Consider the following 143,393-nt stretch of genomic DNA (forward strand, 5'->3'; position numbering starts at 1 on the left):
AGTATGGCAATATAGACAAATGGAAGAAGATAGAGTCCAGAAGCAGACTCACACATTTGTCATGTTCTGTTTCATGACGAAAGTGTTTCTGTAGGCAATGGTTTAAGGATGATCTTTCTAATCAGTAGTGGTTGTCAGGTGAATATTCACATTTTTAAAAAAGGAAATGATCTCCACTCACATTATCCATAAAAGTCTGTGGCAATGTATCATAGACCTAAATGTGAAAGGAAAATCAATAGAGGTTTTTGACAAAAACATTGAAGAATAACTTCTGAATATTGAAAGAGAAAAATTTCTTAATCAGGACACAAAATATGCAGAACATCAAGAAAAATTAATACCTTAGACTACATTAGAATTAAGAACTCCTTTTAATTAAAAACACCATTAAGAGAGTGAAAAAGCAAACCATAGGCTGGGAGAACATATTTGATAAATATTTGATGAAGGACTTGAATCCAAGATACATAAAGAATTATAAATTTATCAGGAAAAGACAGATAACCCAATAGAAAAATGGGTAAAAGACTTGAACAGATACTTCATAAAAGAGGATATTCAAATAAAGATAAGGATCCAGTCGTATAATTCCATTTACATGATGTTTAAAAGCAATTAAAATTAATTATGATGTTAAAAGTCAGGATTTGATTACCTCTTTTGATTTTCCTTTCTGGGAGGAGGATTGGGATACCAGCTGGGAGGAAGGAGAGGGCTTCTGCAATGCTAATGTTTTATTTCTTGTTCTGGATGATGACTATACAGTTGTGCTCACTTTGTGAAGATTCATTGAGCAGCCCACTTCAAATCTGTGCACTTTTCAGCATGCATGTTATACTGCAGTAAAAGGTTGATAAAATATTCTGCGATCTGTCCCTTAGGGGATTTTTCTCTGGCCAAAACTATGTCCTTATTAACCATCATTCACCATTCACTGTTTCCATCCCAGATTCTCTCCTTTCCTCCCTCCATCTTTTAATGTGCAGAATAATTTAGTTTTCTTTGTAGCCTTCACCCATATTATGCTTTCAGGACCTTACTTTTCTCTACAAAAAATAAAAGCCTACTCAGTTACCTTCCTAAATTAAGGAACCATTTATTTCAATTTATTTCTTGGAAATGAATTCTTTTCATTCCTGCTCCTCCTAGAGGTTGGAATTAATTACACCAAATTCTAAACTGTGGTTACCTCTGAGAAGCGGCATTTATTTTGTAAGATTCCATGATATGATTATTTAGATTAAGTAGGTTTCTGTCTAGGTTTATTCAAAAATATCCATGAGGAGAATATAAGGGAAAATGATATATTTATAATAGTGTGCTATTTGTGATACTCTGATTCAAGGGACTCTCTAAAAAGTGTATTCTAGATGACTATTGAAGTACACATTGATTACCATTAAAATCTTGCTAACAAGAAAATAATGATTCTAGGCCATCAAAATTGGACATTTTTAAGCTTAAACTTATCTGGCATATAATGATTTTAAGTTCCAGGGTCTAGCATGAAAATTCAATCATGAGTGAATAATGTAGAGTTTCTACAAATGACTGAGAATTCGAGGCTCTGAGTCTAGCATGGGTATTGTTAATCTATGATACTTCCTTAACTATAAGAAAAAAAACAAACTCCTGGAAAGATTCTTTATTTCTTTGTACATTTTACCTTAATTGAACTGTCATCAGAGAATAACAAGTGATATATTTAACTTCAGAGAAAATATACAGCATATTAGTGAGCTACTCACAATGATCTGCTTGCAAAACAAATCATTATTTGATCCATAAAGATAAAAATAATAGAAAAACAAGATATGAGAAATGCAAGGAAAGAAGAAGTTGGTCTTGGACTACCAGATATGTTTGACTATTAGCGTTTGAAAATGAAAGCATGAGTGTGTGTCCTTACTAGAAAGGATATGAAGCTTGTTTTCAATTTATCAACAAATAGTTGAGGGCAAGCCACTTAACCTCCCTTCCCAGCTATTTCTTCATCTGTAATATGTCAATAATGCTGCCTCTTCTTGCTTTTGTAAGACTCAAATGTAACATGTGAGTATGGCTTACAAAATATGAAAGACTAAATAAATGACTAAATGTTATTAATGCAGAAATTTTCCCAGAAATTAGAAACATAAAGTTATGGATTCTAAGTATAGGAAGAAATCTTAGACTTATTCCATTTATCAACTGGTCGATGGATAGATTGATTCACTATCAAATCTCTCATGCTTTTGTTTTAGACACTGTCTTAGATGCTGGGAATAATGGATTAATGGATGAAACTCTCAAGCAACTCTTAATCCTGTGGGACAGATAGATAATTAAAATAAGGTATTCTAATACTCTTATCATTACCAGGGTAATGCACATATAGGGTAGTGCTGAAGACAGCCATCTATTATACATCAAGAGGGCCCAGGAAATCTTTTGGTAGAACGTGCGGCCATTACTGTATTTTGATGTTGGGGTAGGAGGTTCTCACCAGAAGTTACTTGGGGTTTACAGGTCTGTGCCAGTTTGAATGTATTATGGACCCCCAAATGCCATTATCTTTGATGTAATCTTGTGTGTACAGATGTATCAGTGTTGATTAGATTGTAATTCTTTGAGTGTTTCCATGGAGATGTGCCCCACCCAACTGTGGGTGATGACTCTGATTGGATAATTTCCATGGAGGTGTTGGCCCGCCCATTCAGGGTGGGTCTAAATTAAATCACTGGAGCCATATAAATGAGCTGGCAAACAGAAGGAACTCAGTGCACCTGAGAGTGACATCTTAAAGAGGAGCTACAGCCAAGAGGGACACTTTGAAGAATGCACAAGAACTGAGAGAGGAGCTTCAGCTTGCAGAGACATTTTGGAGAAGGCCTTTGAAAGCAGACTTTTGCTCCAGAGAAGTTAAGAGAGGACAAATGCTCTAAGAGCAACTAAGAGTGACATTTTTGAGAAACTGCAGCCTAGAGAGGAACGTCCTGGGAGAAAGCCATTTTGAAACCAGAACTTTGGAGCAGATGTCAGCCTCGTGCCTTCCCAGCTAACAAAGGTTTTCCAGACACAATTTGCCATCCTCCAGTGAAGGTACCCAATTGTGGATGCATTACCTTGGACACTTATGGCCTTAAGACTGTAACTGTGTAGCCAAAATAAACCCCCTTTTATAAAAGCCAATCCATTTCTAGTGTTTTGCATTCTGGCAGCATTAGCAAACTAGAACAAGGTCTGTGCTCTTTCAGGCAGATGGAGGTACATATAAAAATGTTGAGTTACCTTAGCATTACCTCCTAAGTTAAATTAAGTAAGACTAGAAATAATTGATAAGATTTATTGAGTACTCTTTGTGTCAGGCACAGTGATAATGTCACTTATTTGATCTTCACAGCAAGACAGGATAAATAATTATCCACAGGTGAAAAAACTGGTAAAGAGATTGGTTATGGAACTTGATAACCCAGCTAATATGGAGCTAGAGTTTGAATCCAGCTATATGAATCCAGAGCTCACCTTATTCATAACTATGCTATAATATGAAATGGAAGGAGAAGATGGATGCATTAAAATTTAAATTAGGCTGGTTTTATTTTATTTTTTATATTGGGAAGTGCAGCTTGAACATAGTTTCAAAAACTTTAAAATTGTAGATATGGGCACATAATTGGCCAATAAGGGTCATTATGACTATATTATGACATTAGACTTTGTTATTGGAGATTATTTTCTACTTCACAGGATTGGATGATTGGGAATGAGATGCCAATTTTACCTAAGGTCCATGATTTGCTTGAGACAATGCCTGGTAGCAGCATTAAAAGTATGGCTTTCTCCTGAATAATGAGCTCATTTAATGCATTCTGAGCGAAGAATAAGGACCAGTTAGGAAACAATGTGCATTTTCATTCCAGCTTGACTGCAAGGATCTGAGGATTATGGTTGATGTTTAGGCATCAGAAACATCCTCCTAAAACCCGTCTTCCAACACCATAAATTACTATTTGGATTTCCTAGGTATAGTCCTAGAATTCCTTCATATAGTCCTGGTTTTGGCTGTAGCTATGGCTGTGGGTACAGCTCCAGGTATGGATATAATTCCAATTTTAGCTGTGGCTATGGATCCAAATGGATGTGGATATAGGTAGCTCTGGTTTGGCTACTGACCATTTTGCTACAGAAGTTGTTATTCTTCTTGCTGCTAAAATGTCACTACCAGAGCACGTTTTGCCCCTGACATAATTGAATAATTCCTATCGACTCTACACACAAATTGATTTTTAAGTACACGCTTTTCATGGATGGGGTTCATTGTCCTATGGTTCCATGTAGTCACATTTCAATCTTAAATACTGAGCACAAAGGGGAAAAAGAAACAAGGAAGAGATGCTAAAAAGGAATAAACTTTACAGTATTTATAATGATAGGAAGCAGGGGGCAGAAAACATTTTCTTTGTCATTGTATTCTTGAAAACTATTAAATAACTATTTTATTTTCTTCATTCACTTTAAGAGGCCATGCTTAGAATGAATGAATGGAAAACACAAGGAGTCAGACTTCTCAACTTAAGGAATTCCTCTAATAATTAGTTCTGTCTGAAAGGTGATTGGCAATCTTCGGGGCTGTCCTGTCTCTGAAGGTGTTAAAGCAAGGACCAGGTCATCAGATCATGGATGTTTTATAATTGAAATTTCAGCATTCAGGAGAGGCGCTGAACTAACTGTCCTCTGAAGTCTTTTTTCACTCCAATAATCTGGGATTCTATGAGCAAAGTATGTCTTTGAAATAAAGAGTTGAGAAGAATGATGATGCTAGATACAGAAACAGAAAAATTACAACGATTTTGCCCATGTTTCTGTAATGGGAGGAGGTTCCAAATAGGGTAAGTTAGCTTTAGAAACTCAATCTCATTGTGGAAAGATATCCACTAGCATTGAATAAATTTGAGATTTAAAGTAGGGGGCAGATAGAAGGGTGAGAGTGTGCATGCAGGCCCATGTGCGATGATGTGTGCTGATGCTTTCAGGAGAGACAAAAGCTCACTGTTTATGAATCAATCTCTATTGCAGTTTGATAAACATTCATTTATTAAACATTTATAAAATATGATATGTAAGATTTTAGTAGATGCTGTGGATTTAGTGGTAAAGATAAACTTCTACATGCCAAGCAGTTCACACTATGGTGTATGGGAGAGATAACAAGATGATATGTATACATATACATATGATATGTATACATGTAAGCATATATATATGTATATCTTAAATAGCACTTACTATGTGCTAGGCACTGTTTGAAGCATGTTCCAGACATTAACTCACTTAACTTTAGGAGACAGAGACTATTATCCTTACTTTGTAGATGAGAAACTGAGGCAAAGTAAAGTTAAGTGAATTTCCCAAGACCTTAGAGCTAGTGGGCAGCAAAGCCAGGATTTGAATCCAGGGTCCATGTGTTTAAGTGCCACACCCAGATGTCTGTCTTGTGAGAGCTGATAGTGCACATCTCTTTCCAATTCCACATTCAGTGACATGTTGGTAGTTTGAAATTAGTTAAGATGGAGTATTTAAATTTCTCCGGACAGTCAGCTTGCCAGCACCCCCTGGCAACTTGTGATACCAATGGGATAAGTGCTCTAAGAGTTATACACAGTGCATTGTAGAAAAAATTAAGAGATATCAAAAAATCAGACATGATGGGGAAAGGTGCGTTCCAAGACACACATGTTGATTCTCCAAGATGAATGGGAGTTAGACTACATTTCAGGTAAATGGGGAAATTACCTCATAGAAATAAGGGGTGTTCCTTAGGGAGAAGGGATCAATCAGGTGTTATCTTATTGACAGAGGTCTGACCTCTATTGGAAGAGCCAGATCAGGAGAGGCAGTCCCAGGCTTCTCCTATAACTATCCCCAGAGTCTGGGTAACTTGGAAGGTCTGGGGAAGATCCTGACTAGAAGAAATCATATCAGCTCATCTGCAGGAGTCAGGGGGCCCACATGTCAGCTGGGAGCAGAGACCAGAGAAAGACCACATTAGGCAAGAGTGTTGTGTCAAAACTCACGAAAATGACTCTGAGAACCCACCACAGACAACGACATTTCATTCAGAGATGCTAATCCTTGGTGGCCATATATTGGTGAATGCTGAGAAACTCAGGGGCATATGGAGATTTCTCTAAACATTGAAACTATTTCTCCATGGAATGGATTGTCCCAAAGACTAGTTATTTCCTTGTAATGAGAAGTCCTCTGTCAGAGGTGACAAGTCCTCTGTCAGAATGTCCAAAGTTCATTCTCCTTATAAATTAGGAGAATGAACTTTGGATCTGAAGCTTGGTGTGTAGCCACTTATAAGCTGTGAGATTTTGGGAAAAATCCATTTTCCTTCAGTTTCTTTTTTATTCCTCCATAACACTGGAATTAAAATAACTGTGCTGCCTCTCCTACAACATTTTTATTGGGATCAAATAATTTTTTGAAGCCGCTGTTTAATGTAAATGCTTTTGTTTGAACATTTTTTTCTTCATGCTAGAGAATGACTTCACTTAGAATTGATGGCATTCATTGGAGAGTTGCCAGCATAGTACTTCTTGGTATGCTTATTCATGGAAAAACTGTTAAATATTATATGTTAGTAGTGAAGATTTCCTATGCAATGGAATATTGTTCTTCACTGAAATGTTTTTTTTCAAAATGATAATTACTCAATGCTATCAAGATAGTCACACTCACAAAAATAAATATTTTTTTCCATTTAAAATGTGTCTGATTTTGGTCCTGGAACTGGATACGTGAGTCTCATCTTTCACATCATGTACACATAATAATGTTCTTGTTCTAAGGTCAGATGTATTTAGTATGCAATGCCTATACATGCCAAAGTTAGCAAACTCCAAACTGTGCCAGGGTGCCAAGCCTACTGACATACTGTTTAGCATTCATTTTGGGAATAAATTAATGCACAAAATGTTCCAGGCAACGTATAGTAAAACTGATAAGGACTGGCTTATTATCTGAGTGTTTGGTTTCATTTGTCTTATTCTTTACCAAAATGTTAATCAAGACATATTTATAATAAAATAACCAAATTTGAATACTAAGCAATTTAAGAATATATTGTAGCAAGGTCAATAGAGTCTTTACTAGCAAATGTAGATATTTGATCAGTTTATTTTGGGGGAATCAAGGTATTTTGAGGGAAAATTGTGAGGTAATGGAATTAAAATTCAGGAAGGAGGTGGAGGTCTATTTTGTTAAATGCCTCAGAGAGCTTACACAATGCTAAGGACTTCTCGATGACTGGGCAGTGAGGGCATCCTCGGTGACTTCTGGAGAGTAGCTTTAGAGGCTGTTGGTGGGAGGGAATGCAAATTGCAATGAGCTGAGATGTCACTGGGTAAGAAGAAGGCAGTGTGCTGAGCACTACTCTTTGGAGAAGCTGGCTATGAAGGGAAGCAACGAGGTGAGTGAGTATGGATGAGGATGCGGGGTCGAGGACTAATTCCTAAAATATTGATGGGACCCTGATGGTCTGAGAACACATACTCTTCCCATTTACATCCTCTCAATCCTTAGCAGTGTGCCTGCAGGCTACATAGTTTGCAGAGTCCAGTGCAAAAGGAAAATGTGTTCACAAGGCAGGAAAAATTTTTTTCCTTTATTCTAAGGGACTAGTCATCGCAGTGTGAATCTGTTTAAATTCTTTTGAACTTTTTTTTTCTTAACCATAGATGTGGTTTGATGTCAATAAAAGAAAGAAGATCATATTCCAGTTGTTTTCTGAAACTTAACCCTTACATTTCATGGATTCTTTCTACGCTGTGAACTTGACCATGAAAATTAGTGCTTTACATTGGCACAAATATATTTCCCAATATAATGCTTCTTTGAATCTAGGAAGATCTAGCAAGTCTGTACCAAGCTCATGTTAAATCATAATAATCAGTGAATACAGGCTTTGTGATTTCTGTTTGTGTGTGTGTATGTGTGTGTGTGTGGTTCCCAGTGGCTTGCTTGACATTTTTCTCAAATACTTTTCTTCAGTTATTAACTGATTGGTGATTACTCACATGTAAAATATACACACATATACATACATGCTCAGAATTCAGAGCTGTGTTTATGGAAAGTGAAACCAGCAATGTTTTGTAGATGAATTGGAAGAGGAAGAGAAACAGATCTAGGAGAGTCCAGGAAAGGTGTGATGTGGGCCTGAATTGAGTATTGGCACCAGTAGAGGGAAAGAAGTGATGGACTCTGGGTAGAATGGGGAGGTCGAATCTCCAAATCTTGGACCTGATGAAGGAGAAAGAAAAGAGATGTTTAAGGAAGAGATATTCAGGGGAAATGGCATCCTTATAATAATTAGAAAGAAGTAACAGAGGTTATCAAAACGTATTTAAAGGTTTATTATGTGGCAGAAGGATTGGATTTGCTTCTTGGGCTCCAGGCATCACTATTGGAACCAACGGGTAATAGCTACAATGACAATAACTTCTAAATATAAGACATCTTTCTAATTATAAACCTGAGAGCTGATTTGGCTAGGTGATAGAAATCCATGTAACGGAAGCTCCCAATCACAGGCAAGGCGGGCAAGACCACAGGATAAGAGATGACCTAGTGTATATCCTGGCCCTGAAATTCTGTGAAATGTACATCAAGAATGACTCAGAAGTGTTGAGCCTGGTCAGCAGAGGAAATAATGTGGGTACCGACAGAGACAAAAAAGTTAAGATGGGGGTTGGGATGGGGGCGCACTCTCTTTCTCAATCAATCTCTCTCTCTCTCTCTCTCTCAATCTCTCCACCCCCCCCCCCCATTTGGTTATTAAATGGTGAGAGAACCAGGAAAGAATTCCAACAGGAGGGGACACTTGAGTTGAAGCCTGAAGCATGAATACGAGTTGGCCAGTCAGATAGGAGAGGGGTCAATAAGCTGTCTAAGTATGCTTATAAGGCCATTCCTGGGACAACTTAATCACTGGCCAGATCTGGAGAGGAATTCCCAGGGTTTCTCTATTCTAGTAAGAGTCTCCACAAATCAGTGCATACCCGATGGGTGAGTAGGATTGGGCTCTGGCCAGGAGGAGCACAGCTAGACGAGTCCCCAGAGGGTGAGGGCATCTGAGTAGGAAGACTTGGCTCTGACATTCATCATCTGTGTGACTTTGGGCTGGTGATTGTCACTCTGAGTCACAACTTCTTTCTCTGAAAACTAATTGGACAAGTATCTGCTCTATTCATTTTACAAGGTTGTAAGAATGAATGGAGATAATGTGCATGAAGACACTTCACAAACTACAATACAGATAGCTTTGTTAGAGAATTTCTTCATTATTTAATGAGAGTTGAGAGTAGAATATTTTAGACTTGGAAGCAAGAAAAACAACCTTTATGGGGGGAATTTATGTACAACCAAATTGCGGGAATCTCCAAAACCTATTTCACATCGAAATTGAGGATTTACTATTTAATAAATCTTTATTCTAACTAAAATCTCTTATTGCAAAGAAGTACTTAATTAAGCTATCAAAACAGTCATAGTCCTGAAAGTAAAATATTTTTCTACTATGCATTGTTTTTTTGATTCTTACGGAATTGCAAAGATCACATCAACTTTTTCCATGACACATACCTAAACATTTTCCCAAGTTATATGCTTTATAAATATGTCCTATAAAATTCATCCTGCAATTGTGGAACTTGATAATTCACATAAAGCCATGAATAATGACTTAATGTTTTACACTGTATTTTTGATAACAATTTACTATACAAAATGACTCAGTTAAGGTGTGCAAAGGCCACAAAGAGGGTAATTTATTTTTAAAGGATTTTTGCTCCTTAATCATAAAAAAGGTTTTAATTAGAACCTATTTATATATACCAAAGAATAACCTCTTTTAAACTACAAAGTTATTATACAAAATTGTGAAAAAAATCAGCATTCAGTTCTAATTATAGATATTTGGAGAATTGTCATTAGATGAGGATTAAAAACTATGTTGTGAGAACTATGTGATGAAGTGAATAACACTTATTGATATAATTCCTGCTCCAAGTCACTAAAATGGCATGTAACATATGAAAAACAATTATGCAAAAACGCTTCTAAGGATGTGTCTATCCATATTTACAATGAAGAAACTTATGTTCAGAGAATTTAAGCATCTATCCATATATTTTATAATTTATAAATGGCATACCAGTGTATGAACATGTGTTTGACTTAATCCATCCATTTCATATTGGAAAAATATTGATTGGGTGCAAATTATGCCCCAGACACTGTACTTAGAGCTGGGTATCCAGGGTGTGCAGAATAGAGATTGTTTTGCCTTGATGAGCCACTCTCCAGAGATCTGAAGGGAGAGGTGTTAGAAATAATGCAATCTAGAGAGAAGGTTAATTTCAATAATCTTGGGCCATTGTAGCCTGAAGGTGGGTGCAGGCAGTGATAATGAAAGGTAAAGTGTAATTCAGGGAATTTTTGAAGTAGAATGTATAATTTTGAGTTCAAGAATGACAGAAAAGGGAAGAAATGAAAGGGAAAAAAAGAGGAACGGTGAATTATTTTCTTTATCCTGATTATTAAGGAGAAAATACAGCACAGTGATTAGTTTAGGCCAGTGACCAATATCAGAAAAAAATCACTAGGAATATTTCTCAACTGAAGGAAAAATATCTACTAACACAAGTTCTCTGAAAAAGACTAGACAGCTTTGTGGAAATCCCTGTTGAAGCCAATCAATAAAGTACTGGACCACCACTCATTCTTTTCTTGTATATTTGAGGGTCCTCTAGAAAAAATAATCTTCTGAGCTTGTATTTCCTTCCAACTTGGATTTCATGAGTGTTTCGGTAGATGTCGAACTGCTTCTTGAACTTCGAGGAGAGTTGAGCAAGGGTGAAGTGGGGGCGAGAAGCGTGGTGAATATTTGCAATGGTTCAAGAAAGAGACAAGAGCATTCCCTTCCTTTTACCCTTTTAGGAAAGAGGAAGGAGGAAAAGTTGCAAAATTTCCACACAGTCCCCCAAAACCTTGACTTAAGTTTATATTATTAGAGATAGGAGGTTTCCAAAATGGATGTCAGTTATACTTTGGGACACATGATTTGATTGAGACAATTTTTTGGCAGAACAAATTAAAATGATGCTCTCTAAACAAAACTGGAGTCTCCAAACTATGAGCTCATTTTAAGTGAACTATTACTGTCATCAGTGACTGGTACATAATAATTTAAATATTTGCTGGCCAAGTCAGAGAAGGAATGGCACGTGCTGCCAATTTCTGACAGTATATAAAGGTCCCAGGGAGGTGGAAGACATCGACACTTCAGAACCTTCCTCGAGCAACCCTCTCGACATCCCTCATCTTGAGAACATGTGTCATAGCTACTACGGCAACTCCTGCGGCTACGGCTGTGGCCTGGGCTGTGGCTATGGCTGTGGCTATGGCCCTTATTATGGCTGTGGATACGGCTCTCTCTATGGCTGCGGCTACGGCTGCGGCTGTGGTTATGGCCCCTATTATGGCTACGGCTCTGGCTGTGGCTATGGCTCTGGATATGGCTGTGGCTATGGATGCTATGGCTTCCGGCCCTATATTTGCTACAGAAGCTGTTGTCCTTGCTACTAGGACATCGTGGTTTGAGCACCATTTGCTTTGCAATGACACTTCTAGGGATAATTCTGATGCCAGGCCCTGCATCCCAGGATTTCTATATCCAAAATTGCATGCTTGACTGAGACTGTACCTTCTAGTATCTGTTTCAAATGGTGTTTATATCACCAGCAAATGCACTGTATTCTATCATTATTTTCCAATGTTAACCTTTTCTCCTTTTCTCCATACTACAGCTGGTGATATCCCTTATTTTCAATAAAAATTGTTCCTTGTTGCTAACAAATCTTTGTGGATTTTTTTGTGAGTTACTCATGTCTGTGGTATATGTCTGCTCTTGAAAATTGGCAAGCAATATGTTGGCTGAACCTTAGGTTCTTCATTGATGTAATAAAATAATTTCTTCTTATACTTGTGTCATAAATAATATTTTCTTCACCTATTTCTCATATCCTACATGATCAGGCACACATATTCCCAAGCACAAATCACAGAGTATTTCAGAACTGTGCTTTGGAACTGGCATTAGTGTCTAGAATAGAGACAGAGGGGAAAAATGTCACCTATTCAGAAGCTTAATACAAAAGTCACTAGTATGGGAGATTAGGTCTGAGTGTTTTAAGGGGTAATTGAATGAAGAGATAGTCCAGAATTATTGACAAGGAAGAATCAGACTTGTGTGTTAAGTATGAGGAGTAAAAACCTAAGGAGAGCGTAAGATAGAAGAGAAATAAAGTATCATGACATTTACTTAAGAGTCTCCTGCTGAATGCCTCTTTGTTGCTCAGATGTGGCCCTCTCTCTCTCTCTAGCTAACCCAACTCAGCAAGTGAACTCACTGCCCTCCCTGCTACGTGGGACTTGACTCCTAGGGGTGTAAATCTCCCAGGCAATGCATAATATAACTCCCGAGGATGAACCTAGAGCCAACATCGTGAGATTGGGAATATCATCTTGACCAAAAGGGGGATGCGAAATGAAACGAAATAAAGTTTCAGTGGCTGAGAGATTCCAAATGGAGTTGAGAGGTCACTCTGGTGAGCATTCTTATGCACAATATAGACAACCCTTTTTAGGTTCTAATGAATTGGAATAGCTAGAAGTAAATACGTGAAGCTATCAAACTGTAACCCAGTAGCCTCGACTCTTGAAGATGATTGTATGTCACTGTAGCTTAAAAGGGGTGACAATGTGATTGTGAAAGCCTTGTGGATCACACTCCCTTTATCCAGTGTAAGGATGGATGAGTAGAAAAATGAGGACAAAAACTAAATGAAAAATAGGGTGGGGGGATGATTTTGGTGTTCTTTTTTACTTATATTTTTTATTCATATTTTTACTTTTTCTTGGTATAAGAAAAATGTTCAAAAAATATATTGGGGTAATGAATGCAGAACTATATGATGGTGCTGTGAACAGTTGATTGTGCACCATGGATGATAGTATGATATGTGAACATATCTCAATAAAACTGAACTAAAAAATATCCTGGCATCTAGATTTGATTTAATTGTGGGCATCTCTATTTGCATATTTTGAGGATGAGGAATTTGATTTATTCAGTTATTCAACAAATATTTACAAATATTTTCAGTGGGTAGCATTCCAGACAACGAATACAGCAGGACAATTATATGACTATGTCTCTGCTCTCCAGGTATTTACATTGAGTAGGTAGAGATAAAAATGTAAAATCTATTTGTGACAAACTCATTTGAGACAATTGCTATGGAGGGAATAAAACAGTGTAATGAGCAGGAGAATTAACAATTCAGGGAATTCTTAAGTTATATTTGACATATGAATTGAGATCTGATGGTAAAAAGATGCCAGTTACAAAGTGAGACTAAAAAGGACAGTTGCAAGTGCAAAGGGGATGAGCATGTTCATTAGAGCTAGGGATGGTCAGGTGGTTTCAACTTTTTTAGTTGTCTCACAGGGGCTGTCTTTGGATTGGGAGAGATATGACAATAGATGAAAACCTGGTCTAGCTGCTGCTTGGCTTTCAGAACATGGAGCATTTGATCATGCCTTAGACTTTGCATTTAGTGTCCTTTCCTCATCTGAACAACATAACTTTAACATTTAAATGTTAAAATAGAAAACAAGTCTTTTCAGATTCAGTGAAAATCATGTTTCAATCAGCAGTAATAAAGGAGTCTCTGTCTTCTATCCATGTCACGCCCACTGTGTGAAGTGTGTCCCTCTGAGGTCCCCGGAGCTAGGAAAAACCCCCAAATGGGGAATAACAAGGAAGATGGCCCCCCCTTCAGGGTCAGAGCTGGAGGAAGACTACACCCAGGAAATAATTTAGGCAAACTGGAAGACATGTGTTTGATGTAATTTATCCATTTTTATTAGAAAACTATGATTGAGTGCAAATTATTTCCCAATCACTGTATTCAGATCTGGGTATCCAGGGTGTGCAGAATAGAGATGGATTTTGCCTCAATGAGCCAGGATCTGGAGATCTGAGGGAAAGGTGTTAGAAATATTTCCATCTAGATAGAAGGTTAATTTAAAAAATCTAGGGGCATTGTAGCCTGAAAATGGGTGTTAGCAGTGATAATGAAAGGAAAAGTGTCTGTTTGAGGGAATTCAGGAAGTAGAATTTATAGTTTTGAATTTTGGGAATGATAGAAAGGAAAGAAATGAAAGGACAAAATGGATTGTTGATTTATTTTCTTTATCCTTATGGTTATGGGTAAAATACAACAGAGTGATTAGATTAGATCAGTGACCAATATTAGAAAATAAGTAGGAAAAGTCTCAACCAAAGGAAAATATCTAATAATGAAAGTTTAGCTTTATGAAAATCCCTGTTGAAGGCATTCAGTAAACTACTGAACCACCACTCATTCCTTTCTTGTCAAAATTCAATTGTCCCTCCCAAACATTCCCTTCCAACACAGATTTCATGGATGTTTTAGTAGATGTTGAACTGTTTCTTGAACTTTGAGGAGAGTTGAGCAAGGGTGAAGTGGGGGTGAGAAGCAAAGCAAGTAGTTGCAACGGTTCGAGAAAGAGGTGAGAGTATTCCCTTCCTTTTCCAATTATGGGAAAGACAAAAAGGTGCAAAATTTCCATACACTCACCCAAAGCCTTGATATAAGATTATATTATTAGAGACAGGAAGTTTGCAAAATGGATATCAGTTGTAATTTGGGGCATGTGATTTGATTAAGACAATTTTCTGGCAGAGCAAATTAAAATGATCTTTAAACAAAACTTGAGGCTCCAAAATTATGGGCTTATTTTAAGTGAACTATTATTGTCATCAGTGACTGGCACATAATAATTTAAATATTTGCTGGCCAAGTCAGAGAAGGAATGACATGCTCTGCCTATTTCTGAGAGTATATAAAGGTCTCAGGGAGGTAGAAGACATCAGCACTTCAAAACCTTCCTCGTGCAACCCTCTCAACATCCCTCCTCTTGAGAACATGTGTTGTAACTACTACGGCAACTCCTGTGGCTACGGCTGTGGCTACGGCTGTGGCCTGGGCTGTGGCTACGGCTGTGGATACGGCTCTCGCTATGGCTGTGGCTACGGCTGTGGCTCTGGCTGTGGCTATGGCTATGGCTGTGGCTATGGTTCTGGCTGTGGCTATGGCTGTGGGTACGGCTCTGGCTATGGCTACAGATGCTGTGGCTACCGCCCCTATTGCTACAGAAGATGTTATTCTTCTTGGTGCTAGAACATCACTATCTGAGCACCATTTACTCTTGAAATGACAATTCTAAGGATACATCTGATGGCAGGACCTGTACCCCAAATTTCTATATCCAAAAAACTGCATGCTTCACTGGGGCTTTGCCTCTAAGAACGAGTCTTGGAATGGCATGTATGTGGCCAGGGCCTACTCTGTATCCTCTAATTAATTTCCCTTGTTTGCCTTTTCTCCATTAATTTTTGATTCTCTCTTATGACTGTGACATACTACAGTTGGTGATATCCCTTACTCTCAATAAAATTTGCTTTGTTTCTAACAAATCTTTGTGTGCTTTCCTGTGTATTACTCATGTCTGAGATGATATGGCAGCTTTTGAAAATGGGCAAGCAATATGTCATCTGAACCTTAGGTTCATCATTGATATAATACATTTGTTCTTACACATGTATCATGAATAATGTCTTCTCTACACATTTCTCATATCTCACATGGTCAGGCACACAAATACCCAGACAACTAATCACAGAGTATTTCAGAACTCTGCTTTTGGAAATGACACTGGTGTCTAGAATGGAGTTAGAGGGAACAAACAAGAAGGATCATCACCTATTCAGGAGGTTATGACAAAAGACACCAGGATAGGAGCTGAGGCCTCAGTGTTTAAAGAAGTAATTGAATGAAGCAGTAGATCAGGGGTATTAATAAGGTAGAATCAAACTTGTGGTTCAACATGAGGAGTAAAAACCTAAAGAAAGTATAAGTTAGAAGAGAAATATAATTTCATGCTACCTGGATTTGATTTAATTGCAGACATCTTTGTTTGCATATTTTGAGGATGAGGAATTTGATTTATGCACTTTTCAACAAATATATATGAATATTTTTTAGGGGCAGGATTCTAGACACTGAGAACACAGCAGAACAAAAATATGAATAGGTCTCACTCTCTGGGTGTTCATTTGAGTATGTTGACATAACAAAGAGAAATACAATTGCTGACAAATTCATTTGAGACAAATGCTGTGGAGGGAGTAAACCAGTGTAATGAGAAGGAGAGCATGAACTAAAATATTAGAGAGATAGGTCAGGGAGCTATTTTGAAATTTTGACATTTGAACTGATATTTGATGCTAAAAAGATTCCAGTTACAAAGAAAGACTTGAAAGGAAAGTTCCAATTTCAAAGGGATGAGTATATTCACTAAGTTTTAGGTATGGTCAAGTGTTCTCATACTTCTTCATTTGGAAATAAGCAAGGCCCAGTGCCTCACTTGGGTTCTCTTTGGATAGGGGCAGATGTGACAATTGTAAAGCCTGATCAAGCTGCTGCTTGACTTTCTGAACTGAAGGGCCTGAAGCTTTGTTGGGCTTTGCCTTTAGTGTCCTTTCCTCATATGCCCAACCAAAACTTTAACATTTTCATCTTATGAGAGAAAAAGCCTTTTCGGATTCAGTAGCAGTCATGCTTCAACCAGCAGTAATAAAGAGTCACTAACTCATATCCATGTCATGCATCACTGCATAAATTTGACTCTCTGAGGTCCCTGGGGCTAGGAAAACCCACAAAATAGCAGATAACAACAAAGATGGCCCTCTATCAAAGTCAGTTCTGGAGAACGGCAATGCCCAGGAAATAATTTAGGCTAACAGAAGAACATGTGTTTGATTAATCTATTCAATCTTTATTGGAAAAATACGATTGAGTATAAATTATGTCCCAGACACTGGACTCAGATCAGGTTATCCACGGTGTGCAAAATAGATTTTATTTTTGACATAATGAGTCAGTATCCAGAGATCTGAAGGGAAATGTATTAGAAATAATACAATCTAGATAGAAGGTTAATTTCAATAATCTAGGGGCATTGTAGCCTGAAAGTGGGTGTTGGCAGTGGTAATGAAAGGAAAAGTGTCTATTCTACAGAACTCATGAAGTAGAATTTATAGTTTTGAATTTCAAGAATGACAGGAAAGAAATCAAAGGAAAAAAAAGCAATGGTGATTTATTTTCTTTACCCTTATTATTAAGAGTAAAATACAGCAAACTGATTAGATTAGACCAGTGACCAATATCAGGAAATTTCAGTAGGAAAATTCTCAACTGAAGGGAAAATATCTAATAATGAAAGTTAACTAAAGGTGAAATCAGCAGCTTTGTAACTATCCCTATTGAAGGCATTCAAGCTGGACAAACATTTATTCTTTTGTTATAAAAATTCAGGTATCCACTAGAAAGAATGATCTTCCTGAGTTTGTATTTCCTTCCATCTTGGATTTCATGGTTGTTTTAGTACAAAATAATTTTAAAGTTTAGAGCCTAACTGATTCTGAACATGGTGGTTTAAATAAAATATTTTATTTAATTGATGAGGAAAAGAAAATGTCACTCACTCTCTCTCTCTCTTTCTCTCCCTTTTTTTCTAACCGAGTGTATGGTGTTAGAAAAGTTGTATGTTGAGTATATAGAGTGAGAAGAAAGTTTATGTTTGAATATGGACATCTACAAATAGAAGTTTATTTGCAGATGCAAGGCATCTTAGTTTCCCATGGCTACTGTCACAAATACCACAGAATGGGTTAGTGTAAAAACAGAAATGGACTCACCATTTTGGAGAGTATAAGGCCAACAGTAAGTTGTCTGCAGGCTGTGGCTTCTTCCAGTCTTCAGCAGTCTAGTTTTGGCTAAAACTCTGCCTCTATCACATGGCAATCTCTCTCTCTGTCTCCTCCCCTGTCTCTTCCTGATCAATGTCCCCCTTACAAGGACTCCAGTCATAATGGATCAAGGCCCACCCTCATTCAGTTTGGCCTCACCTTAGGAATAACATATTTAAAGTTCTTGCTTACAGATGAGTTCACACTCATAGGACCAGGGCTAGGACACGAATGTGTCTTTTGTGGAGGACTTTTTTCAATACCCTGCAGAGGGTTTCCAGGCATTGGCTCTAGTAATATTTCCAACTGGACACTTCTTGATTGCAGGTACCCCAATGTCTCTAGGATAACAAAGTTGGCCTGGGCTCAGAAACACTGGCATAGACAGACAATAGTGCTAATGTTTCTACTTTTCTTGTACTGTGTATTTAAGATGACCCTTAAAGTGAGGCTGGAAAAAGGTATTGTGGCTCTTAGAGGAGGACTGGATTCCCTACTTTTGGGAGAGTTACATGATTTGTGCAGGTGTTTGATGCTGAGACAAGAACTCCCTGTGTTTTATCTTTACAAACTTCCAAGTTCCCAAGTCAGCACTTTGCCTATGGCTTGTGCTCAATGTCTGTGAAATTCAGCTGAGATATCCAAGGAATGCCCAAGGGTGAACAACAAAATTGGTTAGGTAGGTATTATTATTTTAAAATTAATTATGGAGATTTGAAAAACCCAATTTAGAAAAATCATGGGTTCTGTGGTGGTTGAGTGAAAATTGAATATCTTGATATTTAGGATATTTAGATAATTGGATTTGTGGTCTTGTGTTTGTGCTTAAATATGGTATTAGAAATCCAAGACTAGATTTTAGGGATACAGACTTTTTGAGATACTGGCAAGCTGAGGGTGGGAGAGTCTGACATTGCTTTTACATCCCTCCACATTCGGCCACACAAGTGAGAGATGGTTTCTTCTGGGAAGTGATGGCAGGTCTGAGTTTTGATGTATAAGTAGAAGATAGTTAGCTAAGGATTGAAGGTAGCAAGAAAAAAATATTAATGGCAGAAGGAAGGAAGCTCATGTGCCTCTTTTTTATGTTGAAAATATTAATTATTTGTACATTTCACTCTACTATTCAAAGTTTTCAAAACTCTCTTTTATGAAAAGTTCTCAGTCTTTTACATAAATTTTCATTGTAATTTTGGAAGTATAGTGTTTTTCCTTTCTTCTCACTTATCTACTCTACCACACTTAGAGGACAAAACTTATTCATCGACTACTTTATGTCATGAAAGTGTAACAAGTTGAAGGTGGGCTTCTGATATCAACATCCTCATACTCATCCCCTCTCCTTCACCTTCTGAGCTGCATATGCAAGAAACAGTAGTGATGGGAGAGGAAAATAATTCTTTATTAAATTCTAGGAGTGTATCCATGTATGATAAAGCAAAACGCACATAAAATTTGCATTGGAGAAAAGAGCTTAAGATTCTAGTCAAACCAAGGTTTTCTGCTCCCTCTTCCAAATTAAGTTAGTTAGGCTATTAAACCCTCCACATCCTAATTACTTTTGCAGCAGCAAAAAATGTGGGAGAAATGGAGGGCTTTTTGATTGTAGGGACCCTAATGTCTCTGGGAGAATAAAGGATATCTGTTTTCTTGGTATATGAAAAGAAAAAAAAGTAAGAAAAATAATCACTTACATATAGCACACTGTTTGCATATCCATATACAAAAAGAGAAACACTGGATGTCCTCGGCTTTGGTTATCAGATGTTCAACTATTTCTTGGACTTTGAAGAGAGTTGAGCAATGGTGAAATGGGAAGTGTAGGGTGGGTGTGAAACATATTGAATATAGTTGCATTGGTTCAGAAACAAAATGAGGATATTCCCTACCTTATTCAACTTTAGAAAAGAAGAAAGAGGAAATGCTGCAAAATTTCCCAACACCCACTCAAAGACTTGTAATATAAGCTTATATTATTAGAGAAGGAGGTTTGGGAAATGGAGATCAGGTATAACTTTGGGCACATGATTTGACAAAGACAATTTTTTTATAGAGCAAATTAAGATGATGCTCTCTAAACAAAACTGGAGCCTCAAAATGTTTGATCTATTTATAGGCAAACTATTTCTGTCAGTGACTGGCCCATAATAATTTAAATATTTGCTAGCCAAGTCAGAGCAGGAATGATATGCTCTGCCAATTTCTGACGGTATATAAAGGTCTCAGGGAGGTGGAAGGCATTGACACTTCAGAAAGTTCCTCGTGCAACCCTCTTCACATCCCTCATCTTGAGAACATGTATTGTAACTACTACGGCAACTCCTGCGGCTACGGCTGTGGCCTGGGCTGTGGCTATGGCTATGGCTGTGGCTACGGCTGTGGCTATGGCCCCTATTATGGCTATGGCTCTGGCTGTGGCTCTGGCTGTGGATATGGCTGTGGCTATGGATGCTATGGCTTCTGGCCCTATATTTGCTACAGAAGGTGTTGCTCTTGCTACTAGAGCATCACTATCTGAGCACTGTTTGCTTTTGAAATGACAATTCTAAGGATAAGTCTGATGGCCGGTCCTACACCCCAAAATTTCCATATCCAAAAAATTGCCTGCTTAACTGAAGCTGTACCTCCAAGTACTGGTCATAGAATGGCATGTATGTGACCAGTGGCTGCACTGTATCCTCTCATTATTTTACAATGCTAGCCTTTTCTCCTTTAAATTTATGATTCCCCCTTATGACTGTGACATACTATAGTTGATGATATGCCTTATTTTCAATAAAAATTTTTCTTTGTTGCTAACAAATCTTTGTGTACTTTCTTGTGAATTACTCATGTCTGTGATGTTATGGCTGCTTTTGAAACTTGGGCAAGCAATATGCTGGCTGAACCCTAGGTTTGTCATTGATGTATCACAATCATTTCTTCTTATACCCGTGTCATAAATAATGTCTTCTCTACCTATCCCAAATGGCCAGGCACACATACACCCAGGCATAACTCACCAACTATTTCAGAACTATGCTCTGGAAATAGTGCTAGTGTCTAGAATGCAGTTAGAGAGAACGAAAGTGGAGGAATGTCACCTATTCAGGAGCTTAATGCAGAAGTCACAAGGACAGGAGATTAGGCTTGAGGGTTTAATGGAGTATTGGAATAAAGAGATAGTCCAGGATTATTTATAAGGTTGAATCAGTCTTCAGCATTAAGCATTAGGAATAAAAACCTAAGGAAAGTATGTTAGAAGAGAAATATTATATCATGCCATCTGGATATAATTTAGTTTCAGGCATCTTTGTTTGCATACACTGAGGTTGAGAAAATTGGTTTATTCACTTATTCAACAGGTATTTATGAATATTTTCAGTGGGCAGCATTCTTGATAATGAGAACAAAGCTGAAGAAAAATATGAATAGGTCACTGCCCCATGGGAGTTTAAACGGAATATGCAGAGATAAAAAGGTAAAATCTAATTTTGATAAATTCATCTGTAACAACAGCTATGGGGGGAGTAAAACTGTAATGAGAAGGATATCATGTACTGAAGTATTGGAGAGATAGGTTGGAGGTTATTTTGAAATTTTGGCATTTGTACTGAGATCTGATGGTAAAAAGATGCCGCTTACAAAGAAAGACTTGAAAGGGCAGTTGAAAGTTCAAAAGGGACAAGTATGTTCATTAAGTTTTAGGTATGGTCAGTGCTTCCACAGTTTACTGTTGGAAACAAGCAAGGTCTAGTGCCTCACAGGGCTCTCTGTGGATGAGGGCAGATGTGACAATGGATTCAAAGCCTGGTCTCACTGCTTGCTAGGCTTTCTGAACACGAGTGCCTCATGTTCAGTGCTGGAAGGAGGCAAATCCCAGGATCTAGGTTAACTGCGGATCATGTGTTTGACTTAATCTTTTCATTTTTTATTGGAAAAATATTATTGAGTGCAAATTATTTCACAGATACTCTACAAAGGGCTGGTTATCCAGGGTGTGCAAAATAGAGATTGTTTTTCTCTTGATGAACCAGTATCTATAGATTTGAAGGGAAAGGTATTAGAAATATTGCAAGGCAGATAGAAGATTAATTAAAAAAATCTAGGAGTGTTGTTGTCTGAAGGTGGGTGTTAGCAGTAATAATGAAAGGCAAAGTGTCTATTCCAGGGAATTTGTGAAGAAGAATTTATAGTTTTGAATTTCAAGAATGACAGAAAGGGAAAGAACTCAAAGGGAAAAAAATGGAATAGAGATTTATTTTCTTTATCCTTATTGTTAAGGATAAAATACAGCAGAGTGATAAGATTCAACCAGTGACCAATATCACAAAATAATCAGTAGGAAATTTCTTAGCTCTAGGAAAAACATGTAACAATGAAAGTTAACCGAAAATGAAAAAGGCAGCTTTCTGGAAATCCCAGGTGAAGTCTTTATAGAAACTACTGGGCCTACACTCATTCCTTTGTTACCAAAATTAGAGTATCCAGGAGGAGGAAGGATCTTCCGGAGTTTGTATTTCCTTCCATATTTGAGTTCATGGCTGTTTCATAGCAACTAATTTTAAAGTTTAGAGCCTACCTGATTTTGCACATGGTGATTTAAATAAAATTTGAACAAGTAAGATAATGAAAAGAAAAACTCCCTCATTTTTGACTGTATTTAGTGGTACAAAGGGGGGATGCTGAGTATGGATTGTAAAGAATGTTTATGTTTGGATTTGGTCATCTATAAATAGAAAGTATTTCTAGATGCAGGATATCTTCCTTTGCCAGGGCTGCTATCACAAATACTGCAGAATGAGTCAGCGTAAATAACAGGAATTTAATAGGCTCACAATTTTGGAGGCTAGAGGTCCAACCTCAAGGGTTCATCTGGCAATGTTTCCTTCCTGTCTGTAGCACGCTGGCATTGGCTCACTCTCTGCCTAGATCACCTGGTGATCTCTCTGTCTCTGTCTTCTCCTCTTTCTTTTCTTGATCACCTTCTCCTTATAAGGACTTCATAAGGGATAAAGCTCACTCTTTTTTGCCTCAACTAATAACATATCAAAGGTTCTGTTTACAAATGGGTTCACCTCCACAGAACTAGGGCTTAGGACTTGAACATGTCTTTTTGGGGGACTTGTTTTCAATTCCCTACACAGGGTTTCCGGGATTTTGTGATGTTGATATTTCCGATTGGGTAATTCTTGGTTGTAGGTGCTCTAATGTCTCCAGAAAAGCAACATTGTCCCGGGTTCAGGACCACTGGTATAGATACAACAATAGCTCTAATGTTTCTGTTTTTGTTGAAGTGTGTAAGTAAGATGACTCCTAAAGTGAGGCTGTAAAGAGGAAATGTGGCTGTTGGGGGAGGACTAAACCCCCTTCTTTTAGGAGAGTCACATGATTTGTACAGTGGTTGATGCTGAGACAAGGACCCCATGTAATTTATCTTTGCAAACTTTCAGGGCTCAAAACAGCACTTTGCTTCTGGCTTGTGTTCAGTGTTTATGAAATTCATCTCAGATGTCCAAAGAATGTCTAAAGGCAAACAGCAAAATTGGTTAGGTAGGTATTATTATTTTAAAGTTAATTATGGAGATGGGAAAAATGCAATGTAGAAAAATCACATTCTGAGGTGGTTGAGGGAAAACTGAATATTTTTACTGGATGAGCATATTTAGGTAATTGGATTTGCTGTCCTGTTCTTCCGCTTAAATGTGGTATTAGAATTCCAGGAATAGATTTTAGGGATACAGGTTTTCTGGGATACTGGCAAGCTGTGGGTGAGGACACCTGACATGGTTTTACATTCCATCATATCCTGCCCTACAAGTGAGAGAAGGCATCCTTTTGGAAGTGATGGCAGGTCTGAGTTTTGGTGTATAAATAGAAGATATTTAACAAAGAATTAAATGTAGAAAGAAAAATATTAATGGCAGAAGGGAGGAAGATTACATTCTTCTTTTATATGCTGAAAAGTTTGTGTGGTAGAGTAGATTAGTGAGAAGAAAGGAAAAACTTTATACTTCCAAATCATGATGCAAGTTTCTGTAAAAGATTGAGAACTTTTGGTAAAAGAGTAGTTTTGAAAACTGTGAATAGTAGAGTGAAGTGTATTTTTATATATTTACATATATAATTACAGGACAAAGTTTATTTATGTTCTAGTTTATGCCATGAAAGTGTAAGAAGTGGAAGATGGGCTTTTGATATCAGCATCCTAATTGTCATCCACTTTCCTTTAGCATCTGATCTACATGTGCAAGGAACAGTAGTGATGGGAGAGGAAAATAATGCTTGATTAAATTTTAGGAATGTACCCATATATGATAATGCAAAATTCTGGTGAAATCTGCATTGGAGGAAAGAGCTTAAGTTTCTTTTCTAACTGATGTTTTCTGTTTCCTCATCCAAATTAAGTTAGGCTGTTAGAGGCTCCACATCCCAATTATTTTTATAACTACAAGAAATGTGGGAGGAAAATGAAGGCTTCTATTCATCTTCAAAATATCAGTTTGCTTCGTATATGGAGAGAGGAAATGTAAGAAAAGTAACCACTTACATATAGCACACCATTTCCATATCCATAAACAAAAAGAAACCTTGGCTTTGAATTATCAGATGTTGAAGTGTTTCTTCAACTTTGAGAAGAGGTGAGCAAGGATGAAGTGGGGAGGTGCCTGAGGGTAAGAGAAGTGTGGCGCACACTTGCAATGGTTCAAGAAAGAGACAAGAGTATTCCTTTCTTTTTTCCATTTTTAGGACAGAGGAAATGGTACAAAATTTCTCTATACCCCTTGAAAAGCTTGTAATAAAGATTATGTTATTAGACACAGCTCTACCTTTGGGCACATGTTTCGATTAAGACAAGCTTTTTTTTTTTTTGCATAGGAAATTAAGATGATGCTCTCTAAACAACTGGACTTTCCAAACTTTTGGGCTCATTATAAACAAACTATTACTGTCAACTGTGACTGGAACACAATTTAAATGTTTGCTGGCCGAGTCAGAGCAGGACTGGCATGCTCTGACAATTTCTGATGGTATATAAAGGTCTCAGGGAGGTGGAAGACATCGACACTTCAGAACCTTCCTCGTGCAACCCTCTTGACATCCCTTAACTTGAGAACATGTGTTGTAACTACTACGGCAACTCCTGTGGCTACGGCTGTGGCTACGGCTCTGGCTGTGGCTATGGCTGTGGATACGGCTCTCGCTATGGCTGTGGCCTGGGCTGTGGTTATGGCTGTGGCTACGGCTCTGGCTGTGGCTATGGCTGTGGATATGGCTCTGGCTGTGGATACGGCTCTCACTATGGCTGTGGCTATGGCTGTGGCTCTGGCTGTGGCTACGGCTCTGGCTGTGGCTATGGATGCTGTGGCTACCAGCCTTATGCCTTCAGAAGATGTTATTCTTCTTGGTGCTAGAACATCACAATCTGAGCACCATTTGCTTTTGAAATGACAAGTCTAAGGATAAATCTGATGCCAGGCCCAATACCTCAAAATTTCTATATCCCCAAAATTGCATGCTTGACTGAGGCTGTTCCTCTAAGTACCATCTTAGAATGGCATGTATGTGTCTAGAGGTTGCACTGTATCCTCTCGTCATTTCCAATGTTATCCTTTCTCCCTTAGTTTCTGATTCCCATTTATGGCTGTAACATACTACCATTGGTGATATCCCTTATTTTCAATAAAAATTGTTCTTCGTTGCTAACAAATCTTTGTGTACTTTCTTGTGAATTACTCATGTCTGTGGTGTTTGGCAGATTTTAAAAATTGGGCAAGCAATATGTCATCTGAAGCTTAGATTCTTCATTGATATAATACAATCCTTTCTTCTAATACCTATATCATAAATGTCTTCTCCACCTATTTCTCATTTCCTACATGGTCATGTACACAAATACCCAGGTACTTATCACTGAGTATTTCAGAACTCTGCTTTGGAAATGGTGCTAGTGTCTAGAATGGAGTTAGAGGGCAAAAAGTAGAGGAATGTCACCTATTCCAGAAGTTATGACAAAGTATGAAGACAGGAGACAAGGCCTGGGTGTTTAAAGTAGTAACTGAATGAGGGGATAGTCCAGGGTTATTGATAAGGTAGATTCAGACTTGGGTGTTCAGCATGAGGAATAAAAACGTAGGGGAGGTATAAGTTAGAAGAGAAATAGACTATTGTGCCACCTGGATTTGATTTAATTTCTGACTCCTTTGTTGCATATTTTGAAGTTAAGGAAATTGATTTATTTACTTATTTAACAAACATATATAAATATTTTCAATGGGCAGCATTTCAGACACTAAGAACACAGCAGAACAAAAATATGCATAGTTCACTGTATCCTGGGAGTTTATGTTAAATATGTAGAGATAGAAAAGTAAAATCTAATCGTGATACATTGATTTCAGAACATTGCTATGGAGGGAGCAAAGCAGATTAATGAGAAGGAAACTATATACTGAAGTATTAGAGAGATAGTTTGGAGTTATTTTTCAATTTTCACATTTGAACTGAGACCTCATGAGAAAAAGATGCCAGTTACAAATAAAGTCATGAAAGGACATTTGAAAGTGCAAAGGGGGCAAGTATGTTCATCAAGTTCTAAGTATGACCATAGGTGGTTTCACAGTTTTTCAGTTGGAAACAAGTAGGGTCCGGTGCTTCACATGGGCTTTCTTTGGACTGGGGCATATATCACAATGGATTCAAAGCCTGGTCTAGCTGCTTGCACGTCTTTCTGAACTGGATGGCCTGAAGCATTGCTGAGCTTTGCCTTTTGTTTCTTTTTCTCATCTGACCAGCTAGAAATTTCATATTTTCGTCCTCTAAGAGAAAAAGCATTTTCCAATTTAGTAACAATCATGTTTCAACTAGCAGTAATAAAGGAGTCACTGTCTCATATCCATGTCACACATCACTGATTCTCTGAGGTCCCCAGGGCTGGGAAACCCCACAAAATGGGGAACAACCAGAAAGAGGGCCCTGTCATTCAAGTCAGTGCTGGAGTAAGGCTATGCCAGGATCTAACTTAGGCTAACTGAAGATCAGGTGCTTGACTTAATTTATTCATTTTTTTATTGAAAAATTATGATTGAGTACAAATGATGTCCCAGACAATGTACTCAGAGATGCTTACCCAGGGTGTGCAAAATAAAGATTGTTTTTTTCACTGATGAGCCAGTATCCAGAGACCTGAAGGGAGATGTATTAGAAATAATGCAATCTAGATAGAAAGTTAATTTCAATAATCTTGGGGCATTTTAGCCTGAAGTTGGGTGCTGGCAGTGATAATTGAAGGCAGTGTGTGTATTCCAGGGAATTTTTGCAGAAGAATTATGTTTTTGAAATCAGGAATGAAAGAAAAGAAAAAAAATCAAAGGATACGTGGAATGGGGATATATTTTCTCTATCTTTATTGTTAAGGGTAAAATATAGTTGAGTGATCAGATTAAACCAGTGACCAATATCATAAAAAAATCAGTAGGAAAATTCCTCAACTGCAGGGAAAATATCTAACAATAAAAGTTAACTGAAAATGAAAAGTGCAGCTTTCTGAAAATCACTGTCGAAACCATTCAGTAAAGTACAGGGCCAAAACTTTTTCATTTGTTATCAAATTTGAGTGTCCACTGGAAGAAATGATCTCCTTGAGTTTGTGTTTCCTTCCATATTTGAATTCATGGCTGTTTCATAGCAACTAATTTTAAAGTGTAGAGCCTATTTGATTCTGTACATGGTGATTTAATAAAATGTAGACAAGCAAGATAGGGAAAAGAAAATCTCTTTCTGTTTTTTTTGACCATGTGTTTGGTGGTAGAAAGGTTGGATGTTGAGCATGGATTTCAAAGAATGTTTATGTTTGGATTTGGTCATCTGTAAATAGAATGCTATTTCTAGATGCAGGATATCTTCATTTGCCAGGGCGGCTATCACAAATACACAAAATGTGTCAGCTTAAATAACAGGAATTTCACTGACTCACAATTTTGGAGGGTAGAAGCCTAATGTGGAGGTGACTGGAACCATGTTGTCTTCTCCTTTATAGAATTCTGGTGATGACTTCATATCTGTCTCTATCACTTGGTGATCCGTCTCTCTGGGTCTCCTCCTCCATCCCCTCTTGATCACCGTCTCTTTGTAAGGACTCCAGTCATAATGGATCAAGGCCCACCCTCATTCAGTTTGGCCTAACCTTAACTAATGATGTATTTCAAGTTCTTGTTTTCAAATGTGTTCACAGCCACAGGACCAGGGTTAGGACATGAACCTGTCTTTTGTGGGAGACTTTTTTCAATCCCCCACAGAGGGATTGAAATCACCATTTACAGAATCAAGTAGGCTCTACTGATATTTCCAACTGGACAATTCTTGATTGTAGGGGCCCTAATGTCTCCAGGAGAACAAAGTTAACCCGGATTCAAAACCAACAATAATGAATAGAGCCATAGTGGCATTGTTTCTATCTTGGTTGAAGTCTGTGAATAAGATGACCCCTAAAGTGAGGCTGTAAAGAGGTAATGTGGCTGTTGGGGGAGGAGTAAACCCCCTACCTTTAGGAGTCACTTTATTTGTACAGTGGTTTGATGCTGAGACAAGTACCCTGTATGATTTATCTTTGAAAACTTCCATATCCTAAGACAGCATTTTACCTCTGGCTTGTATTCAGTTCTGAAATTCAGCTGCAGTGTCCAAGGAATGCCTAAGAAGGCAAACAACAAAATTGGGTAGAAAGATATTATGATTTTAAAATTTTATGGCGATTTGAAGTACCTAATGTAGAAAAATCATGGATTCTTGGATGAATGAGTGAAAATTGAATATTTTGATAGGAAGAAGGGATGCAGGATGCAGATAAGTGCATTTGTGGTCCTGTTCCTCAGCGTAAATGTGATACTAGAACTTCAGAATTAGATTTTAGGGATACAGGCTTTCTGGAATACTGGCAAGCTGCTGGTAGGAGAGTCTGACGTTGCTTTTACATCCGTCCACGTTCTGCCATAGCAGTGAGAGACGGCTTCCATCAGTATGCAACAGCAGACCTGAGTATTGATGTACAAATAGAAGATATTTAGCTAAGAATTGAGGGTAGCAAGGAAAATATTAATGGCAGAAGAAAGGATGTTCACATTCCTCTTTCTTGCATTGAAAAGTTTAAGTGAGGTAGAGTGGATTAGTGAAAAGAAGGACACACATTATACTTCCAAAATCATGAAGAAAATTTGTGTACAAAACTGAGAACTTTTCATAAAAGAGTAACTGAAAACTTTGAGTAGTAGAGTGAAATGTACATACAATTTAAGGACAAAGTTATGTGCTATTTCATGCCATGAAAGTTTTAGAGTTAAAAGTGGCCTTTTGATATCAGCTTGCTTAAAGTTATCACTCTCCTTGAGCTTCTTAGGTAAATGTGCAATGAACAGTAGTGATGACAGAAGAAAATAATGCTTTATTAAATTCTAGAAATGTACCCATATATCATAATGCAAAACTATGATAAACTCTGCATTGGTGAAAAGAACTTTACGTTTCTCCTCCAACTGAAGTTTTCTGCTTATTCCATGAAATTAAGTATGGTGGCTTAAAGAGTCTCTACATGCCAGTTTCTTCTACAACTACAGAAAATGTGGGAGAAAAATGCTGACCTGCATCTTCAGGATATCAGTTTGCTTGGTGTATGGAAAGAAGTAATGTAAGAAAAAGAATCGCTTATGTATAGCACACTCTTTCCAAAGCCATAAGAGATAAGAAACACATTGGATATCCTTGGATTTCAGTTCTCAGATGTTGAACATTTTTGAATTTGAGGATAGTTGAGCAAGGGTTAAGTGGGGAAGCGCAGTATGGATTTAAGATGTGTGGCAAATAATTGCAATGATTCAAGAAACATACAAAGCATTCCCTTCCTTCTTCCATTTTAGGAAATAGAAAGAGGAAAAAGTGTAAAATTCCTTACATACCCCCAAAGCCTTGTTATATAAGATTATATAATTAGTGGCAGGATGTTTGGGAAATGAATATCACTTATAATTTTGTGTACATGATTCAATTAAGACAATTCTTTAAAGGAACAAATTAAAATGATGCTCTCTAAACAAACCTGAATCTCCAAAATTATGTGCTCATTTTAAGCAAACCACTATTGTCAACAGCGACTGAAACCTAATAGTTTAAATATTTGCTGGCCGAGTCAGAGCAGGAATGGCAGGCCCTGCCAATTTCTGACAGTATATAAAGGTCTCAGGGAGGTGGAAGACATCGACACTTTGGAACCTTCCTGGTGCAACCCTCTTGACATCCCTCATCTTGAGAACATGTATTGTAACTACTACGGCAACTCCTGTGGCTACGGCTGTGGCCTGGGCTGTGGCTACGGCTGTGGCTACGGCTCTGGCTGTGGCTATGGCTGTGGATATGGCTCTCACTATGGCTGTGGCCTGGGCTGTGGCTATGGCTGTGGCTACGGATGCTGTGGCTACCGGCCCTGTTGCTACAGAAGATGTTATTCTTCTTGCTGTTAGAACATCACTATTTGAGCACCTCTTGCCTTTGAAATGACACTTCTAGGGATAATTCTGAGGCCAGTCCCTGTACCCCAAGTTATATCTATCTGAAAAATTACATGCTAGACTGAGTCTTTACCTCCAGTTACCCTTAGAGTTCCATATTTGTGGCCAGAGTTTGCCTGGCATCCTCTCATTGTTTATGTTAGCCTTTTCTCCCTTAATTTCTGGTTGCCTGTTATTACTGTGCTGATAAATGTTATATCCTATATTTAGGAATATTTCTTATTCTCAATAAAAATATTCTTTGTTGCTTTCTTGTGAATTTCTCATGTCTGAGATGCTATGTTACTTTTGAAAATTGGGCAAGCAATATGTTAGTCTGAACCTTAGGTTCTTCATTGATATAATACACTCATTTCTTCTTATACCTGTGTCATAAGTAATGTCTTCTCTACCTATTTCTCATCCTACAAGGTCAAGCACACAAATACCCAGGCACAAATCACAGAGTATTTCAGAACTGTGCTTTGGAAATGGAGCTAGTGTCTACATACAGTTAGAGGGGAAACAATAGGAGGAATGACATCTATTCAGTAAGTTCTACCAAGAGTCACAAGGACCTGCTGAGGTCTGAGTGTTTAAAGGAGCAATGAATGTAAGCGATTATTTACAGTTATTCATAAGGTCAAATAAGACTTAGGTGTTCAGCATGAGGAATAAAAACCTAAGGAAAGCATAAGTTAGAAGAGAAATAGACTATAGGCAATCCAGATTTGATTTAATTTTAAGCATCTTTGTTTGCATATTTGAGGTGGTGGAAATTGATTGATCCATTTTTTCAACAAATACATATGAATATTTTCAATGGGCAGCATCCCAGCTACTGGGTTCAGAACAGAAAAAAACATCTGAATAGGTTACTTTTCTCCAGATTTTTACATTGAATACACAGAGATAAAAAGCAAAAAATAACTGAGATAAATTGATTTGAGACAATTGCTATGGAAGGAATAAAACAGTTTAATGAGAAGGAGAGTATATACGAAAGTATTAGAGAGCTATTTCAGGCAGTTATTTTGCAATTGTGACATCTGAACTGTGATCTGATGGTATAAAAGATTCCAGTCACAAAGAAAGACATGAAAGGACAAAAGAAAGTGCACAGTTGATGAGCATGTCCATTAAATTCTAGGTAGGCTCAGGTGGTTTCACACTTTTACAGTTGGAAACAAATTACAGCCCAGTGCCTCATAGGGACTCTCTTTGGATTAGAGCAGATATGAGAGTGGATTCACAGCATGGTCTATCTGATTGCTTGGCTTTCTGAACATGGAGCGCCTTATGGCTTATTGGGCTTTGTGTCTAGTGGCCTTTCCTCATCTGAAGAACAAAAACTTGAATATTAAAATCTTACAACACAAAAAAGCCTTTTCAGATTCTGTAACAATCGTATTTCAATCAGCCATAATAAAGGAATCACTGTCTCATATCCATATCATGCATCACTGCATAAATCTGACTCTCTGAGGTCCCTGGGGCTAGGAAAACCCATAAAATGGCAGATAACAAAGAAGATGGCCCTGCCTTCAAAGTCAGTGCTAGATAAGGAAATTCCCAAGACAGAATTTAGGCTAGCTGAAGAACATATGTTCAACTTAATCTAAAATGAGATTGAATGCAACTTTTGTCCCAGGCACTGTACTCAGAGCTGGGTATCCAGGGTGTGCAGAATAGAGATTGTTTTTGCCTTGATGAGCCAGTATCCAGAGATCTGAAAGGAAAGATGTTAGAAATAATGCAATCTGGATAGAAGGCCAATTTCAATAATCTAGGAGCATCATAGCCTGAAGGTGGGTGTTGACAGAGATAATGAAAGGAAAAGTGTCTATTCTAGGGAATATGTGAAGTAGTATGTATAGTTTTGAATTTCAAGGATGACAGAAAGGAAAGAAATGAAAGGAAAAAAATGTAATGATGATTTATTTCCTTTATCCTAATTGTTAAAGATAAAACACAGCACAGTGATTAGTTTAGACCAGTGAACAATATCAGAAAAAAATCACTAGAAAAATTCCTCAACTGAAGGAAATATCTAATCATGAAAGTTCTCTGAAAGAGAAATTGGGAACTTTGTGAAAATCACTATTTAAGCCATTCAATAAAGTGCTGGGCCAACACTCGTTCCTTTTATCAAAATTTGAAAATCCACTAGAAGGAATATTCCTTCTGAGTTTGTATTTCCTTCCATCTTTAAATACATGGCTGTTTTATTTAATCTAAATTTAAAGTATGGCACCTACCTTATTCTGGATTTGGTGATTTAAATACAATTTAGACAAGTAACATAAGGAAAAGAAAATCTCTCCTTTTATTTTGACTGCGTGTTTGGTGGTAGAAAGGTTGGATGTTGAGTATGGAGTGTGATGAACAGGTATGTTTGGATTTGGACATCGAAAAATAGAAGCTTATTTCTAGATGCAGGATATCTCAGTTTTCCAGGGCTGCTGTCACAAATACCACAGAATGGGTCAGCTTAAATAACAGGAATTTAATTGACTCACAGTTTTGGAGGCTAGAAGTCCAACAGTAAGATATCTGCAGGCCATGGCTTCTTCCAGTTTGTAGCATTCTGGTTTTGGCAAATACTCTGCCTCCATCAATCTGACAGAGCAATCTGTCTCTTTCTATTTTCCTCCTCCGACTCTTCCTGATCACATGTCTCCTTATAAGGACTCCAGTCATAATGGATCAAGGCCCACCCTCATTCAGTTTGGCCGCACCCTAGCTAATAACATATTAATGTTCCTGTTTACCGATGGGTTCACACCGATAGGACCAGGGCATAGTACTGGAACATGTCTTAATTCGGGGACTTAATTCAATTCCCCATACAGTGTTTCCAAACTTGGGCATTATTGATATTTCTGACTGGATATTTCTTTGTTGTTGGGGGTCTTTTTGTTTTGTGCAAAGTAAGATGCTTAGCAGCATCTCTGTTATCTATCCTCTAGATTCCAGTAGCATCACCTTGGCTCTATTTTGATTGTGAGAATTGAAAACTTCTCCAGACTTTGCCCAAAGTCTCCAGGAGAACAAAATTGGCCTGGGGTCAGAACCACTGGTATAGTTACGCCAGTAGCTGTATTGTTTCTATTTTTCTTGTAGTGGGGGAAATAAGATGACCCTCAAAGCAAGGCTGTACAAAGGTGATCTGATGGGAGGGCTAGATCCCCTTTATTTGGAAGAGACATTTGATTTGAGCAGGTGGTTGATTCTGAGACAAGAATTCCATGTGATTTATCTTTGCAAACTTCCAGTTTCCAAGACAGTATGTTGCCTATGGCTTGTGCTTAATGACTGTGGAATTCAGCTGAGATATGCAAGGTATGCCTAAGAGTGAACAACAAAATTGGTTAGGTAGGTATTATTATTGTAAAATTAATTATGAAGATGGGAAAAAACCTATGTAGAAAAATCATTGATTTTGGCGTGGCTGAGTGAAAATTGAACATTTTGATCGGAAGAGGGAATGTAGGAAAGTGGATTTGTGGGTCCTGCTCTGCAGCTTAACTAGATTTTATGGATGGTGACTTTCTGGGGTATTGGCAAGCTGTGGGCAGGGGAGCTTGACATTGTTTTACATACTTTCACATTCTTCCATAGCAGCGATAGAAGGCATCCTGCAGGAGGTGATGGCAAGTCTGAGTTTTGATATAAATATAACGTATTTAGCTAAGAATTAAGAATATTAAGAAAAATATTAGTGGTAGAAGGAATGTTACTCAAATTCCTCTTTTGTACATTGAAAGGATTTAGTGCCATAGAGAGGATTAGATGAAGAAATGAAAACACTATTTTGCCATAATCATGACGAAACTTCTTGTAGAACATGGAAAACTTTTGGCAAAAGGGTAATTTTGAAAACTTTGAATAGTGAAAATGCACATATAATTACAGGAAAAACTTGTTTATGTTCGACTTTACACCATTAAAGTGTTAGGAGCTGAAGGTAGACTTGATCTAAGCATCTTAATTGTTGTCCACTCTTTCAGCTTTTGAGCTAAATATGCAAGGATTAGTAGCAGTAGGAGAAGAAAATAATGTTTTATTAAATTCTAAGATCATACCTGTATATCATAATGCAAAACTCTGATAAAACCTGCATTGAGGAAAAGAGCTTATAGACATTTTCTGCTTCCTTGTTCAAATTAGATGGCTATGCTAAAGAGTTTCAATATCTCGATTACTTGCACAACTACAAAAAAATGTGGGAGAAAAGGAGGTCTTACCTGCCACTGCGTTAGCTCAGTTGGCTTGGTCTATGGAAAGACGAAATGTAAGAAAAAGAATCATATATAGCACACTGTTTACACAGCCATTGGCAATAAGAGATATGCTGGATGTCCTTGGCTGTAAATTTTCGATGTTGATTTTTTTCTTAAACTTTGAAGAGAGTTGTGGAAGCGTGAAGTAGGGAAGTGCAAGATGGGTGTGAGAAGCATGGCAAATGGTTGAAATGGTTCAAGAAGCAGACAAGAATATTCTCTTTCTCATTCCATATTAGGAAGGAGGAAAAGGATTTTCCCACATCCCCACAAACCTTTGTTATATTCCTATATAAATAGTGATAGGAGGTTTGAGAAATGGATATTAGTTATACTTTGGGGCACATGATTCAACTGAGAAAATTCCTTGGCAGAGCAAATTAAGATGATGCTCTTTAACAAAACTGGAGTCTTCAAAATTATGGGCTCATTTTCAGCAAATTACTATTGTCAACAATGACTGGCACATAATATTTTAAATACTTGCTGGCCGAGTCAGAGCAGGAATGGCATGCTCTACCAATTTCTGACAGTATATAAAGGTCTCAGGGAGGTGGAAGACATCAACACTTCAGAACCTTCCTCGTGCAACCCTCTCGACATCCCTCATCTTGAGAACATGTGTTGTAACTACTACGGCAACTCCTGTGGCTACGGCTGTGGCCTGGGCTGTGGCTATGGCTGTGGCTACGGCCCTGGCTGTGGCTATGGCTGTGGATATGGCTCTGGCTGTGGATACGGCTGTGGATACGGCTCTCGCTATGGCTGTGGCTATGGCTGTGGATATGGCTCTCACTATGGCTGTGGCCTGGGCTGTGGCTACGGCTGTGGCTACGGCTCTGGCTGTGGCTATGGATGCTGTGGCTACCGGCCCTATGCCTTCAGAAGATGTTATTCTTCTTGCTGCTAGAACATCACTATTTGAGCACCTCTTGCCTTTGAAATGACACTTCTAGGGATAATTCTGAGGCCAGACTGTGTACCCCAGGATTTTTATATCCAAAATTGCATTCTTGATTGAAGCTCTACCACCAAGTACCCATCTTCGTATGGCATTTAAGTGGCCAGCAGCTGCACTATATCCTCTCATTATCTTCCAATGTTAACCTTCCCTTCATTAATATTTTATTCTCTCTTAGGATGTAACATACTACAGTTGGGATATCTCTTATTCTCAATAAAAATTGTTCTTTATTGATAACAAATCTTTGTGCACTTTCTTGTGTATTATTTATGTCTGTGGTGTTATGGCAGCTTTTGAAATTTGTGCAAGCAGTATGTTGGCTGATCCTCAGGTTCTTCATTGATGCAATACAAACATTTCTTCTTATGCATGTATCATAAATGTCTTCTCCACCTATTTCTCACATCCTGCATGGTCCCTGCACAGCCCGGCATCCCAGGACTTCCCTGGAGGCCGGTGCTCACTTGTGACGTGGCATGGCCCTCCCCCTCTCAGCAGATGTCCTGGAAAAGCACAGCAGGGAGGGGGGGAGCCGCTCGGAAATCCCAGGGACTTTTGGGTCAGCGGCAGAGAACAGCCTTGGATCTCCAGGAACACCTGGGAGGTTTGATTGTTGGAGCTGCCCTTCCTCCTTAACTGCTCAGGCACACGCCCCCTCAATCAGGGCAGACAGCACCGACAACACACCCAAATTAAGTGTACCAATTGGACCCCACAAGAATCAGATCCCCACACACCACAAAGTTGGGGAGAACTGACTTGAGGGGAATAGTGACACACGGATGCCATCTGCTGATTAATTAGAGAAAGTGTATGTCACCAAGCTGCAATTCTGACAAATTAAAGAACAAGTAAAGCAAATGCCAAGAGGCTAAAAACAACAGAAAATCTTAAAGCATATGATAAAACTAGATGACATGGAGAACCCGAACCCAAACAATCAAATCAAAAGATCACACGACTCATAGTACTTGGCGGAATTAATCAAAGAACTACATACAGGCAATGAGAGCATGGCATGGGATATAAAGGACGTGAAGAAGAGCATGGCACAGAATATAAAAGACATAAAGAAGAACCTAGAAGAGTATAAAGAAGATATTGCAAGAGTAAATAAAAAAATAGAAGATCTTATGGAAATTAAAGAAACTGTAGGCCAAATTAAAAAGATTCTGGATACTCATAATACAACATTAGAGGAAGCTGAACAACAACTCAGCCTCCTTGAGGAGCAAAGAACAGAAAATGAGAGAACAAAAGAAAGAATGGGGAAAAAATTGAAAAAATTGAAATGGATCTCAGGGATATGATAGATAAAATAAAACGTCCAAATTTAAGACTCATTGGTGTCCCAGAAGGGGAAGAGAATGGTAAAGGTCTAAAAAGAGTATTCAAAGAAATTGTTGGGGAAAACTTCCCAAACCTTCTACACAATATAAATACACAAAGCATAAATGCCCAGTGAACTCCAAATAGAATAAATCCAAATAAACCCACTCCAAGACATATTCTGATCAGACTGTCAAATACTGAAGAGAAGGAGCAAGTTCTGAAAGCAGCAAGAGAAAAGCAATTCACCACATACAAAGGAAACAACATAAGACTAAGTAGTGACTACTCAGCAGCCACCATGGAGGCGAGAAGGCAATGGCATGACATATTTAAAATTCTGAGAGAAAAATTTCCAACCAAGAATACTTTATCCAGCAAAACTCTCCTTCAAATTTGAGGGAGAGCTTAAATTGTTCACAGACAAACAAATGCTGAGAGATTTGGCTAATAAAAGACCTGCCCTACTTCAGATAGTAAAGCGAGCCCTACCGACAGAGAAAGAAATGAGAGAGAGATATAGAGAATTTTAACACACATATATGGAATATTACATCTCAGGTCACCGGGACACATGTTCTTCTCTAGTGATCATGGATATTTCTCCAGAATGGACTGTATGCGGAGACATAAAAACAAGCCTCAATAAAATAAAAAATAAAAAAAATGAATTTGTTCAAAGCACATTCTCTGACCACAATGGAATACAAATAGAAGTCAATAACCATCAGAGACTTGGAGAATTCACAAACACCTGAAGGATAAAAATGAGGGGGAGATAAAAACATTCCTGGATAATCAAAAGCTGAGGGACTTCATCACCAATAGATCAGTCCTATAAGAAATGCTAAAGGGAATTGAGCAGGCTGAAAGGAAGGGACACTAAACAATTGACTGAAACCACATGAAGAAATACAGATTTCCAGTAAAGATCACATGGTAAGTATAAATACCAATACTACTGTATTGTTGATTTATAACTCCACTATTTACTTCCTACAGGATCTAAAATACATAAACTGTAAGGATAAATTGGTGGTTTTGGACTCAATGTAAAATATGTAATTTTTGACAAGAACTACATAAAGGTGGGGGAATGGAGGAGTATAGGAACACAGTTTATGTGTCCTATTGAAGTTAAGTTGGTTTCAAAGAAAAATAAGATTGTTATAGATTTAAGATGTTAAATTTAAGCCCCAAGGTAAACACAAACAAAGTATCAGAGAATATGACCAAAGAGATGAAAAGTAGAGTAGGGGTTCCAAGAAGTGGGGGAAGGGTCAATGGGGAGTTAAGAAATGAGAGTAGGGTTTTTGTTTGGGGTGAAGGGAAACTTCTAGAAATGGATGGTCGGAAGGTGATAGCATTGCAAAATTCTTAATGTGATTAATCCCACTAAGGGAATGCTAGGGAGGGGTGGAATAGGAAGATTTAGGCTGTATATATGTTTCCACAATTGAAACAAAAAATAAGACAGTCTAAATAGATGACAATTAAATGCCAAGGATGATCCTGGATGGGATCTGAGTTTGGAGAAGAGGAGGCTCAAAGGGACACAGATGGGACACAAGAAAAGAAAAAAAGGAAATATAGAATTTAAGCTTTATATCAATGTTGAATTTTTTGACCTTCTTAGCTGCGCTTAATGAGATTGCATAAAATAATGTTCTTGTCCATGGGAAAGGTATATGTGAATTATATTGTTTGTTCAAAGATATGTGCAGCTTGCTCTCATATGTTCAGAGGACAGAGCAATAGACGATGGATGTTAGGGAGGGAGGGAGGGAAAGAAAGAGACGGTGGTGTGACAGGATCTTAAAGGTGATGGATTGGGTTATCGGGGGAGGGGGGTCGGGGTATGATGGAGTTCTGTGTATGGGGTTTGTACTGTTTTTGCAACTGTTCCTGTAAGATTGAACTTATTTCAAAATAAAATTTATTATAAAACAAACAAACAAACAAACAAACAAAAAAACCTAAGGAAAGTATAAGTAAGAAGAGAAAGAGACTAGCATGCCAGGTGGATATGACTGAATTTCAGGCATCTTTGTTGCACATTTTGAAGTTGAAGAGTATGATTTGTCCCTTTATTCAATAAAATAATATTTTCAATCAGCAGCATCCCAGACACTGAGAACACAGCAGGAAAAAAAATCTGAATAGTTTACAATTCCCTGGCTATTTTGATTGAATTAGTAAAGGTAAGAAAGTAAAAACTAACTGAGATAAATCCTTTGAGACAAATGCTATGGAGGGAATAAACCATTTTAATGAGAAGGAGAGTATATACTGAAGTATTAGAGAGATGTATCAGGGAGTTATTTTGAAATAATGACATTTGAACTGAGATCTGATGGAAAAAAGATGTCAGTTACAAAGAAAGAATGAAAGGACAGTAGCAAGTCACAGTGGACGAGCATGTTCACAAGCTATGTCAGGTGGTTTCACCCTTTTACGGTTGGAAATGCAAGGCCCACGTCCTCCCTGGCACCCTCTTTGCATGGAGGCGTATATGACAATGTATTCAAAGCACGGTCTATGTGCTTGTTTGGCTTTCTGAAAATGGGGAGGCTGATGATTTGTTTGATTTGCCTTTAGTGTCCTTTCCTCATCTGCACAACCAAAACTTTAACCTTAAAATCTCACAACAGAAAAGAGTCTTTTGATGTTAGGTTACAATATATTTCAATCAGGAATAATAAAGGAGTCCCTGTCTCATTTGCAGGTTCTCTGGGGATGACTCTTAGGTATCACTTTAAGAAGGCTTAGCATCTCTCTTGTAGTAACAAGATTGTAAGGGCAAGCAACAAGATCAAGGGCTCAGCCTTCTAATTTGATAGCCCCCAATGCTTGTGAGAATATCATTAATTCCCCTGGTGGAAAAATTTAATATTTCCACATTTTCCCACAGTGCCTCAAGGGGGCTTTGCAAATACAACTTCATTCTCTGCCAGAATTGTTCTGGGATGTATTCGGGCTTCATGCTAACCTGCACAAACCAACCAGACCCCACTCCCTAATCAATGCTCCATGTAATTATGTTGTTTGAATAAATGAACCATACAAGTCAAATTATATAATGTGTTAAGAAAAACATAGTTCTTGTACCTAATAAACATCTCTTTCTTTGGTCCCATACAGAAGCTGAAGCTTCAAAAACACCATCAATATCAATATCATCTTTTACCCTTCAGTCTGATTTACCTTAGTCCTAACCAAGTCCATTTAGTTCATATCTCTAATTGAATTCTGATCTCTTTTTTCAGATTCTTTAACATTTGCTGTATGGAGTAATTCTGACATTCATAGCTGCCAGACTATGGCTCTGAGACTCAGGTGTCACACAGATACCCAAATTTCCAGGGACCGACCAGGTTATACACAAAGATCTCAGCATATCAGACTTTAGAAAGAACCATTACAGCTCAGGGATAGATGTAACTGCTATAAGAGTTTACAATTTAGGAAACTTTACAATAAGCTTTCTCCTGATAACCTATGCTCTTAGACTCAATTCACAGAGTTTGCACATTATATTCAGTCCATATTAGTGAGGCATTATAATATCTTTCTTTTCATTTCTGTTTATGTCACTCAATGTCCATTCACCTCACAACTTCACTCCTTCTTGTAGCAGTTCAATATCCCACTCACAGATCACCATTCCATTCATCAGTCGATGTACCCTTAGGTCACCTCCATCCACTGAAAATTGTGAATACTGATACTGTAAACCCTCCTCTGCCAGTGTCCCTTCATGTCCCTCTTTTGAGTTCTTCTAAGAATATACCCAATAATCAAGTTGCAGGACCATATGGCAACTCTATGCTTAGCTTCCTGTGGAACCACCACACTGCCCTCCAGATGGGCTGTACCATTCTATTTCCCCACCAATGGTGATTAGGTACATCTCTTTCTCCACATTTTCTCCAGCACTTGTATTCCTCTGTTTGTTTTTTCAGATGGTTTTGTTCACACACCATATGTTGCATACTAAGTGAACAATTAATGATTCCCTTATAATCACATAGTATGTATTCATCAACACTATCTATATAAGAGCATTTCCATTTCTTCCACAAAGAAAGAGGAAGAGGTGAAAAAAGTAAAAAGAAAAAAAAGAAAGAAAAAAGTGACAAGTAAAAGCAACAAAAACTTAAAATACAATAAGAAAGTCACACAACAACATCAGCACCAAGAATCCCATACCCCTCCCTTATATCCCCCTCATAGTCATTTAGCTTTGATATATTACCTTTGTTACAATTAGTGGAAGCATATCATAATGTTACTGTTAACTATAAACTCTAGTTTGCATTGATTGTCTATTTTTCTTGAATACCACCCCATTTTTAACACCTTGCAAAATTGACATTCATTTGTTCTCCCTCATGTAAAAACATATTTGTACATTTAATCACAATCATTGACCACTCTAGGTTTCACTAAGTTATACAGTCCCAGTCTTTATCTTCTATCCTTCCCCCTTCATCCTACCTGCTCCTAACCTTCCTCCCTCCACCTTACTCACAGTCATCTTTGTTCAGCATACTTATACTATTGTCTTACCATCACTCAATATTGTGCTCCAAATCTCTCTCTCCTCTCTTTTCCTATCTGACTATAGTGCCCCCTTTAATATTTCCTGCAGAGCAAGTATCTTGTTCACAAACTCTCTCAGTGTCTGTCTGTCTGAGAATATTTTAAACTCTCCCTCATTTTTGAAGGACAGCTTCGCCAGATATAGAATTCTTGGTTAGTAGCTCCTCTTCTTCAGTATCTTAAATATATCATAACAATGCTTTCTCACCTCCATGGTTTCTATTGAGAAATCTGCACATAGCCTTATCAAGCTTCTCTTTTATGTGATGGGTCGCTTTTCTCTTGCTGCTTTCAGAATTCTCTTTATCTTTGACATTTGATAATCTGATTATTAAGTGTCTTGGTGGAGATCTATTTGGATCTATTCTGTTTGGGATATGCTATGCTTCTTGGATCTGTAATTTTATGTCTTTCATAAGACATGGGAAATTTTCCTCCATTATTGTTTCTGTCCCTTTTCCATTCTCTTCTTCTGGGACACCTATGGCACATACATTCATGCACTTCATGTTGTTATTCACTTCCCTAAGATGCTGCTCATATATTTCCATTCTTTTCCCTATCTGCTCTTTTGTGTGTTGGATCCAGATGTCTTGGCCTCTGGCTCATGAATCTTTTCTTCTCCCTCTTTAAATCTGCTGTTGTATGTCCCCATTGTGTTTTGTATTTCTTGTATTGTGCCTTTCATTCCCATAAGCTCTGCTAACTGTTTTTTCATATTTTTGATTTCTTTCTTATGTTTGCCCAGTGAATTTTTTATACCCTTCATGTCTTTTGTTGTATATTCCCTTAACTTGTTGATTTGATTTAGCATATTTGTTTAAAGATCTTTAATTAGTTGTTTCAATTCCTGTATCTCAGTTGAAGTGTAGGTTTGTTCCCTTGACTGGGCCATGTCTTCATTTTTCCTAAGGTGACTTGAAATCTTCTGTTTTCTAGGCATCTGGTTTCCTTGATTACCCCAATCAGATTTTCCCAGACCAGATGGGCCCAGGTCTCAGGAGGAAGGTGTATTCAGTATCAGGTTTCCCTGATGGTGTGTCCTAGAAGATTGACAGACTTCCCCGTGAAGCCTCTAGACTCGGTGCTTTTCCTATGCTGCCCATCAGGTGGTGCCTGTCAGCCCGCAGCTCCCTTCCAGTGCAAAGTGGAATGGTCCCCTTAATTTACAGTGTACCCAGTCCTGGCCCAGGCTGAGGGTTTCAGAAGCCAAGCTTAAGTTGTTTCTGGTTTGTTTGTTTGTTTTCCCACAGGCTCTAGGGTCTGAGTTCCTTGAGGAAGGGCCACCACTTGAGCTGGGCCCACCCCCCTTTTCTTAGGGAAGATACACCCCCCTGGGGAGTTCTCTTCAACACTTGAATTCCTCCTTTGTCTCTCTAACTCTCTTAATTCCACCCTTGCCTGGGTCAGTGGCTGACAATTGGAAACGTATGAGGCTTTCTCTAATGAGCTGCTTAGAATGAGAGGAAAAAAAAAAAAAGGAAAAAGATCAGAAGCCCCTTTTCAGAGCCAGTCTCCTGCCCCTCAGTTTTGCCGGTTAACCAGAGTTTGTACCTAGTTCTCTGTGCCCCTTTTCTTTGGGAGACAGCCACTTTCCAGCACTCTGAGCTCAGCCATCTCCAAAAGCGTCTGCCTTTATTTAGCCATGTATTTTTTTCTCTCTCTCTTCAGCCCTGCCTTCTGTCTGGAGGGAGGAACCACAGATTCCTACTTGCTCAGGGCCCATCTGTGCCTGCAGCTTGCATTCAACAGTGCAAATTTGTTAAATTAAAACTGCAGTTGGGGTTTGGTTGAGCTATATTCCCTTTCTCCCTGCAGGGACTGTTTCTTTCTCCTATAGTGAGGTTTTGAATTTCAGCCTGCCATGTCGGGGGGAGGGGCACTGGTTCTGCAGTTTTAACTTGCAGTTTCTATGCTGCAATCTCAGCAGTTCCACCTATTCCTGACTGGTGTATGATGTGTGAGCAGTCACGGATGTCCCCCAACAGTTGTTCCAGACTATTTACTAGTTGTTCCTGGCTATTTACTAGTTTGCTTTGGAGGACTAACTAAATTCCACACCTCACTATGGTGTCATCTTGCCCTGCCTCTGATTTTAATAAAATTTTGACAAGTAAAATGAGGAAAAGATAATCTCTCTTTTCTTTTCTTTCTTCTTCTTCTTCTTCTTTTTTTGACTGTGTGTTTGGTGGTACAAAGGTTGGATGTTGAGTATAGAGTGTGAAGAAAGGTTATGTTTGGATTTGGACATCTATAAATAGAAAGTTATTTATAGTTCCAGGATAGCTTAGTTTTCTGGGGTTGCTGTCACAGATACCACAGAATGGGTCAGCTTAATAGAAATTTAATTGATTCAAAGTTTTGGAAGCTAGAATTCTAACATCAAGGTATCTGTAGGCCATGTTTCCCTCTGGTCTGTAGGATCCTGCCTCAGTGTCTGCTTCCATCACATGGCGATCTGTCTCTGTCTCTCTCTCTCTGTCTCCTCATTGTCTGCTCCTGATCACCATCTCTTTATAAGGACTCTTGTCATAATGGTTCAAGGCCCACCCTCATTCAATTTGGTCTCACCTTAACTAATAACACATACAAAATTCTTGTTTACAAATGGGTTCACATCCACAGGACCAGGGCTTAGGACTCGAACATGTCTTTTGTTTGGGACTTTTTTCAAGCACCCACAGAGGGTTTCTAGGCTTTGACACTGTTGACATTTCTGAGTGGACAATTCTTCATTATAAGCTGGTTCAGTCTATCCAAGAGAGCAAATTGGCCTGGGTTCAGAACAACTGGTATAGATAGAACAGTAGCGGCATTGTTTCTATTTCAGTGAAGTGTGCAAATAAAATAACCCAAAGTGAGGTCATAAAAAGGTAATTTGGCTCAGAAGGGAGGACTAGATGCCCTTCTTTTGGGAGAAACACTTGACATGTGCAGGTGGCTGATTTAATTCTGCAATCTTCCAGTTCCCAAAACAGTGCTTTGCCAATGGCTGGTGATTTTTGTGAATTTGGCTGAGGTGTCCAAGAAATGCCCAGCAAGCTGAACTACAAAATTCGTTAGGTAGGAATTATTATTTGAAAATTAATTATGGGGAAGGAAAAACCATACATAGAAAAATCGTGGGTTCTGGCATGGTTGAGTGAAAACTGAATACTTTGGTTGGTAGAGGGGATGTAGGTAAGGGAATTTGTCCTGTTCTTCTGCTTAAATGTGCCTTTAGAACTCCAGGAGTGTATTTAGGGATACAGGCTTTCTGGGATACTGGCAAGGGTTGTGCAGGGGAGCCTGACATTGTTTCTCTATCCCTCCACATTTGCGATAGTAGTGACAGAAGGCATCCTGCAGGCAGTGATGGTCGGTCTGAGTTTTGATGGACAAATAGAAGGTATCTGGCTAAGAATTAAGTGTAGGAAGAAAATAGTAATGGTTGACAGAGGTATATGCATTCCTCTTTTATGTTGAAAAGATTATGTATGGTAGAGTAGATTAGTGAGACAAAAGGAAAAACATACTTCCAAAATCATGATGAAAATTTTTGTATAAAACTGAGAACTTTTGATAAAAGCAAAGCTTTTAAAACTTTGAATATAGAGTGAAATTTACATATCATTATGGGACAAAACACATGTGCTACTGTAAGCCATGAAAGTGTTAGGAGTTTCATCTGCACTTTTGATATCAGGATTAAAAGTCATCTATTCTCCATCAGCTTCTGAGTTACATCTGCAAGGAACAGCAGTGTTGGGAGATGAAAATAATTCTTTATTGATTCTAGGACTGTTCTGGTATATTATAATGTAAAACTCTGATAAAATCTGCACTGGAGAAAAACTTAAGTTTCTGACCTAACTGAGGTTTTCTGCTTCTTCTTCTAAATTAAGACGATTATGCTTTCAGAGGCTCTACATCCCCGTTATTTGCACAACCACAAAAATGTTAGAGTAAAGGAAGGCTTACCTGCCTCTTCAGGATGTCTGATTTCTTGACATATGAAAGAGAAAAATTATGAAAAATAATTATTTACATATAGAGCACTGTTTCCACAGCCATAAGCTTTGAATTATCAGATGTTGAACAGTTTCTTAGACTTTGAGGAGAGTTGAGCAAGGATGAAAGTGGAAAGTGCAGATTGGGTGCGAGAAGCATGGCAAGTGGTTTCAATAGTTCAAGAAAAACAGAAAAATATTCTTTTCTTATTCCATTTTAGGAAAGAGGAAAGAAGCAAAGGTGCAAATTTTCTCTAAATCCCCCAAAGCCTAGTTATTTAAGATTACACTACTAGGACAGGAGGTTTGGGAAATGGATATCAGGTATACTTTTGGGCACATGATTCGATAAGATAATTTTTTTTGTCAGAACAAATTAAGATGATGCCCTCTAAATAAAACTGGGTCTACACACTTATGGGCTTATATTTAGCCATCTATTATTGTCATGAGTGACTGGCACATAATTTAAATGTTTGTTGGCCAAGTCAGAGAAGGAATGGCATGTATTGCCAATTTCTGACAGTATATAAAGGTCTCAGGGAGGTGGAAGACATCGACACTTCAGAACCTTCCTCGTGCAACCCTCTTGACATCCCTCATCTTGAGAACATGTGTTGTAACTACTACGGCAACTCCTGTGGCTACGGCTGTGGCCTGGGCTGTGGCTATGGCCCCTATTATGGCTGTGGCTATGGCTGTGGATATGGGTCTCACTATGGCTGTGGCCTGGGCTGTGGTTATGGCTGTGGGTACGGCTCTGGCTGTGGCTACGGATGCTGTGGCTACCGGCCCTATGCCTTCAGAAGATGTTATTCTTCTTGCTGCTAGAGCATCACTATCTGAGCACCAATTGCTTTTGGAATCACACTTCCAGGGATAATTCTGATGTCAGGCTCTGTACCCCAAGATTTCTATATCCAAAATTGCATGCTTGACTGAGTTTGTACCATGAAGTACTCATCTTTGAAAGGCATGTATGTGGCCTGTGGCTGCACTGTATACTCTCATTATTTTCCAATGTCAGCCTTTTCTCCATTAATTTCTGATTCTCTCTTTTGACTGTAAGAAACTACAGTTAGGGATATCCTTTATTCTCAATTAAAATTTTTCTTTTTTTATAACAAATCTTTGTGTACTTTCACATGAATTACTCACGTCTGATTTGCTATGGCAGCATTTGAAACTTGGGCAAGGAATATGTTGGCTGAACCTAGGTTCATCATTGATATAATACAATCATTTCTTCTTATACCCATGTCATAAATGATGTCTTCTCCACCTCTTTCTCATATACTACATGGTCAGGCACACAAATACCCAGGCAAAAATCACAGAATATTTCAGAACTCTGCTTTGGAAATGGAATGAGGGTCTAGAATGGATTCAGAGGAAAAAAAGGGGGAGGAATGTCACCGATTTAGGAGGTAGTGGGAATAGTCAAAAGGTTGGGAGATGAAACTTGAGTTTTTGAAGGAGTAAATGAATGGAAGAGATAATCCAGGTCTAATGATAAGATAGAATTCTATCTGGGTGTTAAGCATAAGGAGAAAAAGAAAGGAATGTATAAATTAAACAAGATATACTATCAGTCCATCTGGCTTTGATTAAATTTCAGTTATCTTTATGTGCATAGTTTTAGATTGAGAAAATTGATTTATTCAACAAATATATATGAATATTTTCAATGGCCAGCATCCCAGGCACTGAGTACACAGCAGAAAAAAATCTGAATAGGTTACTGTTCTCCAGGTGTTTACATTAAATATGTAGAGGTGAAAAAGTAAGATTTAAGTTTGATATATTACTTTTTGAGACAATTGCTATGGAGGGATTAAAACAGTTTAATGTGAATAAGAGTATGCACTGAAGTATTAGAATTTTGAAATTCTGACATTTGAACTGAGATCTGATGGTAAAAAGATGCCAGTTACAAAGAAAGACTCAAAAAGATAGTGGCAATTGCAAAGGGACAAGAATGATCGTTAAGTTCTAGGAATGGTCAGGTGGTGTCATACCTTTTCAGGTGCAAACAAGCAAAACCCACTGACTCAAAGGGGCTCTCTTTGGGTGGGGGCAGATGTGACAGTGGGTGAAAAGCCTGGTCTAGCTGCTTGCTTGGCTTTCAGAACATGGGGTGCTTGATGCTTTGTTGGGCTTTGTGTTTAGTGTCCTTTCCTCATCTGATCAACCACAACTATAACATTTAAATCTTAAAGAGAAAAAGCCTTTTCAGATTCTGTAACAACCATGTTTCAATCAGCAGTAATAAAGAGTCTCTGTCTCATATCTGTGTCATGCATCAGGTATAAAGTTTGACCCTCCGAGGTCCTAAGTGGCTAAGAAAACCCAAATGGGGGGACAACAAGGAAGATGGCTCTGCCATTCGAGTTAGTGCTAGAGTAAGGCTATGGCCAGGAAATAACAGGCTAACTGTAGAATTTGTGTTTAATTTAATCTATCCATTTTTTTTCATGAAAAGTATGATTGAGTACACATTACATTCCAGACACTGTACCCAGATTCGGTTATCCACGGTGTGCCTAATAGAGTTTGTTTTTGCCTTGAAAAACCAGTATCCAGAGACCTGAAGGGAGAGGTGTTAGAAATAATGCAATCCATATAGAAGGTTAATTTCAATAATCTTCAGGCATTGTCACCTGAAGGCAGATGCAGGCAGTGATAATGAAAGGAAAAGTGTCTATTCTAGGGGATTGGTGAAGTAGAATTTATAATTTTGAATTTCAAGGATGACAGAAAAGTAAAGAAATAAAAGGAAAAAAGAATGGAATGGTGATTTACTTTCTTTATCCTTATTGTTAAGTATAAAAAAACCCCAACAGAGTGATTAGATTAGAGCAGTGACCAATATCAGAAAATATCAGTAGGATAATTTCTCAACTGAAGGATAAATATCTAATAATGAAGTTAACTGAAAATGAAATCAGCAGCTTATGAAATTCTCTGCTTAAGGCATTCAATAAAGTACTGGATCACCACCCATTCCTTTGTTATCAAAATTCAAATATCCTTTAGAAGGAAAGATCTTCCTAAGTTTCTGTTTCCTTCCATCTTTGAATTCAAGTCTGTATTATAGATACTAATTTTAAAGATTAGAACTGATCTGATTCTGAATATGGTGATTTAAATAATATTTATACAAGTAAGATAAGGAGAAGGAAATCTCACACCTTTTTTTTGACTGCTTGTATGGTGGTGGAAAGGTTGGATGTTGAGTATAGAGTGCGGAGAAAAGATATGTTTGGATTTGGACATCTATAATAGAAAGTTATTTCTAGATGCAGTGCACCTTCATTTTCCAGGGCTGCTATCACAGATACCACAGAATGGGTCAATGTAAATGACAAGAATTTAATTGACTCACAATTTTGAAGGCTAGAGGTCCAAACTCAAGGGGTCATCAGGAGATGTTTCTTTCTGTCTGTAGCACCCTGGCATTGGCTCAGTCTCTGCCTAGATTACTCTCTCTCTCTCTGTCTCCTCTGCTGTCACTTCCTGATCACCTGTCTTCTAATGAGGACTCCAGTCATAATGGGTAAAGACCCACCTTCATCCTGCTTGGCTTCACCTTAACTAATCACATACCAAAGTTCCTGTTTACAAATGGGTTCACACCCACAAGACCAGGGCTTAAACTTAAACATGTCTTTTGTGGGGGGATTTTTTTGGTACCCCACACAGGGTTTTCACTTTGGCAATAATGGTATTTCCAGCTGGATAATTCTTTGTTGAAGAGGGGCCCAGTGTCTCCAGGAGAGCAAAGTTCATCAGGACCACCGGTATAGATACAACAATAGCTCTAATGTTTCTATTTTTCTTGTAGTGTGGAAATAAGATAACACTAAAATGAGACTGTAAAAAGGAATGTGGCTCTGATGCAAAGACTAGATCCCATTCCTTTGGGAGAGACACTTGATTTGAGCAGGTGGTTGATGCTGAGACAAGAACCCCATGTGCTTTATCTTTGCAAACTTCCAGTTCCCAAGAGAACATTGGCCTCTGGCTTCTGCTCAGTGTCAGTGAAATTCAGCTGAGGTTTCCATGTAATGCCTTGCAAGGTGAACAACAAAACTGGGTAGGTAGGTATTATTATTTGATAATTTCTTATGGAGATGGGAAAAGCCCTAGGTAAAAAAATCAGGGATTTTGGTGTGGTTGAGAGAAAATTGAATTTTGTGATTGACAGTGGATTTGTAGCCTGATCTTCTCTTTTAATGTGGTGCTAGAACTCTAAATTTGATTTTAGGAATGGCAAGCTATGTTGGGGTTGCCTAACATTGTTTGTACATCCCTCCATATTCTGCGACAGCAGTGAGGAAAGGCATCCTGCAGGCAGTGATGGCAGATCTGTGTTTTGATGTAAAAATAGAAGGTGTTTAGATAAGAATTGAGGTAAGCAAGAGAAAAATATTAATGGCAAAAAGAAGTAGCTCACATAACTCTCTTTCGCAGTGAAAAGATTAAGTGTGGTAAAGTAGATTACTGAGAAGAACAGAAAAAATAAGATTATACTTCCAAAATCATGATGAAAAGTTTTGTGTAAGTTTAGAACTTTTGGTGAAAGAGTAATTTTGAAAACTTTGAATAGTAGAGTGAAATGCACATATAATTACAGGAAGGCACTCATTTATATACTACTTTATGCCATGAAAGTGTTAGAAGTTGAAGATGGGCTTTTTATATTGGCATGCTAGAAGTCATCCAGTCTCCTTCAGCTTCTGAGCTAAAATGTGCAAGGAAAGAAGTGATGGGAAAAGAAAATAATACATTATAAATTCTAGGAATGTAGTCGTATATCATAGTGCAAAACCTGGATAAAATCTGTACTGGAGAAAAGAGCTTGAGTTTCTGGTCTAGCTGAGGTTCTCTGCTTCCTCACCCAAATTAAGTTGGTTAGGTTATTAGAGGCTCCACATCTCATTTATTTCTACAACTGCAAAAAATGTGGGTGAAAAGGAGAGTTTCCCTGCCTCTTAAGGATGTCAGTTTGCTTGGTATATGGAAAGAGGAAAAGTAAGAAAAAGAATCACTTACATATAACACACTGTTTCCACATCCATAAACAATAAGAGACCCACTCGACGTCCGTGTCTTTGAATTCTCAGATGTTGAACAGTTGCTTGAATTTGAGGAGAGTTGAGCAATGGTGAAGTGGGAAAGTGCAGACTGGGTGTGAGAAGCTTGGTAAGTAGTTGCAATGGCTCAAGAAAGAGATGAGAGTATTCCCTTCCTTCTTATATTTGAGGAGAGAGGAAAAGGTGCAAAATTCCATACCTACCCTCAAATCCTTGTTATATAGCATTATTTTATTGGTGATAGGAGGTTTGGGAAAGGTATATCACTTATATTTTTGGGCACATGATTCAAGTAAGACAATTTTTTTGGCAGAGCAAATTAAGATGATGCTCTCTAAACAAAACTGGAGTCTCCAAACTTATTGGGCTCAATTTTAACAAACTGTTACTGTCACGAGTGACTGGCACATAGTAGTTTAAATATTTGCTGGCTGAGTCAGAGCAGGAATGGCAGGCTCTACCAATTTCTGACGGTATATGAAGGTCTCAGAGAGGTGGAAGACATCAACACTTCAGAACCTTCCTCGAGCAACCCTCTCGACATCCCTTATCTTGAGAACATGTGTTGTAACTACTACGGCAACTCCTGTGGCTACGGCTGTGGCCTGGGCTGTGGCTCTGGCTGTGGATACGGCTGTGGATATGGCTCTCACTATGGCTGTGGCCTGGGCTGTGGCTATGGCTGTGGCTACGGCTCTGGCTGTGGCTATGGCTGTGGATACAGCTCTCGCTATGGCTGTGGCCTGGGCTGTGGCTATGGCTGTGGCTATGGCTCTGGCTGTGGCTATGGCTGCTGTGGCTACCGGCCCTATTGCTACAGAAGATGTTATTCTTCTTGGTGCTAGAACATCACTATCTGAGCACCGTTTAGTTTTGAAATAACACTTCTAGGGTTAATTCTGAGGCCAGGCCCTGTACCTCCAGTTTTCTATATCCAAAGAATTGCATTGTTGACTGAGTCTGTAACTCTAAGTACTCATCTTAGAAGTGCATGTATGTGGTATCCTTTCATTGTTTTCCAATGACAGCTTTTTCATCATTAATTTGTGGTTCTGTCTTGTGACTGTAACCACTGTACAGCTGGGGATATTCCTTATTCTAAATAAAATTGCTCTTTGTTGCTAAGAAATATTTGTCTACCTTCTTGCGAATTGCTTCTGTCTTGAAGTATTATGACTGCCTTTGAAAATTGGGCAAGCAATTTGTTGACTGATCCTTATGTTTTTCATTATATAATACAATGATTTCTTCTTATACCTTCATCCTGAATAATGGCTTCTTCACTTATTTCTCATATCCCTCATGATGGACATACATATAGCCAGGCGCAAATAACATAGTATTTCAGAACTGTGCTTTGGAAAAGGCACCAGTGTTTAGAATGGAGCTAGACTGGAAAAAAAGGAGAGTAATGACACCTATAAAAGAGTTTATGACAATAGTCCCAAGGACAGAAAATAAGGCCTGAGTATTTAAAGGAGTAATAGAATGGAAGGAATAGTCCAGGTTTATTGACAAGGTCAAGTAAGACTTGGGTATTCAGCATACGGAGTAAAAAGCTAAGGAAAGTATAAGTTAGAAGAGAAATAGAGTGTATGTCATCTGGTTTTGATTTACTTTTTGGAATCTATATTTTCATATTTTGAGGTTGAGGTTATTGATTTAGTCATTTATTCAACAAACGTGTATATTTTCAATGGACAGCATAAAGCAGAAAAAAAAATCTGAATAGGTTATTCTTCCCCAGGTATTTACATTGATATGTAGAGATAAAAAAAGTAAAAACTAATTGTGATAAGTTATTTGAGACAATTGCTATGGAGAGTAATAGAGTTTAATGAGAAGGAGAGTATATACTAAATTTTAGAGAGCTAGGGCAGGGAGTTATTCTGTATTGTGAAATGTGAACTCAGACTTGACAGTAAAAAATGCCAGTTACAAAGTAAGAATGCAAAGTGGGTGAGCATGTTCCTAAAGTTCTAGTATGGACAGGTGTATTCACATTTTTTTCAGTTGGATACAAGCAAGGCCCAGTCCCTCCCTGGGGCTTTCTTTGGACTGGGGCATATATCACAATGGATTCAAAGCCTTGTTTTGTTACTTGCCTAGTTTTCTGAACATGGAGCGCTTGAAGCATTGTGCGGCTTTGCCTTTAGTGTCCTTTCCTTATCTGATCAACCAGAACTTTAACATTTAAATCTTACAACACAGAGCCTTTTCAGATTCAGGAACAAGCATGTTTCAATCAGCAGTAATAAAGAAGTCACTGATCATATCCATGATATGGTATAGATCATATCATATCCATAAAGTCTGATTCTCTGATGTCCTTGGGGTCTAGAGACACTATAAAATGGTTGAGAACAAGGAAGATGGCCCTGCCATGCAAGTCAGTACTAGAGTGAGGCTAGCCCAGGACCTAAACTGGGCTAAGTGAAGAATTTGTGTTTGCTTAATCAATCCATTTTTTAAACGGAAAACTACGATTGGGTGAAAATTATATCCAAGACATGTAAACAGATCCAGTAATCCAGGGTGTGAAGAATAGAGATTGTTTTTGTCTCAATGTGCCTGTATCCCAAAATCTGAAGGGGAAGGTATTAGAAATAATGTCATCTGGATAGAATGTTAATTTCAATAATCTAGGGGCATTGTAGCCTGAAGGTGGATGTTGGCAGTAATAATGAAAGGCAAAGTGTCCGTTCCAGGGAATTCCTGAAGTAGAATTTAGAGTTTTGAATTTCAGAATGACAGAAAGGAAAAAAAAATCAAAAGTAACAAATGGAAGAGTGATTTATTTTCTTTTTCCATATTGTTGAGAAAAAAAATACAGCAGACTGATTGGATTAGGTCAGTGATCAACATCAGAAAATAATCAGTAGGAAAATTCCTCAACTGAAGTGAAAATATCCAATAATGAAAGCTTTCTGTAAGAGGAATAGGCAACATTGTGAAAATCCCTGTTGAAGACGTTCAAAAAGTCTGGACCAACAATCATTTCTTTGTTTTCAGAATTGCGCATCCATGAGAAGCACTGATCTTCCTGAGGTTCTACACCTTCCATCTTTGAATTCATGAGTATTTTATAGAAATTAATTTAAAAGATTAGAGCCTACCTGATTCTGAACATGGTGATTTAAATAAAATATTGATAAGTAAGATGAGGAAAAGAAAATATAAATCTCCATTTCTTTTCTTTTTTTTTTCTTATTGACTGCATCTATGGTGTTAGAAAGGTTGTATGTTGAGCATAGAGCGTGAAGAAAGTTTATGTTTGCATTTGGACATGTATAAATAGAAGCTTATTTCCTGATTCAGTATGTCTTAGTTTGCCAGGGCTGCTGTCATAATACCACAGAATGTGTCACCTTAAATAACAGGAATGCAAGTGACTCACAGTTCTGGAGGCTCTGGGTCCAACAGCAAGGCATCTGCAGGCCATGGCTTCTTCGGGTCTGTTGAATCCTGGCGTTGGCTTGGTCTCTGCTCTATCACATGACAATCTACCTCTGACTCCTGCTGTCTCTTCCTGATCACCATCCCCCTTACAGGGACTCCAGTCGTAATGGATCAAGGCCCACCCTCATTCAGTTTGGACTCACCTTAACTAACAACATATTAAAGTTCCTGTAAACAAATGGGTTCACACCCAGACGACCAGACTGAGGACATGAACTATCTTATGTGGGGGATGTTTTTCAGCCCCCCACACAGGGCTTCTACACTTAGGTACTATTTTTTTTTTTCATTTTTTAAAATTGTGAACGTTAACATATATGCGTAACAGTGATAGCTTCCAATATACAGTTTCACAAGTAGTTAGAGAGTAGGTACCATTGATATTTCCAAGTGGATAAGTCTTGGTTGTAGGGAGAGGGGCAATGTCTCCAGAAAAGCAAAGTGGGCCAGCTAGAGAATCAATGGTATAGACGGAACAAGCTCTAATCTTTCTATTTTTCTTGCAGTGTGTAAATAAGATAATACTAAAATAAGACTCTAAAAAGGTAATGGGGATCTGATGGGAGGTCTAGACCTGATTCTTTAGGGAGAGACACCTGATTCATGCAGGGTGTTGGAAGCTGAGACAAAAACCCCATGTGCTTTATCTTTGCAAACTTCCAGTTCCCAAGCCTATACTTTTCCTGTGGCTTCTGCTCAGTGTCAGTGAAATTCATCTGGAGTGTCCATGGAGTGCCTAGCTGGGTCAACAACAGAATGGGTTGTTAGGTATTATTATTTAAAAATTACTTATGGCATTGGGAAAAGCTCTAGGTAGAAAAATCAGGGATTCTGGTGTGGTTGAGAGAAAATTGAATTTTATGATTGAGAGGGGGATGCAGGTAAATGGATATCTGGTCATGTTCTACTGCTCAAATGTGATATTAGAACTCCAGAACTAGAGTTTCGGGATACTGACTTTCTGAAATACCGGCAAGGAAAGGGATGGAAGTCGGCATTGATATTATGTCCTTCTGTATATTGTGATAGTAGACAGTGAGGGCATCCTGCAGGAAGTGATGGCAGATCTGTGCTTTGATGTAAAAATAGAAGGTGTTAGCTAAGAATTGAGGTTAGCAAGAAAAAATATTAATGGCAGAAGGAAGGAGCTCACATTACTCTCTTTGCAGTGAAAAGATTGCGTGGTAGAGTAGATTACTGAGAAGAATGGAAAAAATAACATTATGCTTCCAAAATCAGGATGAAATTTTTTGTATAAGGTTGAGAAACTTTGGTGAAAGAGTAATTTTTAAAACTTTGAATAGTAAAGTGAATTGTACATATAATTAGAGTACAAAAGTTATTTACCTGCTACTTGATGTCCTGCTTTATGGAGATGATGGTGCGCTGTTTATATCACGATAAAAGTAATCAACTGTCCTTCACTTTCTGAGCCAAATGTGCAAGGAGCAGTAGAGATGGGAGAAGAAAATCATACTTTCTTAAATTCTAGGAATGCACCTATATATCATAATGCAAAACTAGGATACAATCTGCATTGGACCAAATAGCTTAAATTTCTGGTCTAATGGAGGATTTCTGCTTCCCCATGCAAATTAAAGTGGTTAGTTTGATAGAGGCTCTACACCCTAATTATTTGTACAAATACAAAAAATGTGGGACCAAAAGAGGGTTTTGCTGCCTCTTCAGGATGTCAGTTTGGTATATGAAAAGAGGAAAAATAAGAAAAAGAATCACTTACGTGTGACACACTTTGTCCACAGACATAAAAAGTAAGAGACCCACTGGATGTCCTTGGCTTTGAATTCTCCGACTTTGAACAGTTTCTTGAAATTGGGAAGGGCAGGACAGGTGTGAGAAGCATGGCAAGAAGTTGTAATGATTCAAGAAAGAGTTAATATTCCCTCCTTTATTCAATTTTAGGAAAGAGGAAAGTGGAAAAGTTGCAAAATTCCATACATAAACTCAAATTCTTTTTATATGAACTTGCTTATTAGTGATAGGGTTTGGGGAATGTACGCCAGTGTTACATTTGGGCACATGATTCAATTAAGGCAATTATTTGGCAGTGCAAATTAAAATGAAGCTTTCTCAACAAAACTGGAGGCTGCAAGATAATGGGCTAAATTGTCACCAGTTTTAGCAATTGTCACCAGTTTGTCACCAGTGACTGACACATAATAATTTACATGTTTGCTGGCCAAATCAGAGCAGGAATGGCATGCTCTGCCAATGTCAACAGTATATAAAGGTCCCAGGGAGGTGGAAGACATCGACACTTCAGAACGTTCCTCGTGCAACCCTCTTGACATCCCTCCTCTTGACAACATGTGTTGTAACTACTACGGCAACTCCTGTGGCTACGGCTGTGGCCTGGGCTGTGGCTACGGCTCTGGCTGTGGCCATGGCTGCGGATATGGCTCTCGCTATGGCTGTGGCCTGGGCTGTGGCTGTGGCTGTGGCTATGGCTCTGGCTGTGGCTATGGCTGTGGATACGGCTCTCACTATGGCTGTGGCCTGGGCTGTGGCTACGGCTGTGGCTACGGCTCTGGCTGTGGCTACGGATGCTGTGGCTACCGGCCCTATTGCTACAGAAGATGTTATTCTTCTTGGTGGTAGAACATCACTATCTGCGCACCGTTTGCTTTTGATACGATACTTTTAGGGCTAATTCTGATGCCAGGCTGTGTACCTCAAGATTTCTATCTCCAAAATTGCATACTTGACTGAGACTGAACCCCTAGTACCCATCTGATATGGTATTTATGTGGCCAGAGTCTGTACGGTATCCTCTCATAAGTTTCTAATGTTAGCCAATTCTCCATTAATTTCTGGTATTTTGTTATGACTGTAAGATCCTACAACTGGATAAATGCCTTATTTTCAATAAAAATTGTTCTTTGCTGGTAAGAAATATTTGTGTACTTTCTTGTGATATTCTCATATCTGCGGTGTTAATGGCAGCTTTTGAAAACGGGCAAGCAATAAGTTGTCTGAATCTCAGCTGCTTCATTAATAAAGTATAGATGTTTATTCTCATACTTGTATCAAAAATAATACATTCTCCACATATTTCTCACTTGCAACATGCTCAGGCACACGTACACCTGGGCGTAAATCACAGAGACTTTCAGAACTGTGCTTTGGAAATGGCGCTAAATCCTAGAATTGAGTTAGCAGGAAAAAAAGGGGAGGAATGTCACCTATTGAGGAGGCTATGACAAAAATCATAAGGCTAGCAAATGTGTCCTGAGTGTTTAAAGAGTATTTGGATGGAAAAATAATCCAGAGTTATTGGTAAGTTAAGTCAGACTTGGCTGTCAGGTTAAGGAGAAAAAGGAAGGAAAGTATAATTTAGAAGAAAAATAAAATATCATGCCATTGGAATTTGATTTCTTGTCAGGCATTTTTGTTTTCATGTTTTGAGGTTGAGGAAATTGATTTAATTCACTTATTCAACAAATATACATGAATATTTTCAGCGGACTTCATCCCAGATCCTGAAAACACAAGCAGAACAAAAATATGATCAGGTTACTACCCTGTGGGGTTGACATTGAACATATGGAGATAAAAACTAATTGTGATAAATTCATTTGAAACAATTACTATGGAAGGAGTGAACCAGTTTAATATGAATGAGATTATGTACTGAAATATTTTGGAGATAAGTCACAGAGTTATTTTGAAATTTCATCATTTGAAGTGAGTTCTTTTGATAAAAAGAAGTTAGTAAGAAAGACTGAAAGGACTTCAGGGAGTGCTTACTGGACAAGCAGCTTCATTAGTCTCTAGATTGGGTCATGTGGTTCCACACTGTTTTCCATTGAAAACAAGCAAGGCCCAGGTCCACAGGGGCTCTCTCTGGATGGGGGGCCGATATGACAATGGATGAAACCTGGTCTAACAGCTGCTTGGCTTTCTGAACATGGAGAATCTCATGCTTTTTGGGTTTTGCATTTGTCTCTTTTTTTCACCTGACCAACCAGATATTTAGCATTCAACTACTAGAAGAGAAAACAACTTTTTCAGATTCACTAACAATCATGTTTCAGATTGTTTCAATCCGCAGTAATAAAGGAGTCATGGATTATATCTATGACATGATATGGATCCATACCATTTCCATAAAATCTGATTCTCCCATGTCCTTGGGGTTAGAAGCACAACAAAATGGAGGAGAATAAGGAATATGGCCCTGCCGTCCAAGTTAATGCTAGAGTAAGTCTATGCCAAGGATGTAAGTTTGGCTAACTGAAGTATTTGTGTTTAACTTATGCTATCCATTTTTTGTTGGAAAAATATGATTGGGTGAAAATTATATCCAAGACATGTAAACAGATCTGGTAATCCAGGGTTTGCAAAATAGAGACTGTTTTTGTCTCAATGTGCCTATATCCCAAAATCTGAAGGGGAAGGCATTAGAAATAATGTCATCTGGATAGAATGTTAATTTCAATAATCTAGGGGCATGGTAGACTGAAGGTGGATGTTGGCGGTGATAATGAAAGGCAAATTGTCTATTCCAGGGAATTCCTGAAGTAGAATTTAGAGTTTTGAATTTCAAGAATGACAGAAAGGAAAAAGAAAATCAAAGGGAACAAATGGAATGGTGATTTATTTTCTTTTTCCATATAGTTGTGAAAAAAATTACAGGAGACTGATTGGATTAGGCCAGTACCAAGATCAAAGAATTATCAGTAGGAAAATTCCTCAACCGAAGTGAAAATATCCAATAATAAAATCTTTCTGTAAGAGGAATAGGCAACATTGTGAAAATCACAGCCTGTTGAAGACGTACAAAAAAGTCTGGACCAACAATCATTTCTTTGTTTTCAGAATTGGGCATCCAGGAGAAGGACTGATCTTCCTGAGTATCTACACCTTCCATCTTTGAATTCATGAATATTTTATAGAAATTACTTTCAAATATTAGAGCCTACCTGATTCTGAACATGGTGATTTAAAGAAAATACTGATAAATAAGATAAGGAAAAGAAAATCTCATTCTCCATTTCTTTCTTTTTTTTTTTTTGGCTGCATCTATGGTGTTAGAAAGGTTGTATGTTGTGTATAGAGTGTGAAGAAAGTTTATGTTTGCATTTGGACATCTATAAATAGAAGCTTATTTCCTGATTCAGTATCTCTTAATTTGACAGGGCTGCTGTCATAATACCATAGAATGTGTCACCTTAAATAAGAGGAATGCAAGTGACTCACAGTTTTAGAGGCTCTGGGTGCAACAGTAAGCTATCTGCAGGCCATGGCTTCTTCGGGTCTGTTGAAACCTGGCGTTGGCTCGGTCTGTGCTCTATCACATGGCAATCTATCTCTGTCTCCTCCTCTCTCTCTCTTCCTGATCACGGTCCCCCTTACAAGGACTCCAGTCATAATGGATCAAGGCCCACTCTCATTCAGCTTGGACTCAACTTAACTACCAACATATTAAGGTTCCTGTTTACAAATGGGTTCACACCCAGACGACCAGGCTGAGGACGTGAACTATCTTTTGTGGGGGATGTTTTTCAGTCCCCCACACAGGACTTCTAGACTTAGGTACTACTTTTTTTTTCATTTTTTGAAAATTGTGAGGGTAACATACATGCGTAACAGTGATAGCTTCCGAAGTACAGTTTCACAAGTAGTTAGAGAGTAGGTAGTATTGATATTTCCAACTGCATAAGTCTTGGTTGTAGGGAGAGGGGCAATGTCTCCAGAAAAGCAAAGTGGGCCAGCTAGAGAATCAATGGTATAGACGGAACAAGCTCTAATCTTTCTATTTTTCTTGCAGTGTGTAAATAAGATAATACTAAAATAAGACTCTAAAAAGGTAATGTGGATCTGATGGGGGTTCTAGACCTGATTCTTTAGGGAGAGACACCTGATTCATGCAGATTGTTGGAAGCTGAGACAAGAACCCCATGTGCTTTATCTTTGCAAACTTCCAGTTCCCAAGCCTGTACTTTTCCTGTGGCTTCTGCTCAGTGTCAGTGAAATTCTTCTGGAGTGTCCAAGGAACGCCTAGCTAGGTCAACAACAAAATGGGCTGTTAGGTATTACTATCTGAAAATTACTTGTGGCGTTGGGAAAAGCTCTAGGTAGAAAAATCAGGGATTCTGGTGTGGTTGAGAGAAAATTGAATTTTATGGTTGAGAGGGGGATGTAGGTCAATGGATATCTGGTCATGTTCTTCTGCTCAAATGTGGTATTAGAACTCCAGAACTAGAGTTTAGAGATACTGACTTTCTGGAATACCGGCAAGGAAAAGGTGTGGGAATCGGCATTGATATTATGTCCCTCTCCATATTGTGATAGTAGAGAGTGAGGGCATCCTGCAGGAAGTGATGGCAGATCTGTGCTTTGATGTAAAAATAGAAGGTGTTAGCTAAGAATTGAGGTTAGCAAGAAAAATATTAGTGGGAGAAGGAAGGAGCTCACATTACTCTCTTTTGCAGTGAAAAGATTGTGTGGTAAAGTAGATTACTGAGAAGAATGGGAAAAATAACATTATGCTTCCAAAATCATGATGAAAATTTTTGTATAAGGTTGAGAAACTTTGGTGAAAGAGTAATTTTTAAAACTTTGAATAGTAAAGTGAATTGTACATATAATTAGAGTACAAAAGTTATTTACCTGCTACTTGATGTCCTGCTTTATGGAGATGATGGTGCGCTGTTTATATCACGATAAAAGTAATCAACTGTCCTTCACTTTCTGAGCCAAATGTGCAAGGAGCAGTAGAGATGGGAGAAGAAAATCATACTTTCTTAAATTCTAGGAATGCACCTATATATCATAATGCAAAACTAGGATACAATCTGCATTGGACCAAATAGCTTAAATTTCTGGTCTAATGGAGGATTTCTGCTTCCCCATGCAAATTAAAGTGGTTAGTTTGATAGAGGCTCTACACCCTAATTATTTGTACAAATACAAAAAATGTGGGACCAAAGGAGGGTTTTGCTGCCTCTTCAGGATGTCAGTTTGGTATATGAAAAGAGGAAAAATAAGAAAAAAAATCACTTACGTGTGACAGACTTTGTCCACAGACATAAAAAGTAAGAGACCCACTGGATGTCCTTGGCTTTGAATTCTCCGACTTTGAACAGTTTCTTGAAATTGGGAAGGGCAGGACAGGTGTGAGAAGCATGGCAATAAGTTGTAATGATTCAAGAAAGAGTTAATATTCCCTCCTTTATTCAATTTTAGGAAAGAGGAAAGTGGAAAAGTTGCAAAATTCCATACATAAACTCAAATTCTTTTTATATGAACTTGCTTATTAGTGATAGGGTTTGGGGAATGTATGTCAGTGTTACATTTGGGCACATGATTCAATTAAGGCAATTATTTGGCAGTGCAAATTAAAATGAAGCTTTCTCAACAAAACTGGAGGCTGCAAGATAATGGGCTAAATTGTCACCAGTTTTAGCAATTGTCACCAGTTTGTCACCAGTGACTGACACATAATAATTTACATGTTTGCTGGCCAAATCAGAGCAGGAATGGCATGCTCTGCCAATGTCAACAGTATATAAAGGTCCCAGGGAGGTGGAAGACATCGACACTTCAGAACCTTCCTCGTGCAACCCTCTTGACATCCCTCCTCTTGACAACATGTGTTGTAACTACTACGGCAACTCCTGTGGCTACGGCTGTGGCCTGGGCTGTGGCTACGGCTCTGGCTGTGGCCATGGCTGCGGATATGGCTCTCGCTATGGCTGTGGCCTGGGCTGTGGCTGTGGCTGTGGCTATGGCTCTGGCTGTGGCTATGGCTGTGGATACGGCTCTCACTATGGCTGTGGCCTGGGCTGTGGCTACGGCTGTGGCTACGGCTCTGGCTGTGGCTACGGATGCTGTGGCTACCGGCCCTATTGCTACAGAAGGTGTTATTCTTCTTGGTGGTAGAACATCACTATCTGCGCACCGTTTGCTTTTGATACGATACTTTTAGGGCTAATTCTGATGCCAGGCTGTGTACCTCAAGATTTCTATCTCCAAAATTGCATACTTGACTGAGACTGAACCCCTAGTACCCATCTGATATGGTATTTATGTGGCCAGAGTCTGCACGGTATCCTCTCATAATTTTCTAATGTTAGCCAATTCTCCATTAATTTCTGGTATTTTGTTATGACTGTAAGATCCTACAACTGGATAAATGCCTTATTTTCAATAAAAATTGTTCTTTGCTGGTAAGAAATATTTGTGTACTTTCTTGTGATATTCTCATATCTGCGGTGTTAATGGCAGCTTTTGAAAACGGGCAAGCAATAAGTTGTCTGAATCTCAGCTGCTTCATTAATAAAGTATAGATGTTTATTCTCATACTTGTATCAAAAATAATACATTCTCCACATATTTCTCACTTGCAACATGCTCAGGCACACGTACACCTGGGCGTAAATCACAGAGACTTTCAGAACTGTGCTTTGGAAATGGCGCTAAATCCTAGAATTGAGTTAGCAGACAAAAAAGGGGAGGAATGTCACCTATTGAGGAGGCTATGACAAAAATCATAAGGCTAGCAAATGTGTCCTGAGTGTTTAAAGAGTATTTGGATGGAAAAATAGTCCAGAGTTATTGGTAAGTTAAGTCAGACTTGGCTGTCAGGTTAAGGAGAAAAAGGAAGGACAGTATAAGTTAGAAGAAAAATAAAATATCATGCCATTGGAATTTGATTTCTTGTCAGGCATTTTTGTTTTCATGTTTTGAGGTTGAGGAAATTGATTTAATTCACTTATTCAACAAATATACATGAATATTTTCAGCGGACTTCATCCCAGATCCTGAAAACCCAAGTAGAACAAAAATATGATCAGGTTACTACCCTGTGGGGTTGACATTGAACATATGGAGATAAAAGCTAATTGTGATAAATTCATTTGAAACAATTACTATGGAAGGAGTGAACCAGTTTAATATGAATGAGATTATGTACTGAAATATTTTGGAGATAAGTCACAGAGTTATTTTGAAATTTCATCATTTGAAGTGAGTTCTTTTGATAAAAAGAAGTTAGTAAGAAAGACTGAAAGGACTTCAGGGAGTGCTTACTGGACAAGCAGCTTCATTAGTCTCTAGATTGGGTCATGTGGTTCCACACTGTTTTCCATTGAAAACAAGCAAGGCCCAGGTCCACAGGGGCTCTCTCTGGATGGGGGGCCGATATGACAATGGATGAAACCTGGTCTAACAGCTGCTTGGCTTTCTGAACATGGAGAATCTCATGCTTTTTGGGTTTTGCATTTGTCTCTTTTTTTCACCTGACCAACCAGATATTTAGCATTCAACTACTAGAAGAGAAAACAACTTTTTCAGATTCACTAACAATCATGTTTCAGATTGTTTCAATCCGCAGTAATAAAGGAGTCATGGATTATATCTATGACATGATATGGATCCATACCATTTCCATAAAATCTGATTCTCCCATGTCCTTGGGGTTAGAAGCACAACAAAATGGAGGAGAATAAGGAATATGGCCCTGCCGTCCAAGTTAATGCTAGAGTAAGTCTATGCCAAGGATGTAAGTTTGGCTAACTGAAGTATTTGTGTTTAACTTATGCTATCCATTTTTTGTTGGAAAAATATGATTGGGTGAAAATTATATCCAAGACATGTAAACAGATCTGGTAATCCAGGGTTTGCAAAATAGAGACTGTTTTTGTCTCAATGTGCCTATATCCCAAAATCTGAAGGGGAAGGCATTAGAAATAATGTCATCTGGATAGAATGTTAATTTCAATAATCTAGGGGCATGGTAGACTGAAGGTGGATGTTGGCGGTGATAATGAAAGGCAAATTGTCTATTCCAGGGAATTCCTGAAGTAGAATTTAGAGTTTTGAATTTCAAGAATGACAGAAAGGAAAAAGAAAATCAAAGGGAACAAATGGAATGGTGATTTATTTTCTTTTTCCATATAGTTGTGAAAAAAATTACAGGAGACTGATTGGATTAGGCCAGTACCAAGATCAAAGAATTATCAGTAGGAAAATTCCTCAACCGAAGTGAAAATATCCAATAATAAAATCTTTCTGTAAGAGGAATAGGCAACATTGTGAAAATCACAGCCTGTTGAAGACATACAAAAAAGTCTGGACCAACAATCATTTCTTTGTTTTCAGAATTGGGCATCCAGGAGAAGGACTGATCTTCCTGAGTATCTACACCTTCCATCTTTGAATTCATGAATATTTTATAGAAATTACTTTCAAATATTAGAGCCTACCTGATTCTGAACATGGTGATTTAAAGAAAATACTGATAAATAAGATAAGGAAAAGAAAATCTCATTCTCCATTTCTTTCTTTTTTTTTTTTTGGCTGCATCTATGGTGTTAGAAAGGTTGTATGTTGTGTATAGAGTGTGAAGAAAGTTTATGTTTGCATTTGGACATCTATAAATAGAAGCTTATTTCCTGATTCAGTATCTCTTAATTTGACAGGGCTGCTGTCATAATACCATAGAATGTGTCACCTTAAATAAGAGGAATGCAAGTGACTCACAGTTTTAGAGGCTCTGGGTGCAACAGTAAGCTATCTGCAGGCCATGGCTTCTTCGGGTCTGTTGAAACCTGGCGTTGGCTCGGTCTGTGCTCTATCACATGGCAATCTATCTCTGTCTCCTCCTCTCTCTCTCTTCCTGATCACGGTCCCCCTTACAAGGACTCCAGTCATAATGGATCAAGGCCCACTCTCATTCAGCTTGGACTCAACTTAACTACCAACATATTAAGGTTCCTGTTTACAAATGGGTTCACACCCAGACGACCAGGCTGAGGACGTGAACTATCTTTTGTGGGGGATGTTTTTCAGTCCCCCACACAGGACTTCTAGACTTAGGTACTACTTTTTTTTTCATTTTTTGAAAATTGTGAGGGTAACATACATGCGTAACAGTGATAGCTTCCGAAGTACAGTTTCACAAGTAGTTAGAGAGTAGGTAGTATTGATATTTCCAACTGCATAAGTCTTGGTTGTAGGGAGAGGGGCAATGTCTCCAGAAAAGCAAAGTGGGCCAGCTAGAGAATCAATGGTATAGACGGAACAAGCTCTAATCTTTCTATTTTTCTTGCAGTGTGTAAATAAGATAATACTAAAATAAGACTCTAAAAAGGTAATGTGGATCTGATGGGGGTTCTAGACCTGATTCTTTAGGGAGAGACACCTGATTCATGCAGATTGTTGGAAGCTGAGACAAGAACCCCATGTGCTTTATCTTTGCAAACTTCCAGTTCCCAAGCCTGTACTTTTCCTGTGGCTTCTGCTCAGTGTCAGTGAAATTCTTCTGGAGTGTCCAAGGAACGCCTAGCTAGGTCAACAACAAAATGGGCTGTTAGGTATTACTATCTGAAAATTACTTGTGGCGTTGGGAAAAGCTCTAGGTAGAAAAATCAGGGATTCTGGTGTGGTTGAGAGAAAATTGAATTTTATGGTTGAGAGGGGGATGTAGGTCAATGGATATCTGGTCATGTTCTTCTGCTCAAATGTGGTATTAGAACTCCAGAACTAGAGTTTAGAGATACTGACTTTCTGGAATACCGGCAAGGAAAAGGTGTGGGAATCGGCATTGATATTATGTCCCTCTCCATATTGTGATAGTAGAGAGTGAGGGCATCCTGCAGGAAGTGATGGCAGATCTGTGCTTTGATGTAAAAATAGAAGGTGTTAGCTAAGAATTGAGGTTAGCAAGAAAAATATTAGTGGGAGAAGGAAGGAGCTCACATTACTCTCTTTTGCAGTGAAAAGATTGTGTGGTAAAGTAGATTACTGAGAAGAATGGGAAAAATAACATTATGCTTCCAAAATCATGATGAAAATTTTTGTATAAGGTTGAGAAACTTTGGTGAAAGAGTAATTTTTAAAACTTTGAATAGTAAAGTGAATTGTACATATAATTAGAGTACAAAAGTTATTTACCTGCTACTTGATGTCCTGCTTTATGGAGATGATGGTGCGCTGTTTATATCACGATAAAAGTAATCAACTGTCCTTCACTTTCTGAGCCAAATGTGCAAGGAGCAGTAGAGATGGGAGAAGAAAATCATACTTTCTTAAATTCTAGGAATGCACCTATATATCATAATGCAAAACTAGGATACAATCTGCATTGGACCAAATAGCTTAAATTTCTGGTCTAATGGAGGATTTCTGCTTCCCCATGCAAATTAAAGTGGTTAGTTTGATAGAGGCTCTACACCCTAATTATTTGTACAAATACAAAAAATGTGGGACCAAAGGAGGGTTTTGCTGCCTCTTCAGGATGTCAGTTTGGTATATGAAAAGAGGAAAAATAAGAAAAAAAATCACTTACGTGTGACAGACTTTGTCCACAGACATAAAAAGTAAGAGACCCACTGGATGTCCTTGGCTTTGAATTCTCCGACTTTGAACAGTTTCTTGAAATTGGGAAGGGCAGGACAGGTGTGAGAAGCATGGCAAGAAGTTGTAATGATTCAAGAAAGAGTTAATATTCCCTCCTTTATTCAATTTTAGGAAAGAGGAAAGTGGAAAAGTTGCAAAATTCCATACATAAACTCAAATTCTTTTTATATGAACTTGCTTATTAGTGATAGGGTTTGGGGAATGTATGTCAGTGTTACATTTGGGCACATGATTCAATTAAGGCAATTATTTGGCAGTGCAAATTAAAATGAAGCTTTCTCAACAAAACTGGAGGCTGCAAGATAATGGGCTAAATTGTCACCAGTTTTAGCAATTGTCACCAGTTTGTCACCAGTGACTGATACATAATAATTTACATGTTTGCTGGCCAAATCAGAGCAGGAATGGCATGCTCTGCCAATGTCAACAGTATATAAAGGTCCCAGGGAGGTGGAAGACATCGACACTTCAGAACGTTCCTCGTGCAACCCTCTTGACATCCCTCCTCTTGACAACATGTGTTGTAACTACTACGGCAACTCCTGTGGCTACGGCTGTGGCCTGGGCTGTGGCTACGGCTCTGGCTGTGGCCATGGCTGCGGATATGGCTCTCGCTATGGCTGTGGCCTGGGCTGTGGCTGTGGCTGTGGCTATGGCTCTGGCTGTGGCTATGGCTGTGGATACGGCTCTCACTATGGCTGTGGCCTGGGCTGTGGCTACGGCTGTGGCTACGGCTCTGGCTGTGGCTACGGATGCTGTGGCTACCGGCCCTATTGCTACAGAAGGTGTTATTCTTCTTGGTGGTAGAACATCACTATCTGCGCACCGTTTGCTTTTGATACGATACTTTTAGGGCTAATTCTGATGCCAGGCTGTGTACCTCAAGATTTCTATCTCCAAAATTGCATACTTGACTGAGACTGAACCCCTAGTACCCATCTGATATGGTATTTATGTGGCCAGAGTCTGCACGGTATCCTCTCATAATTTTCTAATGTTAGCCAATTCTCCATTAATTTCTGGTATTTTGTTATGACTGTAAGATCCTACAACTGGATAAATGCCTTATTTTCAATAAAAATTGTTCTTTGCTGGTAAGAAATATTTGTGTACTTTCTTGTGATATTCTCATATCTGCGGTGTTAATGGCAGCTTTTGAAAACGGGCAAGCAATAAGTTGTCTGAATCTCAGCTGCTTCATTAATAAAGTATAGATGTTTATTCTCATACTTGTATCAAAAATAATACATTCTCCACATATTTCTCACTTGCAACATGCTCAGGCACACGTACACCTGGGCGTAAATCACAGAGACTTTCAGAACTGTGCTTTGGAAATGGCGCTAAATCCTAGAATTGAGTTAGCAGACAAAAAAGGGGAGGAATGTCACCTATTGAGGAGGCTATGACAAAAATCATAAGGCTAGCAAATGTGTCCTGAGTGTTTAAAGAGTATTTGGATGGAAAAATAGTCCAGAGTTATTGGTAAGTTAAGTCAGACTTGGCTGTCAGGTTAAGGAGAAAAAGGAAGGACAGTATAAGTTAGAAGAAAAATAAAATATCATGCCATTGGAATTTGATTTCTTGTCAGGCATTTTTGTTTTCATGTTTTGAGGTTGAGGAAATTGATTTAATTCACTTATTCAACAAATATACATGAATATTTTCAGCGGACTTCATCCCAGATCCTGAAAACCCAAGTAGAACAAAATATGATCAGGTTACTACCCTGTGGGGTTGACATTGAACATATGGAGATAAAAGCTAATTGTGATAAATTCATTTGAAACAATTACTATGGAAGGAGTGAACCAGTTTAATATGAATGAGATTATGTACTGAAATATTTTGGAGATAAGTCACAGAGTTATTTTGAAATTTCATCATTTGAAGTGAGTTCTTTTGATAAAAAGAAGTTAGTAAGAAAGACTGAAAGGACTTCAGGGAGTGCTTACTGGACAAGCAGCTTCATTAGTCTCTAGATTGGGTCATGTGGTTCCACACTGTTTTCCATTGAAAACAAGCAAGGCCCAGGTCCACAGGGGCTCTCTCTGGATGGGGGGCCGATATGACAATGGATGAAACCTGGTCTAACAGCTGCTTGGCTTTCTGAACATGGAGAATCTCATGCTTTTTGGGTTTTGCATTTGTCTCTTTTTTTCACCTGACCAACCAGATATTTAGCATTCAACTACTAGAAGAGAAAACAACTTTTTCAGATTCACTAACAATCATGTTTCAGATTGTTTCAATCCGCAGTAATAAAGGAGTCATGGATTATATCTATGACATGATATGGATCCATACCATTTCCATAAAATCTGATTCTCCCATGTCCTTGGGGTTAGAAGCACAACAAAATGGAGGAGAATAAGGAATATGGCCCTGCCGTCCAAGTTAATGCTAGAGTAAGTCTATGCCAAGGATGTAAGTTTGGCTAACTGAAGTATATGTGTTTAACTTATGCTATCCATTTTTTGTTGGAAAAATATGATTGGGTGAAAATTATATCCAAGACATGTAAACAGATCTGGTAATCCAGGGTTTGCAAAATAGAGACTGTTTTTGTCTCAATGTGCCTATATCCCAAAATCTGAAGGGGAAGGCATTAGAAATAATGTCATCTGGATAGAATGTTAATTTCAATAATCTAGGGGCATGGTAGACTGAAGGTGGATGTTGGCGGTGATAATGAAAGGCAAATTGTCTATTCCAGGGAATTCCTGAAGTAGAATTTAGAGTTTTGAATTTCAAGAATGACAGAAAGGAAAAAGAAAATCAAAGGGAACAAATGGAATGGTGATTTATTTTCTTTTTCCATATAGTTGTGAAAAAAATTACAGGAGACTGATTGGATTAGGCCAGTACCAAGATCAAAGAATTATCAGTAGGAAAATTCCTCAACCGAAGTGAAAATATCCAATAATAAAATCTTTCTGTAAGAGGAATAGGCAACATTGTGAAAATCACAGCCTGTTGAAGACATACAAAAAAGTCTGGACCAAGAATCATTTCTTTGTTTTCAGAATTGGGCATCCAGGAGAAGGACTGATCTTCCTGAGTATCTACACCTTCCATCTTTGAATTCATGAATATTTTATAGAAATTACTTTCAAATATTAGAGCCTACCTGATTCTGAACATGGTGATTTAAAGAAAATACTGATAAATAAGATAAGGAAAAGAAAATCTCATTCTCCATTTCTTTCTTTTTTTTTTTTTTGGCTGCATCTATGGTGTTAGAAAGGTTGTATGTTGTGTATAGAGTGTGAAGAAAGTTTATGTTTGCATTTGGACATCTATAAATAGAAGCTTATTTCCTGATTCAGTATCTCTTAATTTGACAGGGCTGCTGTCATAATACCATAGAATGTGTCACCTTAAATAAGAGGAATGCAAGTGACTCACAGTTTTAGAGGCTCTGGGTGCAACAGTAAGCTATCTGCAGGCCATGGCTTCTTCGGGTCTGTTGAAACCTGGCGTTGGCTCGGTCTGTGCTCTATCACATGGCAATCTATCTCTGTCTCCTCCTCTCTCTCTCTTCCTGATCACGGTCCCCCTTACAAGGACTCCAGTCATAATGGATCAAGGCCCACTCTCATTCAGCTTGGACTCACCTTAACTACCAACATATTAAGGTTCCTGTTTACAAATGGGTTCACACCCAGACGACCAGGCTGAGGACGTGAACTATCTTTTGTGGGGGATGTTTTTCAGTCCCCCACACAGGACTTCTAGACTTAGGTACTACTTTTTTTTTCATTTTTTGAAAATTGTGAGGGTAACATACATGCGTAACAGTGATAGCTTCCGAAGTACAGTTTCACAAGTAGTTAGAGAGTAGGTAGTATTGATATTTCCAACTGCATAAGTCTTGGTTGTAGGGAGAGGGGCAATGTCTCCAGAAAAGCAAAGTGGGCCAGCTAGAGAATCAATGGTATAGACGGAACAAGCTCTAATCTTTCTATTTTTCTTGCAGTGTGTAAATAAGATAATACTAAAATAAGACTCTAAAAAGGTAATGTGGATCTGATGGGGGTTCTAGACCTGATTCTTTAGGGAGAGACACCTGATTCATGCAGATTGTTGGAAGCTGAGACAAGAACCCCATGTGCTTTATCTTTGCAAACTTCCAGTTCCCAAGCCTGTACTTTTCCTGTGGCTTCTGCTCAGTGTCAGTGAAATTCTTCTGGAGTGTCCAAGGAACGCCTAGCTAGGTCAACAACAAAATGGGCTGTTAGGTATTACTATCTGAAAATTACTTGTGGCGTTGGGAAAAGCTCTAGGTAGAAAAATCAGGGATTCTGGTGTGGTTGAGAGAAAATTGAATTTTATGGTTGAGAGGGGGATGTAGGTCAATGGATATCTGGTCATGTTCTTCTGCTCAAATGTGGTATTAGAACTCCAGAACTAGAGTTTAGAGATACTGACTTTCTGGAATACCGGCAAGGAAAAGGTGTGGGAATCGGCATTGATATTATGTCCCTCTCCATATTGTGATAGTAGAGAGTGAGGGCATCCTGCAGGAAGTGATGGCAGATCTGTGCTTTGATGTAAAAATAGAAGGTGTTAGCTAAGAATTGAGGTTAGCAAGAAAAATATTAGTGGGAGAAGGAAGGAGCTCACATTACTCTCTTTTGCAGTGAAAAGATTGTGTGGTAAAGTAGATTACTGAGAAGAATGGGAAAAATAACATTATGCTTCCAAAATCATGATGAAAATTTTTGTATAAGGTTGAGAAACTTTGGTGAAAGAGTAATTTTTAAAACTTTGAATAGTAAAGTGAATTGTACATATAATTAGAGTACAAAAGTTATTTACCTGCTACTTGATGTCCTGCTTTATGGAGATGATGGTGCGCTGTTTATATCACGATAAAAGTAATCAACTGTCCTTCACTTTCTGAGCCAAATGTGCAAGGAGCAGTAGAGATGGGAGAAGAAAATCATACTTTCTTAAATTCTAGGAATGCACCTATATATCATAATGCAAAACTAGGATACAATCTGCATTGGACCAAATAGCTTAAATTTCTGGTCTAATGGAGGATTTCTGCTTCCCCATGCAAATTAAAGTGGTTAGTTTGATAGAGGCTCTACACCCTAATTATTTGTACAAATACAAAAAATGTGGGACCAAAGGAGGGTTTTGCTGCCTCTTCAGGATGTCAGTTTGGTATATGAAAAGAGGAAAAATAAGAAAAAAAATCACTTACGTGTGACAGACTTTGTCCACAGACATAAAAAGTAAGAGACCCACTGGATGTCCTTGGCTTTGAATTCTCCGACTTTGAACAGTTTCTTGAAATTGGGAAGGGCAGGACAGGTGTGAGAAGCATGGCAAGAAGTTGTAATGATTCAAGAAAGAGTTAATATTCCCTCCTTTATTCAATTTTAGGAAAGAGGAAAGTGGAAAAGTTGCAAAATTCCATACATAAACTCAAATTCTTTTTATATGAACTTGCTTATTAGTGATAGGGTTTGGGGAATGTATGTCAGTGTTACATTTGGGCACATGATTCAATTAAGGCAATTATTTGGCAGTGCAAATTAAAATGAAGCTTTCTCAACAAAACTGGAGGCTGCAAGATAATGGGCTAAATTGTCACCAGTTTTAGCAATTGTCACCAGTTTGTCACCAGTGACTGACACATAATAATTTACATGTTTGCTGGCCAAATCAGAGCAGGAATGGCATGCTCTGCCAATGTCAACAGTATATAAAGGTCCCAGGGAGGTGGAAGACATCGACACTTCAGAACCTTCCTCGTGCAACCCTCTTGACATCCCTCCTCTTGACAACATGTGTTGTAACTACTACGGCAACTCCTGTGGCTACGGCTGTGGCCTGGGCTGTGGCTACGGCTCTGGCTGTGGCCATGGCTGCGGATATGGCTCTCGCTATGGCTGTGGCCTGGGCTGTGGCTGTGGCTGTGGCTATGGCTCTGGCTGTGGCTATGGCTGTGGATACGGCTCTCACTATGGCTGTGGCCTGGGCTGTGGCTACGGCTGTGGCTACGGCTCTGGCTGTGGCTACGGATGCTGTGGCTACCGGCCCTATTGTTACAGAAGGTGTTATTCTTCTTGGTGGTAGAACATCACTATCTGCGCACCGTTTGCTTTTGATACGATACTTTTAGGGCTAATTCTGATGCCAGGCTGTGTACCTCAAGATTTCTATCTCCAAAATTGCATACTTGACTGAGACTGAACCCCTAGTACCCATCTGATATGGTATTTATGTGGCCAGAGTCTGCACGGTATCCTCTCATAATTTTCTAATGTTAGCCAATTCTCCATTAATTTCTGGTATTTTGTTATGACTGTAAGATCCTACAACTGGATAAATGCCTTATTTTCAATAAAAATTGTTCTTTGCTGGTAAGAAATATTTGTGTACTTTCTTGTGATATTCTCATATCTGCGGTGTTAATGGCAGCTTTTGAAAACGGGCAAGCAATAAGTTGTCTGAATCTCAGCTGCTTCATTAATAAAGTATAGATGTTTATTCTCATACTTGTATCAAAAATAATACATTCTCCACATATTTCTCACTTGCAACATGCTCAGGCACACGTACACCTGGGCGTAAATCACAGAGACTTTCAGAACTGTGCTTTGGAAATGGCGCTAAATCCTAGAATTGAGTTAGCAGGAAAAAAAAGGGGAGGAATGTCACCTATTGAGGAGGCTATGACAAAAATCATAAGGCTAGCAAATGTGTCCTGAGTGTTTAAAGAGTATTTGGATGGAAAAATAGTCCAGAGTTATTGGTAAGTTAAGTCAGACTTGGCTGTCAGGTTAAGGAGAAAAAGGAAGGACAGTATAAGTTAGAAGAAAAATAAAATATCATGCCATTGGAATTTGATTTCTTGTCAGGCATTTTTGTTTTCATGTTTTGAGGTTGAGGAAATTGATTTAATTCACTTATTCAACAAATATACATGAATATTTTCAGCGGACTTCATCCCAGATCCTGAAAACCCAAGTAGAACAAAAATATGATCAGGTTACTACCCTGTGGGGTTGACATTGAACATATGGAGATAAAAGCTAATTGTGATAAATTCATTTGAAACAATTACTATGGAAGGAGTGAACCAGTTTAATATGAATGAGATTATGTACTGAAATATTTTGGAGATAAGTCACAGAGTTATTTTGAAATTTCATCATTTGAAGTGAGTTCTTTTGATAAAAAGAAGTTAGTAAGAAAGACTGAAAGGACTTCAGGGAGTGCTTACTGGACAAGCAGCTTCATTAGTCTCTAGATTGGGTCATGTGGTTCCACACTGTTTTCCATTGAAAACAAGCAAGGCCCAGGTCCACAGGGGCTCTCTCTGGATGGGGGGCCGATATGACAATGGATGAAACCTGGTCTAACAGCTGCTTGGCTTTCTGAACATGGAGAATCTCATGCTTTTTGGGTTTTGCATTTGTCTCTTTTTTTCACCTGACCAACCAGATATTTAGCATTCAACTACTAGAAGAGAAAACAACTTTTTCAGATTCACTAACAATCATGTTTCAGATTGTTTCAATCCGCAGTAATAAAGGAGTCATGGATTATATCTATGACATGATATGGATCCATACCATTTCCATAAAATCTGATTCTCCCATGTCCTTGGGGTTAGAAGCACAACAAAATGGAGGAGAATAAGGAATATGGCCCTGCCGTCCAAGTTAATGCTAGAGTAAGTCTATGCCAAGGATGTAAGTTTGGCTAACTGAAGTATTTGTGTTTAACTTATGCTATCCATTTTTTGTTGGAAAAATATGATTGGGTGAAAATTATATCCAAGACATGTAAACAGATCTGGTAATCCAGGGTTTGCAAAATAGAGACTGTTTTTGTCTCAATGTGCCTATATCCCAAAATCTGAAGGGGAAGGCATTAGAAATAATGTCATCTGGATAGAATGTTAATTTCAATAATCTAGGGGCATGGTAGACTGAAGGTGGATGTTGGCGGTGATAATGAAAGGCAAATTGTCTATTCCAGGGAATTCCTGAAGTAGAATTTAGAGTTTTGAATTTCAAGAATGACAGAAAGGAAAAAGAAAATCAAAGGGAACAAATGGAATGGTGATTTATTTTCTTTTTCCATATAGTTGTGAAAAAAATTACAGGAGACTGATTGGATTAGGCCAGTACCAAGATCAAAGAATTATCAGTAGGAAAATTCCTCAACCGAAGTGAAAATATCCAATAATAAAATCTTTCTGTAAGAGGAATAGGCAACATTGTGAAAATCACAGCCTGTTGAAGACGTACAAAAAAGTCTGGACCAACAATCATTTCTTTGTTTTCAGAATTGGGCATCCAGGAGAAGGACTGATCTTCCTGAGTATCTACACCTTCCATCTTTGAATTCATGAATATTTTATAGAAATTACTTTCAAATATTAGAGCCTACCTGATTCTGAACATGGTGATTTAAAGAAAATACTGATAAATAAGATAAGGAAAAGAAAATCTCATTCTCCATTTCTTTCTTTTTTTTTTTTTGGCTGCATCTATGGTGTTAGAAAGGTTGTATGTTGTGTATAGAGTGTGAAGAAAGTTTATGTTTGCATTTGGACATCTATAAATAGAAGCTTATTTCCTGATTCAGTATCTCTTAATTTGACAGGGCTGCTGTCATAATACCATAGAATGTGTCACCTTAAATAAGAGGAATGCAAGTGACTCACAGTTTTAGAGGCTCTGGGTGCAACAGTAAGCTATCTGCAGGCCATGGCTTCTTCGGGTCTGTTGAAACCTGGCGTTGGCTCGGTCTGTGCTCTATCACATGGCAATCTATCTCTGTCTCCTCCTCTCTCTCTCTTCCTGATCACGGTCCCCCTTACAAGGACTCCAGTCATAATGGATCAAGGCCCACTCTCATTCAGCTTGGACTCACCTTAACTACCAACATATTAAGGTTCCTGTTTACAAATGGGTTCACACCCAGACGACCAGGCTGAGGACGTGAACTATCTTTTGTGGGGGATGTTTTTCAGTCCCCCACACAGGACTTCTAGACTTAGGTACTACTTTTTTTTTCATTTTTTGAAAATTGTGAGGGTAACATACATGCGTAACAGTGATAGCTTCCGAAGTACAGTTTCACAAGTAGTTAGAGAGTAGGTAGTATTGATATTTCCAACTGCATAAGTCTTGGTTGTAGGGAGAGGGGCAATGTCTCCAGAAAAGCAAAGTGGGCCAGCTAGAGAATCAATGGTATAGACGGAACAAGCTCTAATCTTTCTATTTTTCTTGCAGTGTGTAAATAAGATAATACTAAAATAAGACTCTAAAAAGGTAATGTGGATCTGATGGGGGTTCTAGACCTGATTCTTTAGGGAGAGACACCTGATTCATGCAGATTGTTGGAAGCTGAGACAAGAACCCCATGTGCTTTATCTTTGCAAACTTCCAGTTCCCAAGCCTGTACTTTTCCTGTGGCTTCTGCTCAGTGTCAGTGAAATTCTTCTGGAGTGTCCAAGGAACGCCTAGCTAGGTCAACAACAAAATGGGCTGTTAGGTATTACTATCTGAAAATTACTTGTGGCGTTGGGAAAAGCTCTAGGTAGAAAAATCAGGGATTCTGGTGTGGTTGAGAGAAAATTGAATTTTATGGTTGAGAGGGGGATGTAGGTCAATGGATATCTGGTCATGTTCTTCTGCTCAAATGTGGTATTAGAACTCCAGAACTAGAGTTTAGAGATACTGACTTTCTGGAATACCGGCAAGGAAAAGGTGTGGGAATCGGCATTGATATTATGTCCCTCTCCATATTGTGATAGTAGAGAGTGAGGGCATCCTGCAGGAAGTGATGGCAGATCTGTGCTTTGATGTAAAAATAGAAGGTGTTAGCTAAGAATTGAGGTTAGCAAGAAAAATATTAGTGGGAGAAGGAAGGAGCTCACATTACTCTCTTTTGCAGTGAAAAGATTGTGTGGTAAAGTAGATTACTGAGAAGAATGGGAAAAATAACATTATGCTTCCAAAATCATGATGAAAATTTTTGTATAAGGTTGAGAAACTTTGGTGAAAGAGTAATTTTTAAAACTTTGAATAGTAAAGTGAATTGTACATATAATTAGAGTACAAAAGTTATTTACCTGCTACTTGATGTCCTGCTTTATGGAGATGATGGTGCGCTGTTTATATCACGATAAAAGTAATCAACTGTCCTTCACTTTCTGAGCCAAATGTGCAAGGAGCAGTAGAGATGGGAGAAGAAAATCATACTTTCTTAAATTCTAGGAATGCACCTATATATCATAATGCAAAACTAGGATACAATCTGCATTGGACCAAATAGCTTAAATTTCTGGTCTAATGGAGGATTTCTGCTTCCCCATGCAAATTAAAGTGGTTAGTTTGATAGAGGCTCTACACCCTAATTATTTGTACAAATACAAAAAATGTGGGACCAAAGGAGGGTTTTGCTGCCTCTTCAGGATGTCAGTTTGGTATATGAAAAGAGGAAAAATAAGAAAAAAAATCACTTACGTGTGACAGACTTTGTCCACAGACATAAAAAGTAAGAGACCCACTGGATGTCCTTGGCTTTGAATTCTCCGACTTTGAACAGTTTCTTGAAATTGGGAAGGGCAGGACAGGTGTGAGAAGCATGGCAAGAAGTTGTAATGATTCAAGAAAGAGTTAATATTCCCTCCTTTATTCAATTTTAGGAAAGAGGAAAGTGGAAAAGTTGCAAAATTCCATACATAAACTCAAATTCTTTTTATATGAACTTGCTTATTAGTGATAGGGTTTGGGGAATGTATGTCAGTGTTACATTTGGGCACATGATTCAATTAAGGCAATTATTTGGCAGTGCAAATTAAAATGAAGCTTTCTCAACAAAACTGGAGGCTGCAAGATAATGGGCTAAATTGTCACCAGTTTTAGCAATTGTCACCAGTTTGTCACCAGTGACTGACACATAATAATTTACATGTTTGCTGGCCAAATCAGAGCAGGAATGGCATGCTCTGCCAATGTCAACAGTATATAAAGGTCCCAGGGAGGTGGAAGACATCGACACTTCAGAACGTTCCTCGTGCAACCCTCTTGACATCCCTCCTCTTGACAACATGTGTTGTAACTACTACGGCAACTCCTGTGGCTACGGCTGTGGCCTGGGCTGTGGCTACGGCTCTGGCTGTGGCCATGGCTGCGGATATGGCTCTCGCTATGGCTGTGGCCTGGGCTGTGGCTGTGGCTGTGGCTATGGCTCTGGCTGTGGCTATGGCTGTGGATACGGCTCTCACTATGGCTGTGGCCTGGGCTGTGGCTACGGCTGTGGCTACGGCTCTGGCTGTGGCTACGGATGCTGTGGCTACCGGCCCTATTGCTACAGAAGGTGTTATTCTTCTTGGTGGTAGAACATCACTATCTGCGCACCGTTTGCTTTTGATACGATACTTTTAGGGCTAATTCTGATGCCAGGCTGTGTACCTCAAGATTTCTATCTCCAAAATTGCATACTTGACTGAGACTGAACCCCTAGTACCCATCTGATATGGTATTTATGTGGCCAGAGTCTGCACGGTATCCTCTCATAATTTTCTAATGTTAGCCAATTCTCCATTAATTTCTGGTATTTTGTTATGACTGTAAGATACTACCACTGGATAAATGCCTTATTTTCAATAAAAATTGTTCTTTGCTGGTAAGAAATATTTGTGTACTTTCTTGTGATATTCTCATATCTGCGGTGTTAATGGCAGCTTTTGAAAACGGGCAAGCAATAAGTTGTCTGAATCTCAGCTGCTTCATTAATAAAGTATAGATGTTTATTCTCATATGTGTATCAAAAATAATACATTCTCCACATATTTCTCACTTGCAACATGCTCAGGCACACGTACACCTGGGCGTAAATCACGGAGAGTTTCAGAACTGTGCTTTGGAAATGGCGCTAAATCCTAGAATTGAGTTAGCAGACAAAAAAGGGGAGGAATGTCACCTATTGAGGAGGCTATGACAAAAATCATAAGGCTAGCAAATGTGTCCTGAGTGTTTAAAGAGTATTTGGATGGAAAAATAATCCAGAGTTATTGGTAAGTTAAGTCAGACTTGGCTGTCAGGTTAAGGAGAAAAAGGAAGGACAGTATAAGTTAGAAGAAAAATAAAATATCATGCCATTGGAATTTGAATTCTTGTCAGGCATTTTTGTTTTCATGTTTTGAGGTTGAGGAAATTGATTTAATTCACTTATTCAACAAATATACATGAATATTTTCAGCGGACTTCATCCCAGATCCTGAAAACCCAAGTAGAACAAAAATATGATCAGGTTACTACCCTGTGGGGTTGACATTGAACATATGGAGATAAAAGCTAATTGTGATAAATTCATTTGAAACAATTACTATGGAATGAGTGAACCAGTTTAATATGAATGAGATTATGTACTGAAATATTTTGGAGATAAGTCACAGAGTTATTTTGAAATTTCATCATTTGAAGTGAGTTCTTTTGATAAAAAGAAGTTAGTAAGAAAGACTGAAAGGACTTCAGGGAGTGCTTACTGGACAAGCAGCTTCATTAGTCTCTAGATTGGGTCATGTGGTTCCACACTGTTTTCCATTGAAAACAAGCAAGGCCCAGGTCCACAGGGGCTCTCTCTGGATGGGGGGCCGATATGACAATGGATGAAACCTGGTCTAACAGCTGCTTGGCTTTCTGAACATGGAGATTCTCATGCTTTTTGGGTTTTGCATTTGTCTCTTTTTTTCACCTGACCAACCAGATATTTAGCATTCAACTACTAGAAGAGAAAACAACTTTTTCAGATTCACTAACAATCATGTTTCAGATTGTTTCAATCCGCAGTAATAAAGGAGTCATGGATTATATCTATGACATGATATGGATCCATACCATTTCCATCAAATCTGATTCTCCCATGTCCTTGGGGTTAGAAGCACAACAAAATGGAGGAGAATAAGGAATATGGCCCTGCCATCCAAGTTAATGCTAGAGTATGTCTATGCCAAGGATATAAGTTTGGCTAACTGAAGTATTTGTGTTTAACTTATGTTATCCATTTTTTGTTGGAAAAATATGATTGGGTGAAAATTATATCCAAGACATTTAAACAGATCTGGTAATCCATGGTTTGCAAAATAGAGATTGTTTTTGTCTCAATGTGCCTATATCCCAAAATCTGAAGGGGAAGTTATTAGAAATAATGTCATCTGGATAGAATGTTAATTTCAATAATCTAGGGGCCTGGTAGACTGAAGTTGGATGTTGGCGGTGATAATGAAAGGCAAAGTGTCTATTCCAGGGAATTCCTGAAGTAGAATTTAGAGTTTTGAATTTCAAGAATGACAGAAAGGAAAAAGAAAATCAAAGGGAACAAATGGAACGGTGAGTTATTTTCTTTTTCCGTATAGTTGTGAAAAAAAATACAGGAGACTGATTGGATTAGGACAGTACCAAGATCAAAGAATTATCAGTAGGAAAATTCCTCAACCAAAGTGAAAATATCCAATAATAAAAGCTTTCTGTAAGAGGAATAGGCAACATTGTGAAAATCACAACCTGTTGAAGACGTACAAAAAAGTCTGGACCAACAATCATTTCTTTGTTTTCAGAATTGGGCATCCAGGAGAAGGACTGATCTTCCTGAGTATCTACACCTTCCATCTTTGAATTCATGAATATTTTATAGAAATTACTTTCAAATATTAGAGCCTACCTGATTCTGAACATGGTGATTTAAAGAAAATACTGATAAATAAGATAAGGAAAAGAAAATCTCATTCTCCATTTCTTTCTTTTTTTTTTTTGGCTGCATCTATGGTGTTAGAAAGGTTGTATGTTGTGTATAGAGTGTGAAGAAAATTTATGTTTGCATTTGGACATCTATAAATAGAAGCTTATTTCCTGATTCAGTATCTCTTGATTTGACAGGGCTGCTGTCATAATACCATAGAATGTGTCACCTTAAATAAGAGGAATGCAAGTGACTCACAGTTTTAGAGGCTCTGGGTGCAACAGTAAGCTATCTGCAGGCCATGGCTTCTTCAGGTCTGTTGAAACCTGGCGTTGGCTTGGTCTGTGCTCTATCACATGGCAATCTATCTCTGTCTCCTCCTCTCTCTCTCTTCCTGATCACGGTCCCCGTTACAAGGACTCCAGTCATAATGGATCAAGGCCCACTCTCATTCAGCTTGGACTCACCTTAACTACCAACATATTAAGGTTCCTGTTTACAAATGGGTTCACACCCAGACGACCAGGCTGAGGACGTGAACTATCTTTTGTGGGGGATGTTTTTCAGTCCCCCACGCAGGGCTTCTAGACTTAGGTACTACTTTTTTTTTCATTTTTTGAAAATTGTGAGGGTAACATACATGCGTAACAGTGATAGCTTCCGAAGTACAGTTTCACAAGTAGTTAGAGAGTAGGTAGTATTGATATTTCCAACTGCATAAGTCTTGGTTGTAGGGAGAGGGGCAATGTCTCCAGAAAAGCAAAGTGGGCCAGCTAGAGAATCAATGGTATAGACGGAACAAGCTCTAATCTTTCTATTTTTCTTGCAGTGTGTAAATAAGATAATACTAAAATAAGACTCTAAAAAGGTAATGTGGATCTGATGGGGGTTCTAGACCTGATTCTTTAGGGAGAGACACCTGATTCATGCAGATTGTTGGAAGCTGAGACAAGAACCCCATGTGCTTTATCTTTGCAAACTTCCAGTTCCCAAGCCTATACTTTTCCTGTGGCTTCTGCTCAGTGTCAGTGAAATTCTTCTGGAGTGTCCAAGGAACGCCTAGCTAGGTCAACAACAAAATGGGCTGTTAGGTATTACTATCTGAAAATTACTTGTGGCGTTGGGAAAAGCTCTAGGTAGAAAAATCAGGGATTCTGATGTGGTTGAGAGAAAATTGAATTTTATGGTTGAGAGGGGGATGTAGGTCAATGGATATCTGGTCATGTTCTTCTGCTCAAATGTGGTATTAGAACTCCAGAACTAGAGTTTAGAGATACTGACTTTCTGGAATACTGGCAAGGAAAAGGTGTGGGAATTGGCATTGATATTATGTCCCTCTCCATATTGTGATAGTAGAGAGTGAGGGCATCCTGCAGGAAGTGATGGCAGATCTGTGCTTTGATGTAAAAATAGAAGGTGTTAGCTAAGAATTGAGGTTAGCAGGAAAAATATTAGTGGGAGAAGGAAGGAGCTCACATTACTCTCTTTTGCAGTGAAAAGGTTGTGTGGTAAAGTAGATTACTGAGAAGAATGGAAAAAATAACATTATGCTTCCAAAATCATGATGAAAATTTTTGTATAAGGTTGAGAAACTTTGGTGAAAGAGTAATTTTTAAAACTTTGAATAGTAAAGTGAATTGTACATATAATTAGAGTACAAAAGTTATTTACCTGCTACTTGATGTCCTGCTTTATGGAGATGATGGTGCGCTGTTTATATCACGATAAAAGTAATCAACTGTCCTTCACTTTCTGAGCCAAATGTGCAAGGAGCAGTAGAGATGGGAGAAGAAAATCATACTTTCTTAAATTCTAGGAATGCACCTATATATCATAATGCAAAACTAGGATACAATCTGCATTGGACCAAATAGCTTAAATTTGTGGTCTAATGGAGGATTTCTGTTTTCCCATGCAAATTAAAGTGGTTAGTTTGATAGAGGCTCTACACCCTAATTATTTGTACAAATACAAAAAATGTGGGACCAAAGGAGGGTTTTGCTGCCTCTTCAGGATGTCAGTTTGGTATATGAAAAGAGGAAAAATAAGAAAAAGAATCACTTACGTGTGACACACTTTGTCCACAGACATAAAAAGTAAGAGACCCACTGGCTGTCCTTGGCTTTGAATTCTCCGACTTTGAACGGTTTCTTGAAATTGGGAAGGGCAGGACAGGTGTGAGAAGCATGGAAGAAGTTGTAATGATTCAAGAAAGAGTTAATATTCCCTCCTTTATTCAATTTTAGGAAAGAGGAAAGTGGAAAAGTTGCAAAATTCCATACATAAACTCAAATTCTTTTATATGAACTTGCTTATTAGTGATAGGGTTTGGGGAATGTATGTCAGTGTTACATTTGGGCACATGATTCAATTAAGGCAATTATTTGGCAGTGCAAATTAAAATGAAGCTTTCTCAACAAAACTGGAGGCTGCAAGATAATGGGCTAAATTGTCACCAGTTTTAGCAATTGTCACCAGTTTGTCATCAGTGACTGACACATAATAATTTAGATGTTTTCTGGCCAAATCAGAGCAGGAATGGCATGCTCTGCCAATGTCAACAGTATATAAAGGTCTCAGGGAAGTGGAAGACATCGACACTTCACAACCTTCCTCGTGCAACCCTCTTGACATCCCTCCTCTTGACAACATGTGTTGTAACTACTACGGCAACTCCTGTGGCTACGGCTGTGGCCTGGGCTGTGGCTACGGCTCTGGCTGTGGCCATGGCTCCGGATATGGCTCTCGCTATGGCTGTGGCCTGGGCTGTGGCTGTGGCTGTGGCTATGGCTCTGGCTGTGGCTATGGCTGTGGATACGGCTCTCACTATGGCTGTGGCCTGGGCTGTGGCTACGGCTGTGGCTACGGCTCTGGCTGTGGCTACGGATGCTGTGGCTACCGGCCCTATTGCTACAGAAGGTGTTATTCTTCTTGGTGGTAGAACATCACTATCTACGCACCGTTTGCTTTTGATACGATACTTTTAGGGCTAATTCTGATGCCAGGCTGTGTACCTCAAGATTTCTATCTCCAAAATTGCATACTTGACTGAGACTGAACCCCTAGTACCCATCTGATATGGTATTTATGTGGCCAGAGTCTGCACGGTATCCTCTCATAATTTTCTAATGTTAGCCAATTCTCCATTAATTTCTGGTATTTTGTTATGACTGTAAGATACTACCACTGGATAAAAGCCTTATTTTCAATAAAAATTGTTCTTTGCTGGTAAGAAATATTTGTGTACTTTCTTGTGATATTCTCATATCTGCGGTGTTAATGGCAGCTTTTGAAAACGGGCAAGCAATAAGTTGTCTGAATCTCAGCTGCTTCATTAATAAAGTATAGATGTTTATTCTCATACGTGTATCAAAAATAATACATTCTCCACATATTTCTCACTTGCAACATGCTCAGGCACACATACACCTGGGCGTAAATCACAGAGACTTTCAGAACTGTGCTTTGGAAATGGCGCTAAATCCTAGAATTGAGTTAGCAGACAAAAAAGGGGAGGAATGTCACCTATTGAGGAGGCTATGACAAAAATCATAAGGCTAGCAAATGTGTCCTGAGTGTTTAAAGAGTATTTGGATGGAAAAATAATCCAGAGTTATTGGTAAGTTAAGTCAGACTTGGCTGTCAGGTTAAGGAGAAAAAGGAAGGACAGTATAAGTTAGAAGAAAAATAAAATATCATGCCATTGGAATTTGAATTCTTGTCAGGCATTTTTGTTTTCATGTTTTGAGGTTGAGGAAATTGATTTAATTCACTTATTCAACAAATATACATGAATATTTTCAGCGGACTTCATCCCAGATCCTGAAAACACAAGCAGAACAAAAATATGATCAGTTTGCTACCTTGTGGGGTTGACATTGAACATATGGAGTTAAAAACTAATTGTGATAAATTCATTTGAAACAATTACTATGGAAGGAGTGAACCAGTTTAATATGAATGAGATTATGTACTGAAATATTTTGGAGATAAGTCACAGAGTTATTTTGAAATTTCATCATATGAAGTGAGTTCTTTTGATAGAAAGAAGTTAGTAAGAAAGACTGAAAGGACTTCAGGGAGTGCTTACTGGACAAGCAGCTTCATTAGTCTCTAGATTGGGTCATGTGGTTCCACACTGTTTTCCATTGAAAACAAGCAAGGCCCAGGTCCACAGGGGCTCTCTCTGGATGGGGGGCCGATATGACGATGGATGAAACCTGGTCTAACAGCTGCTTGGCTTTCTGAACATGGAGAATCTCATGCTTTTTGGGTTTTGCATTTGTCTCTTTTTTTCACCTGACCAACCAGATATTTAGCATTCAACTACTACAAGAGGAAACAACTTTTTCAGATTCACTAACAATCATGTTTCAGGTTGTTTCAATCAGCAGTAATAAAGGAGTCATGGATTATATCTATGACATGATATGGATCCATACCATTTCCATAAAATCTGATTCTCCCATGTCCTTGGGGTTAGAAGCACAACAAAATGGAGGAGAATAAGGAAGATGGCCCTGCCGTCCAAGGTAATGCTAGAGTAAGTCTATGTCAAGGATGTAAGTTTGGCTAACTGAAGTATTTGTGTTTAACTTATGCTATCCATTTTTTGTTGGAAAAATATGATTGGGTGAAAATTATATCCAAGACACGTAAACAGATCTGGTAATCCAGGGTTTGCAAAACAGAGATTGTTTTTGTCTCAATGTGCCTATATCCCAAAATCTGAAGGGGAAGGTATTAGAAATAATGTCATCTGGATAGAATGTTAATTTCAATAATCTAGGGGCATGGTAGACTGAAGGTGGATGTTGGCGGTGATAATGAAAGGCAAAGTGTCTATTCCAGGGAATTCCTGAAGTAGAATTTAGAGTTTTGAATTTCAAGAATGACAGAAAGGAAAAAGAAAATCAAAGGGAACAAATGGAATGGTGATTTATTTTCTTTTTCCGTATAGTTGTGAAAAAAATTACAGGAGACTGATTGGATTAGGCCAGTACCAAGATCAAAGAATTAACAGTAGGAAAATTCCTCAACCGAAGTGAAAATATCCAATAATAAAAGCTTTCTGTAAGAGGAATAGGCAACATTGTGAAAATCACAGCCTGTTGAAGACGTACAAAAAAGACTGGACCAACAATCATTCCTTTGTTTTCAGAATTGGGCATCCAGGAGAAGTTCTGATCTTCCTGAGTATCTACACCTTCCATCTTCGAATTAATGAATATTTTACAGAAATTACTTTCAAATATTAGAGCCTACCTGATTGTGAACATGGTGATTTAAAGAAAATACTGATAAATAAGATAAGGAAAAGAAAATCTCATTCTCCATTTCTTTCTTTTTTTTTTTTTTGGCTGCATCTATGGTGTTAGAAAGGTTGTATGTTGTGTATAGAGTGTGAAGAAAGTTTATGTTTGCATTTGGACATCTATAAATAGAAGCTTATTTCCTGATTCAGTATCTCTTAATTTGACAGGGCTGCTGTCATAATACCATAGAATGTGTCACCTTAAATAAGAGGAATGCAAGTGACTCACAGTTTTAGAGGCTCTGGGTGCAACAGTAAGCTATCTGCAGGCCATGGCTTCTTCAGGTCTGTTGAAACCTGGCGTTGGCTCGGTCTGTGCTCTATCACATGGCAATCTATCTCTGTCTCCTCCTCTCTCTCTCTTCCTGATCACGGTCCCCCTTACAAGGACTCTAGTCATAATGGATCAAGGCCCACTCTCATTCAGCTTGGACTCACCTTAACTAACAACATATTAAGGTTCCTGTTTACAAATGGGTTCACACCCAGACGACCAGGCTGAGGACATGAACTATCTTTTGTGGGGGATGTTTTTCAGTCCCCCACACAGGGCTTCTAGACTTAGGTACTACTTTTTTTTCATTTTTTGAAAATTGTGAGGGTAACATACATGCGTAACAGTGATAGCTTCCTAAGTACAGTTTCACAAGTTGTTAGAGAGTAGGTAGTATTGATATTTCCAACTGCATAAGTCTTGGTTGTAGGGAGAGGGGCAATGTCTCCAGAAAAGCAAAGTGGGCCAGCTAGAGAATCAATGGTATAGACAGAACAAGCTCTAATCTTTCTATTTTTCTTGCAGTGTGTAAATAAGATAATACTAAAATAAGACTCTAAAAAGGTAATGTGGATCTGATGGGGGTTCTAGACCTGATTCTTTAGGGAGAGACACCTGATTCATGCAGATTGTTGGAAGCTGAGACAAGAACCCCATGTGCTTTATCTTTGCAAACTTCCAGTTCCCAAGCCTATACTTTTCCTGTGGCTTCTGCTCAGTGTCAGTGAAATTCTTCTGGAGTGTCCAAGGAACGCCTAGCTAGGTCAACAACAAAATGGGCTGTTAGGTATTACTATCTGAAAATTACTTGTGGCGTTGGGAAAAGCTCTAGGTAGAAAAATCAGGGATTCTGGTGTGGTTGAGAGAAAATTGAATTTTATGGTTGAGAGGGGGATGTAGGTCAATGGATATCTGGTCATGTTCTTCTGCTCAAATGTGGTATTAGAACTCCAGAACTAGAGTTTAGAGATACTGACTTTCTGGAATACCGGCAAGGAAAAGGTGTGGGAATCGGCATTGATATTATGTCCCTCTCCATATTGTGATAGTAGAGAGTGAGGGCATCCTGCAGGAAGTGATGGCAGATCTGTGCTTTGATGTAAAAATAGAAGGTGTTAGCTAAGAATTGAGGTTAGCAAGAAAAATATTAGTGGGAGAAGGAAGGAGCTCACATTACTCTCTTTTGCAGTGAAAAGTTTATGTAGTAAAGTAGATTACTGAGAAGAATGGAAAAAATAACATTATGCTTCCAAAATCATGATGAAAATTTTTGTATAAGGTTGAGAAACTTTGGTGAAAGAGTAATTTTTAAAACTTTGAATAGTAAAGTGAATTGTACATATAATTAGAGTACAAAAGTTATTTACCTGCTACTTGATGTCCTGCTTTATGGAGATGATGGTGCGCTGTTTATATCACGATAAAAGTAATCAACTGTCCTTCACTTTCTGAGCCAAATGTGCAAGGAGCAGTAGAGATGGGAGAAGAAAATCATACTTTCTTAAATACTAGGAATGCACCTATATATCATAATGCAAAACTAGGATACAATCTGCATTGGACCAAATAGCTTAAATTTGTGGTCTAATGGAGGATTTCTGCTTTCCCATGCAACTTAAATTCGTTAGTTTGACAGAGGCTCTACACCCTAATTATTTGTACAAATACAAAAAATGTGGGACCAAAGGAGGGTTTTGCTGCCTCTTCAGGATGTCAGTTTGGTATATGAAAAGAGGAAAAATAAGAAAAAGAATCACTTACGTGTGACACACTTTGTCCACAGACATAAAAAGTAAGAGACCCACTGGCTGTCCTTGGCTTTGAATTCTCCGACTTTGAACGGTTTCTTGAAATTGGGAAGGGCAGGACAGGTGTGAGAAGCATGCAAGAAGTTGTAATGATTCAAGAAAGAGTTAATATTCCCTCCTTTATTCAATTTTAGGAAAGAGGAAAGTGGAAAAGTTGCAAAATTCCATACATAAACTCAAATTCTTTTATATGAACTTGCTTATTAGTGACAGGGTTTGGGGAATGTATGTCAGTGTTACATTTGGGCACATGATTCAATTAAGGCAATTATTTGGCAGTGCAAATTAAAATGAAGCTTTCTCAACAAAACTGGAGGCTGCAAGATAATGGGCTAAATTGTCACCAGTTTTAGCAATTGTCACCAGTTTGTCATCAGTGACTGACACATAATAATTTAGATGTTTGCTGGCCAAATCAGAGCAGGAATGGCATGCTCTGCCAATGTCAACAGTATATAAAGGTCTCAGGGAGGTGGAAGACATCGACACTTCACAACCTTCCTCGTGCAACCCTCTTCACATCCCTCATCTTGACAACATGTGTTGTAACTACTACGGCAACTCCTGTGGCTACGGCTGTGGCCTGGGCTGTGGCTACGGCTCTGGCTGTGGCCATGGCTGCGGATATGGCTCTCGCTATGGCTGTGGCCTGGGCTGTGGCTGTGGCTGTGGCTATGGCTCTGGCTGTGGCTATGGCTGTGGATACGGCTCTCACTATGGCTGTGGCCTGGGCTGTGGCTACGGCTGTGGCTACGGCTCTGGCTGTGGCTACGGATGCTGTGGCTACCGGCCCTATTGCTACAGAAGGTGTTATTCTTCTTGGTGGTAGAACATCACTATCTACGCACCGTTTGCTTTTGATACGATACTTTTAGGGCTAATTCTGATGCCAGGCTGTGTACCTCAAGATTTCTATCTCCAAAATTGCATACTTGACTGAGACTGAACCCCTAGTACCCATCTGATATGGTATTTATGTGGCCAGAGTCTGCACGGTATCCTCTCATAATTTTCTAATGTTAGCCAATTCTCCATTAATTTCTGGTATTTTGTTATGACTGTAAGATACTACCACTGGATAAATGCCTTATTTTCAATAAAAATTGTTCTTTGCTGGTAAGAAATATTTGTGTACTTTCTTGTGATATTCTCATATCTGCGGTGTTAATGGCAGCTTTTGAAAACGGGCAAGCAATAAGTTGTCTGAATCTCAGCTGCTTCATTAATAAAGTATAGATGTTTATTCTCATACGTGTATCAAAAATAATACATTCTCCACATATTTCTCACTTGCAACATGCTCAGGCACACGTACACCTGGGCGTAAATCACAGAGACTTTCAGAACTGTGCTTTGGAAATGGCGCTAAATCCTAGAATTGAGTTAGCAGACAAAAAAGGGGAGGAATGTCACCTATTGAGGAGGCTATGACAAAAATCATAAGGCTAGCAAATGTGTCCTGAGTGTTTAAAGAGTATTTGGATGGAAAAATAATCCAGAGTTATTGGTAAGTTAAGTCAGACTTGGCTGTCAGGTTAAGGAGAAAAAGGAAGGACAGTATAAGTTAGAAGAAAAATAAAATATCATGCCATTGGAATTTGAATTCTTGTCAGGCATTTTTGTTTTCATGTTTTGAGGTTGAGGAAATTGATTTAATTCACTTATTCAACAAATATACATGAATATTTTCAGCGGACTTCATCCCAGATCCTGAAAACACAAGCAGAACAAAAATATGATCAGGTTGCTACCCTGTGGGGTTGACATTGAACATATGGAGATAAAAACTAATTGTGATAAATTCATTTGAAACAATTACTATGGAAGGAGTGAACCAGTTTAATATGAATGAGATTATGTACTGAAATATTTTGGAGATAAGTCACAGAGTTATTTTGAAATTTCATCATTTGAAGTGAGTTCTTTTGATAGAAAGAAGTTAGTAAGAAAGACTGAAAGGACTTCAGGGAGTGCTTACTGGACAAGCAGCTTCATTAGTCTCTAGATTGGGTCATGTGGTTCCACACTGTTTTCCACTGAAAACAAGCAAGGCCCAGGTCCACAGGGGCTCTCTCTGGATGGGGGGCCGATATGACAATGGATGAAACCTGGTCTAACAGCTGCTTGGCTTTCTGAACATGGAGAATCTCATGCTTTTTGGGTTTTGCATTTGTCTCTTTTTTTACCTGACCAACCAGATATTTAGCATTCAACTACTAGAAGAGAAAACAACTTTTTCAGATTCACTAACAATCATGTTTCAGATTGTTTCAATCAGCAGTAATAAAGGAGTCATGGATTATATCTATGACATGATATGGATCCATACCATTTCCATCAAATCTGATTCTCCCATGTCCTTGGGGTTAGAAGCACAACAAAATGGAGGAGAATAAGGAAGATGGCCCTGCCGTCCAAGTTAATGCTAGAGTAAGTCTATGCCAAGGATGTAAGTTTGGCTAACTGAAGTATTTGTGTTTAACTTATGTTATCCATTTTTTGTTGGAAAAATATGATTGGGTGAAAATTATATACAAGACATGTAAACAGATCTGGTAATCCAGGGTTTGCAAAATAGAAATTGTTTTTGTCTCAATGTGCCTATATCCCAAAATCTGAAGGGGAAGGTATTAGAAATAATGTCATCTGGATATAATGTTAATTTCAATAATCTAGGGGCATGGTAGACTGAAGGTGGATGTTGGCGGTGATAATGAAAGGGAAAGTGTCTATTCCAGGGAATTCCTGAAGTAGAATTTAGAGTTTTGAATTTCAAGAATGACAGAAAGGAAAAAGAAAATCAAAGGGAACAAATGGAATGGTGATTTATTTTCTTTTTCCATATAGGTGTAAAAAAAAATATAGGAGACTGATTGGATTAGGCTAGTGACCAATATCAGAAAATAATCAGTAGGAAAATTGCTCAACTAAGTGAAAATATCCAATAATAAAAGCTCTCTGTAAGAGGGATAGGGAACATTGTGAAAATCCCTGTTGAAGACGTTCAAAAAAGTCTGGACCAACAATCATTTCTTTGTTTTCAGAATTGGGCATCCATGAGAAGCACTGATCTTCCTGAGGATCTATACCTTCCATCTTTGAATTCATGGCTATTTTATGGAAATTAATTAAAAAAATTAGAGCGTGTCTGGTTCAGAACATGGTGATTTAAATAAAATATTGATAAGAAAGATAAGGAAAAGATAATCTTAGTCACCATTTCATTTTTTTTCACTGCATCTATGTTATTAGAAATGTATGTTGAGTATAGAGCATGAAGAAAGTTTATGTTTGTGTTTGGACGTCTATAAATAGAAGCTTATTTCCTGATTCAGTATGTCTTAGTTTGCCAGGGCTGCTGTCATAATACCACAGTATGTGTCACCTTAAATAACAGGAATGCAAGTGAGTCAGTGCGGGATACTGATTACGTGCTTCAACCTGGCGGGCCTGGGCCGGGGGACCGGATCCACCCCTGGGGAGGGTAGTGGGTACGGGTGACAGCGCCCTCCACAGCCCCCCGGGCCTGAGAAGGTGGGGCCAGAGGCGGGCCCCAATTCCTCACCCAAAACCAACCGTTGGAGGAAGCTTGCCGGGTAAGACCGCCTCCCTCGTCTAACCACTCAACCCCTCCGTTGCAATGCAACGTCCCCTACTGCCAGTGCGCATGCACCAATCATTGTGCAACACCCAACAACCAAAGACAACCTCCGCGCCCTCTCAGAACCAATCCAAGCCTTTAACCTCTACAGCTACCCCGCCCTCTAAACCGCCCAATATAAGCTTGTACTCTCCCCTAATAAACTCTCTCTCTTGGCTTCTTCACCCTAAAAGAAACGTGTCCCGCCTGTTCCTTTTTCGCCGCCCTCCATACTTTGCACGCCCCCGCCGGGGACCTGGCCAAGTCCCCCGCCTCGCCCTCGCCTCCGGGAAAGAGCCCCCGCCGCCGGTACCCTCCGAGCAATCCTGAGAGCCTAGGATTTAGCAACCGGCTGCCACCCCCCCCCCCAGACGAGTCAACTGTGACCGCAACTGGCGCCCAACGTGCGGCCCTGGGATTAAAAGTCCTCTCCACGCAGCGGTCCAGTAAAACCACCCGCTCGCCCGGACGCCTCTCAAACTCCCCTTCTCCTCGCCTGCAAGGTAAGGGCCGCCTCTCCCTCGCCGCCCCGCGGAGCCGCCTCTCCCTCGCCGCTCCACGTCCGGAGCCGCCTCTCCCACGCCGCTCCGCGCCCGGGCCGCTCTTCCTTTCCTGCATTAACCTGGCTCTTGCCCCTGACTACCTTTCGTCTTCTCTTCCTATGTCCCCCCCATTCCTCCTAACACTCTTCCTCCAATAGCTTTCCCTCTTCCCCTCCATTACTTTGCTGTGGTCCTCTGTGTCTTTGTTTCTTTGTTTGGCGCGGTGTGCCTCTTTGCGACCGCCCCCCCCAAACTGCTCTCGCTACTAGAGGGTCCTGCCTTCTATTCTCACCGTCTCCTTCAGCCTCGCGGCCACGGTTTACCTCATTTTCTTTACTCAATAATCAACCCCCCTTTTTCTTTTCTCCCTCCGCTATGGGTAATCGTCTATCTGCACGCCAAGCACCCCAAGTTCGCGCTCTGGCGGGTCTCCTAGACACACATCGCTGTAAGGTGTCTGTCCGGCAGCTGCAAGTATACTGGGACCTCCTGCTGCCCTTTAACCCATGGCTCACCACTTGCCATCTTTGGGACCCTGTTACTTATGATCGCCTTATTGATCGGGTCACCAACGCCATGGAACATGAGAGCAAGCGCTTTCCTCCCGGCTTGCTCCCCACCTTAATAACCGTCCGCTCCTGCCTTCAAGGCTCCCTCCCCCCTGATCGAGGCCCCATTAAATCCAAGGAGGCCCTATCAACCCAGTCAACAGATTCAGACAGCGATACTAATGTAGACCACGATTCGGACACAGAATCCTTAGTCGAGCAGATTAACAACGCGCTCGAAGTGACTTCCAAAAAACAAAATAACACTGAGCCTCGCCAAGATGGCGAACTTCCTCCTCCTCCTTCTTCTTCCATCGAGGGGAGGAAGTGCTCCGGCGATGACGTCAGCCCTAAGCTGGGCCGGAAACTGCAAGCGCTTTACCCCGCCCTTTCACAGGGCGGAGCTAGTCCACCATCTTATGCCTTGGGCCCCGCCCTTTCACAGGACGGGGCTAGTCCACCATCTTATGCCGTAGCCACTCCCACCGCGCCGCCGTCTTGCGACGCTTGGGGCCTCCCACTTCCGCCTCCCCCTTCGGCGAGCTCCCCCTCGGAGCCGCTACCGGCAGCTGCCGCCGCTCCTCCCACCCTGCCGACTAACAACCCCTGGCTGCCTTCTACACCTCAAGGCAACCCTTGGGGCAACGCTCCCCCTACCCCCACTCCCGCGCCAAGCCCTCTGCAAGCGCGCCCTCCTTTCTCTCGTGCTTTTTGCTGCTTTCCTCTTAACCTTACCCCCACACCACAGAAACCGTACGACTGGTATCCCATTGACTCAGATACTATCAAGCAGCTTCGCAGGGCTGTCAAGGAGGACGGGTTAGGTAGCCCATACGCTTCCCAAATACTGCAGGATCTCGCCATGGACTTTTGCCTCCCCCAAGACTGGGCCTCGCTTGCCCGTTCCATTCTTAACCCCGGCCAGTTTGTTGATTGGCGTGCTCACTTCCAGGAGGAAGCAGCTAAGCAAAGCGAGCAAGACGCAGCCACTGGAGTCTATTATCACCCCGAAGCCTACTTAGGCACGGGAGCGTTTATAAATGCATCTGCTTATATTAATGCACCTGCCACCTTTTGGCCTATCCTTCGGGGAATCGCCTTGCGAGCTTTTGCCAACTGCTCCGCCTGTCGGCCTAATAAATTCACCAAGCTCTTCCAGGAGCCGAGTGAGCCTTTCGCCACCTTTGTCTCCAGAGTCGAAGAAACCTGCGCTCGAAAGGTAAGTGATCCCCAGGCCCAATATTACATGTGCCCATCCTCAAATCCTGGAAAATCGTACTGTAATTCCCCCAACGAGTACTACTGTGCATACTGGGGGTGTGAAACATTAGCCACTAATTGGAAGCCTCCTGTTCCTAATCATTATCTTACCTTAAAGTGGGCCCCTACAGGGTGCAAACTCCCTACAGTTAACTGGCTCGGCCAAGAAAGCGAGGGATCCTGCACACATCTTAATCTTACAGTGCAGCTCCCCACTGATCCCTCCTGGTTACTCGGTCGAACTTGGGGCTTCAGAATCTATGAGAAAGGAGCCGACCGAGGATCACTTATTCTCATAAAAAAGGAGGCTGTAAGCCAACCATGCCAAAATACTGCATTAAAAACACCCTCTGGCATAGGTCCCAACCAAGTCCTTAACCCCCTTTTTCCACAGCCCTCCAGCCGCACCTCAGCTGCAAACAGCGTATCACCAACCCCACCACCCCAACCTTTTCTACCCCCCTCTCGCTACTCCTCTCCCCTCCTCAGCCTTATCCAAGCGGCCTTCACCTCAGTGAATTCCTCCAACCCTAATCTTACCTCCTCTTGTTGGCTTTGCCTCTCCACCTCTTCCTCACTGTATGAGCCCGTTGCCTCCAACCTTTCCTTTTCAGAAAGTACAGAGAATAGCCCCTCAGAATGCAATTGGAATACCTCAGCCGTCCCCCTAACCTTTCATTCAGTCTCCTTTACAGGAAAGTGCATCCGCCCTCGCTCAAGTAACTCTCCCAACCTCACGGCTTGTGCCGACTACTCATCTCCCAGCAGCTCTGCAAAATTTCTCATTCCTCATAACTCCTCCCAATGGCTCTGCTCCTCTACAGGACTTACCCCCTGCCTTAACGTGCAAACCCTCAGTACAACTAATGAAACTTGCCTCCTAATTGTCCTTATCCCTAGGGTCCTATACCACAGCGAGGAAGACTTCTTCCTCCGCCTGGAAAGAACTGCAGCCCCTGCCCCTCTGCAAAAGCGAGAGCCCATCACCGCCCTCACGATTGCCTCCCTCCTAGGTCTTGCAGGCGCTGGCACCAGAATCGCTGCATTAGCCAGTCAAAGCACCGCCCTAACTCACCTCCAGGCGGCTGTAGACGAGGACATTCGTCACCTACAAGACGCTATTTCCCATCTTAAAAATTCTGTCAATTCCCTCTCTGAGGTCGTGCTCCAAAACCGCCGAGGTCTCGACCTTCTCCTCCTCAAAGAAGGAGGCCTTTGCGCCGCCCTAGGAGAAGAGTGCTGTGTATATGCCAATTCCACAGGTCTCGCCGAGGACAGCCTAAAGAAGGTCCAAAAGGGACTGGAACAACGCAAAAGAAACCGTGAAGCCACCAGCTATTGGCCCCACATCTTTACCCCCCTCCTCCCATACCTCCTCCCTCTCCTCGGCCCCCTACTAATGATTATTCTAGCTCTCACCTTAGGACCCTGCATTATCCGTAAAATTGTCCAGCTTGTAAGGAAACAAACAGATGCTATTTTTTCCTCGTTCGTGCAAGTCCAATACCAGCGGCTCGCCACCTCTGACGCTCCCTACTCCGAAATGACAACCAACCCTCCGCGACCTCACCGCCACCGGTCAACCCGCCGACCGCGAGGCCCTTCTCGATCGCCTGAACATCGCACCAACCTCGAGCTCCAGCTTCTCTGAACCTCCAACTTTAAACCCCCCACCCTCGTCCATCCCGCAAGCAGCAAGGCCCCTGTCGAGCGCCCGGGCGCCACACCAACGCCGAGCTCCAGCCTCGCTGAGCCACCGTCAACCCCTTTTCCCCTCCCCGGCCTCCCCCTTCCCTCATCCCTTAGCGGACCTCTCCGGTAAGCTTCTTCCTTTAATTAGAAAAGAAGGGGGAATTGCGGGATACTGATTACGTGCTTCAACCTGGCGGGCCTGGGCCGGGGGACCGGATCCACCCCTGGGGAGGGTAGTGGGTACGGGTGACAGCGCCCTCCACAGCCCCCCGGGCCTGAGAAGGTGAGGCCAGAGGCGGGCCCCAATTCCTCACCCAAAACCAACCGTTGGAGGAAGCTTGCCGGGTAAGACCGCCTCCCTCGTCTAACCACTCAACCCCTCCGTTGCAATGCAACGTCCCCTACTGCCAGTGCGCATGCACCAATCATTGTGCAACACCCAACAACCAAAGACAACCTCCGCGCCCTCTCAGAACCAATCCAAGCCTTTAACCTCTACAGCTACCCCGCCCTCTAAACCGCCCGATATAAGCTTGTACTCTCCCCTAATAAACTCTCTCTCTTGGCTTCTTCACCCTAAAAGAAACGTGTCCCGCCTGTTCCTTTTTCGCCGCCCTCCATACTTTGCACGCCCCCGCCGGGGACCTGGCCAAGTCCCCCGCCTCGCCCTCGCCTCCGGGAAAGAGCCCCCGCCGCCGGTACCCTCCGAGCAATCCTGAGAGCCTAGGATTTAGCAACCGGCCGCCACCCCCCCCCCCAGACGAGTCAACTGCGACCGCAAGTCAGAGTTCTGGAGGCTCTGGGTCCAACAGCAAGGTATCTGCAGGCCATGGCTTCTTCGGGTCTGTTGAATCCTGGCGTTGGCTCGGTCTCTGCTCTATCACATGACAATCTACCTCTGTCTCCTCCTTTCTCCCTCCCTTATGAGGACTCTGTCTCCTTATGAGGACTCCAGTTGTAATGGATCAAGGCCCACCCTCATTCAGTTTGGACTCACCTTAACTGATAACATATTAAAGTTCCTGTTTACAAATGGGTTCACACGCAGAAGAACAGGCTGAGGACATGAACTATGTTTTGTGGGGGACTGTATTCAATACCCCAGACAGAGTTTCCACCTTCAGCCCTATTGATATTTCCAGTGGGATTTTTAATTTTTATTGAAAGTGGGCCAATGTCTCCAGGCAAGCAAAGGTGGCCTGAGTATAGAACCAATGGTGCAGATGGAAAAATAGCTCTAATGTTCCTATTTTTTTGCAGCATGTAAATAAGATAATAGTGAAAAGATAATGTGTATCTGATGGCAGGACTAGACCTGACTGTTTTAGGAGAGACACCTGATTCGTGCAGGTGTTAGAAACTGAGACAAGAACCCCGTGTGCTTTACCTTTGCAAACTTCTAGTTCCCAAGTACCCTTTGCCTGGCTTCTTTTCTGTGACAGGGAAATTCACCTGATGTTTCAAGGTATGCCTTGTAAGGCCAACAATCAAATCGAGAAGGTAGCAATTATTATTATAAAATTAATTATGGAGATGGGAAAATCCTTATGTAGAAAAATCATGGATACTTGTGTGCATGAAGGAATCTGAGTTTTGTGATTGCAGAGGGGAATGTAGGTTAGTGTATTTCTGGTCCTGTTCTACTGCTGAAATGTGGTATTAGAATCAGAACTAGAGTTTGGGGATACTGGCTTCTGGGACACTGGCAAGCAGAGGGTGGGGTTACTGGCATTGATATTACATCCCTCAATATTCTGTGAAAGATAGCAGTGAGTGAGGGCTTCCTGTAGGAAGTAAAGGCATATCTGTGTTGTGATTTAAAAATAGAAATTGTTTAGGAATTGAAGTTAGCAGGAAAAAATATTAATAGGAAAATGAAGTAGCTCACACTACTCCTTTTTTTTTGCTTTGAAGAGATTAAATGTGGTAGAGTAGATTAGTCAGAAGAATGGAAAAAAATTTATACTTTGAAAATCATGACAAAAATTTTGTATTAGTTTGAGAAGTTTTGGTGAAAGTAATTCTGAAGACTTTGAATGCTAGAGTGAAATGTACATATAATTACAGGACAAAACTTATTTGTCTGCTACTTTATCTCCTGAGAGTGTTAGAATTTGAAGGTGGGATTTTTATATCACCATAAATGTAATCAATTCCCCTTCACTTTCTGAGCCAAATATACAAGGTACACTAGTGACGTGAGAAGAGAATAATGTTTTCTTATATTCCAGGAATGTACCTTTACATCATACTGCAAACTTCTGACACAATCTGCATTGGACCAAAGAGCTTACGCTCCTAGTCTAACTGAGGTTCTCTGCCTCCTCATACAAATTAAGTTGCTTAGTTTGTTAGAGGCTCCATATCCCAATTATTTGTACAACTACAACAAAATGTGTGACAATAAAAAGGTTTCCCCATCTCTTCAGGATGTCAGTTTGCTTGTTAGATGGAAAGAGGAAAAGTAAGGAAAAGAATCACTTGCATAGGACACAGTTTCCACAGCCGTGAGCCATAGGATCCCCACTGGGAGTCCTTGGCTTTGAGTTCTCAGAGGTTGAACTCTCTCTTGAATGTTGAGGAGAGTGGAACAAGGGTGAAGTGGAGGTGCAGGATGGGTGAGAGAAGCATGGCAAGAAGTTGCAGTGGATCAAGGAGAAGTTAATATCCTTCCTTTATTCCATTCTAGGAGAGGAATGTGGACAAGGTGAGAATTCCTTACATATCCTCAAATCCTTGTCATATGAGCTATTTATTAGGGATAGGAGGTTTGGGGACTCTATATCAGTTATACGTTTGGGCACATGATTCAATTAAGAAATGATGCTCTCTAAACAAAACTGGAGGCTCCAAGATAACGGTCTCGTTTTCAGCTATTGTCACCAGTTTGTCACCAGTGACTGGCACATAATAATTTACATGTGTGCTGGTCAAATCAGAGCAGGAATGGCAGGCTCTGCCAATTTCAACAGTATATAAATGTCTCAGGGAGATGGAAGACATCAGCACTTCTGAACCTTCCTGGTGCAATCCTCTTGACATCCCTCAACTTGAGAACATGTGTTGTAACTACTACGGCAACTCCTGTGGCTACAGCTGTGGCCTGGGCTGTGGCTGTGGTTGTGGTTATGGCCCCTATTATGGCTGTGGCTTTGGCGGTGGATATGGTTCTGGATGTGGCTATAGCTGTGGATACGGCTCTCGCTATGGCTGTGGCCTGGGCTGTGGCTCTGGCTGTGGCTACGGCTCTGGCTGTGGTTACAGATGCTGTGGCTACTGGCCCTATTGCTACAGAAGATGTTATTCTTCTTGCTGCTAGAACATCACTATCTGAGCACCGTTAGTTTTGAAATAACACTTCTAGGGCTAATTCTGATGCTAGGTCCTATACCTCAAGTTTTCTATTTCCAAAATTGCATGCTTGACTGAGACTGAACTCCCTAGCACCCATCTTATATGGTGTTTATGTGGCCAGAGTCTGCACGGTATTGTCTCATTGTTTTCCAATGTTAGCCAATTCTCCATTAATTTCTGGTATTTCCTTATGAGTGTAAGATATTACAATTGGATAAATCCTTTATTTTCAATAAAAACTGTTATTTGTTGCTAACAAATATTCTTGTACTTTCTTGTGAAATTCACATATCTGAGGTATTACAGCAGCTTTTGAAAATGGGCAATTAATAAGTTGTCTGAATCTCACATGCTTCATTAATAAAATATAGACATTAATTCAAATACCTGTATCAAAAATAATACTTTCTCCACATATTTCTGATTTGCAACATGCTCAGGCACATGTACACCCATGTATAAATCACAGAGGCTTTCAGAACTATGCTCTGGAAATGGCACTAAAGGCTAGAATTGAGTTAGCAGGAAAAAAAAGGGGAGGAATGTCAGCTATTGAGGAGGCTATGACAAAAATCACAAGGTTAGCAAATTGTCTTGAGTGTTTAATCAGTATTTGGATGGAAATGTAGTCCAGTTTTATTGATAAGTTAGAATCAGACTTGGGTGTGTCAAGTTAAGGAGAAAAATTAAGGAAAGCATAAGTTAGAAGAAAAATAAAATATGATGCCATTGGAATTTGGTTTCTTTTCAGGCATTTTTGTTTTCAAGTTCTGAGGTTGAGGAAATTGATTTCATTCACTTATTCAACAAATATATTTGAATATTTTCAATGGCAGTATTTCAGTGTCTGAATACATAGCAGAAGAAAAATATGAACAATTTACTTCTCTCTGCAGGTTGATATTGATATGAAGAGATAAAAAGGTAAAATCTAATGGTGATAAAGTCCTTTGAGACATTTACTATAGAAAGAGTAAACCAACTTAATATGCATGAGAATATGTACTGAACTATTAGAGAGATAGATTGTGGAGTTATTTTGAAATTTTATCATTTGAAGTAGGAGCTGATGGTAAAAAGATGTTAGCTAACAAGAAAGACTGAAAGGACTTCAGCAACTGCCAGTAGACAAGAAGGTTCATTAAGTTCTAGGTAGTGTCATGTGATTTCAGTTGAAAACAAGCAAGGCCCAGTTCCCATGGGGGCTCTCTCTGAATGGGGGCAGATATGCCAATGGATGAAACCTAGTCTAACTGCTGCTTGGCTTTCTGAACATGGAGAACCTCATGCTTTTTTGGGCTTTGCCATTAGTCTCCTTTTTTCACCTGACCAACCAAAAATTTAGCATTTAAAAATTACAGGAAATTAAGATTTTTCAGATTTGTTAACAAGCATGTTTCAATCAACAGTAATAAAGAGTCAATGATTGGGAGAGAAACTAAGATGGCTGCTAGGTGAGACAGGGCAAAAAAGCACCTCCGTGGAAAACACTAAATAAAAACCAGAAAGTGACCCAGAATACCGGTTACAGCAATGCACCAGCTGGATGAGGTCTGCTAGTACCACAGGGGCCGTATACTTGGTGAAACTGGGAGTCTGCATTCTGAAATGAATGAGTAAGCTGGCTGGAAGACCTGCAGCCACGCAGCAGTGTGGGGAAGCCAGGGATTGGTGTTTGGAGACCAACTGGTCCTTTAAAACAAAAAAGGGAAAAACCGAGGAGCGGCTGCAGTTGTGGCAGTGGGAACCATGCAGTAAAACACAGCAAGAGGGGGCTGGGCCGGCCTCTTGGTGTCTGGCCTGGAGGATAGCCCACTGCAGATACCCTCAGAGCCGGGGGAATGGAGGGGAGAGCTGGAAGCAGAAAGAAACCCCGCGGCTAGCAGCTGGCTCCCTGGAGGGCTGGATAAACTCCTGTCCGGGGCCGTGCCCACAGCCCAGAGCTCCACCAGTTGTCCTGGAGCTGGGAAGGAGGAACTGTGTGTGTATGGGGGGGGGGGTTGAGACGCCCTGTTCGGCCATCTTTGCATCAGGCTGAGAGCGCCCCTGCACGGCCCAGAGCCCAGGGCCTCTCTTGAGGGATGGCACGCACTGGTGACGTAGCATGGCATTCCCTCAGCAGAGGTCCTGGAGGATTGTGGCTGGGAGGGGGGACCCACTCGGAGAACCCAGGGACGCTATACCAAGTCTGGTGGTTTGTGGGAAAGTGAGAGAGAGGGTCTGGGGCTGAACTGAAATGAAGGCTTAGACTCTTGGGGCGGCCTTGAATCTCTGGGAAGCTGGGGGATTTGAATATTAAAGCTGCCCTTCCTCCCTGGCCATCAGGACAAATGCCCCACATTCAGGGCAGACAGCTCCAGCAACACACCCAAACTGAGTTCTCCAACTGAACCCCACAAGAATCATTTCCCCATATACTGCAGGGACAAGGTTGAGAACTGACTTGAGGGGTACAGGTGACTCATAGATGCCATCTGCTGGTTAGTTAGAGAAAGTGTACACCACCAAACTGTGTTTCTGAAAATTAGATTGGTATCCTTTTTTTTTTACAACTTGAAAGAACCCTATCACACAAAGCAAATGCCAAGAGGCCAAAAACAACAGAAAATCTTAATGCATATGATAAAACCAGATGATATGGAGAATCCAATTCCAAACACCCAAATCAAAATATCAGAAGAGACACAGTACTTGGCACAATTAATCAAAGAATTACAATCGAGGAATGAAAACATGGCAAAGGATTTAAAGGACATCAAGAAGACCATGATCCAGGATATAAGCAACATAAAGAAAACCCTAGAAGAGCATAAAGAAGACATTTCAAGAGTAAATAAAAAAATAGAAGATCTTATGGAAATAAAAGAAACTGTTGGCCAAATTAAAAAGACTCTGGATATTCACAATACAAGATTAGAGGAAGTTGAACAATGTCTCAGTGTCCTAGAATTTCACAGAACAGAAAATGAAGGAATAAAAGAAAGAATGGAGAAAAAAATAAAAAAAAATCAAAATGGATCTCAGGGATATGATAGATAAAATAAAACATCCAAACTTAAGACTCATTGGTGTCCCAGAAGGGGAAGAGAAGGGTAAAGGTCTAGAAAGAGTATTCAAAGAAATTGTTGGGGAAAACTTCCCAAATCTTCTTCACAATATAAATACACAAAGCATAAATGCCCAGCAAACTCCAAATAGAATAAATCCAAATAAACCCACACCTAAACATATTCTGATCAGACTGTCAAATACTGAAGAGAAGGAGCAAGTTCTGAAAGCAGCAAGAGAAAAGCAATTCACCACATACAAAGGAAACGACATAAGACTAAGTTGTGACTACTCAGCAGCCACCATGGAGGCGAGAAGGCAGTGGCATGACATATTTAAAATACTGAGAGAGAAAAATTTCCAACCAAGAATACTTTATCCAGCAAAACTCTCCTTCAAATTTGAGGGAGAGCTTAAATTTTTCACAGACAAACAAATGCTGAGAGAGTTTGCCAATAAAAAACCTGCCCTACTTCAGATACTAAAGGGAGCCCTACCAACAGAGAAACAAAGAAAGGAGAAAGAGATATAGAGAATTGTAACAGACATAAATAGAACCTTGCATCCCAAATCACCAGGACACTCATTTTTCTCTAGTGATCACGGATCTTTCTCCAGAAGGGACCATAAGCTGGGACATAAAACAAGCCCCAATAAATTAAAAAAAAAAATTGAATATACTCAAAGCACATTCTCCAACCACAATGGAATACAAATAGAAGTCAATAATTTTTGAATTGTAACTCCACTATTTACTTCCTACATGATATAAAATACACAAACTCTAAGGACAAATCAGTGGTTTTGGACTCAATGTAAAATATGTAATTTTAGACAACTATATAAAGGTGGGGGAATGGAGGAGTATAGGAACATAGTTTATGTGTCCTATTGAAGTGAAGGTGGTATCAAAGAAAAACAAGATTGCTATGGATTTAAGAGGTTAATTTTAAGCCCCACAGTAAACACAAAGAAATTATCATAGAATATGACCATAGAGATGAAAAGTAGAGTATGGGTTAAGAGAAATGAGGGAAGGGGCAATGGGGAGTTAAGAAATGAGTGTAGGGTTGCTGTTTGAGGTGATAGTAATGGTTGGTGGGAAAGAGCATTACAACATTCCAAAGGTGATTAATCTCACTAATGGAATGCTAGGGAGGGGGTGGAATGGGAAGATCTAGGCTGTATATATGTTTTCACAATTGAAAAAAAAAAAAAAAAAAAGGCAGTCTAAATAGATGACAATTGAATGCCAAGGATGAACCTGGATGGGATCGGCAGATGGAGGAGAGGAGGCTCAAAGGGTCACAGTTGAGACATAAGGAAAAGGAAATATAGACTGTAAGCTTTGTGTCATTGTTGAATCTCTTGTACTTCTTAGCTGTGCTTAATGGGATTGCATAAAAGAATGTTCTTGTTCATGTCAAGTGTATATGTGAATTATAGTGTTTGTTCAATGATGTGTGCAGCTAGCTCTCATATGTTCAGAAGACAGAGCAATAGATGATGGATGATAGATAGGGAGGGAGGGAGGGAGGGAAAGAAATAGCAATTTGACAGCATGTTAAAATTGGTGGATTGGGCTATCAGGGGAGGGGGTCACGGTATGATGGCATTCTGTGTATGGGGTTAGTACTGTTTTTGCAACTGTTCCTATAACTTTGAATTTATTTCAAAATAAGAAAAAGTGGGGTGGGATGGAGGGGATGATTTAGATGTTCTTTTTCACTTTTATCTTTTATTCTTATTTTTATTCTTTCTGGTGTAAGGGAAATGTTCAAAAATAGATTGGGGGGATGAATGCACAACTATCTGATGGTACTGTGAACAGATGATTGTACACCATGGATGATTGTATGGCATGTGAATATACCTCAATAAAACTGAATTTTACAATAAGGTAAAAAAGAAAAATAAAGGCTACTGGGTTGCAGTTCAACAGTTTCAGGTAATTCCTTCTAGCTATTCCAATACACTAAACACTAAAAAGGGATCTATATAATACATATGAATAACCTCCAAAATGACCTCTCAACTCCAACAGCCACTGAAACTTTATTTTGTTTCATTTCTCTTCCCCCTTATGGTCCAAGACGGCTTTCTCAATCCCATGATGCCAGGGCCAAGATCATCCCCACAAGTCATGTCCCACATTACCAGGGAGATTTACATCCCTGGGAGTCATGTCACACATAGCGGGGAAGGCAGTGAGTTTACCTGCACAGTTGGCTGAGAGAGAGAGAGGACACATCTGAGCAACAAAAGAGATTCTCTGGTGGTGACTCTTAGGCACAATTTTAAGTAGGCTTAGCTTCTCCTTTGCAGTAACAAACTTCATAAGGGCAAGCCCCACGATAGAGGTCTCAGCCTTCTAAATTGGTAGCCCCCAATGTTTGTGAAAATATCATTAATTCCCCAGGTGGGAAAATTTAATATTCCCATATTTCCCCCCAGTCCCTCAAAGGGGCTTTGCAAATACATCTTTATTCTGTGTCCAAATTACTCTGAGATGTACTGTGGCTTCACACCAACCTGTAGAAACCAAACAGATTTCACTCCTTATTTAATGTTCCATGTAATTATCTTGTTTGAATAAACTGACCATTAAATTAAAAAAAAAAAAAGAGTCAATGATTATATCCCTGATATGATGTGGATCCATATCATATCCATAAGGTCTGACTGTCCTATGTCCTTGGGGATTAGGGACACTACAAAATGGCAGAGAACAAGGAAAATGGCCCTGCCATCCAAGTCAAGTAATAGAGTAAGTATACGCCTAGGAACTAAGTTGGGTTAACTGAAGAATTCCTGTTTAATTTAATTTATCCATTTTTTATTGTAAAAATTTGACAGTGTAAATTATGTATGAAACTTATGCAGATCCGGTTTTCCAGGGTGTGCAGCATAGAGATTGTTTTTTTCTGAATGTGCCTGTATCCCAAGATCTGAAGGGGAAGGTATTAGAAATAATGTAATCTGGATAGAAGATCAATTTCAATAATCTAGGGACATTGTAGCCTGAAGGCAGATGTTGTCAGTGATAATTAAAGGCAAAGTGTCTATTCCAAGGAATACCTGAAGTAGAATTTAGAATTTTGAATTTCAAGAATGACAGAAAGGAAAAAATTAAAGGGAAAAAATGGAATGTGATTTATATTCTTTTTCCATATAGTTGAGGATAAAATACAGCAGATTGATTAGATTAGACCAGTGCTCAGTATCAGAAAAAATCAGTAGGAAAATTCCTCAAATGAAGGAATAATATCCAATAATAAAAGTTCTCTGTAAGAGAAATAGGTATCTTTGTGAAAATCCCTGTACAACCCATTCATAAAAGTCCTGCACCAGCACTCCTTTCCTTGCTATCAAAATTGAGCATCCACTAGAAGTAATGATCTTCCTGAGTTTCTCCTTTCTTCCATCTTTGAATTTATGGCTTCTTCATACAAATTAATTTTAAAGTTGAGAGCCTATCTAATTATGAACTTGGTGATTTAAATAAAATAGTGGTAAGTTATCTAAGGAAAAGAAAATCTCATTTTTTTTTTTTTTTTTTGACTTCTTGTATGGTGTTGGAAATGTTGTATGTTGAATAAATGTGAGAAGAAAGTTTATGTTTGAGGTTGGATATCTATTAAAAGAAGCCTATTTCTCGATGTAAGATCTCTTAGTTTGCCAGGGCTGCTGTCACAATACCACAGAATGTGTCACCTTTAATAACAGGAATGCAATTGACTCACATTTTTGAGGCTCTAGGTCCAACAGTAAGGTATCTGCAGGCCATGGTTTCTTCTAGTCTGTAGCATTCTGGTTTTGGCTGAAACTCTGCCTTTATCACATGGCAATCTGTCTCTCTCTGACTCCTCATCTGTCTCTTCCTGATCATCATCCCCTTACAAGGATTCCAGTCACAATGGATCAAGGCCCACCCTCATTCAGTTCGGACTCACCTTAACTGATAACATATTCAAAGTTCCTGTTAACAAAAAGGTTCACATCCACAGGACCAGAGCTTAGGGCTTGAACATGTCTTTTGTGAGGGACTTTTTCCACTCCCCCCCTGCCCCACACACAGGATTTCTGGACTTTGACACTATGAATATATTTGACTGGATTATCTTGGTTGTTGGTGGGGGGCTTGTTTGTTTGTTAATTTGTGCATTGTACAGTGCTTAGCAGCATCCCTAGTGTCTACCCACCAGATGCCAGTAGCACCACCGTGGCACAGTTTTGATGCTGAGAATCAAAATATTCTTGAGACTTTGCCCAATGTCTCCTGTAGTACAAAAGCAGCCAGAGTTCAGAATCACTGATATAGAGACACCAATAGCTCCATCGTTTCCATTTGTATTTAGAGTGGAAATAAGATGAACACTAAAGTGAGGCTGTAAAATGGTAGATAGATGGGAAGACTAGATCCCCTTCATTTGGGAGAGACACTTGATTTGAGTAAAGGGTTGATACTAAGAAAAGAACCCCCTCTGATTTATCTTTGTAAACATCCAGTTCCCAAGACAGCACTTGGCTTATGGTGTGTGCTCAGTGTAAGTGAAATTCAGCAGAGTTTCCAAGGAATGCCTAAGAAGGCAAACAACGAAACTGAGTAGGTAGGTATTATCACTTTAAAATTATGTATGGAGATGGGAAATCCAAAATAGAAAAATCATAGAGTGGATGAATGAAAATGGAATATTTTGACTGGAAGAGTGGATGTAGTAAGTGGATTTGGGGTCCTGCTCTTCAGCTCAAATGTGGTATTAAAACTCCAGGACTAGTTTTAGGGATACAGGGCTTCTGGGATACTGGCAACTGTGGGTTAGGGGAGCTGAACATTGTTTTTCCATCCATCCATATACTGCGATAGCAGTGAGGAAAAGGCATCCTACAGGACTGATGGCAGATCTAAGTCTTGATGTGTCAATAGAAGGTATGTAGCTAAGTGTTGAGGGTAGCAAAAAAAATATTAATGGTAGATGGTGGGACACTAACATTCCTCTTTTATGTTGAAAAGAGTAAGTGCAGTAGAGTAGATTAGTGAGAAGAAAGGAAAAATATACTACCAAAATCATGATGAAAATTTGTGGAAAATATTTGTGTAAAAGATTGAGGACTTTTGGTAAAGGGTAATTTTGAAAACTTTGAATAGTAGAGTAATATGTATGTGTGTGTATATAGATATACATATATATGTAATTACAGAACAAAACTTCATGTTCTAGTTCATAAAACATAAGTTGAAGGTGAGTTAATAGTCATCTACTTTCCTTTAGCATCTGAGCTAAATGTGCAAGGAACAGTAGTGAAAGAAGGAAAATAATGCTTTATTAATTTCTAGGAATGCATCTGTTTAAGAGAATGCAAAATTCTGATACAATCTGCATTGCAGAAAAGAGCTTAAGTTTCTGATCTAACTGAAGTTTTGGCTTCATCTTCCAAATTAAGTCAATTAGGCTTTAAGAGAGTCCACATCCTAATTATTTTTGCAACAGCAAAAAATGTGGGAGTAAAGGAGGGCTTCCCTGTCTCCTAGGATGTCAGTTTTCTTGGCATAGGAAAAGAGGATATGCATGAAAAAGGTTCACTTACATATAGCACACTGTTTTCACATACATAAACCAAAAGGAATCCACCGGATGTCCTTGTCTTTGAATGCTCAAATGTTGAACTGTTTCTTGAACTTTGAGGAGAGTTGAGCAAGGGTTAAGTGGGGAAATGCAATGTAGATCTAAGAAGTGTGGCAAGTTGTTGGAATAGTTCAAGAAAGATCAAAGCATTCCCTTCTTCCATTTTAGGAAAGAGGAAACAGTAAATTGGGCAAAATTTCCCTACATCACCTCAAGCCTGGTATGTAAGATTATATAATTGCAGACAGGAGATTTAGGAAATGGATGTCCATTATAATTCAGACATGTGACTCAAGTAAGACAAACACTGCAGAGCAAATTAAGGTCACACTCTCTAAACAAAACTGGAGTCTCCAAACTTATGGCTCATTTTTAGCAAACTATTATTGTCACCAATGACTGGTACATAGTAGTTTAAATATTTGCTGGCCAAGTCAGAGCAGGAATGACATGCTCTGCCAATTTCTGACAGTATATAAAGGTCTCAGGGAGGTGGAAGACATTGACACTTCAGAACCTTCCTCCTGCAACCCTATCGACATCCCTCATCTTGAGAACATGTGTTGTAACTACTACGGCAACTCCTGTGGCTACGGCTGCGGCTCTGGCTGTGGCTACGGCTGTGGCTCTGGCTGTGGTTATGGCCCCTATTATGGCTATGGCTCTGGCTGTGGCTATGGCTGTGGATACGGCTCTCGCTATGGCTGTGGCCTGGGCTGTGGCTATGGCTGTGGCTATGGCTCTGGCTGTGGCTATGGCTGTGGATACGGCTCTCACTATGGCTGTGGACTGGGCTGTGGCTATGGCTGTGGCTACGGCTCTGGCTGTGGCTACGGGTGCTGTGGCTACCGGCCCTATGCCTGCAGAGGATGTTATTCTTCTTGCTGCTAGAACATCACTGTATGAGCACCAATTGCTTTTGAAATGACACTGCTAGGGATAATGCTGATGCCAGACCCTGTATCCCAAGATTTCTATATCCAAAATCCCATACTTGCCTGAGGCTCTGTCTGCATGTACCCATCTTAGAATGGCATTTATTTGGCCAGTGGCTGCACTTGGACTTCTCATTATTTTCCAATGTTAACCTTTTCACCACTAGTTTTTGAGTCTCCCTTATGATTGTAACATACTACAGTTGGGGACATTCCTTATTCTCAATAAAAATCATTCTTTGTTGCTAACAAATCTTTGTGTAATTTATTGTGAATTACTAATTTCAGTGGGGTTATGGCCACTTTTTGATTATTGGAGGTTGGTGGTTATTGCATATCTGACAGTTATCTTCCTAAAGTTTCCAAAGTTTGTTTCACTGATTCAGAATGACTTTTTTTTGGTTGCAATTTTATTGAAATGTAGTTACATACCATATAATCATCCAAAGTGTACAATCAGTTGCTCAATGTATCATAATATAGTTGTGCTTTCATCACCACAGTCAATTTTTGAACATTTTAATTACTCCCCCAAAATAAGAATAAAAATAAAAATAAAAATAAAAATGAACACCTAAAACAACCCATCCCCCCCTATTATTAATTAACCATTTTTGTCCCCATTTTTCTACTCATCTGTCTGTAAACTGGACAAAGGGAATGTGAGCCACAAGGTTTTCACAATCACATGGTCACACCTTAGAAGATATACAGTTATAAATTCGTTTTCAGGAATCAAGGCTACCAGGTTGCAGTTCAATAATTTTAGGTATTTCCTTCTAGCCACTCCAACACACCAAAAACTAAAAAGGGATATCTATATTATGCATAAGAATAACCTCCAGAATGAGCTCTTGACTCTATTTGAAATCTGTGAGTCCCTGAAACTTTGCTTTGTTTCATTTCTTTTCCACTTTTTGGTCCAGAAGGCTTTCTCAATCCCACGATGCTGGGTCCAGACTCATCCCAGGGAGTCATATTCCACATTGTCAGGGAGATCCACACCCCTGGGAGTCATGTCCCACAGAGCGGGTAGGGCAGAGAGTCCAGCTGCAAAGGTGGCTTAGAGAGAGAGATGGCAATCTTTGAAAATTGAGCAAACAATATGTTGGCTGAATCTTGGGTTCTTTATTGATACACTACAATAATTTCTTCTTATTCCTGTGTCATAAATAATGTCTTCCCCAACTATTTCTCATATCCTACATAGTCAGGCACACAAATATCCAGGCACAAATCACAGAGTACTTCAGAACCATGCTCTGGAACTGACACTAGTGTCTAGAATAGAGATAGAGGGAAAAAAAGAAGAGTGTCACCTATTCAGGAGCTTAATGCAAAAGTTAACAAGGATGGGAGATGAGGCCTGAGTGTTTAAAGGAGTAATTGAATGAAGAGATAGTCTAGGGTTATTGATAAGTTCTAATCAGATTTGTGTGTTTATCATGAGGAGTAAAAACCTAAGGAAAGTGTAAGTTAGAAGAGAAAGATATTATCATGACATCTAGAGATGATTTAATTGCAGTCATCTCTGCATATTTTGAGGATGAGAAATTTGATTTATGTACTTATTCAACAAATGTATATAATATTTTCAATGGGCAGCATTCTAGACACAGTGAATACAAAAGGACAATTATATGAATGTCACTGCTCTCTGGGTGTTTACATTGAGTATGTAGAGATAAAAACATAAAATCTATTTGTGATAAATTCATTTGAGAAAAATGCTATGGAGGGAGTAAAACAGTGTAATGAGGAGGAGAGTAAATACTGAAGTGTTAGATAAATAATTCATGGAATTGTTAAGTTAGTACTGACATTTGAATTGAGATCTGATGGAAAAAGATGGCCATTATAAAATGAGACTAAAAAGGGTGGTTGCAAGTGCAAAGGGTATGAGCATGTTCATTAGAGCTAGGGATGGTCACATGGTTTCAACTTTTTCAGTTGCCTCACAGGGGCTCTCTTTGGATGGGGAGAGATATGACAATGGATGAAAACCTGGTCCAGCTGCTTCTTGGTTTCAGAACACAGAGCACTGGATGATGTCTTAGACTTTGCATTTAGTGTCCTTTACCCATCTGAACAACATAAATTTAACATTTAAATGTTAAAATAGAAAAGAAGTCTTTTCAGATTCAGTGAAAATCATGTTTCAATCAGCAGTAATAAAGGAGTCTCTGTCTTCTATCCTTGTCATGCCCACTGCATGAAGTTGGTCACTCTGAGGTCCCCGGAGCTAGGAAAAACCCCCAAATGGGGAATAACAAGGAAGATGGCCCCCACTTCAGGGTCAGAGCTGGAGGAAGACTATGCTCAGGAAATAATTTGGGCTATCTGGAAAACATGTGTTTGACTTAATTTTCCCCATTTTTTAGTTAGAAAAGTATGACTGAGTGCAAATTATGTTCCAGACTGTGCTCAGATCTGGTTATCCAGGGTGCACAGAATAGAAATGGGTTTTGACTTGATGAGCCAGGATCTAGAGATCAGAAGGGAGAGGTGTTAGAAATAATGCAATCTGAATAGAAGGTTAATTCCAAAAATCTAGTGGCATTGCAGCCTGAAATTAGGTGTTGGCAGTGATAATGAAAGGAAAAGTGTCTATTCTAGGGAATTTGTGAAGTAGAATTTATAGTTTGGAATTTCAGGAATGATAGAAAGGAAAGAAATCAAAGGACAGAAATGGATTGGTGATTTATTTTCTTTATCCTTGTTATTAAGAGTAAAATACATCACAGCGATTAAATTAGATCAGTGACCAATATCAGAAAATGGCATTGGAAATTCTCAACTGAAAGACAAATATCTAATAATGAAAGTTAACTGGATATAAAATCAGCAGTGTTGTGCAAACCCCTGTTGATGGCATTCAACAAAGTACTGACCAACCACTCATTCCTTTCTTGTCAAAATTTGAGAGTCCACTACAAGAAATGATCTACCTGAGTTGTATTCCCTTCCAGCATGGATTTCGTGGATGTTTTATGGATGTTGAACTGTTCTTGAACTCCGAGGAAAGTTGAATAAGGGTGAAGTGAGGGTGAGAAGCATAGCAAGTAGTTGCAATGGTTCAAGAAAGATCAAAGCTTTCCCTTCCTTTTCCCATTTTAGGAAAGAGGAAAGAGGAAAAGTTGCAAAATTTTCATACATTTGCCCAAACCCTTGATATAAAGTTATATTATTGTGACAGGAGGTTTCTGAAATGGATATCAGTTTTAATTTGGGGCACATGACTTGATTAAGAAAATTACTTGACAGAGCGAGGTAAAATGATGTTCTCTAAATAAACTGGAGTCTCCAAAATTCATTTTTCACAAATTATTACTGTCAATAGTGACTGGCTCATAATAATTTAAATACTTGCTGGCCAAGTCAGAGCAGGAATGGCATGCTCTGCCAATGCTGAAAGTATATAAAGGTCTCAGGGAGGTGGAAGACATCGACACTTCAGAACCTTCCTCGTGCAACCCTCTTGACATCCCTCATCTTGAGAACATGTGTTGTAACTACTACGGCAACTCCTGTGGCTACGGCTGTGGATACGGCTGCGGCTATGGCTGTGGCTATGGCCCCTATTATGGCTGTGGCTATGGCTGTGGCTCTGGCTGTGGCTACGGATGCTGTGGCTACTGGCCCTATTGCTACAGAAGATGTTATTCTTCCTGCTGCTAGAATATCACTATCTGAGCTCCAATTGATTTGCAAATGACAATTCTAGGGAAACCCTGTACCCCAAGATTTCTACATCTAAAATTGCATGCTTGACTGAGACTGTACCTTCTAGTATCTGTCTTAATTGGTATTTAGGTGGCTAGCAGCTGCATGGCATCCTCTCATTATTTTCCAATGTTAGCCTTTTCTCCTCAGTATCTGATTCTTTGTTATGACTGTGTTGATGAGTTTTGCACCCTACAGTTGAGGATATCCAGTATTATCAATAAAAATGGTTCTTTGTTTATAACAAATCCTTGTGTGCTTTCTCATCAGTTACTAATATTTATGTTTTACGGCAGCTTTGAAAATTAGGCAAGCAATATGCTGGCTCATCCTTGGGTTCTTCATTGATATAATACGAACATTTCTTCTTATGCCTGTATCCTAAATAACGTCTTCTCCACCTATTGCTCATATCCTAACTTACATGGCACAATACCCCCAGGCACCTATCACAGAGTGCTTCAGAATTGTGCTACGGAAATGGTGTTCATGTCTAGAGTGGAACTAGAGGGGCAAAAAAGAGGACGGATGACACCTATTCAGTAGATTTTGACAAAAGTCTAAAGGATATGAGATTAGACCTGAGTGTACAAAGGAGTAATTGAATGGAAAAGATAGTCCAGGGTTACTGATAAAATAGAAAGAGTCTTGGGTGGTAAGGATAAAGAGTAAAAACCTAAAAAAGTGTAAATTAGAGAGAAACATATTATCATGGAATCTAGATTTGATTTTTTTTGCAAGCATCTTTGCATATTTTGAATGAATACATAAAGAGTTTCCTTGGGAAGCAATCCCAACAATGAGTATAGAGAAGAAAAAATATGTATGATTAGGTTACTGTTCTATGGGTGTTTGAATTGAATAAGTAAAGATCAAAAATTAAAACTAATTGAGATAAATTCATTTGAGATGATTGATATAGAGGGAATAAAACCATGTAATGAGAAGGAGAATATGCATTGACATATTAGAGAGATAGTTCGGGGAGTTATTTAGAAATTGTGCCATTTGAACTGAGATTTATTATAAAAAGATGCCTGTTGCAAAGAAAGACTAAAAAGGACAGTAGCAAGTACGAAGGGGATGGGCACGTTTGTCAAGTGTTAGGTATGTTGAGGTCGGTTGGAAAAGAGCAAGGCCCAGTGCCATGCAGTCTCTTTGGACTGGGGCAGATATGACACTGGATTCAAAGTGTGGTATATCTGTCTGCTTGGCTTTCCAATTTGGAGGGACTGACGCATTGTTGAGTTTTGCCTTTATTGTCCTTTCCTCATCTGACCCACCAGAACCTTAACATTTAAATTTTTCAACAGATAAATCTTTTTCAGATTCAGTAAAACACATGTTTCCAAGAGTAGTAAATGAGTCATTGTCTCTTATCTATGTCACACAACACTGCATAGAATTGGAAACTCTCTGGTCCATGGGGCTAGGAATCTCTGCAAAATGGCAATCAGGAAGATGGCCCTGTCATCAAAGTCAGCCCAGGCCCCAATTTAGGCTAACTAATGAAAATTTGTTTGATTTCATCTATTCACTTTTTATTGGAAGAATATGATTCTGTGCAAATTAGTTCCCAGACATTGTATTCAGAGCTGGTTTTCCTGGGTGTTCAGGATAGAGATTGTTTTTGCCTTGTTGGGCCAGTATCCAGACATCAGAAGAGAAAGGTATTAGAAATAATACAATGTAATAGATGTTTATCTCAATAATCCAGGCACATGATAGACTGGAGATGGTTGTTGACTATGATAAAGAAAGACAAAGTGTCTATTCGGGGAATTCATGAACTAGAATTTATAGTTGTGAATTTCAAGAATGTCAAGAAAGTAAAGAAACCAAAGGGGAAAAATGGAATTGACATTTATTTTGTTGTCCTTATTTTTAAGGATGAAATACAGCAGCATGATAAAATTAGACCAGTGACCCGTTTCAGGAAAAATTCAGTAGGAAAACTTCTTAACTGAAAGAAAAATATCCAAAAATGAAATTTTCAAAATGAAATTTGTGGCTTTGTGTAAACCCTATTGAAGGAAGTCAATAAATTACTGGAACAACCGTCATTCCTTTCTTGTCAAAATTCAATTATCCTATAGGAATGAACTTCCCGAGTTTGTATTCCTTTCCAACTAGGATTTCATGGATATTTTAATAGAAAATAATTTTATAGTTTAGTGCCTTGCTGATTCTGAGAATGGTGATTTAAATAAAATTTAGAAAAGTAAGAGAAAGAAAAGAAAATTTCTCTTTTTTGTGAGTGTGATTGTGTGTTTGATGATAGAAAGGCTGGATATTGAGTATAGAATGAGAAAAAAGGGTATATATGGATTTGGAGATCTATATATACAAGTTCATTTGTAGATGCAGTGTATCTTAGTTTGCCAAGGTTGCTATCCCAAATACCATAGAATGGGTCAGGCTAATAACAGGAAGTTATCGTCTCTCACTTTTGGAGGCTGGAATTCCAACATCACCAGATGGCAGTCCATGCTTTCTTCTGGTCTGTAAGATTCTGGTGCTGGCTCAATCTCTGCCTCCATCACATAGCAATCTGTCTTTCTCTGTCTCCTCCATTGCATCTTCCTGATCACTCACCTCCTTATAAGGTCATAATAGACCAAGGGTACCATCATGCAATTTGGCTTCACCTTACTAATAACATATTCAGAGTTCCTATTTACAGATGGGTCTACACAAACAAGATGGGGGCTCAGGACTTGAACATGTATTTGATGAGGACTTGATTCAATTCACAGCATAGTGTTTCTCAATTTTGGCATTATTGATATTTCCAATTGGATATTTCTTTGTTTTGGGGTCTTTGTTTGTTTTGTGCATTGTAGGATGGTAAATAGTATCCCTGGTGTCTACCCACTAGATACCAGTAGCACCACACCTCCAAATAGTGAGAATCAACAATTTCTACAGTCATTGCCTAATGTCTCCAGGAGAGTGAAATTGTCCTGGGTTCAGAACACTGATATAGAAACAGCAATAGCTCTATTGTTTCTATTTTTTCTGGCAGTGTGGAAATAAGACGACCCATAAAGTGAGAATATAGAAAGGTAGTGTGGTTCTGAGGTGGGGACTAGATTCCTTTCTTTTTTTTTTTTTTTTTTTTTTTTTTTTTTTTTCCTTAATTCCTTTCTTTTAGGAGAGACACTTGATTTGTGCAGGTGCTTGATGTTGAGACAAGAACCATGTTATTTATATTTCCAAATGTCCAGTTGTCAAGGCAGATTTTGCCTATGGCTGAGACTCAGTGTCTATAAAATTCAGGTGAGGTGTTCAAAGTATGCCTCACCAAGGTATATTATTTTAAGTATTATTTTAAAATTATTATTCCAGACGGAAAAAACACAGTATATAAAAATCATGGATATTGGATGGTTGAGAAAAATTTGAATATTTGAATGGAAGAGCAGATGTGATTTGTGGTCCTGTGCTTCTGCCTAAATATGATGTTAGAATCCAGAACTAGATTTTAGGTATACAGTTTTGCAGGGATGGTAGCAAGATGCAGGTGGGAGAACATGACTTTATTTTTACATCCCTCTGCATCCAGTGATAGAAGTGAGAGAAGGCATCCTGCAGGAAGTGATGGCAGATCTAAGTTTTGATGTATTAATAGAGTTGAGGGTAGGAAGAAAAATATTAATGGCAGAAGGAAGGATACTCACATTCCTCTTTTTTATATTAAAGAGATTAAGTGTGGTAGATAGAGAGTAGTGAGAAGGAAGGAAAAACATTATTTTTCCAAAATCATGATGAAAATTTTTGGTAAATGAGTAATTTTGAAAACTTTGAATAGAGGAGTGAAATGTACATGTAATAATAGGAAAAAACTTATTTTTGTCCTATTTGATGTTATGAGATGTTAGGAGTTGAAGGCTGGCTTTAGATCAGCATCCTATAAGACATCCATTCTCCTTCAGCTTCTGAGCTAAGCGTGCAAGGAACACTAGTTATGGGAGAAGAAAATAATGTGTTATTAGATTCTTGGAATGTACCAACATATCATGATGCAAGATTCTGATACAATCTGCATTGGAGCAAAGAGCTTAAGCTTCTGGTCCCACTGAAATTTTTGACTTCTTCATCCAAATTGAGTTGGTTAAGCTTCAAGAGGCTCCACATCCCAACTGCTTGTATAAGCACAAAAAGTTGAAAGAGAACAGGGCACCCGTTGACTCTTCACCTCCTTAGTATATTTGGTATATGGAAATAGGAAAAGTAAGAAAAAGAATCACTTACATATAACAGAGTGTTTCCACAGCCATGAGGAATAATAGACCCACAGGGTGTCCATGATTTTGCATTCTCAGATGTTGAACTGTTCTTAGACTTTAAGGAGAGTTGAGCGAGGGTGAAGTGGTGAACTGCAGGCTGGATGCTAGAAGTGTGGCTAGTAGTTGATATGATTTAAAAAAGAAACAAAAGAGTATTCCTTCCTTATTCCATCTTAGGAAAGGAGAAGGAAAAAAGGTACAAAATTTCCCTATGTCCCCTCAAAGCTTTCTTATATAAGATTATATAATTAGCGAGAGGAGGTTTGGGAAGTGGATATCAGTGTTACTTTTTGGCACATGATTTAAGAGAATTCTTTGGCAGAGCATATTAAAATGATGCTCTCTAAAAATCCTGGAGTCTCCAACACAATGAGCTCTTTTGAATCAACCTGTTATTGTCAACAGTGACTGGAACCTAATAGTCTACATGTTTGCTGGCCAAGTCAGAGCTGGAATGGCATGCCCTGCCACTTTCTGGTAGTATATAAAGGTCTCAGGGAGGTGGAAGCCATCAGCACTTCGGAACCCTCTTGACATCCCTCATCTTGAGAACATGGGTTGTAACTACTACGGCAACTCCTGTGGCTACGGCTGTGGCTATGGCTGTGGCTATGGCCCCTATTATGGCTATGGCTCTGGCTGTGGCTATGGCTGTGGCTACGGTTCTCGCTGTGGCTATGGCTGTGGATACGGCTCTCGCTATGGCTGTGGCCTGGGCTGTGGCTATGGCTCTGGCTGTGGCTATGGCTGTGGATACGGCTCTCACTATGGCTGTGGCCTGGGCTGTGGCTATGGCTGTGGCTACGGCTCTGGCTGTGGCTACGGATGCTGTGGCTACCAGCCCTATTGCTACAGAAGATGTTATTCTTCCTGCTGCTAGAACATCACTATCTGAGGACTGTTTGCTTTGCAAATAACAATTCTAGGGAAACTTGTGATGCTAGTCCCTGTACCCCAAGATTTCTATATCAAACATTGCATGCTCAACTGAGAATGTACCTTCTCGTATCTGGCTTAATTGGCATTTATGTGGCCAGCAGCTGCATGGCATCCTCTCATTATTTTCCAATGTTATCCTTTGCTTCTTAATATCTGATTCTTTGTTATGACTGTATTGATGACTGTTGCATCCTACAGTTGGGGATATCTCTTATTCTCAATAAAAATGGTTCTTTGTTTATAACAATCTTTGTGTACTTTCTCATGAGTTACTCATACTCATGTGTTATGGCTGCTTTGAAAATTAGGCAAGGAATATGCTGGCTCATCCTTGAGTTCTTCATTGATATAATATGAACATTTCTTATGCCTGTATGTTTCCTAAATAATGTTTTCTCCACCTGTTTCTCCTATCCTATCCTTTCCAGCACATGTACCCCCAGGTTCCTATCACAGAATGTTTCAGAATTGTGCTATGGAAATTGTGCTCGTGTCTAGAGTGAAACTAGAGGGGTGAAAAAATAGGGCGAATGACACCTCTTCAGGAGTTTTTGACAAAAGTCTGAATGAAATAAGATTAGACCTCTGTGTTCAAAGGAGTAATTGAATGTAAAGATAATCCAGGGTTATTGATAAAGTAGAAACAGTCTTGGGTGGTAATTATGAAGAGTAAAAACCTAAGGAAAGTGTAAATTAGAAGAGAAATATACTATCATGCCATCTAGATTTGATTTTTTTGCAGGCATCTTTGCCGAATTTGAAGTTGAGAAAATGTATTTATTTAGCAAATACATATAAATATTTTCAATGGGAAGCAATGCCAACAATGAGAACAGAGAATAAAAAAGTATTTATGAATAGTTTATTGGTCTATGAGTGTTTATATTCAATAAGTACAGACAAAAAATAAAAACTAATTGAGATACATTCATTTGGGATGACTGATACAGAGGCAATGAAACCATGTAATGAGAACAAGAGTATGTATTGAAGTATTAGAGAGAGAGTGCAGGGAGTTATTTTGAAACTGACATTTGAGTGGAGATTTGGTTATAAACAGATGCCTGTTACAAGGAAAGACTAACTAGGACAGTAGCAAGTGCAAAGGGGATGAGCACAGCCATTAAGTGCTACGTATGGTCAGCTAGTGTCACACTGTTTTTGGTTGGAAAAGAGCAGGGCCCACCCAGTGCCTCGCAGGGACTCTCTTTGGATTTGGGCAGATATGTCAATGGATTCAAAGCCTGGTGTATCCGTTTGCTTGGCTTTCTGAACCGAAGGACTGATGTTTTGTTGGGTTTTACCTTTCCTCATCCGACCAACCAGAACTCTAACATTTAAATCTTACAACAGATAAAGTCTTTTCATATCCTGTTTCAAAGAGTAGTAAATGAGTCACTGTGTCATATCTATGTCATGCATCACTCCCTAAAATCAGAATCTCTGTGGTCCTTGGGGCTAGGAATCCCACAACATGGCCATCAGGAAGATGTCCCTGTCATCAAAGTCAGTGTTGGAGCGATGCTATGTCCAAGATACAATTTAGGCTAACTAATGAAAATTTGTTTCACTTAATCTATCCACTTTTTATTGGAACAATATGACTGCAGGCAAATTAGTTCCCAGACATTGTACTCAGCATTGGTTTTCCTGGGTGTTCAGAATAGAATTGTTTTTGCCTTGTTGGGCCAGTATCCAGATATCAGATGGGACAGGGATTAGAAATAATACAATCTGGTAGAAGATTATTTCAAAAATCCAGGCACAGGATAAACTGGAGGTGGTTGTTGACAGTGCTAAGGAAAGACAAAATGTCTATTCCAGCGAATTCATGAACTAGAATTTATAGTTGTGAATTTCAAGAATGACAGAAAAGAAAAGAAAAGAAAGGGAAAAAAAGGAATTGAGATTTCTTTTCTTTATCCTTATTGTTAAGGGTGAAATACAGCAGAGTGATAAGATTAGATCAGTGACCCATATCAGGAAAAATTCAATAGGAAATTTTTTTCAACAGAAAGAAAAATATCTAATAATGAAATTCTTCTTAAAATGAAATTGGCAAGTTTGTGTAAATCCCTATTGAAGGTATTCAATAAATTACTGGAGCAACACGTCTTCTTTTTTTGCCAAAATTTGAGTATCGTATAGAAGTGACCTTCCTGAGTTTGTATTCCTTTCCAACTTGGATTTCATGGATAGTTTAGTAGAAAATAATTGTATAGTTTAGAGCCTAGTTGATTCAGAAAGTGATTATTTAAATAGAATTTAGACAAGTAAGAGAAGAAAAGAAAATCTCTATTTTTTATGTATATTTGATGATAGAAAGATTGGATAGTGAGTATAGAGGGAGAAGAAAGGATATATTTGGATCTGGACATCTATAAATGAAGTTAATTTATAGATGCAGTGTATGTTAGTTTGCCAAGGCGACTGTCCCTAATACCACAGAATGGGTCAGCCTAATAACAGGAATTTATTGTCTCTCAGTTTTTGAGGCTGGAATTCCAACATCACCAGATGTCAGTCCATGCGTTCTTCTGGTCTGTAAGATTCTGGCGCTGGCTCAATCTCTGCCTCCATCACATGGCAATCTGTCTTTCTCTGTCTCCTCCATTGCATCTTGCTGATCACTCACCTCCTTATAAGGTCATAATAGACCAAGGCTCACCATCATTCAATTTGGCTTCACCTTACTAATAACATATTCAAATTTCCTGTTTACAGATGGGTTTACACAAACAGGATGGTGGCTCGGTACTTGTACATGTATTTGATGAGGACTTGATTCAATTCACAGCACAGTGTTTCTCGATTTTGGCATTATTGATATTTCCAATTGGATATTTCTTATTTTTGGGGTCTCTGTTTGTTTTGTGCATTGTAGGATGGTTAGTAGTATCCCTGGTGTCTACCCACTACATGCCAGTAGCACCACATATCCAAATAGTGAGAAACAACAATTTCTCCAGTCATTGCCTAATGTCTCCAGGAGAGTGAAATTGTCCTGGGTTCAGAACACTGATATAGAAACAGCAATAGCTCTATTGTTTCTATTTTTTTCTGGTAGTGTGGAAATAAGATGATCCATAAAGTGAGAATATAGAAAGGTAGTGTGATTCTGAGGTGGGGATTAGACTCCTTTCTTTTAGGGGAGACACTTGATTTGTGCAGGTGCTTGATGTTGAGACAAGAACCATGTTATTTATATTTCCAAATGTCCAGTTCTCAAGGCAGATTTTGCCTGTGGCTTAGACTCAGTGTCTATGAAATTCAGGTGAGGTGTTCAAAGTGTGCCTCACCAAGGCAAGGCAAACTTGGTTGCATACGTATTATTTTAAAATTATTATTCCGGACGGAAAAAACACAGTATATAAAAATCATGGATATTGGGTGGTTGAGAAAAATTTGAATATTTGAATGGAAGAGAAGATGTGATTTGTGGTCCTGTGCTTTTGCCTAAATATGATGTTAGAATCCAGAACTAGATTTTAGGTATACAGTTTTGCAGGGATGGTAGCAAGATGCAGGTGGGAGAACGTGACTTTGTTTTTACATCCCTCTGCATCCTGTGATAGAAGTGAGAGAAGGCATCCTGCAGGAAGTGATGGCAGATCTAAGTTTTGATGTATTAATAGAGTTGAGGGTAGGAAGAAAAATATTAATGGCAGAAGGAAGGATACTCACATTCCTCTTTTTTATAATGAAGAGATTAAGTGTGGTAGATAGAGAGTAGTGAGAAGGAAGGAAAAACATTATTTTTCCAAAATCATGATGAAAATTTTTGGTAAATGAGTAATTTTGAAAACTTTGAATAGTGGAGTGAAATGTACATGTAATAACAGGAAAAAACTTATTTTTTTCCTATGTTATGCTATGAGTTGTTAGGAGTTGAAGGCTGGCTTTTGATCAGTTTCCTAAAAGACATCCATTCTCCTTCAGCTTCTGAGCTAAGCGTGCAAGGAACACTAGTTCTGGCAGAAGAAAATAATGTGTTATTAGATTCTTGGAATGTACCCACATATCATGATGCAAAATTCTGATACAATCTGCATTGGAGCAAAGAGCTTAAGTTTCTGGTCCCACTGAAATTTTTGACTTCTTCATCCAAATTGAGTTGGTTAAGCTTCAAGAGGCTCCACATCCCAACTGCTTGTATAAGCACAAAAATTTGAAAGAGACCAGGGCACCCGTTGACTCTTCACCTCCTCAGTATATTTGATATATGGAAATAGGAAAAGTAAGAAAAAGAATCACTTGCATATAACATAGTGTTTCCACAGCCATGAGGAATAACAGACCCACAGGGTGTCCATGATTTTGCATTCTCAGATGTTGAACTGTTCTTAGACTTTAAGGAGAGTTGAGCGAGGGTGAAGTGGTGAACTGCAGGCTGGATGCTAGAAGTGTGGCTAGTAGTTGATGTGATTTAAAAAAGAAACAAAAGAGTATTCCTTTCTTATTCCATCTTAGGAAAGGAGAAGGAAAAAAGGCAAAAAAATTTCCCTATGTCCCCTCAAAGCTTTCTTATATAAGATTATATAATTAGGGAGAGGAGGTTTGGGAAGTGGATATCCGTTTTACATTTTGGCACATGATTTAAGAGAATTCTTTGACAGATCATATTAAAATGATGCTCTCTAAAATTCCTGGAGTCTCCAACACAATGAGCTCTTTTGAATCAACCTGTTATTGTCAACAGTGACTGGAACCTAATAGTTTACATGTTTGCTGGCCAAGTCAGAGCTGGAATGGCATGCCCTGCCACTTTCTGGCAGTATATAAAGGTCTCAGGGAGGTTGAAGACATCAGCACTTCAGAACCTTCCTTGCACAACCCTCTTGACATCCCTCTTCTTGAGAACATGGGTTGTAACTACTACGGCAACTCCTGTGGCTACGGCTGCGGCTATGGCTGTGGCTATGGTCCCTATTATGGCTATGGCTCTGGATGTGGCTGTGGCTGTGGCTGTGGCTACGGTTCTGGCTGTGGCTATGGCTCTCGCTATGGCTGTGGCCTGGGCTGTGGCTATGGCTGTGGCTACGGCTCTGGCTGTGGCTACGGATGCTGTGGCTACCAGCCCTATTGCTACAGAAGATGTTATTCTTCCTGCTGCTAGAACATCACTATCTGAGGACTGTTTGCTTTGCAAATGACAATTCTAGGGAAACTTGTGATGCTAGTCCCTGTACCCCAAGATTTCTATATCAACATTGCATGCTCAACTGAGAATGTACCTTCTAGTATCTGGCTTAATTGGCATTTATGTGGCCAGCAGCTGCATGGCATCCTCTCATTATTTTCCAATGTTAGGCTTTTCTTCTTAATATCTGATTCTTTGATGACTGTATTGATGACTGTTGCACCCTACAGTTGGGGATATCTCTTATTCTCAATAAAAATGGTTCTTTGTTTATAACAATCTTTTTGTACTTTCTCATGAGTTACTCATACTCATGTGTTATGGCAGCTTTGAGAATTAGGCAAGCAATACGCTGGCTCATCCTTGAGTTCTTCATTGATATAATACGAACATTGCTTCTTATGCCTGTAAGTTTCCTAAATAATGTTTTCTCCACCTGTTTCTCATATCCTATCTTTTCCAGCACACGTACCCCCAGGCTCCTATCACAGAATGTTTCAGAATTGTGCTATGGAAATTGCGCTCTTGTCTAGAGTGGAACTAGAGGGCTGAAAAAAGAGGACGATTGACACCTCTTCAGGAGGTTTTGACAAATGTCTAAATGAAATAAGATTAGACCTCTGTGTTCAAAGGAGTAATTGAATGTAAAGATAATCCAGGGTTATTGATAAAGTAGAAACAGTCTTGGGTGGTAATTATGAAGAGTAAAAACCTAAGGAAAGTGTAAATTAGAAGAGAAATACACTATCATGCCATCTAGATTTGATTTTTTTGCAGGCATCTTTGCCGAATTTGAAGTTGAGAAAATGTATTTATTTAGCAAATACATATAAATATTTTCAATGGGAAGCAATGCCAACAATGAGAACAGAGAATAAAAAAGTATTTATGAATAGTTTATTGGTCTATGAGTGTTTATATTCAATAAGTACAGACAAAAAATAAAAACTTATTGAGATACATTCATTTGGGATGACTGATACAGAGGCAATGAAACCATATAATCAGAACAAGAGTATGTACTGAAGTATTAGAGAGAGAGTGCAGGGAGTTATTTTGAAACTGACATTTGAACGGAGATTTGGTTATAAACAGATGCCTGTTACAAGGAAAGACTAACTAGGACAGTGGCAAGTGCAAAGGGGATGAGCACGGCCATTAAGTGCTAGGTATGGTCAGCTAGTGTCACACTGTTTTTGGTTGGAAAAGAGCAGGGCCCACCCAGTGCCTCGCAGGGACTCTCTTTGGATTCGGGCAGATATGTCAATGGATTCAAAGCCTGGTGTATCTGTTTGCTTGGCTTTCTGAACCGGAGGACTGATGTTTTGTTGGGTTTTACCTCTAGTGTCCTTTCCTCATCCGACCAACCAGAACTCTAACATTTAAATCTTACAACAGATAAAGCCTTTTCATATCCTGTTTCAAAGAGTAGTAAATGAGTCACTGTGTCATATCTATGTCATGCATCACTCCCTAAAATCAGAATCTCTGTGGTCCTTGGGGCTAGGAATCCCACAACATGGCCATCAGGAAGATGTCCCTGTCATCAAAGTCAGTGTTGGAGCGATGCTATGTCCAAGATATAATTTAGGCTAACTAATGAAAATTTGTTTCACTTAATCTATCCACTTTTTATTGGAACAATATGACTGCAGGCAAATTAGTTCCCAGACATTGTACTCAGCATTGGTTTTCCTGGGTGTTCAGAATAGAATTGTTTTTGCCTTGTTGGGCCAGTATCCAGATATCAGATGGGACAGGGATTAGAAATAATACAATCTGGTAGAAGATTATTTCAAAAATCCAGGCACAGGATATACTGGAGGTGGTTGTTGACAGTGGTAAGGAAAGACAAAATGTCTATTCCAGCGAATTCATGAACTAGAATTTATAGTTGAGAGTTTCAAGAATGACAGAAAAGAAAAGAAACTAAAGGGAAAAAATGGAATTGAGATTTCTTTTCTTTATCCTCATTGTTAAGGATGAAATATAGCAGAGTGATAAGATTAGATCAGTGACCCATATCAGGAAAAATTCAGTAGGAAAATTTGTCAACTGAAAGAAAAATATCTAATAATGACATTCCTCTTAAAATGAAATTGGCAGGTTTGTGTAAATCCCTATTGAAGGTATTCAATAAATTACTGGAGCAACATGCCTTCCTTTTTTGCCAAAATTCGAGTATCGTATAGAAGTGACCTTCCTGAGTTTGTATTCCTTTCCAACTTGGATTTCATGGATAGTTTAGTAGAAAATAATTGTATAGTTTAGAGCCTAGTTGATTCAGAAAGTGATTATTTAAATAGAATTTAGACAAGTAAGAGAAGAAAAGAAAATCTCTATTTTTTATGTATATTTGATGATAGAAAGATTGGATAGTGAGTATAGAGGGAGAAGAAAGGATATATTTGGATCTGGACATCTATAAATGAAGTTAATTTATAGATGCAGTGTATGTTAGTTTGCCAAGGCGACTGTCCCTAATACCACAGAATGGGTCAGCCTAATAACAGGAATTTATTGTCTCTCACTTTTGGAGGCTGGAATTCCAACATCACCAGATGGCAGTCCATGCGTTCTTCTAGTCTGTAAGATTCTGTCGCTGGCTCAATCTCTGCCTCCATCACATGGCAATCTGTCTTTCTCTGTCTCTTCCATTGCATCCTGCTGATCACTCACCTCCTTATAAGGTCATAATAGACCAAGGCTCACCATCATTCAATTTGGCTTCACCTTACTGATAACATATTCAGAGCTCCTGTTTACAGATGGATTTATACAAACAGGATGGGGGCTTGGTACTTGAACATGTACTTGATGAGGACTTGATTCAATTCACAGCACAGTGTTTCTTGATTTTGGCATTATTGGTATTTCCAATTGGATATTTCTTTGTTTTGGGGTCTTTGTTTGTTTGTTTTGTGCATTGTAGGATGGTTAGTAGTATCCCTGGTGTCTATCCACTAGATGCCAGTAGCACCACATCTCCAAATAGTAAGAATCAACAATTTCTGCAGTCATTGCCCAGTATCTCCAGGAGAGTGAAATTGTTCCGGATTCAGAACATTGGTATAGAAACAGCAAAAGCTCTATTGTTTCTATTTTTCTGGTAGTGTGGAAATAAGATGACCCATAAAATGAGGCTGTAAAAAGGTAGTGTGTCTCTGAGGCAAGGAGTAGATCCCCTTCTTTTAGGAGAGACACTTGATTTGTGCAGGTGGTTGATGCTGAGACAAGAACCATTTGTTATTTATATTTCCAAATGTCCAGTTCTCAAGACATACTTTGCCTATGGCTTGTACTCAGTGTCTATGAAATTCAGCTGAGGTGTTCAAAGAATGCCTTGCCAAGGAATAATAAGATTGGTTAGGTAGGTATTATTATTTTAATATTATTTTCTAAGATGGAAAAAACACAATTTATAAAAATCTTAGATTCTTTGGTGGGTGAGTAAAAATTGAATATTTTCACTGGAATAGGGGATGTGGATTTGTGGTCCTTTTCTTCTGCCTAAATATGATGTTAGAACTCTAGAACTAGATTTTAGGGATGCAGGTTTGCTTAGATAGCGGCAAGCTGCAGACGGGAGAAACTGACATTGTTTTTACATCCCTCCATATTCTGCAATAGCAGTGAGAGAAGGCATCCTGCAGGAAGTGGTGGCGGATCCGAGTTTTGATGTATTAATAGAACGTGTTTAGCTAAGAGTTGAGGGTAGGAAGAAAAATATTAGTGGCATAAGGAAGGATAATCGGATTTCTCTTTTTTTATATTGAAGAGATTAAGTGTGGCAGAGGACAGTAGTGAAAGAAAGGAAAACATTTTTCCAAAATCATGATGAAAAATTTTGGTAAATAAGTAATTTGAAAACTTTGATTAGTGGTGTGAAATGTACATATAATTACAGGAAAAAACTTATTTTTGTGCTAATTTATGCCATGAAAGTGTTAGGAGTTGAATATTGGCTTTTACTTCAGCATCCATTCCTCTTCAGCTTCTCAGCTAAATACATAAGGAACAGTAGTAATGGGAGAGAAAATATTGCTTTATTATATTCTTGGAATGTACCCACATATCATGGTGCAAAATACTGATACAATCTGCACTGGATAAAACAGCTTAAGTTTCTGGTATAACAGAAATTTTCAGCTTCCTCATCCAAATTATGTTGGTTAAAGAAGAGGCTCCACATCCCAATTTCTTGTATAATTAAAAAAGTATGAAAGAGAAGGTTTCCATGACTCTTCAGAACACCCACTAGGTGTCCTTGACTTTGAATTCTCAGACGTTGAACTGTTCTAACACTTTGAGGAGAGTTGAGCAAGAGTGAAGTTGAGAAGTGAAGGCTGGGTGTGAGAAGTGTGGCTAGTAGTTGCAATGATTAAAAAATAGTCAAGAGTGTACCCTTCTTTATTCCATTTTAGGAAAGGGGAAAGAAAAAAAAAAGGTACAAAATTTACTTATATCCCCTGAATGCTTTGTTATATAAGATTATATAATTAGTGATAGGAGGCTTGGGAAATGGATATCTGTTTTACTTTAGGGCACATGATTTGATTGAGACAATTCTTTGGCAAAACATATTAAAATGATTCTTTCTAAACAGAGCTGGATTCTCCAACACAATGAGCTCATTTGAATCAAACTGTTATTGACAACAGTGACTGGTATATAACAGTTTACATGTTTGTTGGCCAAGTCAGGTAAGGAATGGCATGCTCTGCCAATTTCTGACAGTATATAAAAGTCTCAGGGAGGTGGAAGACATCAGCACTTCAGAACCTTCCTTGTGCAACCCTCTTGACATACCTCTTCTTGAGAATATGTGTTGTAACTACTGCAGCAACTCCTGTGGCTATGGCTGTGGCTATGGCTGTGGATATGATTCTGGCTGTGGCTATGGCTCTGGCTACGGGTGCTGTGGATATCGGCCATATTGCTACAGAAGATGTTATTCTTCTTGCTGCTAAGACATCACTGCAGGGACCTCTTTCCTATAATATGAACTTTCCAAGGCCATATATGTTTCCAGGTCTCATGAAACCATCAGATTTCACTAAATAGAGACTGCAGAAAACTGCTTGTCTTCTTGAAAGTGCTTTTGCTATTAAGGGGGCCTAATTTACTCCATGATGTTTCTGGAATGTGGATTTCATTTTGGTAGTGTAATCCACTACCTTCTTTTTCTGTTTCCATTTTGTGACCATTTCCAAATAAACATATTTCATTGGTCTTAACAATTTGTTTGTCTTTTTTTATCAGACTTTGTATTGACATATTTTTGTCTTGTATTTCTTGACCTCCTCTAGGAAGAGGCTAGGCTAAATCTCAGCTCAAATAACCAGTATAGCCCTTCCAATTGAGTATAGCTGGTGTCCATTCTGACTGGTCAGTGCCCCTGACAAGCTAGATCCTATCTATATTGAATATCATCCCTGAAAAATTTCTCCTTTTAACTTGAATTTTGCATTCTTAATCCACTTTCTCAAGGGCTTGTTTGTAAGCTTTTCATGATTCTATGTTTATCCGTTTCTTCTATTTCATGTTGATCAATTCATCTGCAAACACACAAACAGGTACATACATAAACACACAGAGATAAATACCATGGCAAAATATGCTTTGGAAAATGGTAATAATGGTGCAAAAATTGGTTGGAAAGGGAGAAAGAGAAGTCTCAACATATAAATGACCTGGCAACTGGTTAAATGGGTCTGGATTTGGGCATAGGGGAATAAGAAGGAACATATGGGTGTCAGGGATGTTATGAAAATAGAACCTATAAGATCTTAGACTCAACAGTGAAGAAAAACAGGGAGAAAAAAAAAAACTAGGTAAGATAATACCTAAAAAGTATATATTTCTTCTTAACACTTATAATTGTGAGGAATTCATGGTGATATATACAGTTACATACATAGAAGACCAGTATTGAAGGTAATAGTAAGACCGAATGGCAGATATGCTCTGTGTCCTAGAAGCACTAAACAGGTAAAGTGAATGGATGATCCTGCCATGTAAATTTCTCAAAACAGCACCTCTTTCTAATATGTGGTGCCGTGTGGAATAAGAATAACTCCTTCTTCATGTGCTCTATCACTGGAAGTGGGTTTAGTTACCCACTATTGGGGGTATTATAGGCAGAATTTAAGAATTCAGGGAGAGAGATGGAATTAAGTGATCGTCTATATCCATGTCTGTTCTCATTCTATTCTGGGGCCTTATGGGTTGGAAATGAATTTGAGCTATGCAGCCTGATTGAAACAATGGTGATTACTGATACCAGGAAAATAGAGAACTGGAACCTTCTATGTTTCTACATCTGTGAGGAGAGGCCAGTTATAATATGTTTAACTTTAGAGACTGAAATTTCCTCTTGGAAATAGAAAGACTGACAGAACTGGCATCAAGATTCAACCACCCATGGCCAAATAATTTTAGTGTTCCTAGAATTCCTTAAATCTTGAAAGAAATTGCAGCCTTGGGAAAAGGTAGGGCAAAAGTGGATGGATGGATGGATGATCATCTTGCAAGCTGTAGAGCCACTTTTCATGAATTAGTCTCATTCATCAAACATTTATTGAGTTCCTAATAAAGGGGATCTCATTAGATGCTGTAAACAGAGAACTAAGACATTTTGTCCCTATTTTTCTAGAAGTGTAAGAAAGACAAGAAAAATCAGGGTACAAAACTCAGAGGATATATAGTTATAAACAGGGATGTTTGGGAAGTACAGAGGAATGCATTAGATGAGGAGCCAAGACCCAGAATAAGTAGACAGAAGGGTCAGGAATCATTCTAAAAAACAAGCACACTTCTAGCTGAAACATGACTAGGAATTGGTCAGTCGTATGAGAAGGGAAATAGAAAGGGGAGAGAGAGGAAATACATTTCAAGTGGAGAAATCCATGAAATGGACACTTCTTGCTAGCTAGAGTCATCATTTTTCCTAAAGGAAATGTTATCACTAGTTGGGCCAACGGAGTAAATAAGTTCACAGATATGGTAGGTAGAACTCGAAGATGACCCCCAATGACACATGCAGTTGTGTGATCTTCTCTCCTTGAGTGTGGGAAGGACCTGTAACTTGCCTGTAACCAATAAAATATGGTGAAGGTGATAGAAATCACCCTTGTGATTATGGTACAATTGGATTGGGAGATAACACACAAGAAACCCATGTAAATCTGAATTTCAGGTAAAAATGAATAATGTTTTTAGTATAAGTGAGTCCTGTGCAATAGTTAGGACATATTTGCTAAATATGGTAATTTAGTCAAGATGTATGGTAAAGATATTTTGCAGATGTCCTGGCTGACATCTTGATAGTGAGACCCTGGCAAGGAAGCACTCAGACTTCTGATCCACCAAATCATGGAATAATTAATGGGTACTTTTTAAACTGCTATGTTTGTGGCAATTTGTTAACACAGCAATAGAAAACTAATAAAAATGGCCTCCCCTACTTTTCTCTAATTTTTTTGGTAAGAGGTATGATTGCCTTGGGTAACCAGGCTAAAATGTCAGGTCCTCCTATCAACAGAGATTAGGAAGACAGTCTCACCAGAGGATTTGACGGCCAGACCATTCTGGGTTGAAAGCAAGCAGTGCTGTTAGCCAAACTTGATGGGACTGACTTAGGAAAGGAATATTCAATAAATTTCATGTAGTAACCCAAATTGACACTTGGGGAATAAAGAGAGACTTGATATACATGTGGGGGTTTTATAATAGAGCAATTATGCAGTGGAATGGGTCACTCTAAGGCAGATGCTGTAGCTGTAACTATGAAAAGACCAAGTCTTGTCATAGTCAACTGACTAGAGTGACTTGCACATATTAGGTGTTAAATGTTCATTGCATGAATCGTGAAATTAACAGTATGCCCTGGCTCTTCCTGTCAGTATACATAATATATAAAGGTCCCAGGGCAGTAGATAAATTCAAACTTCAGAAGCATCCTTCTATACCTCAACTGAAACCTCACCTTCTGGCACCGTTTGCTGCAACTACTATGGAAATGCCTATAATGGCCGTGGCTATGGCTGTGGCTATGGCTGCACCTATGGTTTCAGATACGGCTGTGGATATGGGTCTGGCTAGGGTTCCAGATATGGCTCTCCACATGGATCTGACTATGGCCTTGGCTGCTGGGACTACAGACCAGTTTGCTACAGAAAACGCTATTCCTCTTTCTGCTAGAACATTATCCAAGACCATTTTTTGCTTCTGAGCTATTTGGGTATTAACCTTTCCCCCCCCAAAGGATGCCCTATTTTATCATATCTGTGTTCACATTGGATATCTCCGTATTCATCCTGTTTATAAAGGACTACAGTAAGAGGATTAAGACACACCCTGGGGCACACACCAACTGGAGTAACCTACCCTGAAGTCCCACCTTCAGTATGTTCACACCCACAGGAATGGATTAAGTTTAAGAACATAATTTTATGGGGTCTGTAAAGCCTCCAAATCATCATAGGCAGGGAGATAGAAAATATTTCATTTTAACCAAATATGTTAGAGAGTTCATGGGGATGTTATTAAGGAGGATATTTATGATAAAGTTGAGAGTTCCCCAACACTGAAAGTGTTCAAACAGGTTACTGGACTATTTCTAGAGAATATTATAGACTGCATACAAGACCAAGAAAGCTTGAAAATATGTTTTTATTTGGAACCTAACCCTTACAAGTCTCAAATTCCTCCTTTGTTAAGTGAATTCATAATTCATAATCCACTTGTTGTGTAGAGTGTTTTTCAAGCTTAAATACAGACATCTGCGAAGGCATTGTTTTCAGCACTGCACAGGTAGAGAAAAATGTTTAGTTCTGGGGGGGTGTTGGACAAAGTCAAATTTTGACTCAGATTGAATTGATGCCAAAGTGGAAAGACTATAAAGTGGGGAAAATTATATTTACTATCAAGTTTACAGTAAATATCAGTGATATTCTCCTAGAAATTATCTAATATGATTCCATGAATTGTGAAGGGCCTCTTTGTAATGGCACATTACTCATCTCTACTGCAATCTTCAACTACAGCATGGTCACACTTCCAGAGACTGACTTTACTTTTCCATAGCAATCCTATGACAATCTTGGAATGCAGAAACTTACTTTATTGCATATATATGCTTATTCCTCAGTCAGGTGTTTGTAATTTCAATAGATGCTCATGGCTACTGAACTTCAAAATATGCTATTAAGTCAAGCAATATGATGAATTGCTTGATTCTTGTATTTTTAGAAATACATTATTGTTTAAAATGCTACAGACAAGGTGCAGTGAGGCCAAACACATGGTAGTTCATTTTCTGAGGGAGTTTGGTCATTTTTAAAAATTCACCATCAAAAAACATTAATTAAGATATATGTAAATACACACACATATATAATATATACACATACTTTAAAACCATAGCAACATCAAAGTAATTATTAAAATTTTGGTATAATAAATACATCTGTACAAATATATATAGAATTTGAAAAGCTGTTCTTATTTAGGAATGCTTATTGGGGAAAAGAAAGGGGAAAATTAAATAGAATTTATTGGGTACCCACTCTATATTAGGAGCTAGACTACAACCTTTATGTTTCCAATAAGTCTCTGACAAATTTGTAAACACCTGCAGTTATTATTCCTATTTGGCAAGTACAGAACCTGAGGTTCATATAGGTTGAGGACATTCTCCATGATTCTGTAATTAGCAAATGGCCCAACCAGAAAATGGACTAATAATCTCTGCCTTTGAAAGCTATTTGTGCTGCAGAGCCTCTGGCACTTGAAAGAGAGACCATGCTAGTTATCAATTCATTGACTCTCAGCTCCAAATTCACCTTTCCATGCGTGCTCTGTGAGAATGGCCAGGTTCCTTGTCTCGGTTAAAGTGACCACCACATGGGGTTGAGCTTTCTCAGTGGAGGACACTGTTTCAAGGTTTCAAGGAGGAAGGGGCTCTTCCTCAGTTTCTGGCTGCAGCACTGGGGCAGTGGAGTACCTCAGCAGTGGGGATATAAGGACTTGCAGTGGACTTGCTCCAGCCACAGGCCCAGGATGATGCAGGTTGTCCACAACATGTCGCACCCTCAGTCTGGCGCTAACCTTTATTGGACCGTCTCTACACAGAAACTAGCACCTTGAAGTCTTCCTGAAAACAATGCCCTGTAATCCTCTGGCTGGTCAAATGCCCAAATTCCCTCCACAGTTTCTTCTCTCCCCTCCTCAACAGCACATCTGTGCCCCAGTGCTTCTCAGCCCCCTGTGCATGCCCACCACCTGTGGCTGATTGCGTTCTTGCCACCTGCAACACGAAGAGCTGCTTCCTGCTTGCCCAGTGGCTGAAGAACCGCTCTTGTCTGGGCCAAACCATTGGGTGTCTCTGCTCTCTAGTGGGCTCAACAACCTCTTCCAAGTCTGTCCTTCCATGGGTATTCTCCCTGGGTTCTAGGATAGCATATAGTGTTTCTTTATATCTTATAGTTTTTCCTTTATTGCAGTTTATTACTTCTTCATATTGAACTTTCCTCTTTTAACTGGGTTCGGTTTAAAAGACTGAACCCAGACTGATGCAGAAGCCTTTGGTTTTAGGAGTCATTTGTGTAAATATGATAGTCAGACCAGTTGAAAGAGATAAGATTCTCTAATGTGTCAAGTGAGAAACAAAGACTGAGAACCAGGTGAGCACAAGAACACCTGTATTAGTTAGGGTTCTCCTTGGAAACAGAATCAATGAGAGATGTCTCTTATTATCAAATTGTAAAAGTGACTCACGCAACTGCGGGAGCGCACGAGTCCAAATTCTGCAGAGCCGTCAACAAGCTGTCAACTCCAAGGAAGACGTCCGACGAACTCCTCGGGAAACGAACCGACAACTTTGACGAACTCCTCAGGAAACGAACCGGCAACTTTGAAGAACTCAGGAAACGAACCGACAACTTTGACGAACTCCTCAGGAAACGAACTGGCAACTTCGACGAGCTCCCCAGGAAAAGCTTCACTGAGCAGCTGAAGAAGAAGTGAAGGTTCTCTAACTGTCCGGCTTATAAGCCTCCAACTGATCACCCGGACCAAATCCAGCCAGTTGCATTCTCTCACTGTGGAAGCACGCCCCTTGATGAATCATCAGTCAGCTGCAGTCAATTGACTGATGATCCGACAAACCAACCAGCCTCAAATAGCCTCACAGGAATCGTCAGGCCAGTGCCCGCTTGACCAGACAGCTAGGCCACCTAGCCAAGTTGACACATGAACCCAACCATCACAACACCAAAACATAAAGTAAAGATAGAATTGTCATTGAAAGAAAGGTCATTGACCAGAAACCCATTCATGATGGAAATGATGGAGGAAGAGTATATCAAGTTTAAAGTAAGGATAGATAACAAATACCATGGACATTCAGCTGTAAATAACGTCATGATTGCAAGCTAGCCAACAAAACTAGGGAAAGTAAATATCATTATTAAAATAATGTTTGTTGGAGAAGGCAGGTGAGAATAAAGCTGAGGAAGTATCAGGGAGTCTGGAAGAATTCATTAAGTATTGATTGATTACATTTTAGTGGGAAATCATGGGTATAGGGCACAAGTATGAGAACACTCTGAGTAAACCCACAAACTGGCTTGCATTTAAGAATTGGACTTTACCATGGAAGCTGTGGAACCAAGGCATTTTCTTGATTCTAAAGTGAAACTCTTGGAAAAGTTTGTCTTTTTTGTTTAAATAATAAATAATAAGTCTTCTCTTTACATAAATGACCCATCAGGATATTAAAACACTTTACCCCAAAGAGGGAAGACAATGTTGTGAACTGATTGAAAAAGGAAGGGATAGATAAGCTCTCCTTCAGAGAGAAGGAAAATGTTTCAGGGAGTGGAAGCAGCATGTTGAAATACTTAGTTTTTTATCGAATTCCATGAAAAGTAATTTAGAGTGATTATGATGGAAAAAATAAAGTATTAGGAAAGGAAAATACAACAATATGATGATGATGATGATGATATTAATAGTGATGAGTAGAACTTCTGGTATAATAGATGATTTCTGAGACCTTCCTTGAAAGGGAAAAACGATAAACACATTTTAGGTCAAAACATATTTTGGTGATATGTTATGTCATGGCCATGAAATGCAATTATGAAACATAAAATTATGATTGTATAAGCTTGGGTGTTTAGAAAGTGTATTTCTTTTTTTTCTTTTAAAACTTGAGAGAATTCCTAAGAGGCAAAAAATAAATTATAACCTTCTAACAAAATTTTTGTGTACGGAATGAGATACTTTAACAAATTGCTATAAAATGAGAGAACAGAGCCCATATGAGATATGACCCATTGCGCTCCTAGAGTGTATAAAGGTCCTGGAATAGTAGATGACACTCAGACTTCAGAAACATCCTCCTAAACCTCACCTGAAACCTCACCTCCTGAAACCATGTGTTGCAACTATTATGGAAATTCCTGTGTGGGCTGCAGCTCTGGCTGTGGCTCTGGCTGTGGATACGGCTCCTGCTATGGCTGTGGCTGTGGCCACCGACCGTATTGCTACAGAAGATGTTATTCTTCTTGCTGCTAATCATCACCATAGATCGTCCTTTGCCTTTGAAATGACCATTTCAACTTTTCAAAACAGTTGTAATGTTCCCCAACCATAACTTCTTATCAAAGTAAAGACATATTATTGTCTGCTGAGCACCTGATTAAACTTCAAAGCTGTTTGCCATTGTTGGAGACCATGTAGCTCTATCCCATCACCCAAGACATGTGATCTTATTCTTCTCATCTTTCAAATGTAAATTTTTACATCTTTCCCTCTATTTCTGAACTGTGGCTATCTATACAAAAACAGGAAGACTATGCAATTGAAATATTCTAAAATGGAGAAAAATTAGTAGTTTTTAATAAAAGACTATTCACTAAGAAGTCTGGTCTCTTTTACATCAGAGTGATCCTTGATTTCAGTTTCTGGCCATGTGGACCACAATTTAGGTTAGGACTGTTTCTTAGTTGGTTGAATCCAATATTGGCTCTTTCACATATTCTTTAATTTCCTGTATCTTTGATTCATTACACCATAGCTAAATACAAACACAAGTATCACATGCAGACTTCATATCTAGTGCAAGTAAAAAATTGGAAAAAGGAGATCAGTGAGAAAGGGAATCTAGTTATGAGACTAATTCACTGGTCCAGGAGAGAAGTGGTTGACTTGATCTTGAATTTCAGCCTTGGTAATGAAGAGAAAACTGACATTAACTTAAACAATATGAGAAACTTGGAATAATCAGACTAGGCTACTACAACTACTCAAAGAAATAAACAAGGACCAGACCCTTCTCTCTTCTGGATTCCACGCTTGGTGTGTGACTTTCACACTCACGGTTGCAATGCACATTGCCAGTATCACACTCATATTCTAAGCAGGAAAAAAGCGGAAGGCCAAATGATAAAGAACATCAGGACTTCTTTTCAAGAAACTTTGTCTTTTTTATTTGAGGAAAGCGACCATAACCAACAGACTTTTGCTCATACTTCATACAGTCACGCCCAGTTGATGGTAGGTGAGGAAAAAGGGGCTGTGGACAGGGGTTGTGCCAGTAAGCTAGCAGTGTGTGCAAAAACTCCATGGATCTTAGATATGAGGGGTTAGAGAGCAGGACAAAGGCTGAGGAAATGAAAACTTAGGTAAATGAACATATGTCTTTATAAAAAGCTTGAATTAGGGACAGGGACACAATTCATGTTTTCACATGAATTGGTTTTTCTTCAGGTTCAGAGGGTAGAGCTTAATATACTCCTCTGTTTATTTTAAAAAATATATATTTATTTATTCTTTCATTTCTCTTTTCTTTCCATTCTTACTCTAATCCCTTATTAGCAGCCATCATGTAATTTATGCTATTTTGTATGCAACCATCCATTTTAACCCATGTGGTGGGTCATCCTATCAGATATTTTTAATTTTTGTAAATGATATTATTATACTGTTTATCATTATTTATTACTCTTTTTACTTGGCACTATTTATGTTGTAAGATCCATCCATGCTGCTGTGGCACATTTAGGCCATTCTTTCCAATTGCTGTGTGCTACTCGGGGTTCACACACAAGATTTGCTCACCCACCATGCACGCATGATTGTCCCCAGCTTCCCTTCATCACAACATTGTTTCAATTAACATGTGCACTCTTATCAACTTCTATAAGAATAAACCCAAGTTATGAATTCCTGGGACAAAGGGTGTGTGTGTATTTAATTTTACTGAGTACTGCCAGTTACTCTCCAGATTACCTGCAACAGTCCAAATCTTGAATTTGCAGATCTTATGTCTTCATGCCTGTGCCCAAACTTGGCATTATCCAACCTTCTAATATTTACTGGTCTGAAAAGTGAAAAGTGTTATCAGTCTATTGTTTTAATTTACATTTCCCTGATATTAATAAATTTGAACATTTCTTATTTTTTCAAGTATGTTCTAACTTTTCAGTTTTCTCTTCCATATCCTTTGCTCATTTTCCCATTGGAGTTTCTGTATTTTTCTTATTGATTTGTAGGACTTCATTTCATATTCTGTATGTTCTTGATATTACTCCCTTGTCAGTTTTAGACTTTGCAAATATCGTCTCCCAAACTTATTTATCTTTGCCCATAGTGTGTATAATTGAACAAAATTTCTTAATTTTGATGCAACTAAATTCCTCACTTTTTTAATGCTATGATTTGTATTTTTTTTTGTAATTTTATTTAAGAAAAGCTATCCTACCTTTATACCAAAGATATTCTACATTTTCTTTTATTAAATTTACCATTTTATGTTTTACATTTAGATCTTTAATCCACTGGAGTCCAACTCTATATGTGGTAACTGAGTTTTATTTTTCATTATATAGTGAGACAATTTCCCCAATACCACCTGTTAATTAATCACCCATCCTTTTACATTGATTGGTGACGCCACCCTTACTGCATGCTTTTCTACATGTGTATGAGTTTTTCTTTCTACTCATTACCACATTCTCTTTAGATTAATATCTCTTCATGTATTTCAAAGGCTTCTTTGTGTGGAAGGGAATTAGGTTTATTTTCTGTTTTTAACGCTGACTAGAACTAGACATAATGGCTGGAATTAAAACACAAGTAGACTAGACTTTACAAGATAACTTCTAATGGTTAGAAGAGAGTGCAAATGGAACTGGTTGCCTTATAGGTATTCCTATCCTGAAGGCATATAAGAGGCTGAGTCTCCACTTACTGGAAAAGTCCCAAAGTAAAACTGGACATTCAGAACATGGACTTCATTAATTGATCTATACTATTCAGTTCTACTTTGAAATTCAGTGATTCTATAAATAGAGAACAACTTAAAGTGAACCTAGGAAATCTGGATTAAGATGATATGGCTCAGAAAGCCAGGGAAAATGACCCCCAATTCTATTGCACAGACAGGAAGCAGAGTAACAGAGGAGGAGTTTTGTGGCCTCCTCCCTGGAGTATTTCTGGATTTCTGGGATCCACAAGAGAGAAGCCGCAGAGGAGGGAAAAGAGACCAAGTCCACTAAAGCCTCCGCAGAAGAACTCACAGGTTCTTGGTTTTGGATTAACATAATATTGAATAAGGTTTTGTCTTGATTTCCAAGATGCTAAAATAAATACCTAACAATGGGTTGGCTTAAACAATGGTAATGGCTCACAGTTTTGAGGTTAGGAGAAGCCCAAAACTGAGGCATCAGGCAGGCAATGCATTTTCCCTGAAGACTGTGGTGTTGCGGGACTGATTGCCAGTCCTAGCCTTTTTAGTCACATGGTCATGCACATGGTGGCATCTCCTTTCTGGCTCCACTGCTTCCCAGCTTTTCCACTGTGCTAGTTTGGATATATTATGTCCTACCAAAAGCCATAATCTTTAATGCAATCTTGTGGGGGCAGACATATTAGTATTGATAGGTTGGAATTCTTTGATTATCTTCATGGAGATGTGACTCAGTCAACTGTGGGTGAACCATTTGATTCAATTATTTCCATGGAGATACAGACCCTACCCATTCAGGGTGGGTCTTGATTTAATCACTGAAGTCCTATAAAAGAGCTCACAAACAGAAGGAACTCAGAGGAGCTGAGGGAGACATTTTGGAGACAGCCGCTGAAGGCAGACTTTTGCTGACACTTGGGAGATGCCAGCCCAGTGTTTGCTCCAGACAAGCTAAGAGAGAACAAAATGTCCCCAGAGCAGCATTTTGAAGAAGGCAGAGCAGCTGAGAGAGGAGCTGGAGCACAACCAGGGATCAGCAGATGCCAGCCACGTGTTTTTCCACTAACAGGTTTTCTGGACACCATTGCCCTTCCTTTGGTGAAGGTATACTCATGTTGATGCCTTAATTTGGACATTTTTGCATGGCCTTCAGACTATAGATTTGTAACCAAATAAATCTGCTTTATAGAAGCCAATCCATTTCTAGTATTTTGCATAATGGCAGCATTAGCAAACAGGAAGATCCTCCATGTGGCTTTCCTCTTCCTAATGCCTCCAGTCATAAGATTAAGGTCCAATTTCATTCAGTTGGGCCACAGAGTAACTAAAAATAGCATCTTCAGAAGTTCAAAACATATTTACAATCTGTTCATACCCACAAGAATGGATTAAAATCAAGAACATGGTATTTGTTTGTTCCCACCCCCCTGGGGTACATAATTCACCCTACCAAAGGCTTGTTCTAGTTCTTGAAGGGATGTTGGGAACTATTCATTGTAGGATGTTGAGAGATTATAGGATATGAAGTGGCAATAACAATTCAATTGCCTTGAGAAACAGATATCTCATTACAATAGCTATTCAAGAAGAGATGATCACCTGCCAGGCATAGCAATGTAAAGTGATATTAGCTTTGTTACTTTTGCCTAGTGATGCAATAGCTTCTTAAAATTCAGTTTCCTTACATATAAAATGTATATAAAATATCTGCCTCAAATTGTGGATAGGATCAGATTTAATAAAATAAGAAATTGCTGTTAGAATTAGTTTCTTTGCTCTATGGGAGGTTGTAAAGGGAAAGTAGTAATCAGGATTAATTGAAAGATCAATTAATATATTTATTCACACAAATCTCTAAGACCTATTTCCTGCAATTAGTTACGGATGTTTTATAATGAACACCAATATTTGCTTAAATCTCCAGTTGCACCATTTTAATTTCTCGATATATCTCAAAATAGTCACACTCTCAGATATAGACAATTTCCTGTGATCTCAGTGGTTTTCCATACTGAAACCAGATAATGTTTTGAAGCCAATTCTTTTGTAAGTACGAGATATATGCATACCATAGTTACTGAACTGAATATAGGCTATGATGGCAAACCCAAGATTTAATATAGTATTCTTACCAATAATTTGTCATATAGAATGCTTTAAACACATTGTAGCTAGTTCAATATTAGGGTAATTATTTTTTTCAGGATCTGGTTGTATTTGCTTTCTTCATTAAATCTCAATTAACAGGAATTAAACAAATGCATGAAGCGTGTATTATTTTCACATACATTTTCAGTCCTTGCTCAATTAATTTAAGAATATTTCTTAAGTTCATACAGTTTGCAAATGGTACAGCCAGGTTCTGACCCAGGTCTCTGATTTCAAGAGTAATTTTATAGAGATTTTTGAATTAATTGGGGAAGAAGTAATGTCATTGAGTTTTACAAAGAGGCAAATACTAGTGGCTATTAGAGAACTGATTACAGATCAGGTTTAGAAACCAGCATAAGATCCTTAACAGAAGCTAGAATGACCCTTTAGTGACTATATTGTTGTAGATGAGTGGACCACACGTAAGAAGATTATAAGGAATCTAGAAATATTCTATAGGACCATAATAGATGTAGGTTTAATTTTGAGTTAAAACTTGCTAGGAGAGAACTGTATGAGGTTGATGGATAAAGGAGCTCCAGGATTCAGTCTTTCTACCAGGACAACTGTTAAGCAGACAGGAATTGTCTGAAACAGCTACTTTGAAACTCTAGAGTCCAGTATAAAACTGTATAGAATCCAGGGAAGAGTGGGAGGAAGAGGCTGGCAAATTACAGTAAAGACCATAAGTGGCTCTCTCCATGTGGCAGTTAATGGTGCCCATCCCCAACTCTCATGACTGGGTAGCTCACTGGTGACAGAAAAGGACATAAAATTCCTGTTCCCCAAGACCAGGGTGGGCATGGCTGATCACTGATCACAGTTTTTGATTAGCAATTTCAGATCATTGGAGGTCCAGCTCTGAGGGTTTCCATTTCTCCAATCTGCCCTGGAAAAAGTTTGTGACAGAGCAGACTTAAAGATGTTACATTTTCTCAGGGCTGCTGGGGACAGATAGTTGAAGGGCTACATTTGCTGGGCAGGTCAAGAAAAGTCAGCTTTGGGGAGGTGGAAGAAGATCTTGGTGCCCTTCCTGATCCCTTCACCTAGGCGCTTTGGAACTGGTTTGAACCCCCCCACCCCACCCCATGGATCCCTGGCCCTGTTTCACCTGGGAAACATTAACTTGGAAAACTATTCTATTGTGTGCCCCACTCCCGGAATTTGCCCTCCAGACAAAAACAGCTTGAGACAACAGCAGCTTGAGTGTAAGAAACTAGGAAGGTGGACAGTCTAGGGTAAAGGCTTGTCTGCCTTAAATATCTGGTAGAGGGAAGTCTGACTCCTGGGAAATAGAGTGGGCCTTTAAACTCTTGTAAATAGGGTAACTCAAAAAAAACTGAAGACCAAAGACCCAGAAAAGCCAGGGAGGACCCTGCACGCTGAATTTGCCTTGGCAGGCCTTCATGATAGGAGGGCTGGAGCTCATGAAAATCTGTGTCTTATTGTCAGCTGGTTACAAAATTCAGAAAATGACATATCAGGGAAAAATCCTAGAGTTAGTATTTTAAAATATTAAAATTACGGTGTGCCAGAAAAGAGTACAAGACAAAAACAGAAACAGGAAATAATGACCCATCCAAAGAGAGAAAGTAAAAATCCAGAAAATACTAATGAAGAAGATGAAAATGTAGATGTACCCAAAAAAGACTTTAAAAAATGATCTTTAAAATGCTCAATGAGATGAAGGAAACTACAAAGAAAGAACTAAAGGATATCAGTAAAGCAATGAGTAAGCAATATGAGGATCTTTGTAAAGAGATAAACATATTAAAAAGACCCAAACAGAAATATCAGAGTTGAATACCACAGTAACTGAAATGAAAATTTCCCTGGAGGGTTTCTAGAGCAGATTGGAGCTTGCAGAAGAAAGAATCAGTGAAACTGAAGGTAAGACAATTGAAATGAGACGGACTAAGGAGGAGAAAGAAAAAATAAATATCAAAAGTGAAAAATAGCCAAAGACAGCTATGGGACACCATCAAGTGCACCAAACTTCACATTATGGGAGTCCCAAAAGGAGAAGAAAGAGAGAAAGGGACAGAAGGAATATTAAAAGAAATGACAGAAAACTTCCAAAACTTAGCAAAAGATGTGGATATACACATCCAAGAATCTCAGAGTATACCAAACAGGATAAACATGAAGAAAAATACACACCATAATTTATTGATTACACTATCAAATCCAAAGGTCAAGGAGAGAATTCTGAAACCTTCTAGAGAAAAGAAACATGTATGTACAAGTTAGTCCCAATTAGATTGCATGCCAGATTTTTATCAGAAACCATGGAGGAGAGAGGGCAGTGGGTTGGAATACTTAAAGTGCTGAAATAAACAACTACTAACCAAGGATTTTATATCCAGTGAGACTTTCTTTCATGACAGAGAGATTAAGACATTCTCAGATAAACAAAAGCTGAGGGAGTTCATCGCCAGAAGAGCTACCCTACAAGCAATGCTAAAGGGAGTTCCTCAGACTGAAAGGAAAGGATATTAAACAGTGGTTCAAGCAGCATAAAGAAATAAAGACTTAAGTCAAAGAAACCATTTGGGTAATTATACATTTCTGTATTACTGTAGTGTATTCTTTGGTACATAATTCCACTTCTTAACTTCTTACAGGTGCTAAAATGCAAATGCACAAAAAGTACAATAAATCTATGATTTTGGACATGTAAAGTACAAAGTACAAGTAAAATAAAGGTGGGGAGATGGAAGGGTGTACCAAAAGTATATGTATATGCTATTGAAGTTAAGTTGGCATCAAATCAAATTATGATTGTTATATATTTAGGATGTTAAATTTTAATCCCATGGTAACCACAAAGAAAATAAATGAAAAATATATCCAGGTAGAAATGAGAAGGAACTCAACATGGTAAAAAAACAAATAAACAAAAAAAATCAAATAAATATAAAAGTAGAGGCAATAATGGAAAAATTGAAGGACATAAAAGTATTTGACTTAACAATGCTAAATAGCAAAATGGCAGAAAAGGAGTGCATTAGCAGTAGTGACTTTAAATGTAAATAGATTAAACTCTCCAGTCAAAATGGCATATATGATAACGGGCATATGTGAAAAACCCACAGCTGACTTTGTACTCAATGATGAAAGACAGAAAGCTTTCCCTGTAAGATAAGGAACAAAACAAGGATGTCCACTGTCATGAATGTTATTCAGCCTTGTACTGGAAGTTCTAGCAAGAACAATTAGGCATGAAAAAGAAATAAAAGGTCCCCAGATTGGAAAAGAAGAAGTACCACATTCCATATTTGTAGATGACATTATCCTATATACAGAAAATCCTGAAAAATCCAAACCAAATCTCTGAGAGCTAATAAATTAATTGAGCACAGTGTTGGGGCCCCCCAAATTAGTAGAATTTCTATACACAGGTAATGAGAAATCAGAAGAAGAAATAAAAGGAAAAAAATCCATTTACAACAGCAACTAAAAGAATCAAATATCTAGGAATAAATCTAACCAAGGATGCAAAAGACCTGTACACAGAAAACTACAGAACATTGCTAAAAGAAATCAAAGATGATCTA

At 39.0% G+C, this 143,393-nt stretch overlaps 17 protein-coding genes across 17 annotated transcripts; all 17 read left to right on the plus strand.

Annotated features, from left to right (window-relative positions):
- The first annotated feature begins 11,382 nt into the window (after positions 1-11,382).
- On the plus strand, positions 11,383-15,320 carry LOC119521265 (keratin-associated protein 21-1-like). The gene is made up of 2 exons (XM_037819774.1): positions 11,383-11,512; positions 15,088-15,320. The coding sequence occupies exons 1-2, from the start codon at positions 11,383-11,385 to the stop codon at positions 15,318-15,320; spliced, it is 363 nt and encodes a 120-aa protein (XP_037675702.1).
- Positions 15,321-20,246: 4,926 nt separating this feature from the next.
- LOC119521895 (keratin-associated protein 21-1-like) lies at positions 20,247-25,344 on the plus strand. Its single transcript, XM_037820823.1, has 2 exons — positions 20,247-20,338; positions 25,074-25,344. The coding sequence occupies exons 1-2, from the start codon at positions 20,247-20,249 to the stop codon at positions 25,342-25,344; spliced, it is 363 nt and encodes a 120-aa protein (XP_037676751.1).
- A 4,890-nt stretch (positions 25,345-30,234) lies between these two features.
- On the plus strand, positions 30,235-30,441 carry LOC119543821 (keratin-associated protein 21-1-like). Its single transcript, XM_037848681.1, has one exon. It carries the CDS (start codon positions 30,235-30,237, stop codon positions 30,439-30,441), a length of 207 nt encoding a protein of 68 aa, XP_037704609.1.
- Positions 30,442-35,370: 4,929 nt separating this feature from the next.
- Positions 35,371-35,661, plus strand: LOC119543898 (keratin-associated protein 21-1-like). Its single transcript, XM_037848790.1, has one exon. The coding sequence runs from the start codon at positions 35,371-35,373 to the stop codon at positions 35,659-35,661; it is 291 nt and encodes a 96-aa protein (XP_037704718.1).
- A 10,586-nt stretch (positions 35,662-46,247) lies between these two features.
- LOC119543952 (keratin-associated protein 21-1-like) lies at positions 46,248-46,466 on the plus strand. The gene has a single exon (XM_037848912.1). It carries the CDS (start codon positions 46,248-46,250, stop codon positions 46,464-46,466), a length of 219 nt encoding a protein of 72 aa, XP_037704840.1.
- Positions 46,467-51,291: 4,825 nt separating this feature from the next.
- On the plus strand, positions 51,292-51,576 carry LOC119522724 (keratin-associated protein 21-1-like). The gene has a single exon (XM_037821699.1). It carries the CDS (start codon positions 51,292-51,294, stop codon positions 51,574-51,576), a length of 285 nt encoding a protein of 94 aa, XP_037677627.1.
- Positions 51,577-56,518: 4,942 nt separating this feature from the next.
- LOC119544013 (keratin-associated protein 21-1-like) lies at positions 56,519-56,809 on the plus strand. Its single transcript, XM_037849025.1, has one exon. It carries the CDS (start codon positions 56,519-56,521, stop codon positions 56,807-56,809), a length of 291 nt encoding a protein of 96 aa, XP_037704953.1.
- Positions 56,810-61,804: 4,995 nt separating this feature from the next.
- Positions 61,805-62,095, plus strand: LOC119544062 (keratin-associated protein 21-1-like). The gene has a single exon (XM_037849150.1). It carries the CDS (start codon positions 61,805-61,807, stop codon positions 62,093-62,095), a length of 291 nt encoding a protein of 96 aa, XP_037705078.1.
- A 4,995-nt stretch (positions 62,096-67,090) lies between these two features.
- LOC119544106 (keratin-associated protein 21-1-like) lies at positions 67,091-67,381 on the plus strand. The gene has a single exon (XM_037849279.1). The coding sequence runs from the start codon at positions 67,091-67,093 to the stop codon at positions 67,379-67,381; it is 291 nt and encodes a 96-aa protein (XP_037705207.1).
- A 4,995-nt stretch (positions 67,382-72,376) lies between these two features.
- LOC119544164 (keratin-associated protein 21-1-like) lies at positions 72,377-72,667 on the plus strand. The gene has a single exon (XM_037849395.1). It carries the CDS (start codon positions 72,377-72,379, stop codon positions 72,665-72,667), a length of 291 nt encoding a protein of 96 aa, XP_037705323.1.
- A 4,996-nt stretch (positions 72,668-77,663) lies between these two features.
- LOC119544220 (keratin-associated protein 21-1-like) lies at positions 77,664-77,954 on the plus strand. The gene has a single exon (XM_037849525.1). The coding sequence runs from the start codon at positions 77,664-77,666 to the stop codon at positions 77,952-77,954; it is 291 nt and encodes a 96-aa protein (XP_037705453.1).
- Positions 77,955-82,946: 4,992 nt separating this feature from the next.
- LOC119544273 (keratin-associated protein 21-1-like) lies at positions 82,947-83,237 on the plus strand. Its single transcript, XM_037849648.1, has one exon. It carries the CDS (start codon positions 82,947-82,949, stop codon positions 83,235-83,237), a length of 291 nt encoding a protein of 96 aa, XP_037705576.1.
- Positions 83,238-88,230: 4,993 nt separating this feature from the next.
- LOC119544334 (keratin-associated protein 21-1-like) lies at positions 88,231-88,521 on the plus strand. Its single transcript, XM_037849769.1, has one exon. The coding sequence runs from the start codon at positions 88,231-88,233 to the stop codon at positions 88,519-88,521; it is 291 nt and encodes a 96-aa protein (XP_037705697.1).
- A 9,911-nt stretch (positions 88,522-98,432) lies between these two features.
- LOC119544387 (keratin-associated protein 21-1-like) lies at positions 98,433-98,693 on the plus strand. The gene has a single exon (XM_037849875.1). The coding sequence runs from the start codon at positions 98,433-98,435 to the stop codon at positions 98,691-98,693; it is 261 nt and encodes an 86-aa protein (XP_037705803.1).
- Positions 98,694-107,961: 9,268 nt separating this feature from the next.
- Positions 107,962-112,016, plus strand: LOC119544446 (keratin-associated protein 6-2-like). Its single transcript, XM_037849969.1, has 2 exons — positions 107,962-108,242; positions 111,857-112,016. Exons 1-2 carry the CDS (start codon positions 107,962-107,964, stop codon positions 112,014-112,016), a joined length of 441 nt encoding a protein of 146 aa, XP_037705897.1.
- Positions 112,017-116,903: 4,887 nt separating this feature from the next.
- LOC119544532 (keratin-associated protein 6-2-like) lies at positions 116,904-117,230 on the plus strand. Its single transcript, XM_037850020.1, has one exon. It carries the CDS (start codon positions 116,904-116,906, stop codon positions 117,228-117,230), a length of 327 nt encoding a protein of 108 aa, XP_037705948.1.
- A 4,920-nt stretch (positions 117,231-122,150) lies between these two features.
- LOC119544614 (keratin-associated protein 6-2-like) lies at positions 122,151-127,399 on the plus strand. The gene is made up of 2 exons (XM_037850109.1): positions 122,151-122,365; positions 127,273-127,399. Exons 1-2 carry the CDS (start codon positions 122,151-122,153, stop codon positions 127,397-127,399), a joined length of 342 nt encoding a protein of 113 aa, XP_037706037.1.
- The last annotated feature ends 15,994 nt before the right edge of the window (positions 127,400-143,393 follow it).

This window comes from Choloepus didactylus, chromosome 1 (assembly GCF_015220235.1).
Source record: "Choloepus didactylus isolate mChoDid1 chromosome 1, mChoDid1.pri, whole genome shotgun sequence".
In the NCBI taxonomy this organism is placed as follows: Eukaryota; Metazoa; Chordata; class Mammalia; order Pilosa; family Megalonychidae; genus Choloepus; species Choloepus didactylus.

Coding starts and splice junctions, on each gene's coding strand:
- LOC119521265 (XM_037819774.1), top strand. CDS start 11,383: ATGTGTCATAGCTACTACGGCAACTCCTGCGGCTACGGCTGTGGCCTG. Junction 11,513..15,087: donor CTGCGGCTACGGCTGCGGCT/GTGGTTATGGCC, acceptor ACTACTACGGCA/ACTCCTGTGGCTACGGCTGT.
- LOC119521895 (XM_037820823.1), top strand. CDS start 20,247: ATGTATTGTAACTACTACGGCAACTCCTGCGGCTACGGCTGTGGCCTG. Junction 20,339..25,073: donor GGCTACGGCTGTGGCTATGG/CCCCTATTATGG, acceptor CTACGGCAACTC/CTGTGGCTACGGCTGTGGCT.
- LOC119543821 (XM_037848681.1), top strand. CDS start 30,235: ATGTATTGTAACTACTACGGCAACTCCTGTGGCTACGGCTGTGGCCTG.
- LOC119543898 (XM_037848790.1), top strand. CDS start 35,371: ATGTGTTGTAACTACTACGGCAACTCCTGTGGCTACGGCTGTGGCCTG.
- LOC119543952 (XM_037848912.1), top strand. CDS start 46,248: ATGTGTTGTAACTACTACGGCAACTCCTGTGGCTACGGCTGTGGCCTG.
- LOC119522724 (XM_037821699.1), top strand. CDS start 51,292: ATGTGTTGTAACTACTACGGCAACTCCTGTGGCTACGGCTGTGGCCTG.
- LOC119544013 (XM_037849025.1), top strand. CDS start 56,519: ATGTGTTGTAACTACTACGGCAACTCCTGTGGCTACGGCTGTGGCCTG.
- LOC119544062 (XM_037849150.1), top strand. CDS start 61,805: ATGTGTTGTAACTACTACGGCAACTCCTGTGGCTACGGCTGTGGCCTG.
- LOC119544106 (XM_037849279.1), top strand. CDS start 67,091: ATGTGTTGTAACTACTACGGCAACTCCTGTGGCTACGGCTGTGGCCTG.
- LOC119544164 (XM_037849395.1), top strand. CDS start 72,377: ATGTGTTGTAACTACTACGGCAACTCCTGTGGCTACGGCTGTGGCCTG.
- LOC119544220 (XM_037849525.1), top strand. CDS start 77,664: ATGTGTTGTAACTACTACGGCAACTCCTGTGGCTACGGCTGTGGCCTG.
- LOC119544273 (XM_037849648.1), top strand. CDS start 82,947: ATGTGTTGTAACTACTACGGCAACTCCTGTGGCTACGGCTGTGGCCTG.
- LOC119544334 (XM_037849769.1), top strand. CDS start 88,231: ATGTGTTGTAACTACTACGGCAACTCCTGTGGCTACGGCTGTGGCCTG.
- LOC119544387 (XM_037849875.1), top strand. CDS start 98,433: ATGTGTTGTAACTACTACGGCAACTCCTGTGGCTACAGCTGTGGCCTG.
- LOC119544446 (XM_037849969.1), top strand. CDS start 107,962: ATGTGTTGTAACTACTACGGCAACTCCTGTGGCTACGGCTGCGGCTCT. Junction 108,243..111,856: donor TCTGGCTGTGGCTACGGGTG/CTGTGGCTACCG, acceptor TTGTAACTACTA/CGGCAACTCCTGTGGCTACG.
- LOC119544532 (XM_037850020.1), top strand. CDS start 116,904: ATGGGTTGTAACTACTACGGCAACTCCTGTGGCTACGGCTGTGGCTAT.
- LOC119544614 (XM_037850109.1), top strand. CDS start 122,151: ATGGGTTGTAACTACTACGGCAACTCCTGTGGCTACGGCTGCGGCTAT. Junction 122,366..127,272: donor TACGGATGCTGTGGCTACCA/GCCCTATTGCTA, acceptor TAACTACTGCAG/CAACTCCTGTGGCTATGGCT.